We start from the raw sequence: 144,179 nt of genomic DNA, 5'->3' as shown, positions 1-144,179 counted from the left end.
GTATTGATGTAGACCTTGTACATATCTTCTCTACCAACAAAAACCTTCCTATCATGTCCCATACCTGCAAAGTAGCCTGTATAAACGGATTCTGGCTTAATGGTATTTTATTCTCCAACCTAAGCAGTCATGATAGATAATGCAGCTTGCTCCAAGGTGACCCATTGTGGTATTCCTACTGTATCACTGCTGTAAGCTGTGCTGCCAGATAATAGTTTATGAAGAGGCTTATTTTCAAAGCACTTAGAATTACAAAGTTACATAGAGGAGCATTTTTTATATGACATCCAACTTTGGACGTTTTGCTAAAAATGTCCAAATTTCAAGTGGGGAATATAGCCATTTTCAAAACAGAAAAAATGTCTGTCTTTTTTTTTTTTTGAAAATGGCTATTTGCTAGATGTTTTTGTGCTATGTGCATTTATCTTTTTGGTCCATTATTGAAAAAAACACGTCCAAGTGAAAAACGCACAAAATCAAGCCATTGGGATGTAGGAGGAGCCAGCATTCTTAGTAGACTGGCAACACAGACACTGCAGGAGAGCAATGGGGCACCCTAGGGGGCACTACTGTGAACTTCAAATAAATGGTCCCAAATACACATTTCACCTTTGCTCCCTTATCTTGTCTGCTGAGTTCTCCAACCCCCACCCCCCCAAAAAAAAAAAACCAAAAAAAAAAACCCCACTACCCCCAACTGTATACCACTACAGGGTTTCTGGTGAGTTTTGGAGGGCTCACAGTTTCCACCACAAGTGTAACAGGTAGGGGGAGGTATGGGCATGGGTCCACCTGTCTGCAGTGCACTGCACCCACCAGGGACCTGCATGCTGCTCTAATGAACCTGAGTATAACATCTGAGGTTGGCATAGAGGCTGGTCAGTAATGTTTTTAATCGTATTTTTTTGGGGGTGGGAAGGAGTTAGTGACCACTGGGGAAGTAAGGAGAGGTCATCTCTGATTCCCCCCAGTGGTCATCTGGTCATTTAGGGCACTTTTTTGTGGCTTATTCATTAATAAAACAGGTATAGACCAAAACGTCCAACTTATAGCCCCGGATGTTTTTGTTTTGTTCCATTATGGCTGAAAAACATCTGATAAGAATGCCCAGATCCCATCCTTAACACTCCCCTGGCACGCTCCCTTATGATTTGACCACACTTCTGATGGACTTCATAGAAAAACATCTAAAAATTGGTTTCAAAAATTCTAATTTGGACGTTTTTGTGAGAAAAACTCCCAAATGTACATTTATGCCACTTTTTGGATGTTTTTCTCTTTTGAAAATGAGCCCCATAGTAACCTATAGAACTTTGTAAGTCTAACTACTTTGAAAATGAGCCCCTAAGTGTGGAATAATTAGCTTACCCCTCTCCTTAGGCAGGTATAAAAATGAGTGTTTCATCTGGGAAGCTCTTTTATTCCAAATAAAATCAAAGACATGTTTCTGCAATTTTTTAAGGATCTTAGTGGGAATCTTCACTGGCAAAGACATAAAAAGTTACAGCAACTTAGGAAGAATGTACATAATAAGTAAACCACTTGGATTATAACCACAGAAAGGCGGTATATCAAATCCTAAATCCTTATAGCCAGCTATCCATCCCAACCAGGAGATACTCAGCCGACCCCACCTGCTCATATCCTGGAATATCTCTCGTACCTTTGGATTGTAGTTAATCTTCCTTAAAGTTCCCAGCTCCATTCCCATCTTGATGTCCAAATATTTTATCCATTGTCTCGTCTATTGGAAGGTGAAAGCCTTCTGCAATCAGTTTTCCAAATTCTCATTTAAATGAATTTTTAATACTTTCAGTTCTCTAATATTGATCTTATATCTTGTAACGTAGCTGTTGTAAAATAATGGGTAGAGATATTAACAGATGTCATATGGTGAAGATTACATCACCTGTGAAGAATGTGATTTTATATTGGCACCCTTTACCAGTACTGGCACCCTTTATATTGGCACCCTTTACCAGTATTTTTTCACGGAGAGGGTGGTGGATGCTTGGAGATCTCTTTTATTAAAAGAAACGCAAAACAATACTTCAACAAAAGTATGTACAAGCAATAAAAACCCCCACATATCTCCTAGACCCTACACACCTATACAAAGCCAACTAACCCCCCCCCCTTAAAAACCCCCACCCTATACCAAACCTCCCCTATGGAGGTTTCAAATGAACATGTTTCCACCACACATTTGCCTTCTGTAACCCTTCCGTCACCCGTTCCCATTTAGCCACCTCCTGAACTCCCCTAATTATGTCCCAACTAACCTGTTCAGCCGACCTGTAGTCCTGGTGCAGGGACACCCCACACCGAGCCATCCAAAGGTAAAACCTGAGTATTACCGAAATGATAAACTCCGTCACCGGATCCAAACCCCCACTTCGCTGCTGCCGCCCATAGACCCAATCAGCATATGAGTACGACTGGAAGCTAGAAATGTGCAAAAGCGATGCCACTCTATCCCCCACGGTCCTTGAAAAGGGGCAATCCCGCAAAAAATGGTCCATTGTTTCTTCCGTACCCACACATTCCCCCCTTGGACAATCCCGATCCTGCATAGTCCTATAGTTGAGATTTCCTCTCACATACAATTTCCCATGAAAGGACAGCCAAGCAATGTCCCTGTACTTAGGCGGAATCCGCCTCGATGTAACCAATAGCAAGCCCTGCCGCAGCACCGACCCAGGTGCATCTCGGAGTGTCAGGGGTGCTGAAAAGGCCTGGGCCCGCACCCTTTCCACCCATACCTCCCTGCTCCCTGCCTTAATTTCCTCCACCGTGATCCCCCAGACTCTTACCAACCGAACCAACATCCAATAGTACCCTACCTGCATGGGTGCCCCCTTCTTTAAAGCCGCCACCCTTCCCCCCATCCGCCATGGCATCCAAAATCTTTCCCACCATAACAAGACACTTTGTGCCCACCCTGGCGGGTCCCTACCCACTGCCCGTCCCAAATTAAACTGGAGGAACAGGGAACTGAAAAATAACACTGGGTTCACCATTCCCACCCCGCCATCCTTCCGGGGTAAGTATGTAATGTTCCGTTTAACCGGGTTCAGCCGATTCCCCCACAGTAGTTGGAAAAACACACTATACAGGGTAGTATAACAGTGTGCTGGCACCAAACAAATATAACTGAGAAACAGGAACATGAGCACCAGGTGCCTCTTAATCAGCTGAACCCGGTCAGACATTGTCATCCTCCAGCCTTTCCATCTGTCAACCTTGACTGTAGCTGCCTGGATGCACCGCTGCCAGTTAAAAGATGCATAATCTCCTTGATCAAAATAAACCCCTAACACTCTCATTCTGGCAATTGCGGCCGGAAACCCCCCTCCCAAAGCAAATGCCAGCCCTGGTGGACCCACCCATAAACTCTGACTTTTCTGGAAATTAATCAGTGACCCCGAGGCCCGTGAGTAACTGGAAATCAACTCCTGCAACTTCTCCCCCTCCCTTGGATCCGCCACCCACACTGTGATGTCATCTGTGTAAGCTACCACCCTCAAATGACACCCTGTACTCACCTCCACCCCCCGAAATCCCTCCCTCCCTCCCTGCTCTAAACGCCTAACAAAGGGATCTATTGCGAAGGTGTATAACAGAGGACTTAGGGGACACCCTTGCCGAACCCCTGCTGTGACCCCAAAACTTTTCCCTTTCCAACCATTTACCAGAGGAAAACAACTGGCCCCGGTGTAAAGTAACTGTAACTGTGCCACCCAATCCCTTGGAAATCCATAATGCTCTAACAACCTCCAAAGAAAAAACCACTGTACCCTATCAAAAGCTTTATCTTGGTCTAAAGCCACCACCAACCTCCCATTCCCCTCCCCCCGGCTGTGCTCTAGACCCTCCCTAACCCATGCAGCCGCCTCCAAGACCCCCCTCCCCTTCACCCCACACTGCTGTGAGACTGCCACCACTTCCTGGTCCACTGACTTCATCCTTTTTAAGAGCATATGTGCAAAAATTTTCCTGTCCCCATTCAACAAGGCGATAGGACGCCAGTTCAACAGGGACCCAGGATCTTTCCCTTTACTAAGCAAAACTAATGCTGCCTCTGTCAGAGATTGGGGCAGAATCCCCTGCTGTCGTGCGGCTTCCCAGACCTGCAACAGAATTGGAGCCAGATGGACCTTAAAAGTTTGGTAATATTCAGCCGTCAGGCCATCTGGCCCTGGAGCCGTTCTTTTCCGTAAGGCCCCGATGGCCTCCTCCACTTCCCCCAGTGTCCAGGGACGCGACAGGGCCTGGAGATGGGGCCCTCCCTTTCCCACCCCTGGTGTCCCGTCGATATAGTGTCCCATCACCTCCTTATCCAAGTGTCCTCCCGAAAAAAAAACGTGCAAAATGTTCTCCTACTACCTTCAAAATCCCCTCCTTCGAAACCTGCACTACCCCCCTTGCGTCCCTTAACCCTCCCACTACCCTACGCTCCCTCCGCTCCTTACAGCAGACAAACGGATCAGGACTAATCAATTTCCCGAAATCACGTTCATAAAGCAAGGAGGCATATCTATCGTATTGGACCTTCTCTAACTGCGCTTGCAGTTCCAGGATATCCTCCCGCCTACCCCCTGTGGAGAGTAAATAATCCCTGCGTTTCTTAAGTGCCGTTCCTAACCTCGTCCTTTCCCGTCCTTCCCTTCTTGCCTGTTGGGTAAAAAATCTCCTCGTGCGCTTTTTGACTACCTCCCACCATTCTCCAATAGAGGGAAAAATACCCTGGATGGAGAGCTGATCCTCCAAGAAGGCCCGATACTCCTCCTGCATTCTCGTATCTGCTACCCATTTAAGGTTGAGCCGCCATAAACCCCTTCCTGGCCTATGCCCCGCCCAACCTCCTACCTCAATTAACACCAGCTTATGGTCCGAGAAGTCTACGTCCACTAATCTGGGGCCCTGCCCGCATGCCCCTTCCCGAACCAAAAATCTATCTATCCTACTCTTACACTGACCCCGTGAAAATGTGAAACCCTGTACCTCAGGGGAATGTTCTATGTGCACATCAACCAGCCCTGCCCCTTTCATTATCCCTGCCAAACGTACCCCATCATACCTCACCTGCGCTGTCCTCCCCCCACTATCCTGCCTCCTTAAAATAGTATTAAAATCCCCCCCCCAAACCACCTGACGTGCTGTATAGAGATAAGGTTTAACTTTCCCAAACAACGAGGAACGTTCCTTCTTACTTTGAGGCCCGTAAATATTAATAATCCGCAACGCCACCCCGTGCCACAACACATCTAACACCAAACACCTCCCAATACCTAACTCTATCACTTTTTGAATATCTACATTATGTGTTTTAAATAGGATCCCTACCCCCCCATACCTTTCTCCTGCCAACCCCCAAACCGAAGGTCCCCATCTCCAGGCCCGTTGTGCCCGCCTAATCGCTTCTAGCGTTTGTAGCCGTGTTTCCTGAAGCAGAATACAGTCTGCCTGTATCTTAGAGAGGCCATCAAAGGCCAAACATTGCGCCCTCTGGGAAGCCACACTCGCCACATTCAATGTGGCAAACAAAAAAACAATTCCTGCCATTACCATCATTGAGTAGAAGGTATCCTCTGCTCACCTCCTTCCTGCATATCTGCCCTCTGCAGCACCTCACTGCCAACGCCCTGCACCCCTTCTGCAGAATCCCTTCCTTCCTCCGCCCAATCCCGAACACCAAGTTTAAAACCCTTATCCTTCCCTTCCCCCTCCCCCCTCCTTTCTTCCTCCCCTTCTTCTTCTTAGAGTCATCCAGACCACCATCTCCCCTCTCACAAAAGGCCCCCACCCCCCCCTCCCCTACTTGCTCCCTAACTCTGAGCTGCTCCCCTGCCCCCCCACCCCCCTTACCTCATTCCCATCACCCCTTTTACCCTGTTCCTGTCTAGATCTGATCTTATCAGACCGCCTCTTAATCCCTTCTCCTTCTCCTGTCCCCTTCTTCTCCACTCCCTCTACTTCCAACCCCCCCCTCCTCCTTCGTTCCCAACCCCTACCATCCGGACCTTCCCCCCCTTCTTCTTACACCTACCACCCTCTCCCTGTTCCACCTCAAATTTCCTCTTCCCTTCATCCCCCCCCAGGACTCCCTCTCCCTCCCCTCCCCCACCTTCCTCGATCTCCTCCTCCCTACCTTCCTCTTCCAGAATCTGAAAACGGTTCTCCACCCTACACTCCTGTGATCCAAATCCCGAGCCACCCACCTCCTCCCTACCCTTCCCCTCAGCCCCCCTTTGTTTCTTACGAACTTGAACCCAACCCCCTTCTCCCTCCCCCCGTTCCCTCACCTGTTCCTCCCCCCGTACCCCTGAAACCTCTTCCTCCCTCCTCCCCTTCTGCAGCTTCCCTACTCCCTGTACCTCCGGGCCCTGACCCTGAAACCGCCCTCCCCCCCCCCCCCCCCTCCTGGACCAAACTCCCCCGTCCCCCACCCTCTTCCCCCTCATTATGAAAAGCCCTCGGGCAATTCCGAAAGGCATGCCCCAGATCCCCACAAAGATTGCACCGGATAGAGGAACATTCTTCCGAAAGGTGATCCTTAGACCCACACTTTGCACACTGCTGTACCGGGCAGGACATGCTAAAGTGGCGGAAAGACCCACACCTAAAACATTGTCTTGGCTGTCCTTTATAGAAGCACAGGATCCTATCTCTCCCGATAAAAGCTGCCGAGGGAATATGCTGGACCACCTGACCCACCTGTTTAAGCCTAACTAAAGCCCCCCACCCCCCTGCCCATACTCTACTTGGATCCGGGAGCTTGGTTAGTGGAGTTCTCAATTCAGCATACCGCTGAACCCAGAAGGCCAGGTCCGCCGCTGAGATGGATTCATTCCGGACTAAAAGGGTCACCTGCACCAGATCAGGTCTGCTTATCGGAATCACCCTATAATTTCTCCATTCCCCCCTCCCTCGAACTTCTTCGTACTTTTCCCAAAACACCTCCATCCCCCTTTGAGTCAAAAAACTAACATCATATTCCGGAATGTTAGCCGGGTGGATGCAAGCATATAAATCTTCTGGAATAAACCCTAGCCCTAGTACCAACTGCAAAACCTTATCCCGGGATGGCATACCCCCCTCCCCCACCCATTTGAGCTGAACGACATTTCGGCGTTTGGGGATCTGCCCCTGCCCCCTCCCTCCTCCTCCAAACCCGTCTCCCCCCCTACCCGCAAAACCTAACCTCCCCCTCCCCTGCTCTCCTTCCCCCCTCACCACAGCCGCAAAAGATACCGACATCTTCCCCTCCCCACCCCCGCTCTTCCCTGACCTGGAACCGTCCCGACCATCCAAACCCATGCCCTTCTTCAACTGCCCCTTCTGAGCTGTCCCCACGCCCCCACCCCCTCTACCTTCTGCAGCCTGCCCTGGCACCACCCCCTCCCTTCCTCCCCCCTCCTCTGATCACAGACTGCCACCTCCATAGCTTCAAAAGAACACCCATTCTGTCCCTCTTCTCTTACCAATCCCCCACCCTGCTCATCCACCCCATCCAAAGCAGCCTTCCCCCCCAAGTCCAAACTGAAACCATTTACTAGACTGTCACTGTTCTCCAGATTTTGTCCACAGGGGGGAGATCCCTGCTTATCTGTTCAGAAGAAACCTTGCACTGCTGCTCCCTCTGAATATCCTGCTGCTCAGGCTCCTCTGCTCCCAGCTGGCTGTCTGTTGCATTCTGCTCAGAAGGGTCCCGCGCGAGACCACTGTGTTATGAGAGGAATTTCCCCTTGCTTCCTCCTGATTGGCAGAAACCTCCTGTCTTTCCAGCTCTGGAAGGCAGGATTCGCCAGAGCCTGCTTGCCCAGCTGCAGCTACTCCTTGTAATTTAGCAACAGTTCCTGCACTCAGGGAGCCTGTAGAGTGCAGCTGTGTTTGCAAGCAGAGCTCTTCTGCTGGCAACAGTTCTTCCACAAATGCACCTTCAACCAGAGTAAAACTGTCCTTTGTACCTTCTCCTGTCCTGCCTTCTTCAGGAAACCTTCTTTCTGTAAGACTAGGAACACTTGTATGAAAAAGTCTCTATCTCTGGTTTCCATAGCCTGCAAATGTGTAGGAGCCCTTTGAAGCTCTTTCTCTGTCCTTGTAGGCTCCAGAGATACTATGGACTCCCTGCTGCCTCCTCCCCTCTCATTACCAGAAGCAGCCATCACAGTAAGTGCACCAGAATCTGTTTGACTTGCTAAGCCCTTCATAAATTGCAGTGTATGTCCAGTGTCTGTAGCTGGCAAGTCCTCACTCACACACTGTTGTTGTTGAAAAAGTTCTGCTGTATATACTGGGGAAACCTGACTCTGAGATTTTGCTGTGCCTTGTGCCATTCTCTCCTGGTTTATGTAAAGTTCCCTTAAGGGATTATCAGTATTCTTCTTTAATGAAACCAAAGTCTTTTCTTTGTGTTGAAGCTGCTTTAACAAACGAGCTTCTTCTTTCTTGTAAATGTCCTGTTTATCTCCCGGGGCCAGCCTAGTCATGGCTTTTGCCATCTTCAGCCGTTTCCTCTGCTCCTCTATGTCTTTCTCCAGGGCTTTAATCATTCGCACCCTTTGTACCACTTCTTCAGCCAAGTGCCCCGGTCCTTCACTCACCGACCGTACACCATCCTCCCTGTCTTCATCCTCCTCCTCCTCCGACCAATCACTATCATAGTCCTGTACGCCCGGACCCGGCTGAAGCTCCTGGTGTACCACCATCGGCTCCTCTCCTTCCACCGTCTGGAGGCCCAAGGCCCTCCCTATCCACTTCCCCCCTCCATGTTCTTCAGGCTCCCTTTCCGGAAACCGCTGGGTCATGGAGGAGGTACCTGTTACCTCTTCATCTCGGAGACGCTGAGCCCTGCGGTCCACAGGGTTCCTTTCTCTGCTCCCCGAGGCTGGACTGAGCTGCACACAACCCTTCCGGGCCTTCTGGTCCGTAGGGCCCAGAGGCCCCATGTCCTGGGCCTTTCCTGGGAAACTCTTCCCCGGGCCTCTCTGCCCACCTGGGGAAGGAGCCAGCCCAGCACCCTTCCTGCTCTCTAGAGACCGAGCCTTCAAGCACACGTCCTTCTCTCACCAAGTCTAGGCTGGAATGCCCTCCCGCGGGAGGTGGTGGAGATGAAAACGGTAACGGAATTCAAACATGCGTGGGATAAACATAAAGGAATCCTGTACAGAAGGAAGGAATCCTCAAGAGCTTAGCCTAGAATGGGTGGCAGAGCTGGTGGTTGGGAGGCGGGGCTAGTGCTGGGCAGACTTATACGGTCTGTGCTAGGGCTGGTGGTTGGGAGGCGGGACTAGTGCTGGGCAGACTTCTACGATCTGTGCCGGGGCTGGTGGTTGGGCGGTGGGGATAGTGCTGGGCAGACTTATACGGTCTGTGCCAGAGCCGGTGGTGGGAGGCAGGGATAGTGCTGGGCAGACTTATACGGTCTGTGCCAGAGCTGGTGGTGGGAGGCGGGACTGGTAGTTGGGAGGCGGGGATAGTGCTGGGCAGACTGATAGGGTCTGTGCCAGAGCTGGTGGTTGGGAGGCGGGGATAGGGCTGGCCAGACTTATACGGTCTGTGCACTGAAGAGGACAGTACAAATAAAAAAGTAGCACATATGAATTTATCTTCTTGGGTAGACTGGATGGACCGTGCAGGTCTTTTTCTGCCATCATCTACTATGTTACCAGAATGCACTGAATATCCTCCCTGCTCCATGTAAAAGTGGCAAAAGGTTTAATTACCAGAGGGAAGAATAAAGGCACTAGGGCGCAACCCTGCCTGGTACCCCTACCCAGTCTAAACACATCCATGTAGGATCCATTCATTTGGATGCTTGCCGGGGGGTTCTCATATAGAGCATGGGCCCACTATATGAGTTTCAGTCCAAATTGCACTTTGTGCAACACCCCAAACAAAAAATTCAACTCTTATCTGTTCAAAAGCCTTTTCTTCAACATCAGCCACAAGCTACATTGCCAGTTGTGCCTCATCCTTGGCCCACCAAATCCAATTAAAATTTCCTTATATTATCACCTACTTGTTGGCCCGGGCAAAAGCCTGATTGATCTTTATAGACCAGCCTGGGTATCACCCGCTGAATGAGATCTGCAAGGATTTTGACTAACATCTTTGCGTCAAGATCAATGAGGGTTATAGCCCTATATGAACTACATTAACTGGGGTCCTATTTCTGGCTTTGGGATGACAGAAATCCCAGCCACCCATATCAATTCTACGGTACTCCCACATGAATCTATATTATAAAACATCTCAAGTCTCCTCACTAGTACACCACTAAACCTTTTATAAAGACTGCGTAGCTATCTAGGCCCAGCCAGAGTTTTGTCTTCTTTCAGGGGCTTGACTGTCTAACCTCCTCTCCCATGATATCTCAAGCCATTCCATATCCTCCTCTGAAACCTTCTGCACAACATTCTGACAAATAGGCTGTTAGTTCACACACTGACACTGTGCTTTATCTTTATTTGTGGTTTGGAACACTACAAATAGAAGCTTACTACAACGTCTGAGTGACTTTATCTTTGGATTGCATGATTCCTGACGCAGGCATCGCTGCCAAAACACAGCCATGTCAAGTCTGATCCTTTGTACCTCCTTAACCTGTAGTTGAGTGAATTTTGATTGGTATTGCTTCCTGTTGGATTAAATTAAAAAATTGTTCAGAGTACAAGTTTCTTCAACCATTGTCTCTTTTAGTACATTTCCTTACTATTCTATTTCCCAGAAGACCCTGTGACAATCCCTTCCTTCATTTCCCTACATGCAGGCCTGATTTGATGCTACCCAGTGCGTTCTTTTTCAACTTAGCGGTGTTTTATTTTTTCTGCCATCTCACACTTTTGCACATTCTGCACATCTATGCAATTTCATGTTCAGGAGGTAGATTCAACATTTCTGGCCCTTTTGGAGGAAAGATTGTGATCGGTTTATTCCAGTGCTGTGTGGAGCTCCGAGACTAAGCAGCTGTTGGATACAATGATGTCACTTCCTCCATCGGGATGATTTATTATTTATTTATGTACTGCATGTGCAGTGTTGTACAAGATCGACCCCTATGGTCAGGACTTCACTTGCCCAAAGAATTTATGAAATAAGGGCTAAATGTATTAACTTGCATTAATGGGCCTTGTGTTAAAACAAAATGTGTTAAATCATGTTAATATGCATTAATGCACATTAACGCACATTAACACGTTAGTACATTTAGCCCTAAGTTTGAATATAAAGAGGTTAAGGGGACAATTTTATAACTGGGATCAGTGGCATAGCTACATGGGGCCTGGGTCTCCCCAAAGTTGCTCAGGGTCCCTGGTTTGGCTGGCGGGGGTCCCCAACCCCCCCCCAGCTGAAGCCTTTGTCCAGCGCTTGTCTCCGGCGCCACCACATTGCCTACCCTGCTCTCTCTTCCCCTCACGTCCGGCACACTTCTTTTAGTGAAATTGCACAGTTTCAGTAAAAGGAGCGTGCTGGATGTGAGGGAAAGAGAGAGCAGGGCAGGCAATGCAGTGGCACCAGAGATCAGCGTTGGACGAAGGATTCACCTGGCGGGGGTTGGGGACCCCCGCCAGCCAAGGTATTTGCGGTGGCAGCAGTGCTTCAGCTGGCGGAGGTTGGGGACCCTCGCCAGTCAAGATGTACAGCGGTGGCAGTAGGTAGGGGGCGGCGAAGTGACAGAGGGGGATCGGCGGAGGCGGACCAAAATGTGCCCCCCCACCTTGGGCTCTGGCCCCCTCCCACCTCGAGGTCTGGCTACGCCCCTGAGTGGGAGCCATGTGTAAGATGCCCTGATAGAGTGCGTTGAGCATCAATTCTGGAACCCATTTTAAAGATATGCATTACATTGGCCACCTCCAATCTTCAGATACTGTGGACGATTTTAATGACAGGTTACAGATCACTAACAGCAGATCAGCAATTTCATGTTTGAGTTAAGACAGGGAACCAAGATGCAAAGCCTCGTGAGTTAGACATGAAATCATAAAACCTTAAGTTCATTGAGGATGGCTCTGGCTCCACATTGGAAGCAGTACTGTGTTCCATTTTTGGTGAAATGGATTAATTAACTGTGGTACCTTTGTGATATGGAATGGTTGATAGCCCTCAAGAACCGTACTTTTTCCAAGTGGGAAAGAATCTGGGAGCCATTCTTGCTCCATTGCTCTCCTTGATTGATTATTTTGGGGAAGAGAGGGTTTGGTTTTGAATGTTTCTTCTCATTGCTGGTTTTTAGTGCTTGCTGTGGAGGAAGGGGGTGGAAGGGAAACAGAAGGGGGAGGTTTTGTTACAATAAATGATTAGAAGTTATTGTATGTATCTTTTCAAAGATTTGTTCTTTGTTATGCTATTCAAAATAATAAATAAAGAATTAAAAAAAAAAGAAGTTATTGTATGTGTTCTCTCATTATTCAACCAAACTTATAGAGAGAGGGATTTGTGTTTCCATCTCCTCATTTTATTTCTATTGGTTATTTCAGCATCTATGTCTCTTTGTTATACTTGTTCAATTAACCAGGTTACTGTTTGTTGTTGTGCTTGGTTCTTAAACTTCTAAAAATTAAAAAAAAAATTTTGAAGTTATAAAACCTAAGTTTCATGAATACTGCTGTGAACATCTTTCATGTCTAAATGATATCTAGCAAAATATCTAATACTGAGGTGAACATTTTAATCATTCCAACAGTTTTCTAAATACTGAGTCCCTACTACAGACATTTTATTTATATTTCAGATGCAGGGAGTGCAGCCAGGGCAAGTATTTGACCAGAGGTATCTAACTGCCGAGCAACAACAAAAGGTATGTTGATATTTTTTTTCCAGTTTTGCAATTTGAATAAAAGAATATCTGGTTGCCTGAGATTGCCCCTTGATTTTACGTAGAAATCTTTACATCTATGCAATTTGAACCTATTCATATTTGCAGTAGTATTTCTCTGATCCCTGCATTGTATCGCTGGCCTTATTAGTGCTGCATTCTGTAAACTTTCATTGGAATAGACTCTGACAGAATATATGAGCGTATAGATCCCAATAACATCATGGCAATACAACAGAAGGGCAATGGGGAGCAGACCAGTTAATACTACATAAATCCATCATGGTCGTTGCTAAGAAAAGCAGGCCTCAGTATAACATGGATTGATTAAGGAAGCTTTTGGTAGCAACTTTCACTCCTGGATAATGAATGCCCTTGAAGTTTACATAATAAATTCTAGATTGGTTGAGTACATCAAGTTCACCATGAAAAAGTGCATACTACACTCCATCTGAAGCATGAAGGTAGACAGTTTATATTCCTTCAAAATACAGTGAAAAATATTTAAGGGAAACTTCCTGTCATTATTCTTGTTTTGTACAGCACTTAATCAATTGAGTACTTTTTAGGCTATGGGTTTAGCCTTAATCCTAATGACATGAAACTCTATTATCCTAATAATGGGATCCTTTGTGATTGACTAGGCAACCTTTTTTTTTAGGCTAACAGTTCAGAGTGATTGCAGATAATGTTTTGAGTGTCAGGTTTTTTAATTTAATGGTTGCTGATTGATGTTCTCACATTTAAGAACATAAGAATAGCCATACTCCAAATGGAGACTCAAGGATCCAAGATGGCGCCATGCCCCTGATACATGCTGAGCCACATTGAGCCTGCAAGAAGGTGGGAAAATATGGGATACAAATGTAACAAATAAATAAATAATTTGATCTGATTTTGCCGCGATGCCGAAACGTAGGGGGAAGTCGGTGGTTGGAGCCTCACTGCGACCACCCGTGCAGGCTATCGGCTCTATAGAATCCTTATGGTGAGGCCTGGAATTCCGATTCAGTCAGGAGGAAGCCTGCTTGAGACGCCCGTGGGAGACCATGTGGCATCTTTTGGGCTAGATGTCACCTTGAGCCCAGACTCTAGAGCTCCTCCCTCACAGTCGCATACCAGCAGTTCGCTGCTGTCGGTGGTACAAACTCCACTACAAGGAAGTATAGTGGAGTTTCAGTGCCATGAGGCTCTGAAACAGCCAATGTTGGACAAGAGATTACCGAGTATTCCGGATCCCCAAGCTGAGGTAGCGGGATTTTCATCTGTTGTGGGTGAGCCGATTACTGCAGACAGTGAGCAGGAAGTAACCTTTAAAGCTCAGGAATTGGTTCCTTTTCCACAGTATCTTTCTTTTTTGTATATTAAACCATCTGAGGTGACCTTGGGTAGTTTATGGGCTGTAATTACAAACCTGGGCAAGGAATTATGTCCCCAGGTTCAAAAATTGGAGCAACGATTTTCTTTTTATGAGAAAAGGTTGGAAACTGTTGATTCTGAACTTCAGCAAATAAAAGAACATGTTGGAAAACAGGAGAATGATCTGGAAAATATTCAGAAGATACAGGCAACTATAATTAAAGATACAACGGATCTTCATAGGAAGGCAGAAACACTTGGGAATATATTGAGAGCTAACAATTTGTGTTTTTGAACTTTCCTAAGTTTTTTTTTCTGTATCTCCTAGAGAAATGTTTAAACATTATATTAGGGAAGTTCTTGGAGTTTCAGAAGATAATATTCTTCCTTTTTCTCAGGTGTACTACCTTCCAGTAAAGTCTTTGGAGGATCAACAAAAAAATTTGGACCAAGATAATTTACCTTTACGTGAGCACCTTTGAGGAGAGTCATCAATATACTTCAGTATGGTTCCAGCACATTAAAATATGGTACCGATTTATTGATGACGTTTTTTTCATCTGGACATCAACGTTTCATTTATTGCAGCAGTTTATTGGATGGTTGAACACGGTTGACAATAATCTAAAATTTACAATGCAAAATAGTTATGACAGCATATCTTTTTTAGATACTCTAGTGTATAAACAAAACGATGAAATTCTTTTGACAGTATTTCGAAAAGCTACAGACCGGAATTCCTTACTGCAATATGAAAGTCATCACCCTTACTGCATGAAAGAATCATTACCGGTGGGACAGTTTTTATGACTGCGACGTATTTGTTCATCAGACGAGACATTCCGTCAACAATCGGAACATCTTATTCAGCGGCTTAGTGGGAGGGGTTACCTGGACCATTGTATCCGCCGTGCTTTTAAGAGAGCATGGTATGCTCAACGGCCCCTTCTATTGCAAGATAAACCTGAGGAAGTAATGGACAAATTTGTGTGTGTTCTTACATATGCAGACGTAGCCCCTCAAATAGCTCGGATTATTAACACACATTGGGACATTCTTTCATTTCATTCAGTGTTCCGACAGCGGCCTTGTATAGCTTATCGCAGAGTCCCGAACTTACGGGAGAAGCTAGTTCATACCTTTCGACCTGCTGCTCAATCAGCATCTGATGTCATCTCGCGGACATCAAAGGGACATAAAACGTGTGGGCGCTATCAATTTTGTGATCAGACTGTTCAAGGTTCTGAATGGCATCATCCAAATAAACCTAATAAGATGTACAGTTATAGAACCAATACCACATGTGAATCCTCATATGTCATATACGGGATCATATGTCCCTGCAATTTGTGGTATGTGGGGCGCACTAAGAGACAGATAAAAACTCGGCTTACTGAGCCCAAGAGTAGACTTCACAATCAAGTTTTGACGGCTCCACTTGTAACTCATTGTGTTCAATCTGGCCATCAGTTTGCTCAGTTGAAATGGTTAATCATTGATCAAGTTGTCCCTTCCTCTAGGGGAGGGGATTTGGTACATATACTCAACCGGAAGGAACAATTTTGGATCTTTGAATTAGGTGCATTAACACCAAATGGACTTAATGATCTAATCAGTGCATTTTTTCTAGCGAAAAAGGTGCCGGTACTCAAATGCCAGGCCATCCTTCAAGGGTGGGGTCATCACTGAGAGATCCACCCCACAATAGCCAGGCCCCCTACAACCAGTCACAGAATCTATGACAAGGCAGAATTGGTGAGTACAGCCTGAGCTCTTTCATTAAAACTTGGGGACCATGGGTCAATTTTAACAGACAATGAAAAAGGTGCAGGTACTCCGTACCCCCAAGTACCCCCTCAAAAAAAGCCCTGGATCTAATTGAGTGGAACATGATCATTTGATCTTGTTTCCGCTAATTCTTCCATTAATCTATTAGTTCGAGGAGGAGTCCGATTATGACATCATTTCCTGTCTGGGAACATTAAATAGTCTTTGCCGGACAGGAGCATAGCACCAACTGAGGAGAGGCACTTTTGCTTTTATTCTTTGAAATATCATATTTTGAGTTCCTGAGGAAGTAGATACAAAACCCTGCAGAGTTGAACTCGATATGGTTGGCTGTGGAAAGCGGAAGAACATTATGCATTAGAGCATGAGAGCGCTTCAGAGTGGGCATTACATAGCGGGCTCGCACGCTCTATTTTTTCAACAAGGAAGTGGCGATGAATCTCTTCATGGGATCAGACGTTGGTATTAAGGATTGAAGTCAGCCCTGGAGTGGTTCATCGGCCTGGTTCATCGGCCTATATGTTAAGTATTTTCAAGTGCCAAAGTTGCTTTCATTGATTTATATTACAATATAGTGCTGTGGAAAATCAGCACACAAGTATTTCAAGGAATTGGTGAATGAAATATCATAAGAGAGATATTCTATAAATATATATTTGATGTTTGCTTAGGTGCAAGACACTGGATGTAGTGAATGAGGGAATTGATCCAGATATTTTCACACATTGTATTGAGTTATAGTTTCCTGAGCACATAAAAGGTTTTTTGGCTCATACAAAATAAACAAAAATTAGTGGAGAAGTTCTACGATTGAGACACTTGTCCACCCCTAGAGGCATAAATCACTTCGGTGTAGTCTCGCTTGGGTGAGTTTACACTCTGAGACCTCTCCACCATCATATAAAATATTTTGATTATATAGTTTATTTGAGGTATCTGGATCATCCCCCCTTGTTTAGATTTCATCCTTTCCTATTAGACTCTGGTTTTTTTTTACTGTTTTCAGTTTTTCATCTACCAGTAGTAATTTTGGGGATTACATTTGAATTATTCATAATAAAAACAGGTCCAGGTGAAAACATCCAAGTTTTAGTCATGGATGTCTTTGCTTTTTTCCATTATGGCTCAAAGATGTCCAAGTCTTAGGAACGCCCAAGTCCCGCCTCCACCACGTCTCCGATACATCCCCTTGAGATTTGGACACCCTTGCGATGGACTTCCAATAGAGATGTCCAAAATCGGGTTTCGATTATACAGATTTGGACGTCTCTGAGAGATGGACGTCCAAGTGCCGATTTATGTCAAAAGATGGACGTCCAACTCTTTAAAAAATGAGCCTGATAGGCATCTGTGCGGTTTACACAATAAAAATATTTCTAACTCAAGAACGGACTATGGACTTTTCCTCCAGGAACTTGTCCAAACCTTTTTTAAACCCAGATACACTAACATCTGATACCACATCTTCTGGCAATCAGTTCCAGAACTTAACTATTCATTGAGTGAAAAAATATTTCTTCCTGTTCGTTTTAAAAGTGGTAGTAGTAGTGTGTTGTTTGTTTTATGTTTTCTTTGTAACTATAATATTTTTATGATTATGTATGTTTTTTGTACTTGGAAAAGGTGGACTAAAAGTACCAAATTGTAAACTGTAATTGATCCACAGACACACAAGGTCTAAGCTGACAAATCATATGTAATACTAATTGTATCACTCTTGAAAAATGAACACCAAAAGACATCCTATCAATCCAAATACACAAATTTCTGACTGCACTATGCACAGGGCCACTCTCCCCTTTTGATCTTCAAAAAAAAACAACAACATTCAGCCCTTCCTTACCACTCTAGAGTACCTTGTTTTTGCTATCATTAAGTATAAGTCTACTGGTATGCAGACAGGATGCCACCAGGCCCAATTTCCTAGATAGGAACAAATGTATGGTGTAACATAGCAGGAGTCCAAATAATCCTAAGAGTTAGAGATTAGAGAGGTTGTATATTGAAACCAAAGCTAGAGAACAAATAAATTGTCTCTTCATTTTGGGGGGGGGGGGGGGGGGGGGGGAGTGGAGCATATTGTCCTCTCAAAAACTTTGTGTTCCCTATGCAGCACATTTTACATTCTAGATGTATAAAGCTTAGTAAAAACTAGATGCCCTAAACCCTTAGTAGCCACAGCTTTAGAAATGTTTAAACACCCCGGTGCAGAAGAGAAGAAAGATGGAGGAAAACAAAATGATATCAAAGTTGTAAATTCAAAATGATACCACCCAGACAATTCTCTGAATGACTGAATTGTATTCCAAAATATACCACCCACTCACTGCTAAATATACTCCAGTTTGTGGGGGTTCCTCAAGAATCTATCTTGTCCCCGATATTGTTTAATATCTTCCTGGCACCCTTACTTACTTTGACATATTTTCTTGAGTTGGCTGCATTTGTCTACGCAGACGATAACCAACTTCTTTGTACTCTTGATTACCTGAATTGTCGTGAGATTTTTTCTATTAATTCCAAATTGTCACAAGTAACAGATTGATTGTGAGATAATCACCTTATTTTAAATCCAAATAAGTCTAATGTGCTTCACTGGCCACTCTGTTAAACGATTGACTCACCCAATCCTTTTGTGAGGAAGCCCAGTCTCATAAGTTGATACCACACGTATACATGTGGTGATTCTAGATACAGATCTTACTTTCCAGACCCAGGTTGGACAGGTAGTCTGCCATTCTCTTTATAAATTTTATTAGTTCCATTCAGTCTTTATTGCAGCCTCAGGCCTTGAATATTTTGGTTAACACATTAGTTCTTAATCAACTGGGTTATTGTAATTTGCTCTGTAAAGGGATTAGGGTTAAGATTTTCAGAGGTTGCAGTTGGTACAAAACACAGCAATCCGACTTGTTAATAGGATTGAAAAATTTGATCATGTTACCGCCCATCTTAATAACATATACACAAACCAGGACTATTAGCCACCAACTAATTTAAAGTGCTTATAACAGTTCACACCAGTATAATATAAATTTTTTTGTATGTAGAGCCCCCTCAGATATTTCCCACTATTTCTGCAGTCAATAGTGCTGCTGTAAAGTGGTATAGCACTTCTTTCATCGGGCAACTCAAACACATTTTTTTGGGGAGCAACACTTGCTCATTTTCATATGCTTCCCAATCACCTCAGTGCTATAAAATCACTTATTACTTAAAAATATATACTTGGTGAAAACTGTGCACTTACCTTGCCTCGTTGAAATATTTGTAAGTAATAAGTGATTTTATAGCACTGAGGTGATTGGGAAGCATATGAAAATGAGCAAGTGTTGCTCCCCAAAAAAATGTGTTTGAGTTGCCCGATGAAAGAAGTGCTATACCACTTTACAGCAGCACTATTGACTGCAGAAATAGTGGCAAATATCTGAGGGGACTCTACATACAAAAAAATTTATATTATACTGTACTGGTGTCAACTGTTATAAGCACTTTAAATTAGTTGGTGGCTAATAGTCCTGGTTTGTGTATATGTTATTGGATGTTACCAGAGGCATTGATATTGTGGAATCGACCTCCCATCTTAAAGCAGCTCATTGATTGTCTGTTATGCACAGTGCTTTTTTTGAGGGGGTACTGAGTATCGGCACCTTTTCCATTGTCTGCTAAAATTGACCCTTGGACTCCAAGTTTTAATGAAAGAGCTTATGCTCTACACACCAATTCTGCTTTGTCATAGATTCTGTGACTGGTTGCAGGGGGCCTGGCTATTGTGGGATGAGTCCCTCTCAGTGATCAACCCACCTCTGAACAGTGGCCTTGCATCTGAGAACAGGCACCTTTTTTGCTAGAAAAAACGCACTGGTTATGCATAAGATAACATACAGGATAACATACAAACTTCTCCTTTTGACCTTTAAAATACTGCAGGTAGGGGAACCTGCCTATCTTTCTTGTTATCTGGCTCACTGTGGGGCCTTTTACAAAGGCGCGCAAGGCCCTACTGTGTTCAACACATGCCAGATCAGCATTACCACCCGGTTACTGCGTACGTTGGGCGGTAATTCTGAATTTGGCCCATGTTGAAAACACGTGTTAGAAAATATTTTCTATTTTCTACCACATTGCGCTTACCTGGCGGTAAACGGCAGTGTGCATGTGCTGCATGCCTACCGCCTGGGTAGCGAATGAAATCTTACCACTAAGTCAATGGATGGCAGTAAGGTCTCAGGCCAAAAATGGACACGCGCTGGTTTTTATTTTGCCGCACATCCATTTTGCTGGACACTGCAAAAACTGGCCCAGCACGCGCCCAAAAGACGTGCTCGCACTACCGCAGGCCACTTTTTGCCACAGGTTAGTAAAAGGGCCCCTATGTGCCTTCCCGCTCCTTTAGATCTTGTGGCCAGAATCTATTCATAGTACCCAACCATAGGAAGATAATTCATGAGCGTATCAGGGAATCAATATTCTCTGTTCAGGCGCCATATTTGTGGAACTTGTTGCCACTCCACTTGCAGTGGCAAACCTCTGTCATTCAATTTAAGGTAGATTTGAAAACTTTTTTTTTGCGGATGCTTTTCACTGACCTTTGAGTCAGTTTAGGATTCCCTTGGTTGGCTGGTTGCTGGAAGACATTAGAGCGATCCTCTTGTTGTTACCCTTCCCCATCTTTTCTGACAGTTATTATAGTTCTACCTTAGGTGTGTGTGTCACATTTTTATTTTTGTTTTTATCTTTTAGAATGTAAGCCACCTAGATGGTGCATCTGTATGGCAGGTAGAAAGTAATTGATAAACTTGGGAGAATAGCAAATTATTAATCTTAAAGTATGGATTAATCAGACAGGGCAAGTCACTTAACCCTCCATTGCCCCATGTAAGCCGCATTGAGCCTGCCATGAGTGGGAAAGCGCGGGGTACAAATGTAACAAAAAAAAATAAAAATAAGATCAATGGTGTGTAACTCCAATATTTTCTATTAGACCCGGAAAGAGGAATTAGATGCTTGACCAATTTTTTGAAAAACAAAAGCAAATCTTTGCTTGAAGAAGTTTTAGATAAAAATATACACCAGTTCCTCAACCATTAAAAGCTTCCCAGGAATAAGAAAATTATCCAAATCAAATAACTGCAATCATCTTGATCTAGAGCAGAAGTTTTCAATCCAGTCCTTGGGGCACACCCAGCTGGTTGGGGGTTTCAGGATACCCCCTTTGAATTCAATGGGGATGTCCTAAAAACCCCAACTAGCTGGTTGTGCCCCGAGGACTAGGTTGAAAACCTCTGATATAGTACAAAACCTTTGTGATAAAAATAAACATTTTGGAGTTGACATTCAAAGTGATTTAACTGTCCAGAAATGGCTCCTGACTGGTTAAATCATTTGCTTGATGCTAACCAGTTTTTTTCAGTGGCACTTAACCAGTTAGTGCTGCTGAAAATGACCCTTTAGCACCTAAAGCAAAACTGGCTATTTTTAGGGAGTTCTGTGCCAGAGTTGACACTTGGCCGGTTAAGTACTGATATTCAGCAATTAACAGGCCAAGGTCACTGCATAAATAGGACCGCATAAAAGTCAGTCCAATTCTGGTCACCACATCTCAAAAAAAGATATAGCGGAATTAGAAAAGGTACAGAGAATGGTGAGAAAAATGATAAAGGGGATGGGACAACTTTTCTATGTGGAAATGCTAAAGCGGCTAGGGCTCTTGAACTTGGAGAAGAGATGGCTGAGGGGCGATATGATAGAGGTCTATAAAATACCGAGGGGCCAATGCACAGTGGCACCCATTAAATACGGGTGCCATGGGAAAAATTACCGGGTCGCAAACAGCAACCAATACACAAAGGGGATCACATGCAAATGAGATGCATGGATCCCCCTTTGTGCATCACTCACTATTTGTTTTAGCCATTTGACAGTTTGCAAGCTGTCAAATGGCTAATGATCATTTGACAGCTTGCAGGCAATCCCTGGTGACCCAGAGGACTGCCTCCTGACCTGCCCAGCCACCCCCCACCCAACCAAAAACAAAAAATCCCTAGTGGTCCAGTGGATATCATCCTGACCCCCCCCCCCCCCAGCCGCCCCCCTAAGAACAAAACAAATCTCTGATGGTCCTGTGGACTTCCTCCCAAATCTTCCCAGCACCCCCCTGCAAGAACAAAGAATCCCTGGTGATCCTATGGACCCTTTCTCGAGCCCCCCCCCCCCATGCCGTACCTCAAAACGTTGGAGGCAGGAGGGCAGGGTCAACACCTCCTCCCTCTTGCCTCTGGGCCCGCCCTTCGCAAAATGCTGGTGCCCAGCCCCTACCCAGTGCATTCTGGGATGCACTGGAAGGGACTGATCACCATATAAGGAAAAAAATCCTTATATAGTACTTAGCCCCTCACAGTGCATCCCAGCGCAATGTTTTAAGATATGGCATGGAGAGGGAGGCTTGAGATTGTAAGCTCTTTGAGCAGGGACTGTCTTTCTTCTATGTTTGTGCAGCGCTGCGTATGCCTTGTAGCGCTATAGAAATGCTGAATAGTAGTAGTAGTAGATGGGTTCACTGGACCACCAGGGATTCTTTGTCTTGCGGGGGGGGGGGGGGGGGGGGGGAGGAGGTGGTACACTGGACCACCTTGGATTTTTTGTTCTGGGGGTTGAGGAGGGCCGGGAGGTTGTCTACTGGAACACCAGATATTTTTTTGTTCTGAGGGGTCAGGGGGGGTCAGGAGGGGAGATATAGGGAACAGAAGCAGGCAGCCTGTACAGCTGCCTCCTTGTGTTTTGCTCCTCTCCAAACAGCTCCAGAGCTTCCGCAAAATCTAGCTTATTGAAGCTAGATGCTGTGGAGCTGTGCATTGCATGGAATGCTCAATTTGATACTAATGAGCTTGTTATAATACATTTTTCATAGGGTTCTCGGAGACTTCTATTGCACACATTAGAGACAGGGAAAATCCCTTTGTGCATTACTCGCTAAATAACGTTTGCTCTAGACTGGCTACAAGCAATCTAAAGCAGAGGTTCACAGCATGCTAAGCTATGTGCATTGGGCCCTCAGTGCAGTGGAACAGGTAGATGTAAATCAATTGTTTACTCTTTCCAAAAATATTAGGACTAGGGGGCATGCAATGAAGCTACTAAGTAGTAAATTTAAAACAAACTGGAGAAAATATTTCTTCACGCAATGTGTAATTAAACTCTGAAATTTGTTGCTAGAAAATGTGGTAAAAGCAGTTAGCTTAGCAGGGTTTAAAAAGGTTTGGATAATTTCCTAAAAGAAAACTATGTAAGGCATTATTAAGATAGACATGGGAAAATCCACTGCTTAATTCTAAAATAAGCAGCTTAAAATCTGTGCTCTGGGATCTTGCCAGGTACTTGTGACCTGGATTGGCCACTGTTGGAAACAGGATACTGGGTTTGATGGACCTTTGGTCTGTCTCAGTATTACAACGCTTATCTTATTTTGTTAGGTTCTTATGTTTATATAGTACCCCATAGTCAGTTAAGTGCTGAATATTGTACTTAGGGATCCTTTTACTAAGCCACGGTAAAAAATGGCCTACGGTAGTGCGCATGCTGGGCCATTTTTTACCGCGTCTAGGAAAAAGGGCCTTTTTTTAAGGGGCCAGAAAATGGACTTGTGCTAAAATTGAAACCAGCATGCATCTATTTTTGGCCTGAGGCCTTACGGCCACCCATTGAACTAGCGGTAAGGTCTCACATACTACCCGCTTGGTAAGCATGCATCATGCGCCAACTGCTGTTTACCGCCGGATAAGCGGCCCACAATAGAAAATTATTTTCTACCACGGGATTCGACGTGCACCAAATTCAGAATTACCACGCGACTCACGTGCTAGCCGGGTGTTAGTGCCGATTTGGCGTGAGCTGTATTGCATAGACCCTTACGAAGCTTATTAAAAGGGCCCCATAATGGAAACCCGGAAATTCAGTGCTAAAGCCCAGTCATAGCCCTGCAAGGAATTTCTGGGCATAATGCCAACGGTGGTCAGCAAAATATTGAGCACCACAGACTATCAACCACTTTGGAAATAACCTTCTCATACTTTCTTTAGTTTACATAAGTTTCTTCAGAGTGATGTGAGGAGATGTATATTTTCTACAAATATTTAACTAACATGAGGTCTGCCTTATAGAGGGATTGTGGAAAATCAAAAGGAACATATTATAAATGTATTTCTCATTGAGTTATGACCATTTTAATACATTCCAATAGGAATGGGCTGTTGTTTTCCATGTTGTTGTAAATGTCAATCACATACCCCATGTTGTTGTATGTTATTAACAAACGAAAATGGGCAGAAAATCCCAGCATTTTGTGTTTTTTTGTTTGTCAATAATGTTGCCCTGAAATGGCAAAAAGATGCAAGTGCTTCAATAAAGATAGGCACATTTGCCATTGCAGGGCAGAATAGTTCACACTCTTTGAAAAGGGGGAAGAGGCAGTCTCTAGAGAATACACTATTTGCAAAGAGTGCAAACACTTTTCCAGATAGTGCTCACATGTCTGAACCTGCTTGTATGCACTATTAGGGAAAGAGTGCAAACTCTTTAGGATGTGTGATCTCTCTTTGCAAAGAGTGCATTCTCACCGATATAACTCCTGTAAGGAACAAATGACTGGGAAAAAAAAGAATAAAATGAACATTCCCAAAAGTGATCTGGAAAACGACATGAAACAAAAAGTTTCCTGATGCCCATCCTTACAGTCCAATATTCCGTACCATGTTAAAGACAGAGAAGACCAGCATAATACAAGATTCTTAAATATACTGATAAATGTAATATCTAATACCAAGAAAACATCTTAACAATCCAGCAATTTTTTTAACATAATGAGTCCCTGATGTAGATACTACTTTTATATTTCAGATGCAGGGGCTGCCAGGACAAGTACCTGACCAAAGGTTTTTAACCACTACGCAGCAACAAATGGTATGCTGACTTTTTTTTCCAGTTTTGAAATTTGAATGAATGAAATTTCTGGTTATCTGAGATCACTCCTTGATCATGCTTAGAAATCTTTACAACCATATAGTTAGAATTGTGTATACTTTACCTTGATTTGTATCTGTCTTTTTCAGGGCACAGACCATAGAAGTCTGCCCTGCACTAGCCCCGCCTCCCAACCACCAGCCCCGCCTCCCACCACCGGCTCTGCCATCCAATCTCGGCTAAGCTCCTGAGGATCCATTCCTTCTGAACAGGATTTCTTTATGTTTATCCCACGCATGTTTGAATTCCGTTACCTTTTTCATCCTCACCAACTCTCGCGGGAGGGATTCCAAGCATCCACCACTCTCTCCATGAAAAATACTTCCTGACATTTTTCTTGAGTCTGCCCCCCCCTTCAATCTCATTTCATGTCCTCTAGTTCTACCACCTTCCCATCTCCAGAAAAGGTTCGTTTGCGGATTAATACCTTTCAAATATTTGAACGTCTGTATCATATCACCCCTTTTTCTCTTTTCCTCCAGGGTATACATGTTCAGGTCAGCAACTCTCCTCATACGTCTTGTAACGCAAATCCCATACCATTCTCGTAGCTTTTCTTTGCACCGCTTCAATTCTTTTTACATCCTTAGCAAGATACGGCCTCCAAAACTGAACACAATACTCCAGGTGGGGCCTCACCAACGACTTACACAGGGGCATCAACACCCCCTTTCTTCTGCTGGTCACACCTCTCACTATACAGCCTAACAGCCTTCTAGCAACGGTCACTGCCTTGTCACACTGTTTCGTTGCCTTCAGATTCTCAGATACTATCACCCCAAGATCCCTCTCCCCGTCCGTACCTATCAGACTCTCCCCGCCTAACACATACATCTCCCATGGATTTCTACTTCCTAAGTGCATCATTTTGCATTTCTTCGCATTGAATTTTAATTTGAAAGCCTTACCCTTACCGGCTGGAACTTCCTCACCATTGCAGCAAACTTTGGACCGCTTCTCCGTCCGACGATCGCAATTGTTGCAGGGCGGAGGCCCCACTGGAGCTACCTCAGAAGGAGCCATGGAGCTCCTAGAGCAGGATATTTCTCTTTCTTCCCATGAAGCCTTGCCTCCACCATGTCCAGCTGCTGTCAGAGACATAATTACAGGCTTGGCGTTTATGGAAGGAGTTAGTGCCAGAATTGCTGGTGAGAGATTCCCTTCTAAAGGTACAGTGGTAGTTTCTCTCCCTCCCCCCATGGTGGTTTCTCTGAAGACCTTGTGGTAAGCAATTGAAAGATTAACTGCTTCAGTGCTGAAATCTGCTAAGGTGGAGAAGTTTTCTCAATTCACAGAAAGATTAAAAATGGCACTGTGGAGCGTGAAAAACGTATTCAAATTGAATTGGCAGCTCTTAAAGGAAATGTTACAGATCTGGTAAAGGACAATGTTATTATTCATATGAAGTTTGAACAGTTGGAGAACTTCAGCAGGTGTTTGAATCTAAGAATTCTGAATTTTCCTAGACCAGTTGGTGACCTTCCAATTAAACTTTTAAAAAATTCCTTATTGAGAATTTTAAATTTTCCCCTAATTTTATTCCTCTACTTTATAAGATTGATTATTTACCTATTAAAACGTTGAGTGGAGAGATACTATAAGATCCTGGTCAGGATCAAGAGGAATTGAAATATTTATCCTCTATATTGGAGGACTCACTTCCAGAAGTATCAATAAGATCTACTTTACTTATTTCTTTTGTGTTCAAACAAGACTGAAATGGAATTATGAGACTTATTTAAAGAATTTCAGCAACCTTTTTGTGGTCAAAAAATTTGGCTATATCCTGACATGACTAAGAATACTCAGGACAGGAGAAGACGTTTTCTGGCCATGAGGGCTGATGCTAAAGCAGAAATGTAACAGAAATGTTTTCTATCCGTCTGAACGTGTGGCATTATTTTGGTGGATTGAACAGAATCACAAGACTGGTTAAAAAGCATTGAACGCTTTCACTCATTATTTTGATTTTGGACACAGTTAGCATACCAACCAATCATTTTGAGTGGTGGTCTTATTGGTGACATCTATTTATTTTATTTTTTAGATTTTGCTCACACCTTTTTCATTAGTAGCTCAAGGTGAGTTATATTCAGGTACGCTGGATATTTCTCTGTCCCAGGAGGGCTCACAATCTAAGTTTGTACCTGAGGTAATGGAGGGTTAAGTGACTTGGCCAAGATGACAAGGAGCAGCAGTGGGATTTGAACCAGCCACCTCTGGATTGCAAGGCTGTTGCTCTAACCACTAAGTAGAAGCTTCTGTTTGGAACTCAATCAGATGTGTCCTTTCATTTATATATTTTTTTCTTTGTTTTTTTTCATTGAATTGTTACAATTTCATCATTTGTTGGTACAGTGATTGAGTTTGGTGATATCAGCTATTGAAGCTCTATGAGTTAAGCACGTTGAGGCTACTACAAGACTCTGAGCACCTAAATTCAAATTTAGATCAAGTGATATTTGATTTAGGGTATATATGGTTTATTTTATTTTAAATAGTAGATTACTAGCTGCTTCCATTGAAGGCATTTGCAAGGCAGCTACGTGGTCTTCTATTCACATTTTCACTGTTCACTACTATGTGAAGCAGCATTCTAGGGAGGATAGCCAGTTTGGACAAGCAATCCTGCAGAATCTTTTTACTACTAAAAGTAACTTTGCCCTCTGGTCCTTTTTCTTCATCAGGCTCACTATCAACTACGTTACAAAATTCATTTATGTTGTGAGCAGGGGTGTGCTGGTACATTTTTAACAATGGGTTCTCTCTCCGGGCGTAGCCAGCCCTGCAATTTGGGGGGTCCAGGGGTGGACTGGTGGGGGCAATGTATGCCTCAATTCTCCTCCCTCGTGCGGGCATGCTAGGCATACCTTTGCTGGCAGGGAGGCCGAGCCCCACCAGCCAATAAATGGACTGCCACCACTCCCCACTGCTTGTTTCTGGCTCTGAGCAGCACACTGGGACTTGACTCGCATGCACGAGAAGTTCCAGCCTGCTGCTCAGAGCTGGAAACAAGGAGCGGGGAGTAGCAGCAGTCTATTTACTTGGTCTGCAGGGCTCAGCATCCCTGCCAGCAAAGTAAAAGAGAATTCAGGAGCATTTTGGAAGCCAGTTGTTAAAGTAGCCATGGGGGGGCCTACTTTAACAACCAGCTCCCAAAATTCTTTAAAACTTAACAAACGGCTCTTGCGAGCCTGCGAGAGCCCCCTCCAGCACACCACTGATTGTGAGCCTGGTAACTAGTGAGTCCCATGTGGGAAAATATTATGCCTGCTTGTCCTCAGAAAAAATTGAAGTTACTTACTTGTAGCAGGTGTTCTCTGAGACAACAGGCATATATTCTCACATCCCTCCCACCTCCTCTTGGAATTGTCTTCTTAGCTTTAGTACTGTACAGCTGCGCCTACACTCAAGCATCAGGCGGGAAGGCACCGGCAAATGCGCAGTGGGGGCACTGCCTCAAAGATTTAAAGTGACAGTGCATTTGGCAGTGTTCACACTGGGCTCCATGAATGATGCCACCCATATGTATTCTCAGGGAACACTTGCATTACTCGCTAAATAACATTTGCTCTAGACTGGCTACAAGCAGTCTAAAGCAGAGGTTTACAGCATGCTAAGCTATGTACATCGGGCCCTGAGCGCAGTGGAACAGGTAGATGTAAATCAATTGTTTACTCTTTCCAAAAATATTAGGACTAGGGGGCATGCAATGAAGCTACTAAGTAGTAAATTTAAAACAAACTGGAGAAAATATTTCTTCACGCAATGTGTAATTAAACTCTGAAATTCGTTGCTAGAGAATGTGGTAAAAGCAGTTAGCTTAGCAGGGTTTTAAAAGGTTTGGATAATTTCCTAAAAGAGAACTCTGTAAGGCATTATTAAGATAGACTTGGGAAAATCCACTGCTTAATTCTAAAATAAGCAGCTTAAAATCTGTGCTCTGGGATCTTGCCAGGTACTTGTGACCTGGATTGGCCACTGTTGGAAACAGGATACTGGGCTTGATGGACCTTTGGTCTGTCTCAGTATGGCAACGCTTATACTACTACTACTACTACTATTTAGCATTTCTATAGCTTATCTTATTATGTTAGGTTCTTATGTTTATATAGTACCCCATAGTCAGTTAAGTGCTGAATATTGCACTTAGGGATCCTTTTACTAAGCCGCGGTAAAAAATAGCCTATGGTATTGCGCATGTTGGGCCATTTTTTACCGCGTCTAGGAAAAAGGGTCTTTTTTAAGGGGCCAGAAAATGGACTTGTGCTAAAATTGAAACCAGCATGCATCTATTTTTGGCCTGAGGCCTTACGGCCACCCATTGACCCAGCGGTAAGGTCTCACATACTACCCGCTTGGTAAGCATGCATCATGCGCCAACTGCTGTTTACCACCGGATAAGCGGCACCTAAAATAAAAAATTATTTTCTACCCCGGATTCGACGTGCACCAAATTCAGAATTACCACGCGACTCACGTGCTAGCCGGGAGTTAGTGCCGATTTGGCGTGCGCTGTATTGCATAGACCCTTACGAAGCTTATTAAAAGGGCCCCATAATGGATTATAGTTTATCCCGCTCTGGAAACCCAGAAATTCAGTGCTAAAGCCCAGTCATAGTCCTGCATTGAATTTCTGGGCATAATGCCAACGGTGGTCAGCAAAATATTGAGCACCACAGACTATCAACCACTTTGGAAATAACCTTCTCATACTTTCTTTAGTTTACATAAGTTTCTTCAGAGTGATGTGAGGAGATGTATATTTTCTACAAATATTTAACTAACATGAGGGATTGTGGAAAATCAAAAGGAACATATTATAAATGTATTTCTCATGGAGTTATGACCATTTTAATACATTCCAATAGGAATGGGCTGTTGTTTTCCATGTTGTTGTAAATGTCAATCACATACCCCATGTTGTTGTATGTTATTAACAAACGAAAATGGGCAGAAAATCCCAGCATTTTGTGTTTTTTTTGTTTGTCAATAATGTTGCCCTGAAATGGCAAAAAGATGCAAGTGCTTCAATAAAGATAGGCACATTTGCCATTGCAGGGCAGAATAGTTCACACTCTTTGAAAAGGGGGAAGAGGCAGTCTCTAGAGAATGCACTATTTGCAAAGAGTGCAAACACTTTTCCAGATAGTGCTCACATGTCTGAACCTGCTTGTATGCACTATTAGGGAAAGAGTGCACACTCTTTAGCATGTGTGATCTCTCTTTGCAAAGAGTGCATTCTCGTCGATATAACTCCTGTAAGGAACAAATGACTGGAAAAAAAAAAGAATAAAATGAACATTCCCAAAAGTGATCTGGAAAACGACATGAAACAAAAATTTTCCTGCTGCCCATCCTTACAGTCCAATATTCCGTACCATGTTAAAGACAGAGAAGACCAGCATAATACAAGATTCTTAAATATACTGATAAATGTAATATCTAATACCAAGAAAACATTTTAACAATCCAGCAATTTTTTTAACATAATGAGTCCCTAATGTAGATACTACTTTTATATTTCAGATGCAGGGGCTGCCAGGACAAGTACCTGACCAAAGGTTTTTAACCACTACGCAGCAACAAATGGTATGCTGACTTTTGTTTTCAGTTTTGAAATTTGAATGAATGAAATTTCTGGTTATCTGAGATCACTCCTTGATCATGCTTAGAAATCTTTACAACCATATAGTTAGAATTGAGTTTTGACTTATCACTGTTCTTAATAGCCATATACCCAGGAAAGATACTCTATTGATTAAACTTTCTGTCAGTCATAATGTTCTTACATCCAGGTTCCTATGTGAAGTAGTGTGTTTTTGAAAAGTTTAAGCATAGATAGGAAATCCGTTTGGTACATGTGCACCCCACTTCTTGTAAAATCTTTTACTGACATAGGTGATAACCTTTTTCAATCTATGACAGTTTCATTGTTTTCAGATTTACTGCAGTGGGATGCCTAGTCCCCAGAAACACAATGCCAATTGGATTGATAAGTACATCTAGCAGAATAAGAAAATAATTACTAAATATTTGTGATCTGCTTAGTTGCGTATCTGACAGGAATTTCCCTCACTCCTACAAATGCTCTTCTTTTTTGAGGGCAGAGAAAAGAATTCTCTTGTTCACTTGAGCTCATTAGTGTGCAAAGCCAAGAGCAGTGGTTCTCAATCCAGTCTTCAGGACACACCTAGCCAGTCAAGATTTCGGGATACCCACCATGAATATGAATGAGAAAGACTTGCATACAATGGAGGTAGTGCATGCAGATTTAGCTCGTGTATATTCATTATGGGAATCCTGAAAACCTGAGTGGCTGAATGAGTTTGAAGGACACGGGTTGGGAACCCCTGCCCTTGAAAATTATTTCCCATTTGCTGCCACTACCTATCAGTACAAACGATTATTTTCTTCTGGAAAGAAAAGGGTTTCTTCAAACCACTGTCAATTTGAACTGAAATGTTGTAATAATTTTAGGTTTGCATGGCCCTTCCAAAAGGCAGATCATACCAAATTAATATGTTTGATTTCTTTGACTGGTTTCATATTAGGAGTTTCCACTCTGGCAGCTTTGCTGTCCTGACAACAATACCAGCTTCTCTTAGCTTTTCAAATATTATTGCCTGTCTTCCTCTTTCTGCGATTTCTTGTAGTTTCTAAAGGCTAATCACTTTTCCTTATCTTTTCAGCTACTTTTGAGAACCTTCTTTTTCTTTACTTTCCTTAAACAAAGGTGTGTTGCCATTAAAATAGCTCTTTTCATTTTTGCCCACTGTTGTTGTTCTTCAACCGGATGTTCCCATCTAGCTAACAACCCCTTGAGGTTATTCCCCCATCTCAACAAAGTTATTTTTTTTAAAGTCTAGAACCTTCACTTTAAATGAACCCTCGCCATAATAAAGAATCCTTAATTAAACTGATAACTCAAGTACCTAATACCATTGGTGAACAATTTAGTCATCCAGAATTTTTAATAATGAGACATTGCTTTCATATTTCAGATGCGGGGAGTGCCAGGACAAGTACCCGACCAGAGAGTTTTAACCACTGAGCAACAACAAACGGTATATTGACTTTTTGCCAGTTTTGACATTTGAATGAAGTTTCTGGTTATCTGGAACTTGGTCATGCATAGAAATCTTTACAACCGTGCAGTTAGACCTGAGTTTTGACTTATCACATTTGTTAATATCTGTATACAAAGGAATGATATATGCATGTGGACTAGCGTGTTGTACAAAATTTTAATATAATTTTAAGTAGCCTTCATAAACTACAGGAGATTGCAGAAAGAGAAAGACAGTAAATAACATCTTGAAAAGCTAAGAGATGGATGGGCAGACTGAATAGGCCATATTGTCTTTATTTGCCTACATTTTTCTATGTGTGATGTGAAAACTTCAATGTATATTCCCTAGAGGAGAGGAGAGGAGGAAGAGGGGAGGCATTTAAATACTTGAAAGATATAAGGAGTCCTTTTACTAAGCTGTGGGAAAAAGGGCACTGTGCTAGCAGCAGGGGCCATTTTCCTGTGTGCCAGGGCCCTTTTTAGCACAGCAAGTAAAAAACACCCCAGACATACATGGCCATGCGGTAAGAGAACTTTTACCACATGGCCATGTGGCAAGGAGCCTTTACCACCATCCACTGAGGTGGCAATAAGGGCTCCTACTCTAACCTGGCAGTAACTGGGCAGCGCAAGCTGGGTTATCACCATGCAAGCCATTTTTGGGGTTGTCTTTTTCCCCTGGAAATGGTGTGCACTCTGGGTGGGACTACCGCCAGTGGCTGCGTTGGGTCGGCAGTAGTCCCGGAAGAGCGAGCGGTAAGCCTGCATTGGGCTTACTGCCGCTCTGTAAAAGGGCCCCTAAATGAGCAAGTAAACCTTTTCTAAGAATGGAGAAACTATAGAACTAGAGGACATGAAATAAAGCTGCATGGGGAAACTGAAAATCAATATTAGCAAATACATTTCCATGGAGAGGAAAGCAGATGCCTAGAATGCTCTTCTATGTTAGGTGGTGGGGATGAAAACAGTACCACGGGCCTTTAAAAATGGAACACAGTTCTTTAATGAATGAGCCTTGTCAAGGCTCATTCATTAAAGAACTGTGTTCCATTTTTAAAGGCCCGTGGTGCTGTTTTTTTTGTTTGGACTTTAGTTTGTACTTCGTTCCCTCTCTTTTGTTATATCCAGGGGATGAAAACAGTGGCAGAGTTCAAAAAGGCGTTGGATACAGAGTCCCTTTATATGAAGATGGTGGAATAAAAGTATAGAGCAGGGGTTTTCAATCCAGTCCTCGGGACACACCCAGCCAATCGGGGTTTCGGTGGGGATATCTGAAAATCCTGACTGTCTGGGTGTGCCACGAGGACTGAATTGAAAACCTTAGGTATAGAGTATTTCCACCCAAGAAAAATATATCTAACTCACACAAAAAAAAGAGAGAGAGTGTTGGGAGGGGGAGGTGTTAACTTGCACAGAGTAGAACATAGAACCCTAATAACAAAGAGAGGGAGGGTGCCAGCACAGAGCAGCAGGTTCAACTCTGGTCATGTTTTTTGGTGGACTTAATAGACCTTGCTTCTCTATATTGGTCCATCATTACTATGTTGCTAGAAGTAGCTTCCATTGTGTCAGCTTTGGAGAGTCTGAAGATCTCTAACAAATAAGTATACATTCATTCACTAACAGGGCAATTCTATAAAGGAGTGGCTAATTGGAGCATATGTTATAAAGTAAAGAAGGCTCCTTTGTCCAGATCATTTATAAACATCTTAAAAAACACTAGTGACAAAGTTGTTAAATGATATACATATTGTGAGAAATTGAAGGAGGACTTTGGGGCACTGGAAAATAGGGCATTCAAATGGCAGATGTAAATTAATGTGGACAAGGGCAAAGTGATGCACATAAGAAAGATAACCCAAATTATAGCTACACCGTGCTAGGTTTCACATAAGCCGTCACTGCTGAGATGTCATTGTGGATAAATCTCCTGCTCAGTATGCAGCCATGGTCAAAAAAGCTATCAGTGTTAGAGGAATCATTATCAGCTTCTATATATTCCTCCCCTTCACCCTTGATCTCCGAATGCCATATTTGCAGTTCTTCATCTTGTCACCCATTTTGCCATATTGGCTATTTTTCTTCCATATCCATCTTTATTTATTTATTTATAACATTTGTATCCCACATTTTCCCACCTATTTGCAGGCTCAATGTGGCTTACATAGTTCCATAATGGTGATTACCAGTTCCGGAAAAGATAAATACATAGTTAAGGTAGAGGAGACAGAATTGATTAGGTATTTAGGTAAGGAAAGTTCATCTTATAATAATAAATGAAAGGTATTAGATTAAACTTCATTGGTGATAAATTAGCTTGAACAATCAGGAATATTAAACTTCAAATCATGATAAAAATAGTATGAACAATTAGGAAATAAAGAATTATGTTTTGTGTAGGTCCAGTGTACATCTTGTTAACTGGTAATTAGGATGAGTTATTGTGGTATGCTTTCTTGAATAAATTGGTTTTCAGTAATTTACGGAAATTAATTGTGTCGTGGGTTGTTTTTATGGATTTTGGTAGTTCATTCCAGATTTGCGTGCCTATGTAGGAGAAACTGGATGCATATGTTAATTTATATTTTAGTTCTTTACAGTTGGGATAATGGAGATTCAGGAACGTATGTGATGAGTTAGTAGAGTTCCTGGTTGGTAGGTCTATGAGGCCTAACATATATCCTAGCGCTTTACCGTGTATGATCTTATGAACCAGGGTGCAGACCTTGAATGCAATATGTTCTCTTAATGGAAACCAATGTAATTTTTCTCTTACGTTTTTCTCTTTGCTTTCCTGACTACTTTACCAGCTTCTCTTAGGTTTTCCTGATATTATTGCCTGTCTTCCTCTTTCTGCGATCTCTTGTAGATTATGAAGGCTACCATCTTTTTCCATATGTTATCAGCAACTACTTTTGAGAACCAAAGTGGCCTTCTTTTTCTTTACTTTTCTTTACACAAAAGTTTTAGCCATTATAATAGTTCTTTTCAGTTTTGTCTGCTGGTGTCCTACGTCAGCTGGATGTTCCCTCCAGCTAACAGCTCTTGTTGTATTCCCCCATCTCAACAAAGTTAGTTTTTATGGAAGTCTAGAACCCTCTCCATAATAAAGAGTCCCTTAATGAAACTGATAGCTCATATATCTAATACCATAGTGAACATTTTAACTATCCAAAATGATTAATGAGTTCCTTATATAGACATTACTTTTATATTTCAGATATGGGGACAGCCAGGACAAGTACCAGGCCAGAAGGTTTTAACCACTGATCAGCAACAAACGGTATATTGACTTTTTTCCACTTTTGAAATTTGCATAACATTTCTGGTTATCTGAGATCCCTCCTTGGTCACACAGAGAAATCTTTTGAACTAGGCAGTTAGAATCGAGTTTTGACTTGTCACCATTGCTATTAGCCATATACACAGGAACGATACTCTATTGGTTAAATTTTCTATCTGTCATAGTGTTCTTACACCCAGGATTGCATGTGGACTGTCAGGTTGTAAAAAAAAGTTAATTATTAAATAAAAACAGTTTTGCTTATATACACTCCAATTCTTATAAAAACTTTGCATGACTTAGGTGATAACCTTTTCAATGTTTGACAGTTTTCATTGTTTCCAAGAGCACCACAGTAGGATGCCTTGTCCCCTGAAATAAAATGCTAATTGGACTGAAAAGTACACCTAGGAGAATAAGAAAATCTTCACGGCAGGGATAGGGATAGGCGAGGCACAGAGAGAGACCTAGTATATCTTTTAATTCCCGCATCGCTGCATCTTGCTCCGGGGCCACACTCCCAATGTGTTTCCTCCTTCAAAAGTTTGACTAGGGGCTGTGTGATCTCTATATACTGATCCACAAATTGTCAGTGGTAGTTGTTCTGCCCACCCACCCCCCCCCCCCCCATGTCCATGGTTGCAGGGGTGCATTGTTATGTATATTTAGTGTGAGTACTATCTGTATTCGATTGCATTGTCTGTGTATAGCAGGGGCGTAGCTACGGGTGGGCCTGGGTGGGCCCAGGCCCACCCAATTTCAGCCCAGGCTCGCCCAGCGCCAGCACCAGCACCCATTGCCGGCCACTGCTGCTTTTCCTGTTGAGCAGCAGGGCCGGCGCTACAAAAAGAAGAAGTGCTAACGGCGCTAAGGACGACAAATGTTTAAAAAAAAAAAAAAAAGCGCGGCACCGGCAGGCACTGTCTCGGCAGCCTTGAGGCATGGGCTGCTGAGGCATTGGCTGCTGGCTCGCAGGCTCCTCCCGTCTGCTCAACAGGAAAAGCAGCAGTGGCCGGCAATGGGAGCTGGCGCTGGCATGCAGGGCGGGCCTCGTCGAAGAAAAGAGGGAAAACATGGAAGGATGGGGAGAAAAAGAGGGAAAACAGATGGAAGGATGGGGAGAAAGAGGGAAAACATGGAAGGATGGGGAGAAAAGAGGGAAAACATGGAAGGATGGGGAGAAAAGAGGGAAAACAGATGGAAGGATGGCAGAGAATGAGGGAAAACATGGAAGGATGGGGAGAATGAGGGAAAACATGGAAGGATGGGGAGAAAGAGGGAAAACAGATGGAAGGATGGCAGAGAAAGAGGGAAAACATGGAAGGATGGGGAGAAAAGATAGAAAACAGATGGAAGGATGGGGAGAGAAAGAGGGAAAAACGGATGGATGGGGAGAGAGACTCTGGATGGAAGGATGGGGAGAGAAAGGGGAGAGACTGGAAGGATGCAGAGAAAGCTGAGAGACTGGAAGGATGTGGAGAGAGAAGGGACACTGAACAGAAAAGGGTAGAGTGATACAGAGACACTGGTTAGAAAGAGGGAGAGAGACATTAGATGGAAGGATCAGGAGAGAGGATAGATGGATGGAAGGATGGGGAGAGAAAGAGGGAAGACGCTGGATGGAAGGGTAGGGAGAAAGAGGTGACACTGGACGGAAGGATGCAGAACGAAAGAGGGGAGACTACTGGAAGGATGGGGAGAGAGAGGGGAGACTGGAAGGATGGGGAGAGAAAGAAGAGAGCTGCTGGATGGAAAAGGAGAGTAGTGAAAGACTGGAGAATAAGAGGAAGGGGCATGGGGAGAACAAGGGTGAGAAAAAGATGAAAAGCCATAAGTAGATGAAGGAAATTAAAGAATGGATAGTAAGAATGAATTAAATCAGGACAGAGAGAGAGAGGCAGAAAAATATTGAAGAAAGCAAAGAAAAAGGAGAGAAAAATGAGAAATGGCCAGGAAACCGTGGCAGAAGAGTTAAGCGAAAATGAAGGAAAGCAGAATCTAGAGACTGGGAGCGACACAATGAGAAAAAGTAAATGGCCATACAAGAAAGGTAAAGAAAATAATTTTATTTTAAATTTAGGATAAAGTAATATGGTACCTGTGTTAATGAAGTTTCAGAGACCAATACTTCCTTCCTTAGGTCAGGCGAGGATACCGTAACAGCATTATACTGACCTGAGGCAGGAGGTTTTGGCCTCTGAAAGCTCATTGAAAAGGGTGTTAGGCTATTAAATAAATTTTCTGAAATCTGATGCACTGAAAAGCAGCACTTTACCCTGTGTGACAAATGCATCTGATTAGCGTGACTAAATTTTGCTGGGGGAGGGGGGTAGAGAGAAACTTTTGTGCCCACCCACTTTGGGTTCAGGCCCATCCAAAATTGGCAGTCTGGCTACGCCACTGGTGTATAGAGTAGCACTGTGTTTTAGGGATGACTTTCCTATAGTTTGCAGTATCCTGTGATTGACTCCTTGTAAACTTTTCCTGTTAGTTCTGAGCTAGGACCAGCCCTGCCACTCTGCCCCTGGGGGCTGTGTGAGAGAGTCCCAGTTTTTGCTAGCATGCCTTTGTGATTAGCAGCTGTTCTAGGGGGCTGATCCCTCCTTAATCTGGGGTATTCTGTATTTGACAAATGGAGGGAGAAGGGTTGGGTGATGCAGGGCCACCTTATGGTGCAGGGAGATGTGTACTTAGAATCTTTTGATCAGCTGAAGGAAAGGTGGGACATCCCTAATAACCATTTACTGCAGTACCTCCAGGTGCGGCATTATTGCTCTTCTTTAAAGAAGGTTTATGGGGACCGATGGCTGTGGGGGCCTTTAGATAAGATCTTACTGCGTACACCATACAAGGCAAACAGCCTTTCCACATGGTACAAAATCTTAAACATGCATATGCCACTGGGGGGGGGGGGGGGGGGTGGAAAGATTGATGGATCAGTGGAACAGGGAGCTGAACACGAGTTATACCATACAAAAATTCAGCAAGCTCTTTTCCACCATCTATGACATGGTCAAGGCAGCGGATCTGCAGGAAACACAATAGAAGATATTGCACCGAGCATATATTACAAAGGCTAAGGGGGCAGTCATGGGTCTTTGGGGGGAGGGTCAATGTATTAAATGCAAGCAAGGATGGGGACTTTTGCTCACTCCTTTCTAGAGTGTCCGTCTCTCTCCCTGTGGAACCGGGCATTCCAGGTGCTCAATGAAGTCACAAATAGGCGGATAGAGTGGGATTATGCAACTTTACCTTTGGGGGATCAAGCCCTTCTAGTAGCCCAGGGCCTTACTAAGCCATACAGGAGATTCATATATATTTCACTCTTACTGATAAAGAAATCCATTCTACAATTCTGGACATCCCCGGAGAGTATCCCGGTTGACGTGTGGTATACCAAGATGAGAACAGTTGGTGAGAGTGAATGCTGTATTTATTCCACTTCAGCAAAGCTTGCTAGCAAACAGTATCACAGCCTATGGACAGGTTGTCTAAAAGTGTTACCTTTACAGGGGAATGGAGGGGGGAGGGGTAGGGAAGGGTAGAGGGGCGGCGAATGGGGTGTGGATGCTGAGTTATGGTACGGGTCAAAGTGGATAGATTGGAGTATGGGTGAGGGGGATGGGTTGGGGAGGGCGATAAAAATGGAAAATGCAGTATGTAATGTGAGCCATACAGGTGGTTTATTGTTCAGATAGCCATAAAGGTCCAAACTGTTGTTTCTGATTTAGTATATTTGCACAACTGGAAGCTTTGGATACTTGTGTGCAAACACTGCTGTATTGTGTTTATAAAAATAAATAAATAAAAAATAACCAAATGACACTGTGTAAATGGCTATATGGCTGCTTTTCAATCGGCTTTCCACAAAAAAAGCCGATTGAAAAGCAGTTGAAACGTCAGTCCCTGAGGAAGCCACAGAACGGTGAAATGGTGGCACCGTAGGACTAAAGCTAAGTGTTGCACTACATCTGTTTGGCGCTTTCCTTGATTTAAATTGGTTCTAGTCAAAATTGCACAGTTTAAAAACACAGCATTGAGCACTTAGAAAAATGTGAAAAATACAAGAAGAGGTTTCTAAAAAATCCCTATGATAGAAATTTATCAACGGCTCTCATTGTATCCGTTGTAAACCTAGGACGTAAGGTCCGATAGGTTTCTGAGGGATTCTCTTCATACAAAATTTATGTAGCAGCCATATAGCCATTTACACAGTGTCATGTGGTTATTAGGTATTTAAACGTCTCTATCATATTTCCCCTCTCCCACCGTTCTTCCAAAGTATACATATTGAGATCTATGACCATTGTAGTAGTTGCCCTCTGGACCAACTCTATCCTGTTTATGGGGTCTTTTTATGAAGCTGCGGCAAAAGGGGGCTGTGCTGGCGTTGGTGCATGTTTTTGACGCGCGCCGAGGCCCCCTTTTGCCACAGCAGCTAAAAGGCAGGGATCTTTTTAAAGAAATGGACATGTGGCAAATGAAGCACTTGCTGTGCACCTATTTTGGGTGGGAGCACTTACCGCCACCCATTGAGGTGGCGGTAAGGGCTTCTGCGCAGCGCGCAGCACTAGTGCTACAAAACTTAGTGCCGGAAATGGCGCTTTGGGGGTGGGAACTATCACTGGGCTGCTGCGGTAGCCCGTCAGTGCTACCCTTTTCGCAAGAGGTGAGCCCACATTGGGCTTACCGCTGCTTTGTAAAAGGGCCCCTACATCTTTTTGAAGGAGCGGTCTCCGGAATTGTATATGGTATTCTCACCTCCTTTCTTTTCCTGGCCATTCCTCTCCCTATGCACCCAAGCATCCTTCTAACTTTTGCTGTCACATTTTCTACTTACTTGGCCACCTTAAGATTATCACATACGATCACACCCAAGTCCCTCTCGTGCAAAAAGATTTTCACCCCCTAAACTGTATTAATCCCTCATTTTTTTTGCAGCCCAAATGCATGACCCTGCATTTTTTTAGCATTAAATCTTAGCTGCCAAATTCTGGACCATTTTTCAAGCTTTGCTAGGTTCACACCATCAAAGGTGTCTACCCTATTTCAGATTTTTACCATCATCCACAAAGAGGTAAACCTTACCAGAAAGCCCTTCAGCCATATCACATACAAAAATGTTAAAAAGAACTTGTCCAGGAACTAAACCTTGTGTCACACCAGTGGTAACTTCTTTTTCTTCAGAATGTGCTCGATTTGCCACTACTTTCTGTCCCCTTCCACGCAACCAGTTTCTAACCCAGTCAGTCACTTTAGGGCCCATACTGAGGGCACTGTCTATGCAGAACTGTGTCAATCGCTTTGCTAAAATCTAAATATACCACATCTAGTGTTTTCCCTTGATCCAACTCTCTGGTCACCCATATTTGTCTGACAAGACTTGCCTTTAATGAAAGCATGCTGCCTTGGGTTCTACAACCCAATTTCATGTTGCTGATACCTCTCCATCTCGGTGGTAAATTCATCTGCCATAGCAATTTGTTCATTGACCATCTCTTTGAATCTAAGAAGTGGCTGGTTTGGCAATGTTTTAGTATTTTCTCCATTGCCTCTTTGTAGGGAAGTAGTGACGATGGCCTGTACCACCTTAGATGAGTCCTTCAAATAAGTAGGAGGAGGTCATAATGTTTCAGGTGAACATGAGAGAATTAGATAATCCTTTTTCACATTTACTTGACTTGATTCACTGTCGTATGGCCAAATAAACTCAATGGACCCAGTATTCAAAGCTTTTTTTAAACAGCAGAGAGAGGCTCCTCGCCATTTAAATTGCATGTGCAGGATTATTTGTGGATATTCAGCAGCACTTAAAATTGCCATGGGATAAGAGACAATGTTCTTTTGTGGATTGGAAATTGGTTAATAGAAAACAGAGGGTAGGGTTAAATGGCCATTTCTTTCAGTGGAGGAAGGTGAAAAGTGGAATGCCCCATGGATCTGTACTTGGACTAGTGCTATTTAACATAGTTATATAAATTACCTGGGAATGGGAGGAGTGAGATGATTACATTTGCAGATAACACAAAATTATCCAAAATGCAGTTAGACTGCGAGAAATTGTAGGGAGACCTTACTAAATTGGAAGACTGGGCATTTAAATAGCAGATGAAATTTAATGTGGACAAGTGCAAAGTGATGTACATTGAAAAACATAATCCAAATCATAGTTCCACTTTAGTAGTCAGCACTTCCCAAAAGATATCCAGATGTCATTGTGGATAATATGTTGAAATCTTCCGCTCAGTAAATGGTGGTGGCCAAAAATGCAAACAGAAAGCTTGGAAATATAAGGAATGGGATAGAAAATAAGAGAGAATATTATAATGCCTCTGTGTCACTCCATGATGTGACTTCACCTTGAGTATTGTGTGCAGTTCTGGTAGCTGTATCTCAAAAAAGATATAGTGGAATTAGAAAAGGTTCAAATAAGGGTGACTAAAATGATTAAAGGGTCATTGGGAGTGGCTAAGACAGCGTGCTGAACTCAGATGTGGTGTGCTCCATACTCTTTGCTGCAACAAGAGTTTTAACGCTAACAGACTGAATAGTCATTATGCTGCACTCAAAAAGGAACGGGAATTCGAAAGCCTTACCCTTTCCGGCTGGAACTTCCTCACCATTGCAGCAAACTTTGGACCGCTTCTCCATCCGACGATTGCAATTGTTGCAGGGCGGAGGCCCCACTGGAGCTACCTCAGAAGGAGCCATGGAGCTCCTAGAGCAGGATATTTCTCTTTCTCCCCATGAAGCCTTGCCTCCACCATGTCCAGCTGCTGTCAGAGACATAATTACAGGCTTGGCGTTTATGGAAGGAGTTAGTGCCAGAATTGCTGGTGAGAGATTCCCTTCTAAAGGTACAGTGGTAGTTTCTCTCCCTCCCCCCATGGTGGTTACTCTGAAGACCTTGTGGTAAGCAATTGAAAGATTAACTGCTTCAGTGCTGAAATCTGCTAATGTGGAGAATTTTTCTCAATTCATAGGAAGATTAAAAATGACACTGTGGAGAGTGAAAAACGTATTCAAATTGAATTGGCAGCTCTTAAAGGAAATGTTACAGATCTGGTAAAGGACAATGTTATTATTCATAAGAAGTTTGAACAGTTGGAGAACTTCAACAGGTGTTTGAATCTAAGAATTCTGAATTTTCCTAGATCAGTTGGTGACCTTCCAATTAAACTTTTAAAAAATTCCTCATTGAGAATTTTAAATTTTCCCCTAATTCTATTCCCCTGCTTTATAAGATTGATTATTTACCTATTAAAAAGTTGAGTGGAGAGACACTAGAAGATCCTGGTCAAGGTCAAGAGGAATTGAAATATTTATCCTCTATATTGGAGGACTCACTTCCAGAAGTATCAATAAGATCTACTTTACTTATTTCTTTTGTGTTCGAACAAGACTGAAATGAAATTATGAGACTTATTTAAAGACCTTTCAGCAACCTTTTTGTGATAAAAAAAATTTGGCTATATCCTGACATGGCTAAGAATACTCAGGACAGGAGAAGACGTTTTCTAGACATGAGGGCTGATGCTAAAGCAGAAATGTAACAGAAATGTTTTCTATCCATCTGAACTTGTGACATTATTTTGGTGGATTGAACAGAGGAATCACAAGACTGAATGGTTAAAGCATTGAATGCTTTCACTCATTATTTTGATTTTGGACACAGTTTGCATATACCAACCATTTTGAGTGGTGGTCTCATTGATGACATCTATTTATTTTATTTTTTAGATTTTACTCACACATTTTTCATTAGTAGCTCAAGGTGAGTTACATTCAGGTACACTGGATATTTCTCTGTCCCAGGAGGGCTCACAATCTAAGTTTGTACCTGAGGCAATGGAGGGTTAAGTGACTTGCCCAAGATGACAAGGAGCAGCAGTGGGATTTGAACCAGCCACCTCTGGATTGCAAGGCTGTTGCTCTAACCACTAAGTAGAAGCTTCTGTTTGGAACTCAATCAGATGTGTCCTTTCATTTATATATTTTTTCTTTGTTTTTTTTTTTCATTGAATTGTTACAATTTCATCATTTGGTGGTACAGTGATTGAGTTTGGTGATATCAGCTATTGAAGCTCTATGAGCTAAGCACGTTGAGGCTACTACAAGACTCTGAGCACCTAAATTCAAATTTAGATCAAGTGATATTTGATTTAGGGTATATATGGTTTATTTTATTTTAAATAGTAGATTACTAGCTGCTTCCATTGAAGGCATTTGCAAGGCAGCTACGTGGTCTTCTATTCACATTTTCACTGTTCACTACTATGTGAAGCAGCATTCTAGGGAGGATAGCCAGTTTGGACAAGCAATCCTGCAGAATCTTTTTACTACTAAAAGTAACTTTGCCCTCTGGTTCTTTTTCTTCATCAGGCTCACTATCAACTACGTTGCAAAATTCATTTATGTTGTGAGCCTGGTAGCTAGTGAGTCCCATGTGTGAAAATATTATGCCTGCTTGTCCTCAGAGAAATTGAAGTTACTTACTTGTAGCAGGTGTTCTCTGAGACAACAGGCATATATTCTCACCTCCCTCCCACCTCTCCTTGGAATTGTCTTCTTAGCTTTAGTACTGTACAGCTGGGCCCACACTCGAGCATCAGGCGGGAAGGCACCGGCACATGTGCAGTGGGGGCACTGCCTCAAAGATTTAAAGTGACAGTGCATTTGGCAGTGTCCACACTGGGCTCCATGAATGATGCCACCCATATGTATTCTCAGAGAACACTTGCTACAGGTAAGTAACTTAGCTGTACCTTTGGAATGTAAATAAGACTGTGAGGAGAACATCCTATATAATAAAAATCACCTCCAACATTCTGAAGCTGACTCTGTGGCACTGTGGCAGTGTAGGGTTCGTAAGTCTGTAGTTCAGTGTTTCATTGGCTCTCACTGTCCCCGCCCTCACGTCGAGGAAGCGGAATGCTGCATAGTTGCCAAGCAAACAAACGTGACGTCACAGGAACGAAGAACCAATCAGACAGAACGAAACTTGGAGGAGGGAAGTGGAGTGGATTGAAAGGGAGGTACGAACATCAGTGGAGGCAAGTGCACAGAACAGAAGGGAAGACAAACATTTAATCACTTTGTCACTCACACACATACATCACACACACTCAGTCACTCTGTGTATCTCTCTCTTACACTGTCTGTAAAACACACTGAGGGGCATAATTGAACGAAAACGTCTATCTCCATGGGCGTTTATCTCCGAGAACGGGTCCGTGAAGGGGCGGACCGAACCGTATTTTCGAAAAAAATAGACGTCCATGTTTTATTCGACAATTTGTGAGCTGGGCGTTTTTGTTTTTCAGTGATAATGGAAAATGAAAGCGCCCAGCTCAAAAACGAATAAATCCAAGGCATTTGTTCGTGGGAGGGGCCAGGATTCGTAGTGCACTGGACCCCCTCACATGCCAGGACACCAACCGGGCACCCTAGGGGGCACTTTTACAAAAACAAAAAAACAGGTAAAAGAGCTCCCAGGTGCATAGCACCCTTCCCTTGGGTGTTGAGCCCCCCCAAATCCCCCTCAAAACCCACTGCCCACAAGTCTACACCATTACTATAGCCCTAAGGGGTGAAGGGGGGCACCTACTTGTGGGTACAGTGGGTTTGGGGGGGTTGGATGACTAATAAGCATTAAGCAGCACAATTGTAACAGGTAGGGGGGATGGGCCTGGGTCCACCTGCCTGAAGTCCACTGCACCCCCTAACAACTCCTCCAGTGACCTGCATACTGCTGCCAGGGAGCTGGGTATGACATTTGAGGGTGAAAATAAAAAGTTGTGAAACATCATTTTTTTGTGGTGGGAGGGGGTTAGTGACCACTGGGGGAGTCAGGGGAGGTCATCCCCGATTCCCTCCAGTGGTCATCTGGTCATTTAGGGCACTTTTTGTGGCTTTATTCGTGAAAAAACAGGGTCCAGGAAAAGTGTCCTAAATTCTAGCTAAAAACGCATACTTTTTTCCCATTATCGGTGAAATGCGCCCATCTTTGTTCGGCAGATAACCACGCCCCAGTTCCGCCTTCGCCACACCTCTGACACGCCCCCATCAACTTTGTCCGCATCTGCGACGGAGTGCAGTTGAAAACGTCCAAAAATCGGCTTTCGATTATACCGCTTTATTCGTTTTTGTGAGATAAACGTCCATCTCCCGATTTAGGTCGGAACTTGGGCGTTTTTCTCATTCGATTATAAGCAGGACTGTCACTCTCAGTCTCTCACATGGGCAACTGTATGTTGCATCCTAACGAGTAAGGAGCTCTTCTGCTGTGATAAACTGATTGGAGGGCCTGAACAAGGAAAACTTTTACCACATTGTAACACAGTTTACACAAAAACAAGTGTATATAAAGAAATCTTACACATGTAAACAACAATTATATTCAGAATACAACCATGGAAACATTAATAGCAGGAACTCATTACATTGCTAGCACCCGTTTCATTGCGTTAAAGAAACTGGCCTTTTTTACTAGTATCACATAAAAGACAGCACATATTCTTTAGCAGCTTTACTCCCAATTAATATATTTTTGATATTTATCTTTCTTTTCACATTCCAGAAATGAGGCCTACCAAATCAGCTGACCTCCTTCACTTGAGGTTTTGCCAGCTTAGCCAGAGGACATTCAGCTTGAGTGCATGTCTACCTCCAAAATGTTACATGGGGCCAACTTAAACCTTTTCTTTTGTTGGTGTAGATGGTTTAATAGACATAAGGTCCCTTACCCTGGAGATAATTGCTTCAGAGGCTGAGGTCACCTCACCTGTGAGATGGAAAAAGAAAGGGTAAATCTACCTTATTTCATTAATAGGTTTGTGTAGGAAGCTGTGGACTGCCCTGCCATGGCTTCCTCTTTTTCCCTGCACACACTTGTTCTTCTGTGTTGTTTATGTTTTGATCTGCTTTGTCCTTGGGAAGTGCAGGTCCTGTTGGCAGTTTGACCCCTGTGCTGTGGGCTTTGTGCCACTGTCTGAGTTTTTTCTTCTTTTTCTTGTGCTGTGAAACAGAATCACTGAGAGACCGGAAAACACATTGGAATAGTTAAGGATTTTTTTGCAACAATGCCTTTTGGCTTGTACCTGCTTTATGAATTGCCTGTCACTGTCTCTGACACCTTCCTCAGTAACTATCAGATTCTTATGCAGAGAAAATATTTTTCCTTCTGGCCTTGACATGCCTGTGTGGTGGGATCTTAATAGTTGGTGTAAACACTGCACATTTAGGGGCCCTTTTACTAAGCTGTGTAAGCGTCTACGTGCTCCCAACACGCGCCAAAATGGAGTTACCGCCCGGATACAATACTGCTCTTGCAGGAACTTCATTTTTGGAGCATGCCGGATACGCACATCCAAAAAATAACTGTTATTTTCACATATGCATATTGGGCGCACGCCAAGTGGCATTTGACGTGGGTAGGTCATTACCACCCAGGTACCGTGTGAGACTTTACCGCTAGATCAATGGCTGGCGGTAAGGTCTCAGACCCAAAATGGACGTGTGGCCGCACGTCCATTTTTGGAAGAAATGTTAAAAAGGCAGTTTTTACAGGTGCACTGAAAAATGATTCTGCGCACGCCCAAAACAAGCATCTACACTACCGCAGGCCATTTTTCAGCGCACCTTTGTAAAAGGGCCCCTTAGTTCCTTGTTCTTGAGAACCTGTCATTCTCCTTTATTGTCAAGCTCTGGAATTGATCTGTCACTGGGCAAAAGGAACTCTCCCCCACTCCACCTTCGCAAGAGGGGCTGCATCTATTACACTGTCATACTCTGACCAGAGCTTATGATTAGGAGAAATGTTTAATTCTAGCTGTGTGTCGTTCTACCCCACTGTCTGATTTAGAGGTTTCGAGTCGAAAGAGGAGCTCTATTAAATACATGAATTCTGCATAAACCTACTAGAATTGCTTTTGCCACATCCCTAAGCATTTGGTAGGTTGCTTGATTTCAAGCGTCTGTATAAAGCTTCAAGACATAGTCCATTTGTTCTCTTATCCCATTCAGTACTTTATTTCTCAATCTGAGAAGCGCATGATATGTCTTTCTAAAACTCAGATAAACCTCTCTCTCTAACACATCAGGCTGGTAATGAATATGCTTCGAGAGCAAAAGGAATCCATCCTTGTCGCCATGACCACAAATTAATCTCAGGGATGCAATACCTTTAACCTTTACAGCAGCCAGAGAAACCCTTGTAGCTCTGAGACAGTACAATAGAAAACCATGTTAATCTATATACTGGTAAAAAATGTTAAAAAGCAGTGTACAGCACATATAAAAGAAAATAAATAATCCTGAAACCGGGAATAATTTGGCTCCTCCCTCTTCACAAGAGCTATTACAGATAAGAGTGGCAAATGTATTTAAAACAGTAGCACAGTCTGTATTTCATTTCCCATTTACAGCTCATGTTTCTACTTCTAGAGCATAAACAATGTATCTGCGGTAAAGAGAAATAACTATAAGCTGTGCAAAAAGAAATTTAAAATCCTCTAGAAGCTACCAGCAGTGCTTATGCAGCACAAAACTAAAAGAAAAAGAACTTCAATCTCTCTTCTCAGCAAAGGACATGCTCCTACAGTTGCTGATAAATGTCTGCGCTGACTGCCAATGGCTTATTTTACAGCACAGCATGGATAAAGGGAAAATTAGAACCTAAACCTAAGTCTCGTCTGGGCACCAAATAACTGGGGTAAGGATATATTACCAATATTCTGCACAACCCCCCCCCCCCCCCCCCCAAATAGCTGTGAGGCTAAATCAGCCCTTTACTGGGGAGTGTACCTTAGACCTGTAAAAAAATTGCACCAAGTCTAGGGAAATAAACACATCTAACTTATGGTCCAGAATTCAGAATATCCTCTTATTATACGTATCAGCCACAAGAACCACATGTAGCAAATAGAAAATGATTTATTTACAAAGAAAGTACAAAACAAAAGTGTAAACAGAAGAAGAGTGTAGGTTTAAAAGTCCCTGGTATGAATATGTAGGATGATAAAATGAACAGAAGTCAGTTGGAATAACATATAGCTCCTAAGGGCAATAGCCACCTAAAGAGCCCAGGGTGATTACAGACTTTAAAATAAAAGTTATACAACCTCAGTCTTTTGCTATTGGGTCATCTCTTTATATAGGCAAATTGTACAGCAGGTAGGGGATGACAATCTGCTGTTTATGTTCTTGGTGTTCCAGATGAGTTCTGTTCTGTGCCTTTTGCAGGTGCATTTTTTATGCAAGTTCCAATCAGATGTGGCCTTCAAACCATGATTGGTGATTGGTTCATGTCCTATTGTTAAGATGAATTCAATTGATATCTCAAGCAAAGTTCTCTTATGGTTTAGTGAATTTTTATCTAACAGACATTATATTGTCAAAATGAAATATGCCTTCTCAGAGGGATGGGTACCGTCTTGTGAGGTCCGACAGGGCTTCCCGTGTTTGCCTATTCTGTTTAATGTTTACATGTCTTCTGCTGATTTGGGTTTTTTTTTTTACATTAGGTGTAAAATTCTGTTCGAGTGCGGATACAGTTACAGTTAATTCATTTATAGCCCGCCAATACCAACCGATAAGACAGTTCATAGTGGGTTACAACCAAGAGACTTGAACCATATAAGTTTAGGAAATAGAAATAAATTCATTATAGCAATCGCATAATCAAATTTTACAAAATAGGAACCTAATTCTTATAATAATCCTTATGATCTAGTTCCTCATCACATATTTATTACAAAGAAGTGTCTTCAGTCCTTTCCTAAAGTGACTATAAGTAGTCAAATGCCTCAAAACAGTGAAAAGAGAATTCCATAAACTTGCAGCTTGATAAGCAAATAAACTATTAAATAACCTTTTAGATGTTGTTCCTCTGGGACTAGGAAAAGAGAAAAATGACAAGCCTCGTGTACAGTAGAATTGACCCATACAAGAATATTTAACTAAAGAAAGCATATATCGAGGAATCAAAGCCTGAACTATTTTAAACAGTAAACTTCCCGTCATAAATAATACCCTTGCTTCTATTGGAAGCCATTGCAATTTAATGAAACATGATTTTGTTGCTTAATGCTTTTGTTGGTTCCGGTTAGTGGTGATTTGGCTGCTACTACATCGAATGTTGGCTCATGTATTACTAAGATTGAGCATTATAGCTCCATACATGGGTTCAAAATAAATACTGACAAAACTAAATTGCTTTGGCTTGATTATGACGTCAGCTCAAGTCCAGATAGTTTCTAATAACAAATAAGTTGTCTATAAAGATTGAACAGATCTCTGAGACTCGGGGTTTTATTTTAGACACTACACTTTCTTTTGAGCCAAAAGTAAAGCACTTAGTCCAAATAGTATTTTTTAAATTCCCAAATGCCCTCCTTGCATCTGTGGCAAACTAAACTTCATTATACTTATTGGATGGAGAATCTGACTTCTATTTGCAGGAAAGCTGACTCCAGCTGGAAAAGAGTCTGAGGGACATTGAAGAACGCAACTTTATTTACTGAGCGTTTTCTCTCTTAGGGGCCCTTTTACTATGCCTCGTAGGCACCTACGTGCGCCAATTCGGAGTTACCATCTGTTATCAGGCTGTGCGTTTCTGGCTCTCTTTACCTTTAGATTTATGAGCGTCCTTAGCCTATTATTTTTTCATAAAAATGTGAAAACGTATCTATTTAAAAAAATTTTTGGTTTTACTGTTTGTTGAATTGGGTTTTTTTCTTTTTCTTTCTTTTTGTTATCCGCTTTGATCCACTGTTTTTTGGGAGTTAGCAGGATAGAAGAATCATATTATATTACATTACATTCCAGAGCTCCAAGCAGTCTAGGGCTAGATAAACAATTGTTTTTGCCCAAGGTTATTGCAGGCCTCTGGATTGAGCCAGATGTGTCACTGGATTGACAGTGCCAGGGTCATGGCCAGGTGTCCTTCTTAAATGCAGGGCAAGCATTTCAGCACGGAACACAGTGCAATCAGATGACATCATAAGCCAACACAACAGGTTGAAGTAAGTTAGTCTTTGATACATCATGGCAGAGGGGTGCTTTACCCCCTACACTGTTCAATATTTTTGTGAGCAACATTGCCAAATGGTTAAAAGGAAAAATATGCTTTTCGTGAATGACATGAGGATTGGACATTTTGCAGGGAATGGAAAGCAAAAGACGTGATCTAAAAAAATTAGAAGTATGGGTGAATGCTTGGCAGTTTATTTTATTTTATTTATTTTATTCAATAATGTACATTCCACCAATCTACTATTCTTGTTGTATCACAATTGAACATCCACAAATAATAATTCCAACATCTAAAACAAGCACTAACATTATACATATCTAAATACATACTCAATACTCATAAAAACAATATTCATCTACCCATTGCAATATCTTATTAAATCTCAATTGACAAAAGTATTGGTAGCAAGCTCTGAGAATTTCCTCATTTCTCACAGAAGGCATTCTAAAATAACAGCCTTTAAAATCTTTTAAAGTGCTTCCATATTTCTCAGTGATCTTACAGCAGAAGGCAAGGTGTTCCATAACTTTGGGCCAGCTTTATAAAAGATTGAAGCTCTATATATTTCTTATGGGAAGAAATATAGAGTAGAGCTGCATGTCAATTAAAAATTTTAATGACACTATTTTTTAAGTGCATAATTAATCACATCCAGCATCACCCCCCCTCTCTCTCTCTCCCCCCCCACCACCCAGTATCACCCCATCTCTTTCCCTACACATCACCATCATCCTGTATCACTGTACCTCTCTGTCTTTCTCTCCACCTCATTCAACATTGCTCTATCTCCCCTCCTCTCATCACCACCACCTTACCCCATCTCTCCCCACAACTATTATCCAGCATGGCCCTATCACTCCTCCTCTCCCCACCACCACCACCACCATCCAACATGGATCCACCTCTCCTCCTTCCCCAACCATCGTCCAGCATGGCTGCATCTGTCTCCCTTTCCTCCCCACTATTCCTTGTTCACTCAAATGGTTGTTCTGCTGCTTCTCCCGGTCTGCAGTGGCAGTCAGCAGGAACAACAGAAGGCAGGCAGTTGTGGGGACACTGCCTTGTACTTGCTGGTGCTGGCTCTGCTGGTCCCAGAAACAGGAAGTGACATCAAGCTCTGATATCATCCAGTGTGCGCTACAAGGTGTTTAGAGTTGTATCTGGCACTCTGTGCAGGTTTCACTTTTTCATGATTAAATACTGGCATTATAAACAAGGCAGTTGGCCAGTTACCTTGCCAAAATTATATGGGCAGTTATATGAACATACTGTTGCCTTCAACCCTAAGAATGTCTTTCCTTCCCTCACCACTGACCTGCATCATTTGTTCACTAATATCAAATTTATGAATCTACCCCTCTCCCCATAGAGATACTCAACACCTCCAATCTTAGCATATACTTTGAAAGAGATTAAGTATGCACATACTATATCTCAATCTCTCCCTGCTAATTTTGGGGCACAGACTGTAGAAGTCTACCTGACACCAGTTTTACTTTTCTACTACTAGAATTGCTCTCAAAGCACACTCCGGCTTTGATCTTGATCTGATTTTGCCATTTACAGGACCCCAAACCATACAAATTGGTCTTACTTGCCTTCCTCTGGAGTTGCCATCAAAGCTCACTCCAGCTGTGAGGTCATTTAAGTTTTGTTTTAATTTGATTCCATCTTTTTTCTATATAGAGACCCTCTCTGTTTATCCCATGCATTTTTGCATTCCATCACAATTATTGTCTTCACATCCTCCACTGGGAGGGGATTCCAGGCATCCACCATCCTTTCTGTGAAAAAGTATTTCCTGACATTTCTTCTAAGTCTTCCATCCTGCAACCTCAAGTTATGGCTTCTAGTTCTACTGTTTTGCTTTCTCTTAAAAAGATTAGTTTGCATATTAATACCTTTTAAGTATTTAAACTTCTGTATTCTGGCCTCCCTATCCCTCCATTCCTCTAAGGTATATATATTGAGATCTTCAAGTCTTTTCTCATATGTCTTTTGATTTGTCACCTTCCTCTGAACCGCCTCAAATTTTTTGATGTCCTTAGCGAGATAAGGCCTCCAAAATTGTACAGGAGCATTAATACCTCCTTTCGTCTACAGGATATGCCTCTCTCTATGCAGCCTAGCATCCTTATGGCTACACCCACTGCTTTGTTGCATTGTTTTTCTGCTTTAAGATTTTCTAATACTATCAGCCGTAGCTCTCTTTCTTGGTCTGTGTTTATCAGTTTCTCACCTCCTAGCAAATACAGCTCTTTTGGGTTTCTGCATCTCATGTGCATCACTCTGCACTTCTTCACATTAAATTTTAACTGCCAAATATTAGACTATTCTTCTGATGTTTTAGATCACTTCTCATGTAGTCCACTCCACCCAGGGTATTCAGTCTGTTGCAAATCTTTGTGTCGTTCACAAAAAGGCAAACCTTTCTTCAGCAATGTCACTCACAATTATATTGAATAAAATCATCCCTAATACTGATCTTTGAGGCACTCTACTGCTCCTCTTACTTTCCTCCGAGTGAATTCCATTCACCACTACCCTCTGTCATATGTTAGTAAATCAGTTTCTAAAGCAGTTCACTACTTTGGCTCCTACCCAACCCATTCAATTTGTTCACAAACCTCCTATGAGGAACCATGTTAAAGGCTTTACTGAAATCCAAATAGACCACATCTAGCACGTGCCCTCTGGTTACCCAGTCAAAGAAACCAATCAGATTTATTTGACATGATTTTCCTTTGGTAAAACCAATCTGCCTCGGATTTTGTAAGCCATTAGATTCTAGGAGTTTTACTATCCTTTTGTTCAGCTGTGCCTCCATTATGTTTCCAGCTACCAAAGTGAGGCTTTACCAGCCTGCTGTTTTCCAGTTCTTCTCTGTCATCATTTTTGTGGAGAGGGACCACATCTGGTCTTCTCCAATCCTGTGGCACCTCCCCCATCTCCTAGAATCTGTTATACAAATCTTTAAGAGGGCTCAACAGAAACTCTCATACCCAAGTGTCCTTGGGTATGAGTGGCTGATGTGCATAGACCAGGAAAGGAGCCTATGCTATAAAGAAGACACTATGCCCAGATCATTTATAAAAATATTAAAAAGCAGTAGTGAGTAAAGTAATCACATTTGCAGATGACACAAAATTGTTCAAAATTGTTAAATGACATACAGATTGTGAGAAATTGAAGGAGGACCTTGGGACATTGAAAGACTGAGCATTCAAATGGCAGATGTAAGTTAATGTGGACAAGGGCAAAGTGATGCACATAAGAAAGATAACCTAAATTATAGCTGCAGAATGCTAGGTTTCACAAAAGCCGTCACTGCTTAGATGTCATTGTAGATAACACATTAAAATCTCCTGTTCAGTATGCAGCCGTGGTCAAAAAAGCTAACAATTTTAGGAATTATTATCAGCTTCTATATATTCCTTCCCTTCTCCTTTGAGTGTATGAATGCCATTTTTGCAGTTCCTTATCTTATCCCTCTGTTTTACCATATTGGCTATTTTTCTTCCATTTCTATCTTTGTTCTCTTGACTACTTTACCAGCTTCTCTTAGCTTTTCCTGATAGTATTGCCTCTCTTCCTCTTTCTGTGATCTCTTGTAGTTTATGAAGGCTAACCTCTTTTTCCTTATCTTTTCAGCTACTACTTTTGAGAACAAAGTGGCCTTCTTTTTCTTTACCTTTGTTTACTTTCCTTACACCAGTGGTTTCCAAACCTGGTCCTGGAGGCACCCCGGCCAGTCAGGCTTTCAGGATATCCACAATAAATATTCATGAGAGAGATTTGCATGCACTGCCTCCACTGCATTCAAATCTACATCATAAATATTCATTGTGGATATACTGAAAAACTTGATTGACTGGGATGCCTCCAGGATCAGGTTTGGGAACCACTGTCTTACACAAGGGGTTTTGTCATTAAAATAGCTCCTTTTAGTTTTGCCCACTGCTTATGTATTTTGTTTTTAATAGATTTTTTATACTGCCTTTCTGTGGTGCAACCAAAGCAGTTTATATGTATTATATGCAGGCACATTCTCTATCCTTAGTGGGCTCACAATCTAAGTGTTATATACATTTGGACAATGGAGGGTTAAATGACTTTGTCAGGGTCACCAGGAGCTGCAGTGGGAATCGAACCCAGTTCAAAAAAAGCACTGTGGAATCACTATATGCTCTAACAACTACATCAGATTCCATTGATAACAAAGCACAGTAGTATTATTGCAATTTACAGTTGGAACAGTCTGTGGATAACATTCTTCTGATCTAGAAGGAAAAAGCCTCAGAACCCAGACTATTCCCGGGTAATAACCTCATGGGCTGAAAAAACCTTCCAGTTATTTTAATACAGGCCCACTATTTTAGTGAATCTTAAATAAACTGGTTCACAGATCTGTGAAACCAAAAGGAAACATAAAGTTGGGTCCCGCTGATGGTGGCCAGCATTATGCAAGAATGCTGTATCAGGGTAACTGGGACCAAACATTAAATTTGGGCAGTAGTTAACATGCTCAAGGCTCCCAAAGATGGCTGCCAGCTGTTGGCTTCAGCTGAGCTTTGTACTTTGGCAATTACATCTTCCAGGACAACAATTCTCCTTGACACAGGGCCAAGACCATTGTTGAATGGAAAAAGAAAAACAAAGTGTAAACAATTGAGTAGCACAAGTTGCCAGTGGAAATACCTAAATGACGCTAATGACGTGTGATCTCATAGCATCACTGATTGCAGCCTAGATGATCAGACGCGACTACCTTGTGAAGCTTATTCATACCATGCCAGAGTGATGCTGACTTGTCCGTAGGAGTAAAGGCAGGCCAACCAAGTACTGAATATAATAAATAAACCAGAAACGGTCCTTTTCAGAGCTAAATTTAAAATCAAAAGCAAAACTTATATAGATATTAAAAATATAGGAGGAAATTTTATAAATGGTTCTCAAATTTGGCACTGGCAAAAATTGTTACTAAGTGCAATTCTATAAAGGGTGCACGTCCTTTATAGAATTGTGCTTAGTACTGATTCCCACACCTAACTTTAGATGCCAGACTTGTTCCTGTTGAAACCTGGTGTAAATGCTGGTGTTCAGGTTAGGTGCCCATAGCCACGCCCCCCTTTTGAGCTACAAGCTAGTAGAGTTAGGTGACGTGCCTTACAGAATAATATGCAGCCAGCTGCATGCGCAAATTTCAATGAGTGTTGTTAGCACCCAGTTGTTTGATAGTTAAGGGCTCATTACTCAAATTGTGCGCGCATCTTGAGCATGCAAATCTGGGCACCATATGTAGACCCTCGGCTAGACTGCCCCAAATTGATTGACTGCACATTTTGTCCTTTAGATTGTAAGCTCCTTTGAACAGGGACTGTCCTTCTTTGTGAAATTGTACAGCGCTGCGTAACTCTAGTAGCGCTTAAGAAATGTTAAGTAGTATTAGTAGGATAGTAGTTACGATAAGTTGCCTCTGTTAATGCATCTGATCAATAATAATGTGGAAATTCAAAAAAGCAACCAGTAAACATGTTCCATGCTTATAATTACGGCCATAGGAGTGCCAACTGTAGTGTATATAGCAGATGAAAATTAGAGCAAAATAACATAAAAAACTCAGTTAAAAAGCTTCAATATTTGTTTTTAACTGCTAAGATGTTCCACTCTGTTACACTCCTCCAGAGGTGCAGCCTGCTTGCGCAGGGTATGGGCATTCGAGGATGCGGCGGCCATCTTGGATGTGGGTATCTCCAGGATAGGGCGGCCATCTTGGAGATGGGGGTCTCAGGTTGTGGCAACCATCTTGGAGTTGGGCAGCTTCAGGAAGGAAGACCATATTTGGGCGTAGAGCATCTCCTCTGATGGGGGCAGCCATCTTGGAACAGCTGCACATGTTTGAGCCTAATTCCTACACTATTTAAAGCCCTGCCACCAGTCCTTCCATGCTTTGGCTTCTATTGCTGTAGAGGTCGCAGTCCTCGTCTGTGTTCTACTGCCGGTTATCTTATGATCCTGTGTTCCTGTGTTTTGACAATTGGATTGTTTCCTGACTACTCTGCTGTGTTGCTGCCTGCCCAGACCTTGGTCTGTTTCCTGACTACTCTGCTGTGTTGCTGCCTGCCCAGACTTTGGACTGACTCCTGTCTACTCTGCTGTGTTGCTGCCTCCCTGGTCCCTGGACTGTGTCAGCTTCCCCGCCTGTCTGGTTGGTGGCCATACACCCCGCCGGTTCCGGAAGTCCTGGTGGCCGCCTGCACCTGGGGGCTTAACTCCCGGGGAACGGCGGTCGCTTCCCAGGTGAAGCTAGGGATTGTCTGGCTGCCTGACCGAGTGCGGTGCTGCTCCATCTTCGCCATGCTCAGCTGGGGCACAAGGGCTCACTTCCCCAGACGTAACATAAGAACAGCTTTTGGCTAAGAGATGCAGGACTTTTGAACACCACTATATTCTCCCATCCCAACAAAGTTAGGTGTCCTTTTACAACGGCTTGCTAGTATTTTTAGCATGCGCTAAACACTAGAGACGCCCGTATGGGTGTCTCTAGTGTTTAGCGCGTGCTTATCATTAGCATGTGCTAAAAATGCTAGCACACCTTTGTAAAAGGACCCCTTAGTTTTTTTGAATCTAGAATCTTCATTTTTTAATTAACCATCTCCATAAGATGAAATTGATAACTTGAATATCTAATACTGTGAACATTTTAATCATACAACATTTTAAATAATGAGTCCCTAATATAGACATTACTTTTATATTTCAGGTATGGGGAAAGCCAGGACAAGTACCTGACCAGTGGGGTTTAACCACTGAGCAGCAACAAAAGGTATACTGACTTTTTTCCAGTTTTGAAATTTGAATGAAGTTTATGATTATCTGAGATCACTCCTTAGTCATGCATAGACATCTTTACAACCACGCAGTTAGAATTGGCTTTTGACTTATCACCATTGTTATCCATATACATAGGAATGACACTGTATTGGTTAAAGTTTCTAACAGTCATCATGTTCTTACGTCCAATATTCCATGTATACTAGCATGTGATAAAAAAGTTTAAGAATTTAAAAAAAAAATCAGTTTGGTACACATGCACTCCACTCCCTGGAAAATCTTTGTATGGCTTAGGTGATAGCCTTTTTCAATCTGTGACTGTTTCATTGTTTCCAGATGCACCGCAGTGGGATGCCTAGTTCCCAGAAACAGAATGGCAGTTGGATTGATAACTACATCTAGGAGAATAGGAAAATAATCACTAAAGATTTGTGATATGCTTATTTATGTATCCCAAGGAATATCAAGACTTCCAGGATGTGCTCTGTGCTCGAGCGGCTGACACGCTTCCTCCCCATCGGTCGTTCGACTGTGCGATTGACCTGCTTCCAGGAGCCAATCCACCCAGGGAGGGGGCACCTGTACACCTTGTCCCGGGAGGAATCTCGGGCCATGCGGGCCATTGTACATGAGAACTTACTAAAAGGGTTCATTCAGCCCTCCACCTCGCCCGCAGGGGCCGGGTTCTTCTTTGTATCCAAGAAGGATGGGTCCCTTCACCCCTGCATCGACTATCGGGGCCTGAACAAGATCACCATGAAGAACCGATATCCGCTCCCACTCATCCCAGAACTGTTTGATCGCCTGCAGGGGGCTAAGGTCTTCACGAAGCTAGACTTGCGAGGAGCCTAAAATCTGGTGCAGATCAGAGAGGGTGATGAATGGAAGACGGCATTCAACACCCACAAAGGGCATTTCGAATACCCGGTGATGCCGTTCGGCCCCTGCAATGCGCCTGCAGTGTTCCAGAACTTTGTAAATTTCATATTTCAGGACTTACTATACATCTCTGTGATTGTATATCTGGATGACATCCTGATCTTCTCCTCCTTCCTGCCGCAACATGTCACCCATGTCCGCACTGTGTTACAGCGCCTCAGGGAGCATCGACTGTACGCCAAGTTGGAGAAGTGCTCCTTCCACCAGCAGAGCCTGCCCTTCCTCGGGTACATTGTCTCCTCCACCGGGCTGCAGATGGATCCCGATAAGTTGAAGGCGATCTGCGACTGGCCGGTGCCCCAGGGTCTTCGGGCTTTGCAGAGATTCCTGGGATTTGCCAACTACTACCGGCAGTTTATCCGGAATTGCTCCCTCATCATGGCTCTGCTGACAGCCCTCACGAGGAAGGGGGCTGATGTGAAGAACTGGATGCCGGAGGCCCTCGCTGCTTTCGCCACCTTGAAGGACGCTTTCCTCTCTGCCCCAGTACTCCACAGCCCAGACCCAACCTAGCCTTTCCTGGTGGAGGTGGACGCCTCAGCGCTGGGAACGGGGACTGTACTCTCCCAGACTTCTGCATCTGGGAAGAGACATCCATGCTTCTTCTTCTCCCGCAAATTCACCCCAACGGAGCGGAACTACATGGTGGGGGACCGGGAGCTCCTGGTGCTTAAATTGGCCTTTGAGGAGTGGCGCTATTTATTGGAGGGAGCAGTGCACCCAGTCACGATAATAACAGATCACAAAAATCTCCTGTACTTACAGAATGCGACCAGACTGAACCCTCGCCAGGCCCGCTGGTCGCTGTTTTTTGCCCGGTTTAACTTCCGCCTGATCTTCAGGCCGGGCGAGAAGAATGTCCAGGCGGATGCCTTGTCCCGCAGCTTTGAGGCTTCTGAGGACCGGGAGGAGCCCTATCCCATGTTGAATCCGGCATGCATTCCCTCCATTCCCAGGGCTAGTGCCTCCAGCAAGAAGGCCGTTCCTGTTGGTCTTCGTAGGAGGGTGCTGCGCTGGGGACATGCTTCTGAATTTGCCGTCCATTTTGGATTCCATAAAACCCTACACCTTATCTCTCGGTCTTATTGGTGGCCCCGGATGGCGCAGGATGTCCGGCAATACGTGTCTACTTGTCCGGTGTGCACCCGCACCAAGGCTTCTCACCACAAGTAGTGGGGTTTGTTGCAGCCTATGCCTATACCGCAATAACCATGGGAGGACCTGTCCATGGACTTCATCACGGATCTATCTCCCTCGCAGGGCAATACGGTCATCTGGGTGGTTATTGATCAGTTCTCCCCGATGGCCAATTTTGTCCCTATGAAGTCCCTACCCACTGCTGCCAATCTGGCCGCCAACTTCATCACGCACATCTTCCGGTTCCATGGACTGCCCCACAGAATTATCAGTGACCGAGGTTCGCAGTTTACCTCTCACTTCTGGAGAGCTTTGTGTTCTGCTTTCGGGGTGACCACTCTGTTCTCATCCGCATATCATCCGCAGACCAATGGCATGGTGGAGCGAGTAAATCAGACCGTGAAGGCCTTCTTGTGGGCATATACCAACCAGCGCCAGGATGACTGGACTGCTCTGCTACCCTAGGCTGAGTTCGCATATAATAATAGTCTGACTTCTGCCTCACAGACTACACCTTTCTGCACCATCTATGGACGGCATCCACGCCTACCTCCAGCTGTCCCGCCTGCCGATGTCCCGCCTCAGGTACAACCTACCGTCCGTTCTCTCCAAGAGGCATGGAGGAAGGTCCAGGAGCAATTGAGACGGGCGGCGGCCAAGGCTAAGGAGTCCTTGGACCGCAAGAGACGGGCGTCTCCCACGTTCCTGCCAGGGGAGAAGGTATTGCTGAGCATGCGGTACCTGAGGCTTCGACTTCCGTCGTGTGGTTCATTGGGCCTTTCGCAGTACGCTCCAGGATAGGAGCGGTGACCTATAGACTACAGTTACCCAGTCAGCTTCGGATGCATAATGCTTTCCATGTATCTCTCTTGAAACCTTTCCGCAGGTCCAAGTGGCACCCCGAACCCAAGAGAGTGGCCGTACCTGAGAGCGATCCAGATCCGGAGTATGAGGTGGATCGCATCCTGGATTCCAAGCGGCGTGGAAGGAAGCTGTACTATCTCCTCGCCTGGAAGCATTTTGGACCGGAGGATAACTCCTGGGAGCCGGCGGACAATGTGCATGCTCCAGATCTGATCCAGGAGTTCCATGCTCATCATCCTGCTAAGCCCGGACCGAACCGGTGAGGGGTAGATTTTTCCGGAGGGGGTACTGTTACACTCTGTTACACTCCTCCAGAGGTGCAGCCTGCTTGCGCAGGGTATGGGCATTCGAGGATGCTGCGGCCATCTTGGATGTGGGTATCTCCAGGATAGGGCGACCATCTTGGAGATGGGCGTCTCAGGATATGGCAGCCATCTTGGAGTTGGGCAGCTTCAGGAAGTTAGCCCATAATTGGGCGTAGAGCATCTCCTATGATGGGGGCAGCCATCTTGGAACAGCTGCACATGTTTGAGCCTAATTCCTACACTATTTAAAGCCCTGCTACCAGTCCTTCCATGCTTCGGCTTCTATTGCTGTAGAGGTCGGAGTCTTCATCTGTGTTCTACTGCCGGCTATCTTATGATCCTGTCTGTGTTCCTGTGTTTTTACCCTTGGATTGTTTCCTGACTACTCTGCTGTGTTGCTGCCTGCCCAGACCTTGGACTGTTTCCTGACTACTCTGCTGTGTTGCTGCCTGCCCAGACTTTGGACTGACTCCTGTCTGCTGTGTTGCTGCCTGCCCAGACTTTGGACTGACTCCTGTCTGCTGTGTTGCTGCCTGCCCAGACTTTGGACTGACTCCTGTCTACTCTGCTGTGTTGTTGCCTCCCTGGTCCCTGGACTGTTTCAGCTTCCCCGCCTGTCTGGTTGGTGGCCATACACCCCGCCAGTTCCGGAAGTCCTGGTGGCCGCCTGCACCTGGGGGCTTAACTCCTGGGGAACGGCGGTCGCTTCCCAAGTGAAGCTAGGGGTTGTCTGGCTGCCTGACCGAGTGCGGTGCTGCTTCATCTTCGCTGTGCTCAGTCGGAGCACAAGGGCTCACTTCCCCAGACGTAACATAAGAACAGCTTTTGGCTAAGAGATGCAGGACTTTTGAACACCACTATATTCTCCCATCCCAACAAAGTTAGGTGTCCTTTTACAACGACTTGCTAGTGTTTAGCGTGTGCTTATCATTAGCATGTGCTAAAAATGCTAGCACACCTTTGTAAAAGGACCACTTAGTTTTTTTGAATCTAGAATCTTCATTTTTTAATTAACCATCTCCATAACACAGGGTCCTTGATTAAATTGATAACTTGAATATCTAATACTGTGAACATTTTAATCATACAACATTTTAAATAATGAGTCCCTAATATAGACATTACTTTTATATTTCAGGTATGGGGAAAGCCAGGACAAGAACCTGACCAGTGGGGTTTAACCACTGAGCAGCAACAAAAGGTATACTGACTTTTTTTCCAGTTTTGAAATTTGAATGAAGTTTATGATTATCTGAGATCACTCCTTGGTCATGCATAGACATCTTTACAACCACACAGTTAGAATTGGCTTTTGACTTATCACCATTGTTATCCATATACATAGGAATGACACTGTATTGGTTAAAGTTTCTAACAGTCATCATGTTCTTACGTCCAAGATTCCATGTATACTAGCATGTGATAAAAAAGTTTAAGAATTAAAAAAAAATCAGTTTGGTACACATGCACTCCACTCCCTGGAAAATCTTTGTATGGCTTAGGTGATAGCCTTTTTCAATCTGTGACTGTTTCATTGTTTCCAGATGCACCGCAGTGGGATGCCTAGTTCCCAGAAACAGAATGGCAGTTGGATTGATAACTACATTTAAGAGAATAGGAAAATAATCACTAAAGATTTGTGATCTGCTTATTTATGTATCTGACAGGAACTTTCCTCACTCCTTACAAATTCTCCTCTTTTATGGTGGCAGACTAAAGAATTATTTTGAGCTCATCTGTGTGCAAAGCCGAGAAGAGTGGCTCTTGACCCAATCCTCGTAAAAAAATATGCCTTCTGTGGATGACACGAGGATTGGACATTCGGAGAGAATGGAAATCATGAGAAGTGATTTAAAAAAAAACTAGAAGAATGAGGGAATGCTTCATACTTGATGTGAAAAATATAGAGCGATGCATTTGGGGTGCAGAACCTCAAAGGAGCTGTAGGCGCTACGAGGTGAAAAGCATCACCTAGAGGTGATGATTTCTGTGGATCTCAAGGTGGCAAAACAATGTGATAAGGCAATGGCCAAGGGCAGAAGAATGCTTGGCTACATAGAGAACAGCATAACCAGCAGCAAAAGGAAGTGATGAAGCCCTGAACAAATCACTGGTGAGATTGCACTTGGAGTACTGTGTTATTAGTTTTAGAGGCCGAATGTTGCAAAAGACGTAAAAAGACTCAAAGCAGTTCATAAGAAAGCAGCCAGAATGTTTAGGGTCTCCACTAGAAGATATATGAAAAGTGACTTAGACATGAATATGCTTACTCTGAAGGAGAAGAGGAAGAGAGAAGATGTCTACATACTTGAAAGGTATAAATGAACAAGAAAACCTTTTCCATGAATGAAGAGATTATGGAACTAAAGGACAGAAAATGAAGCTTCAAGGGGGAAACTGAAAAGCAACATTAGGAAATACTTTTTCATGTAAGGGGTAGTGGATGCCTGGAATGCTGTTCTACGGTTGGGGATGAAAACAGTAACAGAATTCAAAAAGGCATTGGATATATACAGAGGATCCCATTATTGGAAGAGGATGGAATAAAAGTATAGAGTATTTCCACTCAAGTAAAATATAACTAACTCACACAAAAAAAGAGAGAGCATAAAGAGTAGCAGGTAGAACCCTATTAACAAAGGAGAGAGAGTAACCAGCACATAACAGTACATTCAACTCTGGTTATGTTTCTGGGCACACTGGATGGACTATGCAGGTCTTTATATGCTCATAATTGCTATGTCGCTAGAAGAAACTTCTAGTGCATCAGGTTCGGAACATGAGAACTGCCATACTAGGACAGATCAAAGGTTCATCAAGCCCAGTGTCCTGTTTCCAACAGTGGCCAATCTAAGTCCAAGTATCTGGCAAGATCCTAAAAGAGTAAAACAGATTTCATGCTTCTTATTCTAGCAGTAAGCAGTGGATTTTCTAAGTCCGTCTTAATAATGACTTATGGACTTTGCTTGTAGGAAGTGGTCCAAATCTTTTTTAAACCCTGCAAAGCTAACTGCTTTTACCACATTCTCTCACAACAAATTCCAGAAGTCAATTTAGATAATATTTTCTCCAATTTGTTTTAAATTTACTACTTAGTAGCTTCATTGCGTGCCCCTTTTTATTTTTACACCCATTCTATTGCACATAATATTTAATAGACCTCTGTAATATCTCCCCTCAACCACTTTTTCTCCAAGCTCAAGAACCCTGGCCTCTTTAGCCTTTCCTCATAGAGAAGTCGTCCCATCCCCTTTATAGTTTTTGTCCCCCTTCTCTGTACTTTTTCTAATTCCACTATATCTTTTTTTTTAATCAACCTCAGTCACTTTACAATATAAGATACACAACTTTATTACAAACCTTCAAATATTCAAAATTACACTTTCTATAAAATCATAAATCCTGTTGGACCAAATGTCTTATAGAGACAGGACTATGTTCGGCTAAGAAATGGTCTATATTGTATACTTACCATACATGAGACATCACAAATGCTTAACTTATATTATGTAAACTTATGTCAAAAGTCTGCACTGCTGTGATCTAAAATCCTTGAAGTCCAAAGAATTAAACCTAATCCATGTGTCATGAATATCGAAAGAGAAAGCACAATTCTGTATGTGTTGTCTAGAACAATTCTTCTCTTTCACTATCGAACAGACGCTGTGACGTTGCCAACCAGTCCAATTGTTGATTGGTGCTCAGACTAAGTTGCTTCTCCAGCGGGACAAATTGAGCCAAAATGACCAATCTCCAAACTGAAACAGAGTGCAATCACTGACAACTTAATCCGCAATAAAGATGATGTCTTGTGTTTGCTATATCTTTTTGAGATGTGGTGACCAGAATTGCAGACAATATTCAAGGTTCAGTTACACCATGGAGCAATACAAAGTTGTTATCATATTCTCAGCTTTGTTCTCAATTCCTTTCCTTAGAATTCTTAACATTCTATTTGCTTTCCTAGCTGACACTACACACTAAGTAGAGGGTTTTAACATGTCATCAACAATGAAACCTGGATCCTTCTCCTGGGTGGTGACTCCTAATGTGGACCCAAGCCATTCACCCAGTGATCCTTTGACTGCCCTGGTTCCGACTTCATGCCCCCGTTATTGACTGGTCCACTGGGGAGATTGGGCAATGGGGTTCTCGGTGTTTCCAGCACTGTCTTCAGCAGGTCGAGCCACCAATTTCAGTTTGCTCTGTCCAGCTTCAGACTCCGCAGGGGAGGTCACTCGGGCTTCACAAGGAATATCAAGACTTCCAGGATGTGTTCTGTGCTCGAGCGGCTGACACGCTTCCTCCCCATCGGTCGTTCGACTGTGCGATCGACCTGCTTCCAGGAACCAATCCACCCAGGGGGCGCCTGTACACTTTATCCCGGGAGGAATCTTGGGCCATGCGGGCCTATGTACAGGAGAACTTACTAAAAGGGTTCATTCGGCCCACCACCTCGCCCGCAGGGGCCGGGTTCTTCTTTGTATCAAAGAAGGATGGGTCCCTTCACCCCTGCATCGACTATCGGGGCCTGAACAAGATCACCGTGAAGAACCGATATCCGCTCCCACTCATCCCAGAACTGTTTGATCGCCTGCAGGGGGCTAAGGTCTTCACGAAGCTGGACTTGCGAGGAGCCTATAATGTGGTGCGGATCAGAGACGGTGATGAATGGAAGATGGCATTCAACAACCACGAAGGGCATTTCAAATACCCGGTGATGCCGTTCGGCCTCTGCAATGCGCCTGCAGTGTTCCAGAACTTTCTAAATTTCATATTCCAGGACTTACTATACACCTCTGTGATTGTATATCTGGATGACATCCTGATCTTCTCCTTCTCCCTGCCGCAACATGCCACCCAAGTCCGCACTGTGTTACAGCGCCTCAGGGAGCATCGACTGTATGCCAAGTTGGAGAAGTGCTCCTTCCACCAGCAGAGCCTGCCCTTCCTCGGGTACATTGTCTCCTCCACTGGGCTGCAGATGGATCCCGATAAGTTGAAGGCGATCCGCGACTGGCCGGTGCCCCAGGGTCTTCGGGCTTTGCAGAGATTCCTGTGATTTCCCAACTACTACCGGCAGTTTATCCGGAATTACTCCCTCATCAGGGCTCCGCTGACAGCCCTCATGAGGAAGGGGACCGATGTGAAGAACTGGACGCCAGAGGCCCTCGCTGCTTTCGCCTTCTTGAAGGACGCTTTCCTCTCTGCCCCAGTACTCCACAGCCCAGACCCAACCTAGCCTTTCCTGGGTGGAGGTGGACGCCTCAGCGCTGGGAACGGGGGCTGTACTCTCCCAGACTTCTGCATCTGGGAAGACATCCATGCTTCTTCTTCTCCCGCAAATTCACCCCAACGGAGCAGAACTACACGGTGGGGGACCGGGAGCTTCTGGCGCTTAAATTGGCCTTTGAGGAGTGGCGCTGTTTATTGGAGGGAGCAGCGCACCCAGTCACGGTAATAACAGATCACAAAAACCTCCTGTACTTACAGAACGCGACCAGACTGAACCCTCGCCAGGCCCAGTGGTTGGTTTTTTGCCCGGTTCGACTTCCACCTGATCTTCAGGCCGGGTGAGAAGAATGTCCAGGCGGATGCCTTGTCCCGCAGCTTTGAGGCTTCTGAGGACCGGGAGGAGCCCTATCCCGTGTTGAATCCGGCATGCATTCCCTCCATTCCCGGGGCTAGTGCCTCCAGCAAGAAGGCCATTCCTGTTGGTCTCCGTAGGAGGGTGCTGCGTTGGGGACACGCTTCTGAATTTGCCGTCCATTTTGGATTCCATAAAACCCTACACCTTATCTCTCGGTCTTATTGGTGGCCCTGGATGGCGCAGGATGTCCGGCAATACGTGTCTACTTGTCCGGTGTGCGCCCGCACCAAAGCTTCTCACCACAAGCAGTGGGGTTTGATGCAACCTATGCCTATACCGCAATAACCATGGGAGGACCTGTCCATGGACTTCATCACGGATCTACCTCCCTCGCAGGGCAATACGGTCACCTGGGTGGTTATTGATCAGTTCTCCAGGATGGCCAATTTTGTCCCTATGAAGTCCCTACCCACTGCTGCCAATCTGGCCGCCAACTTCATCACGCACATCTTCCGGCTCCATGTACTGCCCCACAGAATTATCAGTGACCGAGGTCGCAGTTTACCTCTCACTTCTGGAGAGCCTTGTGTTCTGCTTTCGGGGTGACCACTCTGTTCTCGTCCGCATATCATCCACAGACCAATGGCATGGTGGAGCGAGTAAATCAGACCGTGAAGGCCTTCTTGTGGGCATATACCAACCAGCGCCAGGATGACTGGACTGCTCTGCTACCAAGAATTCTGCCTCACAGACTACATCTGCACCATCTATGGACGGCATCCACGCCTACCTCCGGCTGTCCCTCCTGGGGAGGTCCTGCCGCAGGTACAACCTACCGTCCGTTCTCTCCAAGAGGCATGGAGGAAGGTCCAGGAGCAATTAAGATGGGTGGCAGCCAAGGCTAAGGAGTCCTTTGACCGGAAGAGACGGGCGGCTCCCACGTTCCTGCCAGGTATGGCTGAGCACGCGGTACCTGAGGCTTCGACTTCCATCGCTGAAGTTTACTCCGCAGTTCATTGGGCCTTTTGCAGTACGCTCCAGGATAGGAGCAGTGACCTATAGACTACAGTTACCCGTCAGCTTTGGGTGCATAACGCTTTCCATGTATCTCTCTTGAAACCTTTCTGCAGGTCCAAGTGGCACCCCGAACCCAAGAGAGTGGCCGTATCTGAGAGCAATCCAGATCCGGAGTATGAGGTGGATCGCATCCTGGATTCCAAGTGGCGTGGAAGGAAGCTGTACTATCTCCTCGCCTGGAAGCATTTTGGACCGGAGGATAACTCCTGGGAGCCGGCGGACAATGTGCATGCTCCAGATCTGATCCAGGAGTTCCACGCTCATCATCCTGCTAAGCCCGGACCGAACCGGTGAGGGGGAGGTTTTTCCATAGGGGGTACTGTTACACTCCTCCAGAGTGCAGGGTATGGGCATTCGAGGATGTGGCGGCCATCTTGGATGTGGGTATCTCCAGGATAGGGCAGCCATCTTGGAGATGGGCGTCTCAGGTTGTGGCAGCCATCTTGGAGTTGGGCAGCTTCAGGAAGGAAGCCCATATTTGGACGTAGAGCATCTCCTCTGATGGGGGCAGCCATCTTGGAACAGCTGCACATGTTTGAGCCTAATTCCTACACTATTTAAAGCCCTTCCATGCTTCGGCTTCTATTGCTGTAGAGGTCGGAGTCTTCATCTGTGTTCTACTGCTGGCTATCTTATGATCCTGTGTTCCTGTGTTTTTACCCTTGGATTGTTTCCTGACTACTCTGCTGTGTTGCTGCCTGCCCAGACCTTGGACTGTTTCCTGACTACTCTGCTTTGTTGCTGCCTGCCCAGACTTTGGACTGACTCCTGTCTACTCTGCTGTATTGTTGCCTCCCTGGTCCCTGGACTGTTTCAGCTTCCCCGTCTGTCTGGTTGGTGGCCATACACCCTGCTGGTTCCGGAAGTCCTGGTGGCCGCCTGCACCTGGGGGCTTAACTCCCGGGGAACGGCGGTCGCTTCCCAAGTGAAGCTAGGGGTTGTCTGGCTACCTGACCGAGTGCAGTGCTGCTCCATCTTTGCCGTGCTCAGTCGGGGCACAAGGGCTCACTTCCCCAGACGTAACATAAGAACTAAGAACAGCTTTTGGCTAAGAGATGCAGGACTTTTGAACACCACTATATTCTCCCATCCCAACAAAGTTAGGTGTCCTTTTACAACGGCTTGCTAGTGTTTTTAGCATGCGCTAAACATTAGAGACGCCCGTATGGGTGTCTCTAGTGTTTAGCGCGTGCTTATCATTAGCATGTGCTAAAAATGCTAGCACACCTTTGTAAAAGGACCCCTTAGTTTTTTTGAATCTAGAACCTTCATTTTTTAATTAACCATCTCCATAAGATGAAATTGATAACTTGAATATCTAATACTGTGAACATTTTAATCATACAACATTTTAAATAATGAGTCCCTAATATAGACATTACTTTTATATTTCAGGTATGGGGAAAGCCAGGACAAGTACCTGACCAGTGGGGTTTAACCACTGAGCAGCAACAAAAGGTATACTAACTTTTTTCCAGTTTTGAAATTTGAATGAAGTTTATGATTATCTGAGATCACTCCTTAGTCATGCATAGACATCTTTACAACCACGCAGTTAGAATTGACTTTTGACTTATCACCATTGCTAATATCCATATACATAGGAATGACGTCCAAGATTTCATGTATACTAACATGTGGTAAAAAATTAAAGAATTAAAAAAAATCATTTTGGTACATGTGCATTCCACTCCAAATAAAGTACTTGCCGCTTAGCCATTTCAGGAGGGAGCCCTTACTGACACCCATTGAGGTGGCTATAAGGGCTCTTTCATTAACCTTGCGGTAACCGGGCAACACACAGCACTGACCGATTACCACCGGGTATACTCCAATGCTACAAAAATAAATAAATTTTTGTAGTGCCGGAAATGACAGCATGCTAGGGGTGGGAAGTACTGCCGGGGTGCTGCGGTAGTCTGGCAGTACTTCCTGTATAGTGAGCGGTAAGCCCACGTTGGCCTTACTGCCATTTAGTAAAAGGAGCCCAAAGTGATCAAATTTGCAGAGGACACAACATTTTTCAAAATTGTTAAATGACTTATGGATTGTGAGAAATTGTAGGAGCACCTTGGGATACTGGAAGATTGGGCATTCTAATGGCTGATGAAAGTTAATGTGGACAAGGGCAAAGTAGTGCTCATAGGAAAGATAACCCAAATTATAGCTACACCATGCTAAGTTTCACATAAGTACTCACCACCCAGGTTTTACATTAGGAGTCACTACCCAAGTGTAATTGTGGATGACACATTGAAATCTTCTGCTCAGTGTGCAGCAGTGGTCAAAAAAAGCTAACAATGTTAGGAATTATTATCAGTGTCAATATATTCTTCCCCTTCACCGTTGAGTCTCAGCCATTTTTTGCACTTCCTCCTACACTTACATATCTAAAAAGTGTCTTGTTCCCCCATTTTACTGTACTGGCTGTTTTTTCTTTCATTTGCATCTTTGCTTTCCTGATTGCTTTACCAACGTCTCTTAGCTTTTCCTAATATTATTGGCTGTCTTCCTCTTTCTTTGATCGTTTATAGTTTATAAAGGCCAACTTCTTTTTCCTTATCTTTTCAGCTACTACATTTGAGAAACACAGTGGCCTTCTTTTTCTCTTTTATTTACTTTCCTTATACACAAAGGTTTGTTGCCATTAAAATAGCTCCTTTCAGTTTTGCCCACTGCTCTTCTACTTCAACTAGATGTTTCCATCCAGCTAACAACTTTTTGAGGTTTTCTCTTATCTCAACAGTTAGTTGTTTTTAAAGTCTAGAACCTTCAGGTTTGAATGAACCCTGTGCATAATAAAGTACTCTTAATTAAACTGATAACTTGAATATCTAATACTATGGTGAACGTTTTAATCATCCAACATTTTAAATAATGAGTCTCTAATATAGACGTTATTTTCATATTTCAGATGCGAGGAATGCCAGGACAATTACCTGAACAGAGGGTTTTAATGTCTGAGCAGCAACAAAAGGTATATTGACTTTTTTTCAGTTTTGAAATCTGAATGAAGTTTCAGGTTATCAGTGATCACTCCTTGGTTATACATAGAAAACTTTTTTAACTATGCAGTTAGAACTAAGTTTTGAATTATCACCATTGCTATTAGCCATATACACAGAAATGGTACTCTGTTGGTTAAAGTTTGTCATTCATAATGTTGTTACACCCAAGATTGCATGTGGACTAGCAAGTTGTAAAAAAAAAATTTAAGTATTAAAAAAATATGGGCTTGATATATATCACTCCACTGCTTGGAAAACCTTTGCGGGACTTAAGTGATAGTCTTTTTCAATCTGTGACAGTTTTTATTGTTTCCAGGAGCATTACAGTGAGATGAATAATCCCCAGAAACATAGTAACATAGTAGATGAAGGCAGAAAAAGACCTGCACGGTCCATCCAGTCTGCCCAAGAAGATAAATTCATATGTGCTACTTTTTTATTTGTACTGTCCTCTTCAGGGCACAGCCCTATCCCCGCCGCCCAACCACCGGCTCTGGCACAGACCGTATAAGTCTGCCCAGCACTATCCCTGCCTCCCACCACCGGCTCTGGCACAGACCGTATAAGTCTGCCCAGCACTAGCCCTGCCTCCCAACCACCAGCTCTGCCACCCATTCTAGGCTAAGCTCCTGAGGATCCCTTCCTTCTGCACAGGATTCCTTTATGTTTATCCCACGCATGTTTGAATTCCGTTACCATGCTAGTTGGATTAAAAAGTACACCTAGGAGAATAAGAAAATAATTACTAAGGATTTTGTGATAATGCTTAGTTGTGTATCTGACAGGAATTTCGGTCACACCTAGAAATTTTCCTCTGTTATAGTGGCAGGAAAAAAAAATTTTCCTGAACATATTTATATGCAGACCCCCTGATGATTCTTTTCCTTTTGCCACCACCCTCCAGGATAGAGGAGAGCTTTCTTCTGGAAAGAGAAGGGACTCTTCCAAACCACTCACGATTTGAACTGAAATACCATAGTAATTTTATGTTTACATTTCCCATCCAGCCGTTCAGAATGCCCACTTGTTTCTAGATGTACATGATAACTACCTTCCAGAGACCAGCTGTGAAAATTGGGAATAGAAATCCCAAGACAATAGTTTTCTTGATTCTTTGTGTAGCAGGATGCCAAAATGTTTCTTCCCTTGCAGTAACAGGAACAGCATTTAGGGTATCTGCTCCAGAGGAATGCCATTTAAAGTAAGAAGTGGGTGGGCTAGTATAGAAAACCCCAGGAGTAGGTGTTCATAGAAATTGGAGGGTATTGTAAAAATGGGATGTAGGAAGGTCCTATGGATCTTCATTCCTTCCTTCCCCAGGGAAAATCGAGTAACATTGTGGGAGGAAATGTACTGGGCTTCCTACCCAGGGGCCCACGAAGGATCTTGACCCTCTTGCTTAGAGACAAGGGGAGTAGAAGGGAAAATCCAGGAGTGGGACTGATTCCCATAAGACAGAAGTGCACAGAAAAGAGGTTTAAGACTGAGCCACAGCTAAATCCCAAGGCACGGTGTGCCAAGAGGAACAAGTAAAAGGGGGTCAGAGAGAAGGATTTCAAAAACAATCAGGAGGATGTAGCTGCTGCTGATCCTGTGTCCAACATGGGCAGAAAGGTTTGAATCCAAGAGTGAAAAGTATATGCTGAGGAACTGGTGTGAGAGGAGGTAGGACCCAAGTCTTGGGTGTATCCTGTTTTCTTTAGTCCAGTGAGTTCATGCACGTGGTAAGCTAAAAGTAGAAGTGAGTCCAGGTAAATGGTGAAGTGATTTGCCTGGGATACAATGACTGCAGGGATGGACAGGAGAAGGAGCACAAGAGTTCAGTATATATCACATGCTCTATATTTCAAAAGCACTGTGAATTTGAGGAGGAGGAAGCCTGAAGTCCCTGTCTGGTGAGAGGCACTTACAGAGGAGCTGAAAGATCAGGGGAATACAAAACCTGTCCAGAGGAGGAAACTGGAGATTAAGAGATGAAGGAGAATAGGAGTGATATCATCCAGCAAAGGAGACCAAGGGACATTGCTTGATTATTGCTTATTTATTTTTTTACCTTGAAGAAATTCACCCAAGGCAGTATAAAACAGGAATAATGAAATGATGAGTCAGGACAACCAGTTAACATATATATTTGCAGGCATCCACCGAACAATGGCACAACTTGAGATATGAGACAGCCGTATACTGATGTAGAGGACTCTACACAGTCTGTGTTTTGGTGCATGCTTTCCTCAGGAGTCCTTATCAAGTGTAAAAAAAGTATATGACAAGGTTTAAAATTAAAATAATTGTGGGGTCCTTTACTAAAAGGGAAGTACTGCCAGCCTACCTCAGCAGCCTGGCGGTAGTTCCCTCCTCCAGCATGCGCCATTTCTGGCACTGAAAAAAATATTTCAATTTTTGTAGCGCCAGTGTGTATCTGGTGGTTACCGGGCAGTGCCATGCGCTGCCCAGTTACAGCTGGGTTAGCACAGGAACCCTTACCGCCACCTGAATGGGTGGCGGTCAGTGCTCCCCCCCTCCGAATAACCATATGGCAAGTGGTTCATTTGCCGCATGGCCATTTCTTTAAGAAAAGGGAAACCTGTCTTTTTACCTGCTGCAGTTAAAGGAGGCCTCTGGGCGCATCAAAAACATGTTCCGATGCCAGCACAGACCCCTTTTTGCCGCAGCTTCTTAAAAGGGCCCCTGTGTGACACAAAGTGCAAAAAAGTGACAAAACAAGAGAGAAATTAGATGCACAATATATAAATTGACAGAGGCAAATGTAAATATATAAAAATATAAATATACAAATATGAGAAAGTATAAAGGTATGAGTGTAAGGATATGACAACAGATGTGTGCTCACATACACAAAAAAAAAGATATAATCAATCTGATAAGTGAATGTGTGGTAACTACTACTACTTAACATTTCTAGAGCGCTACTAGGGTTACGCAGCGCTGTACAGTTTAAACAAAAAGGACAGTCCCTGCTCAAAGGAGCTTACAATCTAAAGGACGAAATGTCAAGTTGGGGCAGTCTAGAATTCTTGAATAGAGGTAAAGTGGTTAGGTACCAAAGGCGACATTGAAGAGGTGGGCTTTGAGCAAGGATTTCAGATGGGCAGGGAGGGGGCCTGGTGTATGGGCTCAGGGAGTTTATTCCAAGCATGGGGTGAGGCGAGGCAGAAAGGGCGAAGCCTGGAGTTGGTGGTGGTGGAGAAGGATACTGAAAGGAGGGATTTGTCTTGAGAGCGGAGGTTATGGGTAGGAACGTAAGGGGAGATGAGGGTAGAGAGGTAGGGAGGGGCTGCAGATCGAGTACATTTGTAGGTTAGTAGGAGAAGCTTGAACTGTATGCGGTACCTGATCGGAAGCCAGTGAAGTGATTTGAGGAGAGGGGTGTTGTTAGTATATTGGTTCAGGCGGAAGATAAGACGTGCAGCAGAGTTCTGAACGGACTGAAGGGGGGATAGGTAGCAAAGTGGGAGGCCAGTGAGGAGTAGGTTGCAGTAGTCAAGGCGAGAGGTAATGAGAGAGTGGATGAGAGTTCGGGTGGTGTGCTCAGAGAGGAAAGGGCGAATTTTGCTGATGTTGTAGAGGAAGAAGCGACATGTCTTGGCTATCTGCTGGATATGTGCAGAGAAGGAGAGGGAGGAGTCGAAGATGACTCCGAGGTTGCGGGCAGATGAGACGGGGAAGATGAGGGTGTTATCAACTGAGATAGAGAGTGGAGGGAGAGGAGAAGTGGGTTTGGATGGGAAGACAGTAAGCTCGGTCTTGGCCATGTTCCGTTTCAGGTGGTGGTTGGACATCCAGGCAGCAATGTCGGAGAAGCAGACTAGAAAAAAAGGATATAATTAATCTGATAAGTGCATGTGTGTAGTGAAGACCAAACTGGTGATCAAACGTGTAAACCAGAATATACAAATAAGAATAAACTCTGGTGGAAAAAACCAAACCCACTGGAAGTGATAAAAAAATGAATTTGAAGAACATGTGATGAAGAAGTGCAAGGAAAAGAACTTTTATGTGGATAAAACTGTGTCTCTAAGAACACCTTACTGAACAGGAGACAGGTGACAAATTTATGGATAGGCTAAAAGCATATCATAGTCTAAACCCGTAGTGCTAAAACTAATAATAATAAATAATAAAACAAGTGAGATCATAATTAAAACAAATAGGGTCATCTAAATGTACTATGGAATATTCTACTGTAGCGCTACATCTTTACAAATCTAAACTTTAAAAACATCGTAAATGAACATCAGTTTTTAATAGAATTATGCATGAATGACCATAAACAACAAGATTGATGGTACATGGTATCTCTAGCTTACCAGTACAACCATATGAGAACTTATCCAAATGGTGTCAGAGTAAATGCCAGTGAACAAAAGAGCAAACAGAAAATGCCAAAGCAAGGGCAGTTAAAAAGGTGCCAAACATAGCCATGCATGAAGCAACAATCTATATCATGCATGTATCAATCAAAACTGACAACAGAAACTGGGGAGCCAGTTAGGGGGCTTTTTACTACGGCGCGTAGGCGCTTATGCGCGTCCAACGCTCGTTAAGTTGGCACTACCGCCCGGCTACCACGTGCCCCAGGTGGTAATTCCATTTTTGGTACGTGCTGAAAGCACACAGTAGAAAATATTTTCTATTGTTTACCACGTGGCGCTTACCCCGTGGTAATTTGCAGTTGACGCGCGTTGAATGCTTACCGCGCGGTTAGCGTGTGAGACCTTACTGCTAAGTCAGTGGGTGGTGTTAAGGTCTCAGGCCAAAAATGGACATTTTTAATTTTGCCATACGTCCATTTTCCAGCACAAAAAAGCGCCTTTTTTCAAGACGCGCTGAGGAAATGGACCAGTGCGCGTCCAAAACATGCACCTACACCAGCGCAGGCCATGTTTAGGTGCACCTCAGTAAAAGGGCCCCTAAGTTTGCGTGACACTATAAATTAAATAAGTAAAAACAAGTCAAATATATGCAGCATCATGAATAAATAGATAAATATGCAGAGAAAAGTAAAACAGCTTAGACAGAGTGGAGAACAATACTTGAAAGTAAATTAAAAAGCAAACTAAAAAGTATGAAAACTGGCCTAAAAAGAATTGTGGGAGGACTCCAAACCTTACTACCAGGCAATGCCTTCTCCTGTTTCAGATAGCCTTTAGGTTCTCTGTGGCCTGGAGACCAAGGGCAGTTGCCCTGGTTTTCCCCAGCCAGACCTGACATCTGCTGACTATATTTTGCACTGTTTACGGCCTCCAAAACTGAACACAATACTCCAGGTTGGTGAGGCCCCACCTAGAGTATTGTGTTCAGTTTTGGAGGCCGTATCTTGTGAAGGATGTTAAAAAATTGGAAGCGGTGCAAAGAAAAGCTACGAGAATGGTATGAGATTTGCGTTACAAGACGTATGAGGAGAGACTTGTTGACCTGAACATGTATGCCCTGGAGGAAAGGAGAAACAGGGGTGATATGATACAGACGTTCAAATATTTGAAAGGTATTAATCTGCAAACGAACCTTTTCCAGAGAGGGGAAGGCGGTAGAGCTAGAGGACATGAAATGAGATTGAAGGGGGGCAGACTCAAGAAAAATGTCAGGAAGTATTTTTCACGGAGAGAGTGGTGGATGCTTGGAATGCCCTCCCGCGGGAGGTGGTGGAGAGGAAAACGGTAACGGAATTCAAACATGCGTGGGATAAACATGAAGGAAGGGATCCCCAGAAGCTTAGCCGGTGGTAGGAGGCAGGGCTGGTGGTTGGGAGGTGGGGAGAGTGTTGGGCAGACTTCTACGGTCTGTGCCAGAGCCGGTGGTGGGAGGCGGGGCTGGTGGTTGGGAGGCGGGGATAGTGCTGGGCAGACTTATACGGTCTGTGCCCTGAAAAAGACAGGTACTAATCAAGGTAAGGTGTACACAAAAAATGGCACATGAGTTTATCTTGTGGGGCAGACTGGGTGGACCGTGCAGGTCTTTTTCTGCCGTCATCATCTACTATGTTTAGAGGGGGAAAGCTGTTTCTATTTCTCTGGTGTTGCACTGCATGCAATGTCTGGTTCTTGGTGTTTCAGTTTAATTTTTGTATGCATATTTCTATTTTTACTTTGTGGTCATTTATTTTCTATTTGGTGAGGGTCTGTCTGTGTTCTGTATGTGCAACCAAAACTGGATATTCTGTTAATACTGAGTTTTTTGTATAAGAAAATAAGAATAAAAGTCCTCAATGGTTAATCATTTGCTAATATGTAATGTAATATGGTTCATCTATCCCGCTAACTCCTACAAAAGGTGGTTCAAAGTGGGTAACAATACAAACATATGATATAACAACAGAATTAACCTAGAAATTTCTTAGACAAATGAGTTTTCAGATCTTCACGAAAAGAATAATAAGAACACAGAGAACACAGAAATGATGGAAGACAGAGCCAGGAACGAGGAGCTTGATAAATAAAAGAATCCTCAAAGTAGCGTTTGTATCTAACTCCTGAAAAGAAGAGAGAAACGAGAGAAATGGATCTCTAGTTCTATTAAAATTATTAGCTATAGGAAATGAAAGAAAATTAAGAATATATGCCGGAGTGAGACCATCAAACATTTTAAATATTATACAAGCCAACTTAAACTGACTACGAGCACGAACTGGATGCCAATGAAGAGAAATAAGAGCAGTAGAGGCACGGTCCAAATTTGTAAGTCCCAATGTAAGTTTGACTGCTGTGTTTTGCAAAATTTGTAACTTGGAACGAAGTTTAGCAGTAATAGATAGGTACAAAATATTACGGTAATCAAGATGAGATAATATAATAGCTTGGACCAAAACAGCAAAGTGCTCAGCAAGAAAAAAGTCACGAATTCAATGTAACTGACGAAGTTTAAAGAATACAATGTGTGTAATATGATTTACCTAAGGCTCAAAAGAAAGAGTAGTGTCCAAAATAACATCAAGAAGCTTTGAAGTTCTTTCCAACTTTAGAGAAAGATTGTCAGATATAATTATAGATTCTGGAACAGAATCAGCATTTCTATCTAAGCAGAGTAATTTTGTCTTAATGGTGGTCAATTTAAATCCATGGATAAGGCTATAATAATTATATAATAATGACCACTTATTAATTCAAAAGATGCAAGCTTTAATTTAATCATGATCTATTATATCATCCATTAATAATGGGAGGAAAAGACTTCAGATGCTTGGCAAACCTAATTTTATAGCAGACTTTTAACAACCAAGCCGCTTCCTCATTAGTCAGAAAACCTCCTCAATATTTATCTATACTTTTCAATTTTTTTTAATTTCACACATTTTTCTTAATTTTATTAACCAACATTAAGGGGGTTGTTTACTAAAGCTTAGCTAAGGTTATCTGTAGCTGGGCCCATTTTATTCCTATGGACCCTGCTGCAGATAACTCGAAACAACCCCATTAATTTCATCTGCCATTTGGATGCCCAGTCTTCCAATTTCATAAGGTCTTCCTGCAATTTTTCACTGCCCATATGTGTTTTAACAACTTTAAATAGTTTTGTGTTATCTGCAAATTTAATCACCTCACTTGTTGTCTCTGCAGCACTCCACTATTCACTCTCCTCCATTGAGAAAAAATGCCATTTAACCATATCCTCTGTTTTCTGTCCATTAACCAATTCCTAATCCTCCATAGACTCTTTAATTTTCTCTAGAGTCTCTTATGAGGAACTTTATCAAAAGCTTTCTGAAAATCTAGATACACTACATCAGCCAGCTCACCGTTATCCACATGTTTATTCATGCCTTCAAAGAAATTAAGCAATTTGGTGACACAAGACTTCCCTTGGCTGAATCCATGCTGACTCTGTCCCATTAAGTCATGTTTGTCTATGTGTTATGTAATTTTATTCTTTATAATAGTTTCCACTATTTGGCCCAGCACTGATGTCAAGCTTACCAGTCTGTAATTTTCTGGATCACCCTGGAACCTTTTTAAAAAATCAGTGTTACATTGGCCACCTTCCAATCTTCAGGTACTACAGATGATTTTAACAGGTTACAGATCATTAACAGCAGATCAGCAATATCATGTTTGAGTTCTTTCAGTACCCTAGGGTGCATGCCATCTAGTCCAGGTGATTTATTATTCTTTACTTTGTCGATTTGGCTCAGTACGTCTTCCAGGTTCACCAAGATTTCTTTCAGTTCTTCTGCATCTTCACCCTTGACAATAATTCCTGGTATAGGTAGATCTCTTATATCTTCTTCTATAAAGACCGAAGAAAAGAATTTGTTCAGTTTCTCCACTACGGCCTTGTCCTCCCTGAGTGCCCCTTTTGCCCCTTCATGATCTAATGGTCCCATGGATTCCCTCACAGGCTTTATGCTTCTGATGTACCTAAAAAAGTTTTACTATGAGTTTTAATCTCTGCAAGTTTCTCTTTATATTCTTGTTTAGTCTTCTTTATCAATTCTTTGCGTCTGACTTGCTAGTTCTTATGTTGCTTCTTATTTTCTTCATTTAGGTCCTTTTTCCATTCTTTGAAGGATATTCTTTGACTATAATAGCCTTTTAACCATTATGACTTTCATTTGCTCTTCTTTCCTCCTTTGCAAATATGTGGAATACATTACTACTACTACTACTACTACTTATCATTTCTGTAGCACTACTAGACGTACATTGGTCTGGGCTTCCAAAATGATATTTAAAAAAATGCCTACTTATAATGGCTGATAGCTTGCCTAATATAATAAATCACTATCCTAAATGACAGGCTATATTATTTATTAGTGCTGAAAGTTGTTAATTAAACACTATTACAGTAAATGAAGGAAAAGATTTCAGTATGCAATCAACTCCTTTTTAGTCCATTGACAAATTAAAGACAATTTGATTTATAGCCATCATGAGTCAAAAATGTTTGTTTTATTTTTAAATTTTTCTAATAATGTCTTTTCTTAGTCTTCAAATATGTAGATACTGATTTTTATAACAAAAATGATGGACATTAAAAACTTAGCTTTCCAATTGGCTTTTTACTCTGTCGGCTTTACTTCCTTGGCATGGCTCTATGGATCCTCTTCGTTTCACATTTGTGCTTTGTCAGGAGATGCCGAAATTTTTCTGACAGCGTTAAGTTACTCCATCTTTAGTTTCCTTCGCTTTTGAAATGGACAAAATTAATGTATTACGATTATTTTTTCGACATATGAATGAAGTTTTCATGGGTGGGAAGATAAATATTTTTTCCGATTTGTCTAGGGAGACTCAGTTGAGAAGGAAGGAACTCTTGGCCTTTAATTTCCTCTTCACAGATCCCAAGAAACTTCAAGAATTTGTAAATGCTAAAGAAAATATGAGAAACCCTCCGGTAGTAGTTAACCAGATTAATGCAGCTGTCTGATTATAACTCTAATTATCACCTCCGCTCCAGGATAACTTATTAGTTATTTTTCTTTTTCCTTTATAATTGTTTAAGATTTTCCTGATTTTTGGATCATAATTGTGGACAATATATATTTGAAATTTATTGAAATGTACTTATTTCTGTGAATTTTATAATTTTCAGTGATTTCTGATTTTATGTTCATTTTTGTGAATGGCATAAATAATAATTATAATAAAAAGATTTAAACATAAGTTACTCCATCTTTTCTCATAAGTATATGTTCTTACTGTACTGCACTACAATAAACTGCAATATTTATGGTGCTGCATTTTCCTAGGTAGGGTCCTTGTTGTATGCTAGTGCAGAAATGGTAGATTTGCGGTGGATCATAAGTGACCCCTTTTTTTGTAAAGGTTTCTTGTTTTTTTTTTTAATTTGTAAATTTTTTTTGAAAATCATTGTTATTCAAATCTAGCTACAATCAATCCATAACAATGAGATTGTATTTTCTTATACATTAGAATTCGCTTATGATATGTAAGTGGCACCCGATTTTGGGAGTTTAGAGTAAATGCCTGAGTTAATGTCTCTTGCACATCCTTGCACAAATCAGTCCATGGTAAGCTTTTGACATAGTGCTAGAGTTGTTGATATGCAAATTGATCTGTTTGCGACTTTTTATTAAGTTGCGTAGGCGGCTATGCACGCCAATTCAGAACTACTGCCCAGCTACTGCATAGCCCAGGTGGTATATCATTTCTTACGTGTGTCACGTACAGTGGTGGAAATAAGTATTTGATCCCTTGTTGATTTTGTAAGTTTGCCCACTGACAAAGACATGAGCAGCCCATAATTGAAGGGTAGGTTATTGGTAACAGTGAGAGATAGCACATCACAAATTAAATCCGGAAAATCACATTGTGGAAAGTATATGAATTTATTTGCATTCTGCAGAGGGAAATAAGTATTTGATCCCCCACCAACCAGTAAGAGATCTGGCCCCTACAGACCAGGTAGATGCTCCAAATCAACTCGTTACCTGCATGACAGACAGCTGTCGGCAATGGTCACCTGTATGAAAGACACCTGTCCACAGACTCAGTGAATCAGTCAGACTCTAACCTCTACAAAATGGCCAAGAGCAAGGAGCTGTCTAAGGATGTCAGGGACAAGATCATACACCTGCACAAGGCTGGAATGGGCTACAAAACCATCAGTAAGACGCTGGGCGAGAAGGAGACAACTGTTGGTGCCATAGTAAGAAAATGGAAGAAGTACAAAATGACTGTCAATTGACAAAGATCTGGGGCTCCACGCAAAATCTCACCTCGTGGGGTATCCTTGATCATGAGGAAGGTTAGAAATCAGCCTACAACTACAAGGGGGGAACTTGTCAATGATCTCAAGGCAGCTAGGACCACTGTCACCACGAAAACCATTGGTAACACATTACGACATAACGGATTGCAATCCTGCAGTGCCCGCAAGGTCCCCCTGCTCCGGAAGGCACATGTGACGGCCCGTCTGAAGTTTGCCAGTGAACACCTGGATGATGCCGAGAGTGATTGGGAGAAGGTGCTGTGGTCAGATGAGACAAAAATTGAGCTCTTTGGCATGAACTCAACTCGCCGTGTTTGGAGGAAGAGAAATGCTGCCTATGACCCAAAGAACACCGTCCCCACTGTCAAGCATGGAGGTGGAAATGTTATGTTTTGGGGGTGTTTCTCTGCTAAGGGCACAGGACTACTTCACCGCATCAATGGGAGAATGGATGGGGCCATGTACCGTACAATTCTGAGTGACAACCTCCTTCCCTCCGCCAGGGCCTTAAAAATGGGTCGTGGCTGGGTCTTCCAGCACGACAATGACCCAAAACATACAGCCAAGGCAACAAAGGAGTGGCTCAGGAAGAAGCACATTAGGGTCATGGAGTGGCCTAGCCAGTCACCAGACCTTAATCCCATTGAAAACTTATGGAGGGAGCTGAAGCTGCGAGTTGCCAAGCGACAGCCCAGAACTCTTAATGATTTAGAGATGATCTGCAAAGAGGAGTGGACCAAAATTCCTCCTGACATGTGTGCAAACCTCATCATCAACTACAGAAGACGTCTGACCGCTGTGCTTGCCAACAAGGGTTTTGCCACCAAGTATTAGGTCTTGTTTGCCAGAGGGATTAAATACTTATTTCCCTCTGCAGAATGCAAATAAATTCATATACTTTCCACAATGTGATTTTCCGGATTTAATTTGTGATGTGCTATCTCTCACTGTTACCAATAACCTACCCTTCAATTATGGGCTGCTCATGTCTTTGTCAGTGGGCAAACTTACAAAATCAGCAAGGGATCAAATACTTATTTCCACCACTGTATGTGCGCTGGAAAATATATTTTATCTTCTGTCATGTGGCGCTAACTGGGCGGTAATTGGCATTGTACGCACACTGACAATTACCGCCCGGTTAACGCATGAGACCTTACTGCTAAGCCAATGGATGGCAGTAAGGTCTCAGGCCCAAAATGGACATGCGCCAATTTTCATTTTGCCATACATCTATTTTCGGCAAAAAAGGGCCCTTTTTTGCAGGTGCGCCTTAGTAAAAGGACCCCCAATTTATTAAGAATTTGTTACAGTTTTTTAGAGTCCATTTCTCATCTCTAGTTAATGATGTGTAGTATCATTGCTTTGCTTGTTTGAGATGCCATTTATAAGAATTGATGACTTTTCATCAATTTTCTCTATCATTTTCTAAAAGAGTTCTGTGCCACTTCCACTCTAAGCATCTACATTTCCTCTTTGGACTAAGTAATTTAGACTAAGTAATTTTCTCTTAGACCTAGATAGATGGAGTGCCTGATCAATTTTTAATTAAACAAAAGCAAATCATTGCTGGAAGAAGTTTTTAGATCCAAATATTCACCAATCTGTTGATCCATTAAAAGCCACCCTGGGCTAACAGAAATATCCAAATCAAAAACCCACCAACCATCTGGAACAAGAACAAGGGTTCTTAACCCAGTCTTTGGGACACACCCAACCCGTCAGGTTTTCAAGAAATCCCAATGAATACAAATGAGATAAATTTACTTGCGCTGTCTCCATTATTTGCAAAATTGTCTCATGCATGAAAACCTGGTTGGCTGGGTGTGTCCCAAGGACTAGGTTGAGACCCCTAAAGTAGAACAAAAGGTTTTGTGATAAAAGTAAAGATTTAGTAAATTAGTCCCTCATCTCCTTTTTCTTTAGTTAGCTTAAATGTCTTCAGAGTGATGTAAGGAGATTTATATTTTCCACAAAATTCTAACTAAAATGCAGTCTGTTTTACTGAGGGACTGTGGAAAATCAACAAGAGCATATCAAAAATATGTGATGTTATGACCTTTTTAATGGTACCCAAGGTCCCCTGTCATGTTAAAGGTAAAGGAGACTAACATAATTAGGAACTCTTAAATAAACTGATAACTGTAATATCCAACAGCATGATAAACATTTTAGTCATCCAACATTGTTGATACTTAGTGTCTAATGTGGACATTACTTTCATATTTCAGATGCAGGGAGTGCCTGGGCAAGTTTTTGACCAGAGGTTCTTAACCAAAGAGCAGCAACAAAAGGTATATTGACTTTTTTCCAGTTATGAAATTTGAATGAATGAAGTTTCTGGTTATCTGAGATCACTCCTTGACCATGCATAGAAATCTTTACAACCACATAGTTAGAATTGAGTTTTGACTTATCACAGTTGTTAATAGCCATATGTCCAGGATTGATACTCTGTTGATTAAAGTCAGTGCTTTTTTTTGTAGGAAAAGAGGTACCAGTACTCATTATGGGTGGGGTCACCATCTATGGCTCCGCCCCAATGGTAGCCACACCCATAGTAGCCACACCCCTTATGCCAGCCGTGGGACATATATAAGCAGTATCATTGAAAATACTATACCAGTATAGGAGAAAAAAATAACTTGTGATTTTTTTCATTATAAATAATTTCTACAAGCTGTTATAGCTCTAGTATACCCAGTGCAAAATAAGACAGCAGATATAAATTCTCAAATTGGACATCTTTCAAACACTGAAATGAAAATAGAATGATTTTTTCTACCTTTGTTGTCTGGTGATTTACAGGGGCATTTTCGAAAGAGAAGGGCGCCCATCTTTCTACACAAATCGGGAGATGGGCATCCTTCTCTCAGAGTCGCCCAAATCGGCATAATCAAAAGCCAATTTTGGGCGTCCTCAACTGCAGTCTGTCACGGGGACGACCAAAGTTCATGGGGGCGTGTCCAAAGCATAGCGAAGGCGGGACTGGAGCGTGCTTAAGAGATGGGCTTCCTCTGCTGATAATGGAAAAAATAAGGGTGTCCCTGACGAGCATTTGATCGACTTTACTTGGTCCATTTTTTCCCACGTCCAAGCCTCTAAAAGGTGCCCAAACTGACCAGATGACCACCGGAGGAAATCAGGGATGACCTCCCCTTACTCCCCCAGTGGTCACCAACCCCCTCCCACCCTAAAAAAAAGTGTTAAAATTTTTTTTGCCAGTCTCAAATGTCGTACCCAGCTTCATGACAGCAGTATGCAGGTCCGTGGAGCAGTTTTAGTGGGTGCAGTGCACTTCAGGCAGGCGGCCCCAGGCCCATCCCCCCCCCCCCAGCTGTAATACTTGTGCTGGTAAATGTGAGCCCTTCAAAACCCACCCGAAACCTACTGTACCCACATGTAGGTGCCCCCTTCACTCCTTATGGCTATGGTAGTGTTGACAATTGTGGGTAGTGGGTTTGAGGGGGGGGTGGGGGGCTCAGTACCGAAGGTAAGGGAGCTATGCACCTAGGAGCAATTTGTGAAGTCCACTGCAGTGCCCCCTAGGGTGCCCGGTTGGTGTCCTGGCATGTGAGGGGGACCAGTGCACTAATGCTGGCCCCTCCCACGACCAAATGGTTTGGATTTGGTCGTTTTTGAGATGGGCATCCTTGGTTTCCATTATCGCCAAAAATCGGGGACGACCATCTCTAAGGACGACCTAAATGTTGAGATTTGGGCGTCTCCGACCATATTATCGAAACGAAATATGGACGCCCATCTTGTTTCGATAATAGCAATTTTCCCGTCCCTTCACTGGGACGTCCTTAGAGATGGGCGTCTCCGTTCAATTATGCCCCTCTGTTTTTCTGATCATGTTGGTCCCAGCCTCTGAGTCTGCTGCTCTCTATCTGTTCCCTTAACTCTGTTTCCAGGGCTTCCTTTCCATTTATTTCTTTACTTTCCTCCTTTCTTCTTCATTTCTTGCCCTACATCCATAGGTAAACGCTGGGTCCTCAGCAGACTTGACTGGAGGAGGTATAGAGTGGATCCAGCTTTTGCCTATTTTATTCATCCATGTGCAGTTTTTCTCCTCTTTTACCTTTCCCTCATCTTATCAGTATGCATCTCCTTCCTCATTCCATCCATGTCCAGCATTTTTCCTTACTCCCTCCATCCATGTCCAGCATTTCTCCTCTCTCCTCCCCTCCAACCATGTTCATCTCACTTCCTCTCTCTTCCCTCCTCTCCATCCATGTCCAGAATTTCTCCTCTCTCCCCTAAATCCATGTGCATCTCCTCCTCTGTCTTCCCTCCCTTCCATCCATGTCCAGCATTTCTCCTCTCCCCCTCCACTCCATCCATGTGCATCTACTTCCTCTGTCTTCCCTCCCCTCCATCCATGTCTAGTATTTCTCCTACCCTTCCCTCCATCCATCCATGTCCAGCAACTCTGCTCTCTCCCCTGCCCTCCCCTCCCATCCATGTCCAGCGATTCTCCTTTGCCCTCCCCTCTATGTTCAGTGATTCTCCTTTGCTCCCTATCCTCCCCTTCATGTCCAGTAACTCTCCCCAGCCTCCACTTGCCCCCTTTTAAGCCCCCGTCGAGTTCCAGTACCCCAGCTCCAGCTGCCCACCCTTAGCTCCCCGACAGCCCTGCTTTCTGTTCATGCCACCCCGCGATGCATTTAAATCTTTAATTTCTTTTTACCTGAAGTCGCAGCACTTGCATTAGTGAAAGGACCAGGCTTGCCTCCTCCAGCCTTCCCTTCATTCCCTCTCAGTGTCCCGCCTTCGTGGAAACAGGAAACTACATCAGAGGAAGGTGTAAGTGAGAGTGGGATGTTTGACCACGGAAATTCAAATCCTGGAGACAAGAATCTTAAAAAGCTTGTTTATTGATGAAAAGACTCGACACAACTGTTATGTTTCGGCCGTCAGGCCTGCATCAGGAGTCTTGCTCAATAACGTGTCGTTTATTGAGTCTCAGACGCCAGGAAGAACAGCTGATATGTGCAGTAGGTAGCACGTGATATGATGATCTGTTGTATGGGTCTTTAGAAAGACCTTTGGTGATAAGCTTGCTAATAGACAAATCGAGTGTCGTAAAAAGCATGAAAGCCTGATGCAGGCCTGACGGCCAAAACACAACAGTTGTGTCGAGTCTTTTCATCAATAAACAAGCTTTTTAAGATTCTTGTCTCCAGGTTTTGAATTTGCGTGGTCAAACATCCCACTCTCACTTACACTTATACCCATGTAAGCATTAAAAAATAGTTTGGTAAATGTGCATCCCACTGCTTGGTCAAACTTTGCCTGACTTGGGTGGTAACTTTTATCAGTCTGTGACAGTTTTGTTGTTTCCAGGTGCACCATAGTACAATGCCTAGTTGGCAGAAGCATAATGCCAGTTGGATTGATAACTACACCTAGGAGAATAAGAAAATAATCACTAAAGATTCGTAATCTGCTAAATTGTGTATCTGACAGGAATTTCTCTCACTCCTAGAAATGCTCCTGTTTTTGGTGGCAGAGAAAATAGTTCTCATTAGCCCATTTGTGTGCAAAGCCAAGAGCAGGGGTTCTCAACCCAGTCCTCAGGACACACCTAGGCAGTCATGATTTCAGGATACCCACCATGAATATTCATGAAATAGATTTGCATACAGTGGGGTAGTGGAGTGGAGGGGTAGCCTAGTGGTTAGTGCAGCAGACTTTGATCCTGGGGAGCTCAGTTCGATTCTTACTGCAGCTCCTTGTGACTCTGGGCAAGTCACCTAATCCTCCATTGCCCCAGGTACAAATTAGTACCTGTATATACTCTGTAAACCGCTTTGAATGTAGTTGTAAAAACCACAGAAAGGCAGTATATCAAGTCCCATTTAAGTAAGCGGTCTTGAATGCAAAAATTATAGGGACAGGCATATGAACCTCAACATGTATAAGCTGGAAGAGAGGAGGGAGAGAGGAGACATGATAGAAACGTTTAAATATCTCAAGGGCATTTATGTACAGGAAGAGAGCCTTTTTCAAATGAAGGAGAGCTCTGGAATGAGGGGGCATATGACAAAGTTAAGAGGGAATAGGCTTAGGAGTAACCTAAGGAAGTATTATTTCACAGAAAGTGTGGTAGAGACATGGAATGGCCTCCCAGTGGAGGTGGTAGAGTCGAGGACTGTTCCAGAATTTAAAAAGGTGTGGGATCGCTTAGGAATAGGAAGAATTAGGGGTTACAGAGGATGGGCAGACTGGATGGGTCATATGGCCAAATTAATCTGATTGATTTCTTTGACTGGTTTGACATTAGCACCCCTGTTAACTAAGCCATGCTAGCAGCTGGTGGTACGCTAATGCCGACACAGCCCATTCACTTTGAATGGGCTGTGTCGGTGTTGCCGTGCAGCAGCCACTAGCACAGCTTAGTAAACAGGGGGTAGGAGTCGCAACAACAGAGCAAAGAAGAAAAATCTACACAGAATGCTCAAAGGGAACCAGAAAGTGGAGGTGGCCAAAAACGGAACCATAACCACAGGTCCAAATATGAAATCTTTATTAACTGACCCAGTGGCGTAGCCAGAAGACAATTTTTGGGTGGGCCAGCGGGTTGGATGGGTGGGCACTACAACCCCAACCCCCCCCCCCCCCCCACACACACGCAGCGCACAGCACCTTTAAAGTTATCGACGCTGCCTCCACTCACCTTCTCCCACTGTGGCGCTGACTCGTCTCCTGCACTTCATGGTCTCCGTCTCCCACTGCCGCAGCAGCGCTCTATCGGCGCTGCCTGCCTGACAGCTGACAAACGCAGCGCGACGACGTCCTGCTCCGGGACCTTCCCTCTGCCGCGTGCAATCCACCCTGTGTAAACAGGAAGTTGAATCAACGCGGCAGAGGGAAGGCCCTGGAGCAGGAGGACGTCGCATCGCGTCTGTCAGCAGTCAGGCAGGCAGCGCTGATAGCAAATTGAAAGCGCTGCCGTGAGGGTGGGAGACAGATACCGCGAAGTTCAGGAGAGGAAGCAGCGCTACGGCGGGGGTGGGAGAAGGTGAGGATGGGCCTGAGACGAAACTGGGTGGGCCTGGGCCCATCCAGGCCCACCCGTAGCTACGCCCCTGATTACTGACCTAGTTATTAATAAAGATTTCATATTTGGACCTGTGGTTACGCCTCCATTTTGGACCACCTTTGCTCTTTGGTTCCCTGTTCATTGTGAAGGAATTTGTGGAGCAGACACAGTCAAAGGTAGATGAAATCTTTAAAATCTGTATTATTGGTAGATTAAAATAATGACCATCATGGCTGTATTTCATCTCTACATGGGCTGCTTCAGGGACTTAAACCTGACTGTAAAACACAACAAAATGCACTATTAAAAAGGGGTCACAAACCTTATCAAGTCATAAAACAGAGGTGTCCTTTTACTAAGCTGCGGGAAAAAGGGTTCTGGGGTAGCGGCAGGGCCTTTTTACCACAGCAGGTAAAATGCCCCCCCCCAAAAAAAAAATGGTCACACGGTAAGATAACTCTTACTGCATGGCCATGCAGGGGGGAGCACTTATTGCCACCCAAAGCTTCACTTTGAATGAACCCTCTCCATAATAATGGGTCCTTAATTAAACTTATAACTCAAATATCTAATACCATGGTAAACATTTTAACCATCCAACGTTTTTAATACTGAGTCCCTAATGTAGACATTGCTTTCATATTTTAGATGCAAGGAATGCCAGGGCGAGTTCTTGACCAGAGGTTCTTAACCACAGAGCAGCAACAAAAGGTATATTGACTTTGCAATCATTCCTTGATCATGCACAAAAATCTTTACAACCACATAGTTTGAAACTAATTTCAACTTGCCACCATTGTTTAGTTTGTATTATCATAAAATAGTTATAGACAAATTTCTCTGTTATCTAGGATGTTAAAAAAGGTTTATTTATCCCCCTCCCCCACCCAAAACCCCCCACACCTAAACAAAACAGGCAGATGCATGTGAATTCCAGTGCTTCAAAACTTTTCTTTATTACCTAGCTGATGGCCTTTTTAAATCTGTGACAGTTTGTTTCCAGGATGTACTACTTTGGGATGCCTAATCCCCAGAAACATAATTCCAGTTGGATTGAAAAGTACATCTAGAAGTGTTCTGCCCCTCTTTCTGGTCCCTTAAAGCATAATATCTTCTTAAGACAGATATGTACTAAAATAACCAGACAGTATCACTGCAGCACGGCAGGAAGCACCAGAAGTCTCTTATCCTTTTCTGAAATTTACTTTTATTGAATAAATGTAGCCAATTTACTCACAGTTAGCAGATTCGCAGAAGTTACTGCCCTGAGGCAAGAGATTTGTAGTTTTGAGAGTTGTAACAGAGAGTGGAGATGGGAATTTGAAGAGAAAGAAGCTTTATGGCAGAGGTGGGAAAGCTGACTAAAGGTGGTTCAGAGATAGGATGCTGAACGAGCAGAGGTAAGAAAATGAGTTTACTGCAGGGGAGCAAGAGGACATGTGCTGTCCGAAGCAAGATAGAGAAAGTCTACCTCGTGGAGAAAGGGAGGTCAAGAAAAGGTATACACATGCCCAGGGAGGGTGAGATAAAAGGACCAGTAGGGACAGAACCTGAGACCAGGTAGCGGAGGTGGTCCTAGAGGGCAGATCTCAATTGGAGAGAAAGGTCATACCCTAGCTGACCCATCAGGACAAAGATAGTAGGAATGATCAGGAAATGACAGTAGGTAAATAAAGGAATCAATTGTAAAGCGCTGCGTACGACTGGTAGCGCTATAGAAGTGATTTATAGTAGTAGTAGTAGAAAGGGAGGATGCCTTTGCAGGATAATAGACCACTAGAAACAAACTTTATACAAACAAGAAGGAGTGGCTTCAGTATATGTAAGACTACATTCTCCGAGGACAAGCAGGCTGCTTGTTCTCACTGATGGGTGATGTCCACGACAGCCCCAGGATCGGAAAGTCTTCCTAGCAACAGAAGTTTGCTAGCTCTCGCGAGATCCGCATGCATCACGCATGCGCGACCATCTTCCCGCCCGCTCCCAGAGTGCTTCTCAGTCTCTCTTTTTCTGCAGTCAGAACGGACATGTATCGCTCGTTCGTTGCCCCAGAGAGGCCCCCGTCGCGTTCTTCGCGGCGGATTTCATGCCTTTTCGGCTAGTTTCTTCGTTCTCCTCTCATGTGTAAAAAAAAAAAAAAAAAAGTTTATTTTCCGTTACTTCTTCGAAGTTTCTCATGTAAGTTTCCTTTCTTCCGTGCACGGCCTGTTTCGCCGCTCGTCCGGGTTTTCCCTTTCTTTTGGTGCCCCTTTTTCAGCATCATCATGTTTGACCTCGCCGGCGCGATTTTTCCGCCCATGTCATTGAAGCCTGCCAGCGGCTTCAAGAAGTGCACGCGGTGCCACCGGACGATCTTGCTAACTGATAGACATGTTTCGTGTCTGCAGTGTCTTGGGGCGGGTCATCGCCCGGACGCCTGTACGTTGTGCCTCCAACTCAAAAAGATAACCCAGGCGGCGAGATTGGCTCAGTGGAACATCCTGTTCGGAGCCTCGTCTGGTCCTTCGACGTCGACGGAGCCAGCGGTACCAAGGTCATCGCCGATATCGATGTCTGCATTGGAGGGAGCATCGACGTCCGGAGCGCAGGTGATGGCTGTCCAGAGATCCCACGCTGGTAGTAGTGAGCCACCGAGTGGGTCTCCACCTGCCTCGAGGGCTCCCTGGGACCGACCACTTTCGGACCCGGCCCAGAGGAGACATTTGGATTCCACGTCTTCCTTTTCGGTACCGGGAGGTACCAATGCCGTGCTTCGCGCAAAGGCGAAGAAGCACCGTCATCAGTCACCTTCCCATCGCGGTACCGAGAGCTCCGGGTCATCGACAGATTCGGTACCCATGAAGCATCGATGCTGGGAGGACCGCTCACCCTCCATACAAGAGGTGTCGATGCGCTTTCCTCCGGAGAGCCTGGTACCCAGACAGGTTCTCAGCTCGTCGCCGGTACCGGTCCCACTGCCTTGCTCGTCAGCCACTCTGGATGAGCGCCTCAGAGCCATACTTCCAGAGATTCTGGAAGGGCTTCTGCGACCTTCTGCTCCGGTACCGCCGGTGCCTGCGCTGGCGGTACAGTCGAGAGATGTGCAGTTGGGTCTCCGCACATGGTGTGGACTGTGATGCCGGTACTGCTTGCAGCACCGGCATCTGCTGCCACCCAGGAGGACTCCCCGCCGACGTCGCTGGAGGGAGCTTCGTCGCCGCCAGCACGGGAGTCTTCTTCTCGGCACAGCCTTAGGGGACCGGGTTTCTCGGCGTCGAGATAGGCTCGGCTTCGGACTGAAGTTCATGAACTTGTGTCCGATACTGACGGTGAGGCCTCGTGGGAGGCGGAGGAGGACACCAGGTATTTCTCTGATGAGGAGTCTTGTGGTCTTCCTTTCAATCCCACTCCTTCACCTGAGAGAAAGCTTTCTCCCCCTGAGAGTCTGTCTTTCTCCTCCTTTGTCCGGGAGATGTCTACGGCCATCCCCTTCCCAGTGGTTACTGAGGATGAGCCCAGGGCTGAGATGTTCGAGGTCCTGGACTATACTTCGCCACCTAAGGAATCGTCCACTGTTCCCCTTCATAATGTCCTCCAGCAGACATTGATGGCGAACTGGGCGAAACCGTTAAGTAACCCCCACATTCTCAAGAAGGTTGAGTCCCAGTATCGAGTCCATGGGGATCCGGAGTTGATGAGGACCCAGTTGCCTCATGAATCTGGAGTTGTGGACTCGGCTCTCAAGAAAGCCAAGAGTAGTAGAGATTTTGCCTCGGCACCCCCGGGGCATGAATCTAAGACCCTAGACTCTTTTGGGGGGAAGGCCTACCATTCTGCTATGCTCGTGTCCAAGATCTAATCCTACCAGCTCTACACGAGCATCCACATGCGGAACAATGTGCGGCAGCTGGCGGACTTGGTCGATAAGCTCCCGTCGGAGCAGGCCAAGCCTTTTCAGGAGGTGGTCAGGCAGCTGAAGGCGTGTAGGAAATTCCTGTCCAGGGGTGCCTACGATACTTTTGATGTAGCGTCCAGGGCCGCTGCTCAGGGTATAGTGATGCGCAGACTCTCATGGCTGCGAGCCTCTGACCTGGAGAATAGGGTCCACCAGTGGATTGCGGATGCTCCTTGCCAGGGGATAATATTTTTGGTGAGCACGTCGAACAGGTGGTAGAACAGCTCCACCAGTGGGACACCGCATTCGACAAGCTGTCCCACCGGACGCCTTCAGCATCTACCTCATCAGGTAGATGTTTTTATGAGGGAAGGAGGAATGCTCCTTACGCTTACAGTAAGCGTAGGTACAATCCACCTGCCCACTAGCCTGCTCAGGCTAAGCCCCAGCGCGCTCGTTCGCCTCAACAGCGTGCACCTCCTCAGGCCCCTGCAGCTCCCCAGCAAAAGCAAGGGACGGGCTTATGACTGGCTCCAGGCGAGCATAGCTGAGATTAAAGTGTCTGTGCCGGACGATCTGCCGGTTGGAGGGAGGTTAAAGATTTTTCACCAAAGGTGGCCTCTTATAACCCCCGACCAGTGGGTTCTACAAATTGTCCGGCTAGGATACGCCCTCAATTTGACATCCAAACCTCCAAATTGTCCTCCGGGAGCTCAGTCTTTCATCTTCCAGCACAAGCAGGTACTTACAGAGGAGTTCTCAGCGCCAATGCGGTCGAGCCCATGCCACCGGGGCAGGAAGGGCTGGGATTCTATTCCAGGTACTTTCTTGTGGAAAAGAAAACAGGGGGGATGCGTCCCATCCTAGACCTAAGGGCCCTGAAGAAATATCTGGTCCGAGAAAAGTTCAGGATGCTTTCCCTGGGCACCCTTCTTCCCATGATTCAGAAAAACGATTGGTTATGCTCTCTGGACTTAAAGGATGCTTATACTCACATCCTGATACTGCCAGCTCACAGACAGTATCTTCGATTCCGGCTGGGGACACGGCACTTTCAGTACTGTGTGCTTCCATTTGGTCTCGCCTCTGCACCTAGAGTGTTCATGAAATGCCTGGCAGTAGTGACGGCGTCTTTACGCAGACTGTGAGTGCACGTGTTCCCTTATCTCGACGATTGGCTGGTAAAGAACACCTCGGAGGCAGGAGCTCTACAGTCCATGCAGGTGACTATTCAACTCCTGGAGCTACTAGGGTTTGTGATAAATTACCCAAAGTCCCACCTTCTCCCAGTCCAAAGACTAGAATTCATAGGAGCTCTGCTGGACTCCCAGACTACTCATGCCTACCTCCCCGAGGCTAGGACAGACAATCTTCTGTCCTTGGTCTCTCGGGTACGAGCGTCTCAGCGGATCACAGCTCGGCAGATGTTGAGATTGGGAGGCCACATGGCCTCCACAGTTCACGTGACTCCCATGGCCCGTCTACACATGAGATCAGCTCAGTGGACCCCAGCTTCCCAGTGGTTTCAAGCTGCGGGGGATCTGGAAGATGTGATCCAGTTGTCCACGTTTTTTTTCCAATCCCTTCATTGGTGGACGATTCGCTCCAATTTGACCTTGGGACGTCCCTTTCAAATTCCTCAGCTGCAAAAAAGTGCTGACTACGGATGCATCTCTCCTGGGGTGGGGAGCTCATGTCGATGGGCTTCATACCCAGGGAGCTTGGTCCCTCCAGGAGACAGAATTCCAGATCAACCTCCTGGAGTTACGAGCGGTCTGGAATGCGCTAAAGGCTTTCAGAGATTGGTTATCCAACCAAATTATCCAAATTCAGACAGACAATCAGGTTGCCATGTATTACATCAACAAGCAGGGGGGCACCGGATCTCGCCCCCTGTGTCAGGAAGCCGTCAGGATGTGGCTTTGGGCTTGCCGTCATGGCATGTTTCTTCAAGCCACGTTCCTGGCAGGTGTAAACAGTCTGGCCAACAGGTTGAGCAGGATAATGCAACCTCACGAGTGGTCTCTCAACTTGAGAGTTGTTCGCAAGATCTTTCAAGCGTGGGGCACTCCCTTGGTAGATCTTTTTGCCACTCAGACCAATCACAAGGTCCCTCAGTTCTGTTCCAGACTTCAGGCCCACGGATAGCGTCAGATGCCTTTCTCCTCAATTGGGGGAAGGGCCTTCTGTATGCGTATCCTCCCATACCCTTGGTGGGGAAGACTTTGGTGAAACTCAAGCAGGACCGTGGAACCATGATTCTGATCGCTCCATTCTGGCCGCAACAGATCTGGTTCCCTCTTCTTCTGGAGTTGTCCTCCGAAGAACCATGGAGATTGGAGTGTTTTCCAACCCTCATAACTCAGAACGAGGGAGCGCTTCTGCATCCCAACCTCCAGTCCCTGGCTCTCACGGCCTGGATGTTGAGAGTGTAGACTTCGCCTCCTTGGGTCTTTCTGAGGGTGTCTCCCGAGTCTTGCTTGTTTCCAGGAAAGATTCCACAAAGAGATGTTATGCTTCCAAGTGGAAGAGGTTTGCCGTCTGGTGTGACAGCCAGGCCCTAGATCCTCGTTCTTGTCCTACACAGACCCTGCTTGAATACCTTCTGCACTTGTCTGAGGCTGGTCTTAAGACCAACTCTGTAAGAGTTCATCTTAGCGCAATTAGTGCTTTTCATTACCGTGTGGAGGGTAAGCCTATCTCGGGACAGCCTTTAGTTGTTCTATTCATGAGAGGTTTGCTTTTGTCAAAGCCCCCTATCAAGCCTCCCACTGTGTCATGGGATCTCAATGTCATTCTCACCCAGCTGATGAAACCTCCTTTTGAGCCACTGAATTCATGCTATCTGAAGTACTTGACTTGGAAGGTGATTTTCTTGGTTGCAGTCACTTCAGCTCGTAGAATCAGTGAGCTTCAAGCCTTGGTAGCTCATGCTCCTTATACCAGATTTCATCACAACAGAGTAGTCCTCCGCACTCACCCTAAGTTCTTGCCAAAGGTGATGTCGGAGTTCCATCTTAACCAGTCAATTGTCTTGCCAGCATTCTTTCCCCGTCCTCATACCCGCCCTGCTGAACGTCAGTTGCACACATTGGACTGCAAAAGAGCATTGGCCTTCTATCTGGAGCGGACAAGCCCACACAGACAGTTTTCCCAGTTGTCTGTTTCTTTTGATCCCAATAGAAGGGGAGTGGCTGTCGGGAAATGCACCATCTCAAATTGGCTAGCAGATTGCATTTCCAAGCTGGGCTGACTCTTGAGGGCCATGTCATGGCTCATAGTGTTCGAGCCATGGCTGCGTCAGTGGCCCACTTGAAGTCAGCCACTATTGAAGAGATTTGCAAGGCTGTGATGTGGTCTTCAGGCCACACTTCACATCTCATTACTGCCTACAGCAGGATACCTGACGTGACAGTCGGTTCGGGCAGTCGGTGCCTCAGAATCTGTTTGGGGTTTAGAATCTAACTCCACCCTCCTAGGCCCATTTTTATTCTGTTCCAGGCTGCACTCTCAGTTAGTTGTTGTTGTTTAGGTCAATCTCAGTTATGTACTCGCCGTTGCGAGGCCCAATTGACCAATGTTTTTTGTTTTGAGTGAGCCTGGGGGCTAGGGATACCCCATCAGTGAGAACAAGCAGCCTGCTTGTCCTCGGAGAAAGCGAGGTTACTAACCTGTAGCAGGTATTCTCCGAGGACAGCAGGTTGATTGTTCTCACAATCCCGCCCTCCTCCCCTTTGGAGTTATGTCTTCCCTTGTCTTTGCTTTATACTGGACTGAGGAGCATGCTGGGAGTGGGCAGGAAGACGGTCGCGCATGCGTGATGCATGCGGATCTCGCGAGAGCTAGCAAACTTCTGTTGCTAGGAAGACTTTCCGATCCTGGGGCTGCCGTGGACGTCACCCATCGGTGAGAACAATCAGCGTGCTGTCCTCGGAGAATACCTGCTACACGTTAGTAACCTCGCTTTACACGCAATAAAAAAAAAGGGGGGGCTGAATTTGGGGTGGTTGAGACTTTGGTTGCCTTTGGTTGGAGGTTATAAGAACACAGACCTACTAACTTTGTTAAATTCGGTGGGGGGGGGGGGGGGGATCTAGGGGAATGAATATATATGTTGAATGTTTATACTTGGCTATTGTACGAGTTGCTGTTCCATTTTATTTCCATAAAAAGATTTGTACAAAAGGAGCATATTAAAAATGTGATTAACTTGAGGTTTTATTACCATTTAAATAAAATTCAATGTTCCCTATCATGTTAAAAGATAGAGGATACCAATAATACAGGATTCTTAAATGCACTAAGAAGTCCTTTTACTAAGTTGTAAGCACTAGCGCACACTTACCAGAACTTAAAATGGCTTACTGCAGGACATGCTCAGGTAAGTTCCAAATCTGTATGTGCTACCTACGTGCTAAAAAATGTGTTTAATTTTTGTTGGAGGGAGCATATCTGGGGTATAAAGTAGGCATTCTTGTGCTAATCAGTTAGCACGTCCACATTACCATGTGCAAACTGGTTAGTGCAAGATAACTGTGAGCCATATCGCCTACAAAATAGGCGTCAGTAAGTGCTCTTGTTGTAATTTTTTTTAATGGCCATGGTCTAATGGTCTAATGGCAACATTAGGGAATGGCCATTAATTGGAAAAAATTGAATATTGACTATTTTCTGGTTGTGGTAAAAATGGCCTTAGCGCGCAGGAAAAACCTGCATAAGTCACACTGAGGCCACTTTCTACCGCAGCTTTGCAAAAGGACCCTTATACCCCAATATCAAGGTGAACATTTTAATCATGCAGCAATTTTTTTAAAATAATGAGTCCCTAATGTGGGCATTACTTTTATATTTCAGATGCAGGGAGTGCCAGGGCAAGTACACGACCAGAAGCTTTTAACCACTGAGCTACAACAAAAGGTATATTGACTTTTTTCCAGTTTTGCAATTTGAACGAAGAAAGTTTTTTGTTATTTGAGATCATTCCTTGATCATGCATGGAAATCTTTTTAACCACACAGTTGAACCTAATTTGGCTTCATCACCATTGCTGATTCCCAGGAATCCAGGAATGGAAGACTAGCCTAGTGGTTAGAGCACCAGCCTTGACATCTAGGGGGGGCCTGGTTCAAATCCCACTGCTACTCCTTGTGATTTTGGGCAAGTCACTTAACCCTCCATTGCCTCAGGTACAAAGTTAGGGCTTCTTTTACAATGCTGTGCTGTCTATTCTCTCATTTGCCATGCAGGAATCGCTAGTGTGGCTTTGTAAATAAACCCCTTAGGTTGTGAGCCATTCAGGGACAGGGAAATACCCAGTGTACCTGAATGCAACTCACCTTCAGCTACCACTGAAAAAGGTGTGAACAAAATCCAAATAAAAAAAATATACATATTTCTTAAAGTTTCTGTTATGAAAGCGTTCATACATTCAGACTTCTTTATAAACTAGCAAGTTTTTTTTAAGTGTAAGTATTCAAAAATATTACTTTCTGACACTCACATAGCTAAGCAGGGAAAAATAGGACTGCCTTTTGTGTGGTCCTATGTGCTGCTTAAATATGCAGACACCAGCAGTGAATATGGCCAGTGCCTGCATAACTGCTGGCTCCTTCCTGCCTCTGCCATGGACCACCCTGGCACTACCTGGGCAGTATCGTGGTGGTCAAAGCTGATATTCAGTGACACTACCTGGTTAATTCCTTCTGAATATCAATGACCGGCCCTCTGAGCATGGTTTGAGCAGTTAAAAGCCTCTCCTGCCTGCTTAAACCATGCTAACTATTGACCCCCTATGTGGCTGGATGGATGGGCAACTGAATAAGAGTAACTGAATGAATGTGTGAACAAATGTCTGTCTCGTAACAAAACATTTTGAAAAAACACTTGTCCTACCATTAACAATGTTACATGATTGTAAAGGCCATGCAATCTATAGAGTTTTCAAACAGTAGGGGGAAAAGGGGATAGAATTTGATATATCACCTATCTATGGTTACAATCATGTTATATACAGGTACTTATTTTATGCCTGGGGCAATGGAGGGTTAAGTGACTTGTCCGGAGTCATAAGGAGCTGCAGTGGGAATCAAACCTGTTTCCCTTGGGTTTTGTGCCACTGCACTAACCATTCCACTGCAGTGTTTTAGGTTCACTTTTCTGATTGAGGTTAGAGATATATACTTATAATCAGAATATAATACAAAAGGGAAAATGCACAACATAAACATGAATAACAGTATATCAGAATACAACTGGAAGTATCTATATTTGCTGTTATATGCTTCTGCCTTTGCATTCTATATCTCTGACCTTATCAGTAATGCAGTCTACAAACTGTGCACTGCAAAAGGTGCTGGCAGAATATATTAAAATATAGTTTCTAATAATGCTTAACTGGAACAGAAGGGCAAAAAGAGGGGAGCACACAGAACCAAAGACCAGTTAATGTTAAATAAAGCCATCATGGCCAGTGCTAAGAAAAGCAGAAATGTTCGTATAACATGGATTGATTATAACAAAGCCTTTTTATAGCTAAGATAATAAATTGACTTGAAGTTTACAAAAACGCTAGACTGAGTACATCAATTTCATCATGAAAATGTGACAAACCATACTACATCTGAAGTACAGAGATGGACAGTTTAACATTCCTTACATCAAAATCAAGCAAGAAATATTTCAGAGAGAACATAAGAATAGCCATACTGGGTCAGACCAATAGTCTATATAGCCCAGTATCCTGCTTCCAACAGTGGCCAATTTAGGTCACATATACCTGACAGAATCCCAAATAGTAGCAAGATACATGCTGCTGATTCTAGGGACAAGCAGTGGCTTTCCTTATCGCTGTCTCAATAGCAGATTATGGACTTTTCCTCCAGGACCTTGTCCAACCCTTTTTTTTTAAATTCAGATACATTAACTGTTGATACCACATCCTTTGGCAATGAGTTCCAGAGCTTAACTATTTGTTGAGTGAAAAAATATTTCCTCCAGTTCATTTTAAACATAGTACCATGTAATTTCCTTGAGTATCCCCTAGTCTTTGTATTTTTTGAAAGAGTAAAACATCAATTTACATTTACCCGTTCTACAAAACTTGGTATTTTTTTAAATTCTATTTTATCCCCGCTCACCTGTATCTTTTCCAAGCTGAAGAGACCTAACATCTTAAGCCTTTCCTCATATGAGAGGAACTCCATCCCCTTAATCATTTTGGTCACCCTTCTTTGAACCTTTTCTAATTATACTATATATTTTTTAAAGATACGGTGACCAGAATTGCACACAATATTCAAGGTATGGTTGCACCATGGAGTGATACAGAAGCATTATAATATGCTTTGTCTTATTTTTCACCCCTTTCCTAATAATTCCCACACTCTCCCTCCCCCTCATCTACAGTTCAGTTCAAACCTCAAGTCTAGTCTTGTAAATGTACCTAACTGCCACTGGTGCCCCATATAAGAGGCTTGGGGAGGCTAAGCTTCCACAGCTATAACCATGACTTTCCCCATCTGCTGGACCTACTGCCTTCATGGTATTTCTCCTTTCTCTCTCTCTCTCTCCCCCCTCCCATTTTGTGTTGCTCCTTTCTCTGTCTCTCCTTCCTCCCATTCTGTATTGCCCTCTCTCTCCCCTCCCTACCTGCCTTCCACCATGCTGCAGCTTTTATTTTCTTCATCTTGTTACCACCTCTACCATCCTGCAGTAGTAAAGAAATACCAAAGACACATTGGACAGCAGTTCTTTGCACCTGTGGTATTTGTTTACTACTGTGGGCCAGGCAAGGTATTGAGAGAGTAAATAAAAGGTGCAGCATGGTGATAGGCAGGCAGAGGAGGGGAGAGTGGGGCAATAATAGAAGGTAGAGAGGAGAGATCGGGCAATACAGAATGGGAGTGGGAGAGAGAGAGAGAGAGAGAGAGAGAGAGAGAGAGAGCAAGCGACAGTGCTGGAAGGAAGGGGGGAAATGGGGCAATACTAGATGGGATGAGGGAAGTGAGAGCCATGGACCATGCTGGATGGGCTAGGGAGAGAGAGAGAGAGAGCAAGCCAGGGGCAATACTGCATAGGAGGGGGGAAGAATATATGAAGGGGCAATGCTAGATGGGGGTAAAAGAGGTAGTGGTAATGCTGAGTGGTATGAGGGAAGAGAGAGAGACAGGGTCAATGCTGCATGCCAGAAAAGAGAGAGAGATGAGTCAGTGCTGGATGGCAGAGGGGAAACTATTGGTAAGACTGAGAGGAGATGTTGAGAGGAGAGAGTGGTAATGCTGGATGGGATGGGGAAGAGAGAGAAACAGGGGCAACATTGCATGGGGGAGGGGTGAGAGAGACAGGGCAATGCTGGATGGGGGAAAAGAGAGAAATGGGTCAGTGCTGAATAGTGCAGGAGGAAGAAAGAGAGCAAAAGAAGGATAATGTTGTATATTAGGAGGTGACAGATAGATGAGCAATGCTGAATGATGGGAGGAGGGAGAGACAGAAGATGCTAAGAGGAGATGCTGGATGGTGGAGGAGTGACAGAGAGGAGATGCTAGATTGTGGGGTTTGGAGAGAAAAGAAAAAGGTGAAAGAGAGGAAATAAGTGGAAGGAGAATGAGAGGGATAGGATGAATGAAAGAGATGGGAAGCTGTAGGTAGTTGCAGTATAAAGAAGGAGATCAAAGACTGGATAATAAGAATGGATGAAATGAAAATGGATAGAGAGGGAAACATTAATGGAAGAAAGCTTAAAGGAACAGATCTGTTTTGGAGCTGGATGTAGTGGAAGAGGTGAAGAAAACAGAAGGAGAGAAAAAAATAACAAATGGACAATAGACCACTGGAAAGAGAGTTAAAAGAAGACAGGAAAGCAACAACCAGAAGCTGGGACCAACACAGAAAAATTAGATGGCCAAACAGACAACAAAGGTAGAAAAAGAATTTTATTTTTAATTTAGGATAAAGTAATGTTGTATCCATGTTAGTCCACTTTAAAGGTTAATAAATAAAAAGAAAAAGAAAAAATGGAAAATAAGGTGATACTTTTTTATGGGACTAAATACATTGCAACCAACGTGAGGGCACAGGGCAGTAGTTACTCAACATACAAATATCAAAACTATGGTTCTTATATTATCAAATACAAAAAATATATAAAATAATAAAAATTATTATTGGAAAACAACTAATATGATTAAAAGCAAATTACATTACTTTTTAATGTATAAATATAGTAAGTGAAAAGTGCTCAGATATAGTGTTGTCACTCACAAACTGACATTGCTTAGAATAGGTGACATTTATATGCATCACCGCACTTATCACATTACTAATGCAGCTAATGGAACCAAAATCACTTGTTCAATATGCAATGACAAGAGAAGTTTTTATAGTACTTATGTTTAGAAAAGAGGCTCCATTCAGGCAAGAAAATTATCCTTCAAGTGTGATGAAAAAACTTGCTGCCAAATGACTTTGGAGAGGACAGCTGAAGATTTAAAGGTGGCTGAATTTAAAGGCTGAATTTCTGAGGGCATTAACTTTACATATGGATTAAGAAGCATGTGAATTTTTATACACTTTCTCCCAAATTTTGTAAATGGCACTTAAAATTGAGCGTACAATTTAATTGAATTAAAAATTAAAGCTGATGTCGTTTCAAATTATCGACCTGTAGTTTCTATCCCATTACTCATTAAAACAATGGAAAGTATGGTCAACATTCAACTAACAGACTATATGAAGCATTATGATATTCTACATTGCTCTCAATCGTGGTTCCGTCCACAGTACAGTACCGAAACAGTTCTGGTTACCCTCCTGTCTAATTTTAAACAAGAAATATCAATTGGGAAAAAATATTATTACTCCAGTTTGACATGTCCAGCGCGTTCGACATGGTGGATCATGAACTTTTACTCTACCTACTAGACACCTTCGGAGTAAGTGTAAACGTGCTAAATTGGATCAAGGGTTTCCTGTCCTCTCGTACCTACCAAGTGAAAGCTAATTCCGTCATTTCCGCACCTTGGAAAGCCTGTTGTGGGGTACCTCAAGGCTCTCCCCTTTCTCCGACCCTTTTCAACATTATGCTGATTCCGCTAGCTAAAGCATTATCCAAGCTCGGCCTTAACCCCTTCATTTATGCGGACGATGTGACCATCTACATCCCTTTCAAGTCAGCACTAGCCGAAATCTCCGATAAAATAGACTACAGTTTTTCCATCATAGATTCCTGGGCAAGGGTGTTTCTGTTTAAATTTAATCAAGACAAAACACAATGTCTATACCTTTCATCCCAGCACAATAAAGTCGTCCAGAGTACACTCCACATTAAGGGCTACAAGCTTCCGATTTCCAATAGTCTGAGAATCCTTGGTGTAGAGTTGGATAACCACTTACATCTGGACAATCAAGTAAAACTCATCACAAAAAGAATGTTCCATGCAATGTGAAGGCTGAAGCGTATCAGGCACTTCATAACAAGGGATCTATTCCGTACCCTAGTCCATTGGCTGGTCATCTCCCATACAGTGGCGTTCCCAGCCTGGATAGCACCCGGGGCGGATCACCGATGTGCCCCCCCCCGGGTGCACACCGCTGGGGGGGGGGGGGGTGCCGCGGTGCACGCCTGTGGGCTCCGACTTCGCTAACTTCGCTCGTTCGCTGCAGCTCCCTCTGCCCAGGAACAGGAAGTAACCTGTTCCGGGGCAGAGGGAGCTGCAGCGAACGAGCGAAGTTAGCGAAGTCGGAGCCCACAGGCGCGTGCCACGGCGTGCACCCGGGGCGGACCGCCCCCACTGCCCCCCCACCGGTACGCCAGTGCTCCCATATAGACTACTGTAGTGGGGTCTATGCTGATTGCCGGGAGTACATTCTGAAGAGGCTTCAGACAGCTCAAAACACAGCTGCAAGGCTTATTCTGGGCAAATCACGCTTTGACAGTGCTCACCCACTGTGTTTTCAACTACACTGGCTCCCTATAAAAGACCTTATTGCATTTAAAATCTGCTCACTAACACACAAGATAATTTATGGTGAAGCCCCTGACTACATGCACCATCTAATCGATCTACCATCAAGAAATGCCTTAATAACCTCAATCTACATTATCCCAACTGCAGGAATGTTAAATACAAAACCCTTTGTGCTTTGTCCTTCCCCTACATCAGTCCAAAAACCTGGAATGTTCTGCCGAAACAACTAAAACATCTGGTCGATCATCAACTGTTCAAGAAGTCCTTAAAAACATACGTATTCGATAAGGCTTATTCCACTGGCAATTCCACTGTTTAACATCTCTCTCATGTTGATTGAATGTTATTCGCCGGTTGCTTCACCCCCTGTCATTCCCCCTGTGTTATCCCATGTTCCTTCCCCTACTGTCACATTCTGTATCTGAGCCATCTATATATTGTATTGTATCCTCTTGAATTCATATAAGCCACATTGCTCCTGCTCTTGTGGGAAAATGTGGGGTACAAATGCACCAAAATAAATAAATTGAATAACAAGCCAATTAGCGCTGATAATTGAGTGTTAATGATCAATTATTTGCGTTAATTAGCATAATATTTTATGGACATATTTTTAGTCAGGGGTATCCATGTGTAAATTTTACTCAAGGCTCCAAAGAGGGGGTGCAGCCATGACAGGGTCATAGGCAGATCAGAAGTGTTCCTACAATTTATGTGTGCTATTGTAGAATAAGGAAGATCTATGCCTAATTTAGTCATGATGATTTACACTAGGGTTTACTTGATGCAAATCATCGCGTCTAAAGTTAGGCGCCGATCTCGGTGTTAAGCATTATTCTATAAATGGCGCCTAGCTTTCAGCAGCTTTTATAGAATAGCACTTAGCCTGGTTTTTTTCGGCGTTGAATTTTTGGTGCTGTTTTTAGAATTTGGTACTTTATGGACGCTGGATTACCAAAGTCACTTGGCAGCAAATTTTTTCATTGCACTTTAAGGATAATTTTCTTGCCTAAATGGAGAATCTTTTTTAATCATAAGTACTATAAAAATGTCTCTTGTCATTTCATATTGAACAAGTGATTTTGACTCCATTAGCTGCATTAGTAATGCAATAAGTGTGGTTTTGCATATAAATGACATCTAAGCAATTTCAGTTTGCGAGTGACAACACTACATCTGAGCATTTTTTCACTTATTATATTTATACATTAATAAGTAATCAGCTAATTTTATTTTGTAATTTGATCATATATTATCAGCCATAAAACTGCTGACTTCAGAGCAGCTGGATAGAAATCCATAGACATGATCAAATTAATGATCTTCGACAATAGAAGAGGGGAAACCTCTTTTGGAACTTTTGTCAACCAGAAATGACAGGGTCTACCAAAGAAATCTCAAAGTCACTCTAACCTATCACAAATACATTCTGATAATAATCCTATTCCACCAGACTTAAGCATTGTCCAATTGTGAACCCCCATCAAATTCCTAAAGATCACAATTTTATTTTTAAAATAAACTGTTTTGCATCCAGCCAGTTCAGCTGTACAGATTGAAATAGTGGTTGAGATAACTTATTAACCATCCAGAATAATTCACTTAGATTTCCTGAGGTGTTCTGAATCTTATTCGCAATCCCACTGATATTCAGTTGGTGACGGTAGTGTCGCTGCCTGTCACTTGCTAAATTATCCCCGGATATTCAGTGTTGGGCCATATGCAGGCACTGGCAGTGCCAATCTGGGGCTAATTTCGCTGGCTTTGCTCCTGACCCTAATGACCCCACTGGACCACCAGGGAGGAAAGGTTGGCCCAAGGGGAGCCTTCCTAGACTGTGGAGGTTGGGGGTCATTCATAGGTTGGGGGAGGAGGAAGAGAGGATGGGGCGCTTTTGGGGGTAGGGGGTACAAATAATCCCTAAGGTTATGCAGGTCCCAGCCAATATTCCGAGCCAGGTCCTGCATAGCTAAGCGGGTGAAATTAGGACAGCTCATTTTCAAAACACATAGACTTACAAATTTAGATAGTAACATATGCAACTTTGTAAGTCTATGTGCTTTGAAAATGAGCCTCTCAGTTTAAAAAAGCCACATCCATGACTCAAAGAGCTATAATAGTTTGTGCCAATTTTTCAGTCAAACCAATAAAGCTCTGCAAGAAACATCATGGTCCTCTCTCTCGCGTTGCAAATAATGTGTATCAAATTTATAAGTGTTAAAAAATAAATCACTGTGACTAAAATTTAAGTCCACTCCTAAAACTCCTGTATAAAGAGAATGCTACCAATGTCCCAATTATCACATAAGCTATGTATAAAGTTAGTTGTGCCATGTGACTACTGTTTAACAGAGTGCCACGTTTCGGGTAGACCTTCCTTGGTGACAGTTAACTTGTAGCAGCCTAGAGCTGTAAACTAATGAGCATCTCTTGTCACAACCATGGAGGATCAGTTTGGAAACACTCCCGTTATCTTCTTTAAGATATGTCTTCTAGATGAAGGCCAGCAGTGTTCCACACAAGCTGCCTGCAGCCTCAGACCTTTCCATCTGACATGCCGTGTCCTACCCCACCTAGTTTTATGGCTTTGGATATAGGGGGAGAGTTTGTTTATAGGTATTTAATCATTTACTCTTTCCAATGGGTTTTTGTAAGTGGATCAACACCTGAGGCATGCATCAATGATAGAATTTGCTGACTTTTCCTTTTATTCATCTCATTTACGTGGGTATTGAAATCACCTGAAATGATCGCTGTTTCATGACCGACCTCTGAGGGGTGCTTAAAGGGGATTAGGGAGGGTGGGGGAGCTCAGATGGGTGCTCAGAGAGGGGAGAAGGGGATTTGGGGGGAGGGGAGTGCTCAGATGGGAGAAGGGGTCTGAAGCTGGAACTGGGGTCTGACATGGGGGCAGGAGGGAAAATGGGTCCATGCCTGGGGCAGGTGGGAGAATGGGTCTGGGGCTGAAAGGGGGGGATGCAAGGCATGTGGTGGATGAAGGGGACTGGAACTGGAGGCAGAGAGAGAGGGGACAGATCCTGGATGGAAGGGGGGCACGTGAGGGAGGGCAGACCCTGGACGGATTGGAGAGGGAGGGCAGATGGATTGAAGGAGCAGAGAGAAAGGGCAGATGGTGGGTGGAAGGGGAGAGAGAAAGAGGGCAGACTGGGGCAAATGGTGGATGGAAGGGGCAGAGATAGAGGGCAGATGTTGATGGAAGGGGGAGAGAGAGATGGCAGACTGGGGCAGATGGTGCATGGAAGGGGCAGAAGTGGATGGAAGGGAGAGAGGGCAGACAGTGGATGGAAGGGGCAGAGAGAGAGGGCAGACACTGGATGGCAGAGAGAGAGCGAAGACAGATGCTGGATAGAAGGAAGTCAGTGAAAAGATGAGGAAAGCAGAAACCAGAGACAGCGAACTGTAAATATATATTTTTATTTTTTTGCTTTAGGACAAAGTAGTATTGTAGCTGTGTTAATAAATGTTTATAATAGAACATGTAAATAAGGTAATCTTTTTATTGGACTAATTTTAATACATTTTACTTTCGGAGAACAAAACCCCCTTCCTCAGGTCAGGATTGGATACTGTAACAGTACTATACTGAATTGACCTGAGGAAGGAGGTTTTGGCCTCTGAAAGCTAAATGTATTAGTCCAATAAAATGATATTATTTGTTTTATTTCTATTTGTTAATTTGTAAAGTGGTGATTGGTATTTGTTAGTTTTTTCAAATTTACATCTGCTGTCTTTATATTTTGCACAGTACTAGAGGACATTTTCTGTTTCTGTGGTGTTGCATTGTATACAGAGTCTGGCATCTTGGGGGTTCAGTTTAATTTTTGTCTAAATAGAAAGTTTATGATTACTTATTCTATAGTGGATTAGGGTGTATCTATTTGTGAAAAAGACATGGCTTTCGGTTGGCATTGACTGTGCAGGATCGTTTTCGTTTTACAATAGGTGAATTGATGTTCTAGTGCTCACTGTAGTGTTTAAGATGCTTTCCTTTTCCTTGTGTGACTCGTACAAATTACTGCTTATGGTATGGTAGAATTGCTCGATAGGTCCTGAGTGTTTTGTATTCTCGGTATGCCTAGTACTGGATTTCGGGGGGGGGGGGGGGGGGAGTTAAAAAATGACTGGCCCCGGGTGTCAACTACCCTAGCTACGCCACTGGAGGGAGGTTCACCAACTCACAAAGGAGGTTTTGTGAAGTTACGTTTGGGAAAGGAGGAATCTTTACTTGATTAGGGTTCAGGAACATAGGATTTCGGGTTTAAATCTAGCCAGGCATATTTTAGCTAGTGTTCAGTCAGAGTCTGGCTGGCTAGGTTGCAGCTGAAATATGTTTTAAACTTAAATGGCTAAAACAGCTCACCAACTTTTATTTACTAAGGTAAGATATTGTTCTCATTGTTCTCCTCTTTTAAGTTCCTCAGAGGTAGGATAGCAGGTCTTAGACTGAGCTTCCATGCAATCACCTAGCCAGTCAGTTCAGGGTTTCATCAATGAATATGCATAAGATAGGTTTGCATACAGTAGAGGTAGTGCATGAAAATGTAGCTCATGTATATTCATTGTGGGTATCTTGAAAACCTGACTGGCTAGGTGTGTCCTGAGGACTGGGATGAGAACCACTGGTCTAAGCATAACAAGAAACACCCAGTGGCTTAAAGACATGACCTCAGCCTCCTGTTCCAGCAGACTCTCTATTTAATGCCAACTGGAGCATTTTTGCCCTTATAGTTGGCTACTTGTTTCTGTAATTTCTTTGGTTCCTTCAGATTTCTTTAACTGGTCCTAAACATAAATTTTAAATGGTCTTGTCTTGTATTTCAGATGCAGCAAGCTTTAAGGTGGGGAACTGATCAATCACTATATCCTGTTCAGCAGCCAATACAACAACAGTTGGTATGTTGCCCAATAAGTGATATTCTATTATATATCTGCCATTTAACTTTAGTGCACACATTATCCAGAAAGCAGCATCTGTGTCTGTATATCACTGTAGAGAAAATCTATGATAAAAGTATAAAATTTGCATTATTTTATTTGCCAGTCTTTGAGGACAAAAGGGTGATGTCATCTGATGGAGTCCACATGAGAAAAATCCATTTTTCTATGGAGCCAGTAAGATGTACACATTCTTTTTTCTCTTCATATTTTGTGATATTGAATTAAAGCTTGTTTTTTTGACAATTGGTTGTATGCGGACCTTTTCACCATTTTCCCTCTAGCATCCCTAGTTAAGTTTTTTTATATGCTTCCAAGTTTGTTTGTTTGTTTTTGCATGCTCAACCTTTGCCTCCCTCTTTGGTGAGCTGAACGACCCAGGCAAGCCTATTTTTCATAATCAAGTTATTTGATATTTTACTGGCTATATATTTCAGTGTCAGGCCCCACAAAAAGGCCTCAGTGACTAAGAAATGCAGGCTGTGTGGCAAGACCATGTCTGGTGCTGATACCCAGAACTGGTGTGTCTGCAGTGCCTAGGGTCAAGACCACAAACCCACCAAGTGTCGTTTATCACTGCAGATGAAAAAGAGATGAATTTGAGGCCATGAAGATCAGCATGAGAATCTCTTAGGTTTTCTAAAACAATCCATCTTTGTCCACATCAGAGGCATCAGTTTTGAAGGATCTGGGAGCTACATTGGACACTGGGAATGTGTTGACATTGGAAGAGCATCAATCACCCTGAACATCAAGCATCAGTAGAGACCACTGGGAATGAACACATAGAGGCTTATTTTCAAAGCACTTAGCCTCCCAAAGTTCCATAGAAATCTATGGAACTTAGCCTCCCAAAGTGCTTTGAAAATATGCCTCATAGTGATTCCTGCCTGAAGTGGAAGGATGTACTGTCTTCTTCAATGCTGAGTTCTCCTAATGTTGAGTGAAGCCTCAAAAGCATCAACATTGGACCCTGTTGAAGTGTGGCATTGAGAGTTCTGACATTTTGGTAGCTGCTATACCTTTGAAGTGACCTCCAAGGACCCAGGACCAGGCCATCAACATCTGGAAGATGTGGATTCACTTATTGTTCTCTCTTTGGCCTTGAAATTGGCAGTCCAAGGAGTTGCTTTATCAGGAAAATTGATGAGAGGCTTGCACAGATTCATACTCAATGCAGTGCCTTTGCTTCTGTGATGTTGTTGTCAATGCAGAGAATTATTCAACTCAGCATGGAGACCCACATTCTTCCTGGTAGTAGTATATCAACACTGAGGCCTCAAAGGACCATGGAGTCAGTGTCAGCTGCACTGGTCAATTTTCAGTGAATCAGGAGAGGAAACCTCTTCAGGTCTCAGGTGTACACCAATATCTAGATGCTCATGGTCAAGGGATATATCCATGGAAGAATTGGAGTCTATTCAGGTTCGTTCCGAGATTCTTATTTGGACTAATTCATTGGGTCTAAATCCGAGCATTCATTGGATATACAGTATGAACCTGCAGAGTTCTCTAAAAAAGAAGACTCCACTAGTTTACAAGCAGGTCCCACTCCTCCAATGAAAGGAGAACATTTCCCCCCGAAGACCCCTTATTCACAGATTTTATCAGGTAAATGGCTGATTCCATTCCCTTTAAGTTAGAAATGGAGGAAGAACCCAGGGAGAAACATTAGACATCCTTCAATTCCTTGTTCTCTGATAGTGCCGGTTCAGAGGATTCTGAAGGATATGCATATGAGAATGTGGGATACCTTCTTCTGTGTATCCCGTTAATAAGAAGGCAGAGCCCAGTTTGTTAAAAAAAAAGTTCAGACTGAGAAGCTTCTTTTGAGCACATGTTCCAGCTCCCTGTGTCTTATGGGCTTTCTTATTAGATTTCTTTAGCTCTGAGCATTTTGGACTACCCTGCCTACTGCTCTCTCTTTCCTCAGGGTTGTAAAAAGTTACAGTTAACTGATCTTACTGTGCATGCTTTTAAGACTACTGTGATTTCATCAGGTTTTCGCCTCTTATATAAGTATAAATAGCATTACTGCTCAGCGTGTGCTGAACCCTCTCTCAGCCTCTAATGCCTAGGGAGCTCTGATTGAGATTGGACTCTGGTAGTACTACTACTACTACTTAACATTTCTAGAGCGCTACTAGGGTTACGCAGCACTGTACAATTTAACAAAGAGAGACAGTCCCTGCTCAAAGAGCTTACAATCTAATAGACAAGTGAACGGTCGGTCCGATAGGGGCAGTCAAATTGGGGCAGTCTGGATTCACTGAACGGTAAGGGTTAGGTGCCAAATGCAGCATTGAAGAGGTGGCCTTTAAGCAAAGACTTGAAGACGGGCAGGGAGGGGGCTTGGCGTAAGGGTTCAGGAAGGTTGTTCCAAGCATAGGGTGAGGCGAGGCAGAATGAGCGGAGCCTGAAGTTGGCGGTGGTGGAGAAGGGTACTGAGAGGAGGGATTTATCCTGTGAACGGAGGTTACGGGCGGGAACGTAAGGGGAGTAGAGGCAACAATTCTTTCTAAGCAACTAAATTGTAAGCCTATTTTCTTCTTGTTTTTGGTTATTGTATTAAAGAAGATTTGGATCAAGAATTGAGAGTCTATTCTGGTGATGTTATATATTTATTTGGGTTTAACTGCTTACCAATCGCCACATGAGAGGGCATAACAAAGGTATATCACAGAAAGTCACTGTTTATCCTTGCTGGTAAGTAGCATGGAATCTTGGTAATTGTGGGGATTCTCTCAGGTATTTGTGATCTGGATTGGCCACTGTTGGAAGCAGGATATTGAGCAAGATGTACCTTTGGTCAGTATCTAGCGAATTCACACTTGGACAATTACCCTGGATAATTCCCACCCATCAATTACTCCCTGCACAATTGCCATCTAGGTCAATTTTCCCCTAACCAATTCTCACCTGTAGATTCCCACCCACGCATCCTCCAATTTTCCCCAATATCTCAATTATATTCTTTCTCTCTTGGGCTACTTGCAATGTTTTTTTTGCTCAGGGTATTCCAGCAGGTTTTCCACTGTATGAAAAAATTATATTTAGAGGTCACCTGCATAGAGCGCTGAGCACCACGTTGCCAGGCAAGACTATGTTCATTAGCATATTGATATTTGCTTGTGCACTTAAAATTTGGGTTTTTTTGGCACCTGAGCTGTTCAGTTTAGCGCTTCTTTATGTAAGTAAATCCTCTCTATTTTTTGTTATATCATCTGCAGTTTTATTACACAACTAGTAAAAATAGGCCCGTTTCTGACAGAAATGAAACGGGCGCTAGCAAGGTTTTCCTCAGAGTGTGTATGTTTGAGAGAGAGAGTGTGTGTGTGTGTGTGTGAGAGATGGAGTGTGTGTGTCAGAGAGAGAATGAGAGAGAGACAGAGTGTGTGTGTGTTTGTGTGAGAGAGAGAAAGTGTGTGAGAGACAGAGTGTCTGTGTGTGTGAGACTGTATGTGTGTGTGACAGAGAGATAGAGTGTATATGAGAGACAGTGAGTGAGTGTGTGCTCCCCCTCTCGCAGGGCCCCCCTCCCCACCCCCACCTCTCTGGTCTCAGGACCCCCTCCTCACCTCCCTCTCCCCTGCCCCCCTCCAGCCATCCATGTCCAGCGACCCTCCCCCCCTCCAGCCACCCATGTCCAGCGACCCTCCTCTCCCCCTGCCCCCCCCTCCAGTCACCCATGTCCAGTGACCCTCTCCTCCTCCTCCTCCTCCTCCTGCCCCCCCTCCAGCCACCCATGTCCAACGACCCTCCCCTCCCCTTCCCTCCCTTCCCGGCGCATTAAACCTCCTCGCCACCCGCAGCTGTCACTGGTAACGCTGTCTGGCCGCTGCTGCTTCTCCTGTTGAGCAGCAGCGGCCACTACGAAAAGAAAAAAAGCAATAAATTTTTTCAAACCTCAAACGCGGCACCGTAGATAGCCATCAGGCATTGGCTGTAGGCTCTGCAGCCGCTCCTCCTCTCGCGTCGCTGCGCTCCTCCGGGGTCTTACTCAAGGGGCAGCGACGTGGAGGTGAGAGGAGGAGGGGCTGCAGAGCCGACAGCCAATGCCTGATGGCTGTCTATGGTGCCGCGTTTGAGGTTTAAAAACATTTATTGCTTTTTTTCTTTTCGTAGCGGCCACTGCTGCTCAAAAGGAGAAGCAGCAGCGGCCGGACAGCGTTACCAGTGGCAGCTGCGGGTGGCGAGGGTGTTGATGTGCTTGGGGGGGGGGAGTGTTTGATGTGCCGGGGGGGGGGAGCTTTGGTGATGCACCGAGGGGGTGTTTGAGTGGCACACTCACAGCTGATTCCCAGGCAGGGGGAGGAGTAGTAAACACGCGATGCAAATTGCTCCGCGTGTTTCCCTACTCCTCCCCCTGCCTGGGAATCAGCTGTGAGTGACGTCAGCCTGGCTATGGAGCCTAGCTCAGCAACTCCAGGAGCCACGGACACAGGCAGCTACTTTAGAACGTTGGAGGTAAGAATTATTATATAGGATATGCTCTGTTGTAAAATACTATCAATGGTTTGAAGGTTTTAATCTTTCTGGTTTCACAATTGTAAGTTTTGTTTCTTTTATTCACTTGTATAATTACAAGTTTTACTGGCATTTTTGACTGATTCTTTGAGGATAAGCAGGCATAATATTCTCACATGTAGGTGATGTCATCCACAGAGCCTGGTTCGAACACTTCCATAGTGCACTGTCACTTTAAAACTTCAAGGCAGTGCCCCCAGCATGCATGTGCGGGTGTATTCCTGCCAAATGTTCGAACATAGGACCAACAGTCTAGTGTTTTCTGTGCAGCAGAGAGGTTGATTTTATAATCTCTCCTCAACTTTGCCTTTTGGTGCCTTCCCTTTTTTGGGATACTTTTTTCTTCATATTCTTTTTCTTTATTAATTTTATAAAATTATTTTTATTTTTTCATTTTTCGGCTTTTGGAGCCTCTGAGCCCTTCTGTTTCTCGAGAAGCATCAACCATTTTTAGATATGCAACTACTCGAGCTCCCCGGGCCATTGAACCTTTTGACCTTGTGTCAGCCATTTTTCCCTTCATTGAGGGTGCTGAGTTGCTTTACGAAGTGTACTCAATGCAATAGGACCGTTTAAGGCACAGACCCCATAACTGGTGAGCCTTCAAAGTCTTCAAAATCTCCAATGCCTGCACAGGCTATATAACTCAGGCTGCATCCACACCTCTATCTCAGCTGGTACCGACACCTACTCTACAGAAGGATATCCGGTCTATGCTCAAAGAGAAGCTCTCAGGTCTACTGCATATGCAGTCTATACAGACTTACAGGGTGCTTGCACCAGCCTCAGCCCAACCAGTGGATACATCAGAGAGACAGTCACAGAAGAGGTCCCACACACCGGTTCGGGGGCACCACAAACCCAAGCGATGTATACATCAACATCGGCAGAGAAACTTTCTCCAGCCTCAGAGAGTCATCTGCCTTGGTTCACCTCGATGCAGATGAGATGCTGTAGTCGACACTGTCTTCCATGTACTTCCGAAGAACAGTACTTTGAAGAGTCAGACTCAGACCTCTCCTGGAAGACAGAGCAGGACCCACAGAACCTGTTACCTGATCCTTCTCTGCCACCTGAGCGAAGTAAGTCTTCTCCAGAAAATATATCCTTTCCTAGCTTTGTCCGTTAGATGGTCCAAGCCATACCTTTCAAATGGCGGTAACTCTTTTGAGGTTCTAGATTATGACTCTCTTAACAAGGGAAGTTTTCTCAATAATGCCTTCTTCTATAGTTAACCTCTTGGTGCTTTACACTCTCTTTTTCAGTCCTTTAACCTGTTGCTCAAGCCCTCTGATTCACTGCATGCTTTACTATCCAGGGAGAGTGATTGGTAAGACCTCTGATTTTTACATGAAGTATGCACTTATAAGACACTAACTTAAAACTCAATTGAGGCTTCACACTGGTCCTAATCTAATTAGGCCCGTAGTCTGAGCCTTAAGTGTCTGATTATATTAAGGAGAGCTTATTAGATCTTAATTTATCTAAGACTATTGTCTCCTGGTCGACATGTTGATCCTTTCATCCCTCCTTAGTCCCAAAGCTATTAGGCTCTCTGATTCAATTAGTTAATTCCTTTAAGTACCTTGGTGTTACTTTTTTTTTTTTTATAAATGTTTTTATTGTTCCATGGATTCATATACAGGCATCAAGAGCAACATTAATACAAACAACAAAGCATGTCTTGACAACTCTGCCAACAATCTACTGAATTCCATGTTTTTATTTTTATTCCCCCCCCCCCCCCCGTTTCTTCCCCTCCCCCAGCAAAGACCCCTCCCCCCTCCCCCCTATCCTTTATCACTTAAACAGCGCACTGACTTAATCAATTATACTCTTCTTATGTAGGCATCATGAACAAGGCACATGTTCTTCCCCACAAGTCACGATATTGACGAGCACCCAGCGAGGTCACAAATTTGTATCTCATATCCACCCAATGAGCCATCTCAAGCATACTATGTTTCCACACTGCAAGGGCCGGGGGCTCTCTCTGCACCCACTGTTTCAGCACACACCTTTTAAGCAAAATCAAGGCTAGCAAAACAAATTTACATTGTGAGACTCTCAACCCCTGCTCCCTAAGAGCCTGCCCACACCCCATTAATGTGATTGAATATTGCCACTCCACTGAGCGCTGTAATATCTCTTCCAAAGTTTTTAGCGCCCCAGACCATAGTTCCTGCAGAGTAGGACATTCCATGAAGGAGTGCAAAAAGGTGCCCACTGCCCCCCCCGCACTTGTCACATGTATCACTGTCCCACATTCCCAGGGCTTTCCCCCTAACTTTAGTGATATGCACCCTGTAAAGGATTCTATACTGTGTGTCTTGTAAAGACGCATTCGGTGTTAGCCCCCGCAGACCTCGAAAGACTGCGCTCAATCTCTCCACCGACACCTCTTCCACAGTATCCTCACTCCACGTTGCAGCTAGTGATTTTAAGTGGGGGGATTGCATGTTCTCCCTAATCAACTGACACCAGCCAGTCAGCCTATTATGAAGCGGGGTCATCTGCATAAAGGTGTGATCAAGTTTTGTAAATCGTGCTATCGCCTTGCTCTGACGCTCCACACTCAGTACGTAATCTCGCGCCTGGAGGTATGCAAAGAAGTGAGAGCCAGGAATCCGTAATTTGTCACACACTGTGGCGAACGTGGGAAAGACATCTTCCCCCTCCCCCCGGAATTGACCTATAAACCGACAACCTTTATCCCTCCATTTACAGAAGACTGACCTTCCCATCCCCGCCGGGAAAGCCATGTTCCCCACCAACGGTAGGAACGGGCTGACCCCCACTTTATTTCCCGCCTGTCCTCTCCACCATCTCCAAGCCAATTGAAGGGCTGCTACATAGGGATTATCCACTTTCTTTCTTGCCCCCTGTACTGCCCAGGATTCTAAAACTGTAAAAGGGTCATTTGGCCTGCACCAGCTCTCCCAAAAGCCCCGGGGGGCATAAAAACCCTTCTCCGTAATCAATTCATGTATCCACCGCATCAGTGCTGCTACATTATAAACCCGTAGGTCTGGGAGTCGGAGTCCCCCCTGCCCATTATTCCTAGTCAATTTGGTAAACGCTATCCGCGAACATTTGGCATGCCAGATGAAGGTACCTACAATACCTCTATAGGAACGCTCCTCCGAAGCCCTAACCCATAAAGGGAGCATTTGTAACGGGTAAAGTATCTTGGGCAATAAGACCATTTTAACCAGCGCTATGCGCCCTAAAAAATTCACAGGTAGGTCTTTCCATTTTTGGCATATGTTTTTTATCTCTCCTAATCGGTCTAACACATTTTTTTTGTATACCCATGCCAAATTTGCACTAATGTGGATCCCCAAATATTTAATACCCTCTGTAGCCCAACGTAATGGAAAGGAGTCTAATGCTCTACTAATACACGGGTCATTTACCGGTAGGGCCTCGGACTTGTCGAAGTTTATACTGAGGCCCGAAAAAGCCCCAAAAGCTCGGATAAAGGACATAACCAGTGGCAGGGTCCGAGATGCCTCATCCAACAAAAGCAGCATATCATCTGCAAATAAATTAATAATATATTCCTCCCCACCCACCTTTAGTCCTTTCAGCGTGGTGTCCTGCCTTAGCTTTGCTGCCAGGGGTTCCAGAGTCAGAAGAAATAGCAGCGGTGAGAGGGGGCAACCCTGCCTAGTCCCTCCCCCCAAAGTAAATGTATCAGACAGGGACTCATTAACAAGAAGCTGCGCTGTTGGGTGGCAGTATAGCGCTCGAACCCATCCCAGAAAATCTCCCTGAATACCAAAGCGGTCTAGGATCCAAAACAAGTAAGGCCAAACGACCTTATCGAAAGCCTTTTCTGCATCAAGGCTTGCCACTATTGCGTCTCCCTTTCTGCCAGCACCCTCCATTAGTATTCGGCTCACCTTCAGGATGTTAGCTGACGCATACCTCCCTTTGACAAAACCCACCTGGTCCGGGTGGACCAGGTCGGGAACCACCTTCCCCAATCTGTCCGCCAACACCGCTGCCAGGATCTTGATGTCTTGATTTAATAACGATATGGGCCTGTAGGAACCCACCAATTCCTCATCTTTTCCCGGTTTAGGGATCAACACAATATGCGCATGATTTAATACCGCCCCCAATGCCCCCTTTTCCTTGCTCTCTTCACACATAGCTATAAAGGGTGCAACCATGACATCCTGCAATATTTTATAATACTCCACCCCTAGGCCATCTGGGCCTGGCGCCTTGCCCAACTTAAGGCGCTTAATCACTTGTTGCACTTCCTTACCCTGAATAGGTGCGTTTAGCCCCCTCCTCTGTTCCTCAGAAATCCTGGGCAGCCCTAACCCTTCAAAGAATTCCAGGCATTTATCTTCTGAGAAATCCCCTGCTTGGTATAACGCTGAATAATACTCAACAAACTCTTTTTTAATATCAGCTAACTGAGTTCTAACTTCACCCTCCCTATTCCTTATTTTAGTTATAAATCTTTTTGCCGTTCTTTGCTTCACTAGGGATGCTAGTAATTTACCCGTCTTATTGCCCCACCGGTGTAATTTGTATTTGTATAATTTTATGTTATATAGTGCACTTTCCTCCAACACTTTTTGCACCTCTTTCCTCCGTTCCATATATGCCTTCCTAGTGGAGTCAGAGGAACACCCGATGAGCGCTCGTCGCGCTTCTTTCAATTGCCCTTGGTGTTACTTTTGATCAGCAACTTACTTTTGATTCTCTGTCATACATCATTTCTTTTTTATGTGTTACATCAGATTTGGTCAATTCATAGTTATCTTGATTTTTGTGACCTGGAAACCATTCTTCATGCTATTATAACATCTTGCTTGGATTTCTGCAATTTGGTATTAGCGGGTCCCTGATGTTTTTCTAATGGATAATTGGTCTAAAATATACAAAGGCTAATGGGTCAGTTAGTCTAAAAGACAATCAATCTAATGGTACAATTGGTTTAATAGCACAATTAGTCTAAACAAAAGAGGAGAAAGGATATTAATGCCCAGTGTACGGGGGCAGCCAAAAATCAAACAGGATGCTAGGAATTATTGGGAAGGAGATGCAAAATAAGACAAAGAATATTATAATGCCTCTGTATCATCTATAGTACGATCTCACCTTGAGTATTGCATTCAATTCTGGACACCGTATCTCAAAAAAGATATAGAAGGGCATAATTGAAAGGGGCGCCCACGTTTTCCTGAGGACATCCTTGCAGGACGTCCTGGCAAAGGGGCGGGGAAACCCGTATTATCAAAACAAGATGGGCATCCATCTTTCGTTTCGATAATACGGTCGGGGACACCCAAATTGCGAAATTTAGGTCGACCTTATAGATGGCCGTCCCCGATTTTCAGCGATAATGGAAACTGAGGACGCCCATCTCAGAAACGACCAAATCCAAGCCATTTGATCATGGGAGGAGCCAGCATTCGTAGTGCACTGGTCCCCCTGACATGCCAGGACACCAACCGGCACCCTAGGGGGCACTGCAGTGGACTTCAGAAATTGTTCCCAGGTGCATAGCTCCCTTACCTTGTGTGGTGAGCCCCACAACCCCACAACCCCCCACCCCCAAACCCACTCCCCACAACTGTACACCTCTACCATAGCCCTAAGGGGTGAAGGGGGCACCTAGATGTGGGTACAGTGGGTTTCTGGTGAATTTTGAAAGACTCACATTTACCACCACAAGTGTAACAGGTGTGGGGGGGGGGGGGGATGGGCCTGGGTCCGCCTGCCTGAAGTGCACTGCACCCACTAAAACTGCTCCAGGGACCTGCATAGTGCTGTCATGGAGCTGGGTATGACATTTGAGGCTGGCATAGAGGCTGGAAAAAATATTTTAAAATTTTTTTTAGGGTGGGAGGGAGTTGGTGACCACTGGGGAGAGTAAGGGGAGGTCATCCCCGATTCCCTCCAGTGGTCATCTGGTCAGTTCGGGCACCTTTTTGAGGCTTGGTCGTAACAAAAAATGGACCAAGTAAAGTCGCCCAAGTGCTCGTCAGGGATGCCCTTCTTTTTTTCCATTATCGGTCGAGGACGACCATGTGTTAGGCATGCCCCAGTCCCGCCTTCGCTACGCTTCTGAAACACCCCCGTGAACTTTGGTTGTCCCTGCGACGGAAAACAATTGAGGACGCCCAAAATCGGCTTTCGATTATGCTGATTTGGGCGACCCTGAGAGAAGGACGCCCATCTCCTGATTTGTGTCGAAAGATGGGTGCCCTTCTCTTTCGGTAATAAGCCTGATAGTGGAATGAAAAAAAGGTTCAAAGAAGAGCTACAAAAATGATAAAGGGGATGGAACTTCTCTCATGTGAGGAAAGACTAAAGGGGATAGGCTCTTCATCTTGGAAAAGAGAAAGCTCGGGGGATATGATTGAGATCTATAAAATCCTGAGTGATATAGAACGGTAGAAGTGAATCGATTTTCTCTCTTTCAAAAAGTACAGAGAGCAGGAAACACTCAATGAAAACAAATAGGAGGAAATATTTTTAATTTCAAAGAATAGTTAAGCACTGGCACTCGCTGCCAGAGGATGTGGCAATCTATGTTTTAAAAAAGGTTTGTACAAATTCCCAGAGGAAAAGTCCATAGTCTGTTATTGAGATGGATGGGGGAAGCCACTGTTTGCCCTGGGATTGGTAGCATGGAATTTTTACTATTAATTGGGTTTCTGCCAGGTACTTGTAACCTGGATTGGCCACTGTTGGAAGCATGATACTGGGATAGATGGACCATTGTTTTGACCCAGTATGGCTATTCTTATGTTATTGTGTTTAAAAATCAGTGTAATGTTGTAAGAAAAAACTACATCAAGATACAAAAATTAAAGATTAGCACACAAACTTTATGAAAGAAATTAATTTTATAAAGGTATATATATATGAGTGAAGAAAGCTAATATGAGAACATTGAAAAGCATGAAAGTTTGTCAGTGTTGTTCTAAAAGCGCAGATTGTGGTTAATCCCATGTAAAAATCCAGAATATTGCAGGAGGCTCACTGTGCAAAAATGGACACAATACGATCTTCATGGCTTTTTTCATCATTTTTATTTTGTTGCTCACCTTATATTATGCATTCCATTTGACCTTCAACATCTTTCTGCTCTTTCTGCAGTTCAGCGATCAATTTATAAACTCCAACATGTGCTCTTCCAACCATCACTTTCAGACTTCTATGCCGTGATTCTATTATGTTCTGTGTCCTTGGTATGCCCAAATCAACACGTGCATTGACCAATCACTGAGATGAGTAGTGTAGAATGTGTAAAAGTGTATTGATTATTTTCTCTTTCAAAAAGTACAAAGTGCTAAGTGAATGTAGTGGATATGCAAGGATTTTTATTTGCTATTTTTACTTTCTTTAGATATAAGCACTTCTTCCTTTGGTAATATCTTATACTTCAGCAACTTTGCCGCTCTATCATTTTTTATCTCCTCATTTTTTAATTTTTAATTTACTTTTCTCATTCTGTTTCATCACTTCACATATTCTTTGAGCACCTTTGTGCAATACTCTCTTTTCTCCACCATTCCCATTCACTTAGCATGTACACCTTGCCCACCATGAAACTTTGTGAGCATTTTTCACATCTTTTTTTTCTTCTTTTCCCTACCCAGTTGCACTTCTGCTGCCGCTACAATCTTCAATGGTATATCAGTATCATTAGTCTTTCTAAAGGTATATTTTTCCACCGCAAGTGGATAAAGGTGAGCCAGTCGATATTGCGTATCTAGATTTTCAAAAGGCACCTGACAAAGTACCTCATGAAAGACTCCAGAGGAAATTGGAAAGTCATGGGATAGGAGGTAAGTGTTCTATTGTGGATTAAAAACTGGTTAAAGGATAGAAAACAGAGAGTAAGGTTAAATAGTCAGTATTCTCAATGGAGAAGGATAGATAGTGGGGTTTCGCAGGGGTCTGTGTTTTGACCGCTGCTTTTTAACATATTTATAAATGATCTAGATAGGGAATAATTAGTGAGGTAATTAAATTTGCTGATGACACAAAGTTATTCAAAGTTGTTAAATCGCAAGAGGATTGTGAAAAATTGCAAGACGACCTGTCGAGACTGGGCATCCAAATGGCAGATGATGTTTAATGTGAGCAAGTGCAAAATGATGCATGTGGGAAAGAGGAACCCAGACCATAGCTATGTGAAGGTTCCACTTTAGGAGTCACCGACCAGGAAAAGGATCTAGGAGTCATCGATGATACTTTGAAACCTTTTGCTAAGAAAGCAAATAGAATGTTAGGTGTTATTAGGCAAAGAATGGAAAATAAAAATGAGGATGTTATAATGCCTTTGTATCGCTCCATGGTGCGACCGCATCTTGAATACTGTGTGCAATTCTGGTCATCGCATCTCAAAAATGATATAGTGGAATTAGAAAAGTTTACAGAGAAGGGCAACAAAAATGATAAAAGGGATGGGACGACTTCCCTATGAGGAAAGGCAGAATTGGCTTGGGCTCTTCAGCTTGGAGAAAAGACGGCAGAGGGGAGACATGATAGAAGTATGTAAAATACTGAGTGGAGTGAAATGGGTAGATGAGAATCATTTGTTTACTCTTTCCAAAGATACTAGAACTAGGGGACACAATGCAGCTACAAAATAGTAAATTTAAAACGAATCGGAGAAAATATTTCTTCACTCAGCATGTAATTAAACTGGAATTCGTTGCCAGAGAATATAGTAAAAGCAGTTAGCTTAGTGGGATTTTAAAAGGTTTGGATGTCTTCCTAAAAGAAAAGTCCATAAGCCATTATTAAAATGGACTTGGGAAAATCCACTGCTTATTTCTGGGATAAGCAGCATAATATGTATTGTACTATTTTGGGATCTTGCCAGGTACTTGTGACCTGGATTGGCCACTGTTGGAAACAGGATACTTAGGTCTGTCCCAGTATTGCAACAGGGGAGGAGTAGCCTAGTGGTTAGTGCAGTGGACTTTGATCCTGGGGAACTGAGTTCAATTCCCACTGCAACTCCCTGTGACTCTGGGCAAGTCACTTAACCCTCCATTGCCCCTGGTACAAAATAAGTACCTGAATATTTGAATGTAGTTGCAAAAACCTCAGAAAGGCAGTATATCAAGTCCCATTTCCATTTTTTATTTTATTTTTATTTTATTTGTTACATTTGTATCCCACATTTTCCCACCTATTTGCAGGCTCAATGTGGCTTACATAGTACCGTAAGGCGTTCACCATTTCTGGTAGAGAAAACAAATACAAAGAGATGTTATGGTTGGATAAGGTTCATGTGTTATAGACACATTGGGGAATTGTAGAGACAAACAGTTATGCAGTGTCTTTTACAAGCTTTAGTTTTGTTGTGTTGCAGGGTTCAGGCACTTAGATTGGGTCGATAGGGTATACCTTTTTGAACAGGTTGGTTTTTTAGTAATTTCCGGAAGTTTATGTGGTCCTACGTTATTTTCACAGCTTTTAGTAATGCGTTCCATAATTGTGTGCTTCCATATCATCATGCTGATCAATCCATAGACTGGTGGGTTGTGTCCATCTACCAGCAGGTGGAGATAGAGAGCAAACTTTTGCCTCCCTATATGTGGTCATGTGCTGCCGGAAACTCCCCAGTATGTTCTCTATCTCAGCAGGCTCGGGCTAGTACTCGCCCCGGTACCTCCAGAGGACGGTTTCAGGAAGCCCGTCGGTACCGCCCGGGCAGGTCGGGCTCCTCTGCCCCCTCTTCCTTCAAGAGAAACTTCTCCCCCAAGCAGCATTCCTTTCGCAGAGACCGCCGTCCCGGAGGTGCTCCCTCCGGTCCTCCCCCAGGGTCTCGTACCCAATGACGGGGCCTTGGTCCACGCCCCAGTGCAGATTGGAGGACGGCTGTCCTCGTTTCTGGGCGAGTGGACCACAATAACTTCAGACGCTTGGGTGCTGGAAGTCATCAGAGACGGCTACAAGCTAGAGTTCTGCCGACCCTTAAGAGACGGGTTTGTACTCTCTCCCTGCAAGTCTCCGGTCAAAGCTGTGGCAGTGCAGCAGACCTTGGACAATCTGATCCGCCTGGGTGCGGTCGTTCCGGTGCCAGAAAATCAGCTTGGCAAGGGACGTTACTCCATTTACTTTGTGGTACCAAAGAAAGGAGGTTCTGTACGGCCTATCCTCGACCTCAAAGGGGTCAATCGGGACTTGAAAGTTCGGCACTTTCGCATGTAGACTCTCCGCTCTGTTATAGCGGCAGTGAAGGCAGGGGAGTACCTGGCATCCTTGGACATCAAGGAAGCGTACTTGCATATTCCCATCTGGCCTCCTCATCAACGCTTTCTGTGTTTTGCAGTCCTGGGCCGACACTTCCAGTTCAGAGCCCTCCCGTTCGGGTTGGCTACTGCTCCGCGGACCTTCTCCAAAGTAATGGTGGTCATCGCGGCCTTCCTGAGGAAGGAAGGAGTACAAGTCCATCCTTATCTGGACGACTGGTTGATCCGAGCCCCCTCTTATGCAGAGTGCGGCAAAGCTGTGAACCGGGTGGTTGCTCTTTTGAGCTCCCTGGGGTGGATCATCAACTGGGAGAAAAGCCAGCTGCGCCCAACTCAGTCCCTGGAGTATCTGGGAGTTCGATTCGACACCCAAGTGGGCAGAGTGTTCCTGCCAGACAATCGGATTGTCAAGCTTCAGGCTCAGGTGGACCAGTTCCTAGTAGCCTCTCCTCTTCGGGCTTGGGACTATGTGCAGCTGTTGGGCTCTATGACGGCCACGATGGAAGTAGTGCCCTGGGCCAGGGCTCATATGAGACCACTACAACACTCTCTGCTGCAGCGCTGGACTCCGATGTCGGAGGATTATGCTGTGCGCCTTCCCTTGGACCCAGCAGTGCGCAAGGCGCTGAGCTGGTGGACGCAGACAGACAAGTTGTCTGCAGGAATGCCTCTGGTGACCCCGGAGTGGATTGTCGTCACGACGGACGCCTCTTTGTCGGGCTGGGGAGCCCACTGCTTGGGAAGGACAGCGCAGGGGCTCTGGTCTCCTGCAGAGGCAAAGTGGTCTATCAACCTCCTGGAACTCAGAGCCATTCGGTTGGCGCTTTTGGAGTTCATCCCAGTACTGGCGTTGAAGCCAGTACGGGTCCTGTCGGACAATGCCACGGCTGTGGCCTATGTCAACCGCCAGGGAGGTACAAAGAGCGCCCCTCTAGCCAAGGAGGCCATGAATCTATGCCAGTGGGCGGAAGCGAACCTGGAACAGCTGTCAGCGGCCCACATTGCTGGAGTCATGAATGTCAAGGCGGACTTTCTCAGTCGCCATACCTTGGAGCCCGGAGAGTGGCAGCTATCTGCTCAGGCGTTCTTGGACATCACGAAGCGCTGGGGCCAGCCGAGCCTAGATCTGATGGCGTCATTGGCCAATTGCCAAGTGCCGCGCTTTTTCAGCAGAGGACGGGACCCTCGATCCTTGGGAGTAGATGCTCTTCTCCAACAGTGGCCGACACAAGAGCTTCTCTATGTGTTCCCGCCCTGGCCAATGTTGGGCAGGGTGCTAGACCGGGTGGCAAAGCATCCAGGCCGGATAATCCTGGTGGGTCCGGATTGGCCCAGACGTCCCTGGTATGCGGACTTGATCAGGCTCTCAGTCGATGATCCTCTGCGGCTGCCAGTGGAGCAGGGCCTGTTACATCAGGGTCCCGTGGTGATGGAGGATCCCTCCCCCTTTGGTCTTACGGCCTGGCTATTGAGCTGTAGCGTCTGAGAAAGAAGGGCTTCTCAGACAAGGTCATCGCCACTATGCTGAGAGCGAGGAAGCGCTCTACTTCTACTGCTTACGCCAGGGTTTGGCGTACCTTTGCAGCGTGGTGTGAAGCGGGCTCACTTTCTCCCTTCACTGCTCCAATTTCTTCAGTGTTGGCGTTCCTGCAAGAAGGTCTGGAGAAAGGCCTGTCGCTCAGTTCCCTTAAAGTCCAGGTAGCGGCTCTGGCTTGCTTCAGGGGCCGCCTGAAGGGTGCTTCCCTGGCTTCGCAGCCAGATGTGGTGCGCTTTCTCAAGGGAGTTAATCACCTGCGCCCTCCTCTGCACTCAGTGGTGCCTGCGGGGAATCTCAACCTGGTACTAAGAGCCTTGCAGAAGCCGCCTTTTGAACCCTTGTCGAGGGCATCTCTGAAAGACCTGACGTTGAAAGCAGTCTTTTTGGTGGCTATCACTTCAGCCAGAAGAGTTTCCGAGCTCCAGGCACTCTCATGTCGAGAGCCTTTTCTGCAGTTCACTGAGGCAGGAGTGACTATTCGCACAGTGCCTTCCTTCCTGTCCAAGATTGTTTCTCGCTTCCATGTGAATCAGCAGCTCTGTCTCCCTTCCTTTCGTAGGGAGGACTACCCAGAGGAATTCTCTGCTCTCAAATATCTGGATGTGAGACGAGTTTTCATCAGATACTTGGAAGTGACCAATGATTTCCAGATATCGGATCATCTGTTTGTCCTGTTTGCAGGTCCTCGTAAGGGTCTGCAGGCTGCTAAGCCTACAGTGGCAAGATGGGTCAAGGAAGCCATTGCAGCGGCTTATGTGGCCGCGGGGAAGGTGCCGCCTATCCAGCTGAAGGCTCACTCCACTAGAGCTCAGGTGGCCTCGATGGCAGAGGCCGGGTCCGTCTCCTTGGCGGAGATATGCAAGGCGGCAACTTGGGCATCGGCCCATACATTCTCCAAGCATTACCGCTTGACTGTGGCTGCTCGGGCGGAGGCCCGGTTTGGAGCTTCAGTGTTGAGGTCAGGGATTTCAATGTCCCGCCCTGGGTGAGTACTGCTTCGGTACATCCCACCAGTCTATGGATTGATCAGCATGATGATATGGAAGGTAAAATTATGTATCATACCTGATAATTTTCTTTCCATTAATCATAGCTGATCAATCCATAGCCCCTCCCAGATATCTGTACTGTTTATATTCTGGTTGAATTTTAGGTTCAAGTTTAGTCTTCAGTTACTTCAGGAGGACTTCGTGTTCAAGTTTTTTCACTTGGATTCTTCAAGAGTTGAGACGAGTTTGTGTTACAGTGAGCTGCTGCATTCCTGTCCCCTCCGTTTTACGGGGCTGGATTGAGACTTAAATTCTGCCGGCACTCCCTCCCGCTTCGTGCGGCTGTAGGGCAGCTTTGTACCCCTCCCGCTTCGGCGGTGTTAGGGTCAGTCAGCTCCTCCCGCAGTTGCGGTTGCAGGATAAGCCAGATCCCCCCGCATCGGCGGGGTGGTGTCCCTCCCCCGCTCCGCGGGGATGAGCTGGACGGATTCCCCTCCCCCACTTGTGTGGGGATGAGCTGGGTTAATTCCCCTCCCCCGTTTCGGCGGTGGTGAGCTGGGCAGAGTGTCCCTTTGTGGGTGTAATTCTCTAAGTGCTGAGTCCTGCGGATGGAGCTTTGATATCGACATACTGAGGAGTTTCCGGCAGCACATGACCACATATAGGGAGGCAAAAGTTTGCTCTCTATCTCCACCTGCTGGTAGATGGACACAACCCACCAGTCTATGGATTGATCAGCTATGATTAATGGAAAGAAAATTATCAGGTATGATACATAATTTTACCTTATGTAAGAGAAGCTGGATGCATAAGTTGATTTATATTTGAGTCCTTTGCAGCTTGGGTAGTGGACATTTAGGTATGTTCGTGTTGATTTAATTATGTTTCTTGTTGGTAGGTCTATGAGGTCTTTCGTGTATCCCGGGGCTTTGCCGTAGATAATTTTATGGACCAGGGTGCAGATTTTGAAAGCAATATGTTCTTTGATTGGTAACCAGTGTAGTTTTTCTTGGAGGGATTTGGCGTTTTTCCTTTCCCTTATGTACTTATGCCTTACTTTAACTCAGGACTATGTTAAAATAAATAATATTTGTTAAGTTCTCAAGGGTGCTAAAGGCAATGAGCCTTTCCTTAATTCCTCTGTTTGTTAGAAGGATCCGGCTTATCTCATTGTCCTAATGATATTTTTCCAACTTGCTCTGAATGGGGAACTGATGAGGAGGTGGGAAAGCACAGGTGGTATGTTTAAAGGTTGTCTTCTAAATCATAATCTTATACTCTCTTGTGAATGCATAAAAATATACTGATGCATTTAGAGAAAAATGTCATCAAATTTAAGTTTTAGAAACATTGCCATCTCTTTCTTCCATGTCCAAATGATACCAACTGAAAATATTTAAGACTGAAGTAAACATTTTAATCAGGCAACCATAGAAGCCAGTTCTGTGAATGCCTGTGGGTGCTGAGCACCACCAGTATTGAGCAAACTCCTTCATTGTGTTCATAGGGAGGAGGTAATTTGTATTGTGTTTGGTAACTGGCTCCTATGCATGCAACAGTTTTCTAAAGTCATGAGTGCCTGATGTAGACACTATTTTTATGTTTTAGATGCAGGGAGTGCCAGGTCAAGCTGAGCAGACGCATATAACAACTGAGCAGCAACAAAGGGTAGGTTGATTTTATTATAATGATAAAACTGAAATGAAGAAATGTTCTAGTTATCTGAAATTGGTCTTTAACCAGGTATCTAAATCTTTACAACCACATAGTTTGACCCTATTTCTTACTCTTTACCATTTCTAATAACCAAGGGACTGTTATTCAAAAGACATCTGGTAGGAAAGGGGCCAATATGGTGGATGCAGGGAAAACATATGTTCTCTACCCATAAAACATCCACAGTTCTATTCCCCCTCCAAAATAATTTCAAAATCCTGTACGTATTAGAGGCATGTAAAAAAGGAAACCACTAATGTAGCTGTACTCATGGTCTCTTCTATGGATATCTTCTCCAGACGGGTAGTCAAATTCATGGAATCTGAATCTATATCAATATTACAGGACATTTCTTCACATCTCTTCAGAGAGGCAGTTATCTTTTTAATATCTCTACTAGGGTGCTCAATGTACATCAAGGAAAATTTTTAAATCTCAAATTTTTATGGCAAAGACATATTATCCAGCCTCTCAATTTATGCTGCAGTTCAATGCTCCTTCTAACCAGAGCGGCATTTGTTCAGTTTTGTGCTTGGGCTTTTGCCTTGGTGATGAGTTTATTCAGATTTCCAAGGAAATGTTTTATCAAATACAGAGGGAGAGACTATAATATGTATTTAGGGACCCTGTTACTAAGCTGTGGTAAAAGGGGGCTTGTGCTAGCGTCATTGTGTGTGTGTATGTGTGGTTTTTTAAAATATCTTTATTGAGTCAGAGAGACAGATACAACGAAATGTGAAGAGAACATATCACATCCCCGCATTACAAGAATTACAAGAGAAGCACATATGCGAATTGTAGAGTAACAAACACATACAGAGAACTATGCAGATAACTAGAACAAAGACAATTCGTCCCTGTCTCAATTTTTGAGTTGAAATAAGAACCCCCCTCCTCCCCCCCCTCCACTGTCCATCCAAGAAAATTTTCAGGGAGCATCATCTTCTGCAGGGTACCCTACCGAGAGTGAAGAGAGAATTCTGCTCCCTAAATCACAATATTGGCGTTGCCCTAATGAGGTGGAAAACTTAAGAGAGGTAAGTAACCAACTGCCCATTTCTCGCATAAGGTTGTACCAGGTGGCTATAGAGGGGGATGTGGGATCTACCCAAGCCTGTAAAATGTATTTCTTAACTAGTAAAGTGGCTAATAGGAAGAATTTACATTGCACCTCTCCCAAACCCTGTTCTCGTAGGGAGGCTGCACTGCCCATCAATACTGCTGAGTACGACCAATCAAATGAGCATTGTAAAGTGTTCTCAATGCTGCCCAAAGCACCAGACCAGAGTGGGAACAGAGTAGGGCACTCCATGAAGGAATGCAAAAATGTGCCTTGCACTCAACACACGTGTCATCCTTCCATAGACCCATGGCTTTCTCCTTTTGTTTGGTGATGTGTACTCTATGCAAAATTCTGTATTGAATATCCTGCAGCGCTGCATTGGGGATCACAGAGTGTGGAAGCCTCCGAACACAATCCACAGCCGTTCTTCTGAGATGAATTCTGCTGTGTCCACACTCCAGACCTCAGCCAATTGCGCTAGATAAGGGGCCTACCATTGTGACAGTTTTTTAGACAAGAGGGAGAGCGATTTAACAGAACACGAGGCTGAAACAGGTGATTTCTGTTAAATCGCTGCTGTCCGTTGTGACAGCTTTTTTGGCTGCATAGATTCTCTCCGTTCATTCTCGGAGGCATTGGATACATACACAATTCACATAATTCATGCCCAAACACTGACCCCTGAGGCAGGGCGTTGTTTTACACCGAAACACGGCCCGTGTCGGGTCATTCACTAATAAACACTCCATTTGTCTCAGTCTTGAAGGCCCAGTGTTGCTTTTTTGTTTGAATAAAATTAAGTCTGCATTATGAAGTACAAAAAATATCTTGCCTCTTATCAGCAAATTCAAAAAAGAAAGACAAAATATCAGCGTTTTTATTTATTTTTATTTATTTCCTGTTTATAATATGGCCCATTCTTTAGAATCTCACATTTGCATTTCTCATATATATATATATATATATATATATATATATATATATACATACACACACAACAATGCTTTGGATATATATTAGAGTTAAGTCACCTTCATTCCTTGGTTACATAATTTTCATTAGTTTTTGCACGAGGTCTCTCAATACGTTTTCTCGAAATACATTGCTCTTATCTGATTCCATTGCAGCTCATTCTTCACAGTTTTGAATTTACATTTTTCATGCATATATATTGCTGATGATGTAATATTTTGAATATGTATTAGAGTTATGTCTACCTCATTTCTTGCTTTATAAACGGATAAGAAGTAAAATATATTTGTACTTAATTTGCATTCCACTGTATAGCCGCGGAGTTCATTGTTAGGGGCTACTTTAGGGAAGTCCTTGCTTCTCTCCAGTGCATTGGCAACAGATTTCCTTGAGGTGTTCCAGTGTGCTTTGTTCCTGCCTTGGGTCCAGTCCTATTCTTTCTCCATCTCTAGCCTTGTTCCTGCTTTTATTTTATTTATTTATTTAAATTTCCTATACCGCCTTTGCTAACTAGCAGTTCAAATTGGTGTACAATTAAAAAAAAAGGCTGAGGGGTGATATAGAGGTCTATAAAATAGTGAGTGGAGTGGAACGGGCAGATGTGAATTGCTTGTTTACTCTTTCCAAAAATACTAGGATTAGGAGGCACTCAATGGAATTACAAAGTAAATACATTTAAAACAAATCAGAGAAAATATGTTTTCACTCAACCTGTAATTAAACTCTGGAATTCATAGCCAGAGAGTGTAGTAAAAGCAGTTAGCTTAGTGGGGTTTTAAAAAGATTTGGATAACTTCCTAAAAAAAAAGTTCATAAGCCGTTATTAAGATGGATGGGGAAAATCCACTGCTTATTTCTAGGATAAGCAGCATAAAATGTATTGTACTGTTTTGGGATCTTGCAGGTACTTGTAACCTGGATTGGCCACTGTTGGATTCTGGGATTGATGGACCTTTGGTCTGTCCCAATATGGCAAAGCTTATGTTCTTATAAAAAAATAAGGAGGACAGGAATTACAATGTTGGATAGGAAAGGGATACCACAATCATGCACACAACAATAGAGAGAGATAAAGAAGGACATGATTATGAAGAGGAAAAAGAGGGAGAGGGAAGAATAAATGGAAATAGGGCCAGTCAGTCACGAAATGTCTAAATGCACTCAGCCAGAGAAGGGAAAGAGGCTTATTGGAAAAGCCAAGTCTTAGTCAATGATCTGAATTTTTTTTAGAGATGATTCAGATTGAATGTGAAGGGGTAGGGAGTTCCATAGAGTTGGGGCTGCACAAAAGAAGACCCAATGTCTCGTGGAATCAAGGGATGCATTTTTGGCGCTGGGGAGAACAGCGAAGGGTATGGGTTGGTGAGTAAGGAATAGTAAGGGAGGATAGATAGGGTGGGAAGGCTGATCTTGAGAGCTTTGAAAGTAAGCATGAGTAGTTTAAAGGTAATGTGCTGTTCAACTGGTAGCCAGTGATGTGATTTGAATAATGGAGTAATATGGTTGGAATGGCGAGCATGACAGAGGAATGTTATGGAGGTGTTCTGAAGATACTGTAATTTATTAAATTGTGAACGGAGACAGCCAAGATAGACTATCCAGCTCATTTTTGAAAGAGATCCCCGGACATCTTGTGACACAAATCGGGAGATGGCTGGCGATTTCCTGAACCCGGCCAAATCGGTATAATCGAAAGCCGATTTTGCGCCAACTGCTTTCCGTCGCGGAGACAGCGAAACTTCAAGGGGGCATGTCAGTAGTGTAGTGAAGGCGGGACGGGGGCGGGACAGGGGCGTGCTCACGAGATGGCTGACTTCGCCCGATAATGGAAAAAAAAGCAAGGCTTGACGAGCATTTCACCGACTTTACTTGGTCCCTTTTTTTTACGACCAAGCTTCACAAAGGAGCCTCAACTGACCAAATGACCACCAGGGAGAATCGGGGATCATCTCTCCTTACTCCCCCAGTGGTCACCAACCCCCTCCCACCCAAAAAAAAAAAAAAAAACCTTTTTTGTCAGCCTCTATGCCAGCCTGAAATGTCATACCCAGCTCCCTGACAGCAGTATGCAAGTCCCTGGAGCAGTTTTTTGTGGATGCAGTGCACTTCAGGTAGGTGGATCCAGGCCCATCCCCCCCCTACCTGTTACACTTGTGGTGGTAAATGGGAACCCTCCAACCCCCCCCCCCCGAAAAACCCACTGTACCTACATGTAGGTGCCCCCCTTCACCCATAAGGGCTATGGTAATGGTGTAGAGTTGTGTGGAGTGGGTTTGGGGGGGAGGGGGCTCAGCACACAAGGTAAGGGAGCTATGTACCTGGGAGCTATTGTTATTTTTTTTTTTAATTTTTAGAAGTGCCCACTAGGGTGCCCGGTTGGTGTCCTGGCATGTGAGGGGGGCCAGTGCACTACAAATGCTGGCTCCTCTCATGACCAAATGCCTTGCATTTTGCCGGGTTTGAGATGGCCGGGCCCGGTTTCCATTATGGTCGGAAAACGAAGCTGGCCATCTCCTCTACACCCAGCGATTGATTTAGCCGGCCCCAACCATATTTCGAAAATACAGTTGGCTCCACTCCCTTGCGGCGCCGGCCCCAAAAGATGGCCGGCCAGCTATTTGGCCGGCGCCATTGGATTATGCCCCTCCACGTTGCATAGTTCAGCCTTGTAATGAACAATGAAAGGATGAGGGCATGTCGAATGTCATGGTCAAAATAACGCCGAATTGAGTGAAGCTGTCAAAGAACAAAGAATAATTGAGATATCTGAGCAGAAAATGAAATTTGGGACTCCAGTAGTACACCAAGGTATTGGAAAGTGTCATGTTGAATATTTGTACCAAAAAGATTAACGGGAGAACTTGCTAAAGGTGGACCACCTGTGAACCAACAGACTACTGTCATTTGTTTGTTGAGGACTAGTTTGTGGTCTGCAAGCCGTTTTGAAACCGAGTTTAAGCAATCTTGAAGGTGAGTGACAGAAGGAGAGAAAAGGTTTGTGGACCAAATTAGTAAAGTGTCATTTGCATAGAAATATCAAGAGATCCCAAAGGACTGGATAACTGTAGCAAGGGGGCTCAGGAACAGATTGAATAAAAGAGGGGACAGAATAGAGCTCTGCTGGACACCGTATATCAGAGGTCAGGGAGTGGATGTAGAGGTTGTGGCTTGGGCTGTGGCATCATCAAAGGGGCCGGGTAGGCATGGCTTAGGCATGTCCTCACTTCTGATGAAAACCCAGAAGTGGGTGTGTCACCTGTAAAAATCAATTAATTTTGACAAATGCAGGTGAGGTACACTACTCGTGCTTCTCTTATATGGTGAATTCAACACTTTTTACACTATAGATAAGTATTTTGCTAGGTAAACTTAAGGACTCCCCCCTCCCTTTTAATCCCACTCACTCTGTCTTTCGTGTGTCTGCTCTAATCCAGGCCCCATCCCTCTCCCTTCCTCTCCTCCTTCCTGATTCTCTCCCATTATTTTCTGTCTGAGCTCTCCATTTCCCTCAAGGATGCTGCTGTACTAACCATTAGGCTACTCCTCCACTTCTCATAATTTGGGCATGTTAGTTTGTAAAATGGATGTTTATGCGGGAAATGTTTAGCACATGGATGTCCCTTTCTCATACATTTTAGAACAGACAGTATCCTGTTGTAAAATACATGTGAAATGGATGTGCATTTGTGATGTACTGACTTGGATATCATATTTTGAGTTGGACATCCTTTCTAAAATGCCGCTTAATGTCTAGCAGTGGAGGAACTGTATGCTGCCTTTACTGAGGTGACATTAAAACTTTAATATAATTTTTTGTATGTTTGGTTGTAAAATGAAACATCCGAATTCTGCTCTGCACCTGTTGCACTTCTTATTTATTGATTATTGTTTTATTGAAGTTATATTGTTGTCTATCTTGAGTATGCCAGAAAAGTAACTTATAAAAATACACTGATATTTTCTTTAGTTTATGATGATTAGCTCTGTTGTTTCTATAATACACTTTCATTGCTTTCTACACAATATTCTTTTGTTTGTTTGTTTTTTGCTGTGAATCTGGTAAATTGTATTTATTGTTGGATAGAAACATAATGATACAAATTCAATAGAACTGTGATGAAATGATAAAGTACTTTGTAATCTGCCTTGAATTAATAATGGTAAAGAGGAATATAAATGTCTGAATGAAGTAAAAGTGTTTACTTGTTTTATTAATATAAATGAATAAAACATTTACTTATCATAAAATAAAGTTGAAGGATACGTGCTAAACAATGGTAATTAGTTTCTTATAACATCAGATGAGGTTTTAGGACATTCTGTAAGATATGTGTGTTGAGATGGTTATTTGTAGCACACTTGTGTCTTCTAAGGTTTAAATTAAGTTATTCTTGAGATATATTTAAATATAGTTGAATTGTTTCCATAGGGGTGTGTGGTTTAGCACTGACTGAAGTGCTTGAAATAATTGAGTTTAAAATATGTAAAGCGTTACCAATGATGTAGATATCCATTTTTAGGTGCTCATGGGGAGGGGGGGGGGGGGGCAGTCCTGAAAAGATTTAACTAAATTAAACAGCACCAATTTTATAATAAGGCATGCCTAACCTGTTGTAGAACAGTAGAGCAAAGCCTCTTTGGTGTGCCAAAACTTAGACACAACAGCTTATGCTGAGTCAGTGGCAGGCATAAGTTGACACGCCTATGTTTGTTTGTAGTGTGCATGACTGATAATATCGTATAAGTTGCATGCGTTGCTAGGAGGAATACCCATGCTTTTTCTATGAGTATACCCCTTCTCAGTTATGTGCTAAATGACATAGGTGCACTTTTTATAGATTAGTGCCTAGCCCTTGTGTTTACAATCGCCAATTAGTGACATCATTTACACTACTACTACTATTTAGCATTTCTATAGCGCTACAAGGCGTACGCAGCGCTGCACAAACATAGAAGAATGACAGTCCCTACTCAAAGAGCTTACAATCTAATTTACACACATATGTGCTGCTGTTCTATAAAGTTGTGCACGCAATTAGCCCAAAATATAGGTGTCCTTTATAGAATTGTCTTTTATTTGGCAAAAAGAGTTTAACTCAGATATGTATGCCTAGTGCCCCCCCCCCTCCCCCCACACACACACACACTCCACTCATGTTAACTTTGGGCTCTTCCAAAAAAATCAATGGTGACTAAACCATTGTCCAAGGATTTACACTCAGTTAGTTCCACACCACTCTAGCCCCGCCCCACTTTAGCCTCCCCAAACAGCTGAGTCACTGGCCACCGATGCTTACAAGTAGGAACCTAATTGCATGATGATAATATTATGTGTGAGGTGATTTTATAAGAGGCATTTTACACTTGTGTACTGGCATATTGTGCAAAAATATCCTTAAAAAATATTGCCTACTGAAACTCTCTTGTCAGTATAAGTGTGTGTGGCTGAATGGGTGAATATCTGAGAATGAGTAGTTGAGTAAACGTTATAAGCTGAAGAGGGGTAAATGACTCAGTGATGCTAACCGTGACTGTGTGAGTGGATATCTGAGTATGTTATTCAATGTTTCGCAGTAGATTCTGTTACAACAGTATCCTAATCACAAATGTGCAACCTCTTTCATCTCCGAAGCAGCAGGCAGGATGGAGAATCGACCAGTTTGGACATCTAATCAAGCAGCAAGATGAAAAAACAGACATGGTGAGGGTAATGTGTAACAGGACAATCAATATTGTCAAGGCATGTTAAATGAATATGTTGCAGCTATTTTATGAAGACAACATGTGCACGTATACCCACTGAGTAGATCAAATCAAACATATAAACGGCAAGTGACCGACTCACCTGCAAATGCGCAGTACAGACTTCCCTCTCTGTCCCGCCCTCGCATCAAGACGTCATGACATCAGAGGGCGGAACAAAGAGGGAAATGGAGTCGAATTGTCGGACGCTGCCGCCTGGAAAGGAACATCGCGCGAAACAACCTCCACCCTCCCCCCATCACCGCCGCCGCTCCTGCCCCCCTCCATATCGGGCCCCCTGCACTGACCTGACAGCGCCTCTCACCTCCGTGTGGAAGTGCTGCAGGCAGCAGCAGAGCGATCTGCTGCTGCCTGCAGCACTTTCACACGGAGGTGAGAAGCGCTGTCAGGTCAGTGCAGGGGACCCGGCATGGAGGGGGGAGGGAGCGGCGGCGAGGAGGATAGCTGGACATGGGGGGAGGGCAGGGGGGAGAGGGCATGGTTGCTGGACATGAGGTGAGAGCAGGGCAGAGAGGAGGGTTGCTGGACATGGGAGGACGGGGGAGGCCAAGGGAATGAGGAGGGTTGCTGGATATGGGGGGGAGGATCGGTGGACGGGGTGAGGCCAGGGGAGAGAGGAGGGCTGCAATACTCGCCCGTTTTTTATGGGCTTAACGGCTAGTAATAATAATAAGTCAGGAATATTTAATTATCTCTTCCCACACAAAATTATATACTTACAAAATGAAGAGATTATATGTCAGTCTGGATGTTTGCTTACTTTGAAAAGTTTCTTGCTGCTTAAACTCTTTGCTTAGTTGCTAAAAAATTTGCCTTATTTTCTGTCCTTATTTAACCTTGCTGTTTCAGAAAATATGTAGCAGTGTTACTATATAGATTTGTGTTGCCTTCTAAATATTATCCAGCTCTTCTGCCTGTGATTAATCTTTTGATTAAAAAAAAACTTCTTAGATTTCAACCTTTGTGATATACTGCAAGGTTTGGTTCTTGGGCCGGTTCTTTCTAATTTTTGTAAATGATATTGCAGAAGGGCTGTCTGGTAAGGTTTGCCTCTTTGCAGATGATACCAAAATGTGCAATAGGGTAAACCCCTGATGGTGTGGTTAACATGAGGAGGGACCTAGCAAATCTTGAAGAATGGTCCATAAGGTTGCAGCTAAGATTTAATGCTAAAAATGCAGTCATTTATTTGGACTATAAAATTCCAAGGGAGCAGTATTGTTTAGAGAGTGGTGTACTTTCGTGCACAAAAGAGGAGCAAAACTTGGGTGAGATCGTATATGATAATAAGGAGGGGCATAATCGAACGGCGCCAACCATCTATATGGCCGGCGCCATAAAGCGACGCCCCGATTGTATTATCGAAAAAAGATAGCCGGCTATCTTTCATTTCGATAATACAGTTGGAGCCGGCCAAATCTCAGCATTTGGGCCTACTTTAGAGATGGCCAGCATTGGTTTCCGGCGATAATGGAAACTAATGCCGGCGATCTCAAACCCGGCCAAATGCAAGGTATTTGGTCGTGGGAGGAGCCAACATTTGTAGTGCACTGGTCCCCCTCACATGCCAGGACACCAACCGGGCACCCTAGGGGGCACTGCAGTGGACTTTAAAAATTGATCCCAGGTGCATAGCTCCCTTACCTTGGGTACTGAGCCCCCCAAATCCCCCCCAAAACCCACTCTACACAACTGTACACCACTACTATACCCCTAAGGGGTGAAGAGGGCACCTACATGTGGGTACAGTGGGTTTGGGGGGGGGGGGTTGGAGGGCTCACATTTACCACCACAAGTGTAACAGGTAAGGGGGGATGGGCTTGGGTCCACCTGCCTGAAGTGCACTGCACCCACAAAAAACTGCTCCAGGGACCTGCATACTGCTGTCATGGAGCTGGGTATGACATTTGAGGCTGACATAGAGGCTGGCAAAAAAATGTTTTTTTTATTTTTTGGGGGGTGGGAGGGAGTTGGTGACCACTGGGGGAGTAAGGGCAGGTGATCCCCGATTCCCTCCAGTGGTCATCTGGTCAATTGGGGCACTTTTTTGAGGCTTGGTCCTAAAAATAAACGGGCCAAGTGAAGCCGGCAAAATGCTCGTCAGAGCCGGCCATCTTTTTTCCATTATTGGCCGAAGCTGGCCATCTCATAACCACGCCCCGTCCCACCTTCCATACCCTTCCAAAACGCCCCCTTTAACGTTGGACGGCTCTGCGACGGAAAGCAGTTTTGACCGGCCAAAATCGGCTTTCCATTATACCGATTTGGCCTGGTTCAGGAGATGGCCTGCCGTCTCCCGATTTGTGTCGGAAGATGGCCGGCGATCTCTTTTGAAAATAAGCAGGAAAGTGGCCAAAAAGATAGAAAAGGCAAGAGCGAAAGCAAAAGCCAGAAGGATGCTTGGGTGTATAGGGAAAGGAGTGTTCAGCAGCAGAAAAGGAAGTGATAATGCCTCTGTATAAGTCTTTGGTGCAGAGTTGCCAGAAGTCTGAAAAATTCCCTAATCCAATCTGTGGCCAAAGGTAGCCCAAAAATAGCCCGACAGCTACCTGAAGAGCCTGGGGGGGGGGGGGGAGTCTCCTCAGATCTGCCTGATCTCGCCAACAATGTGAGGTGGGAAGTGGGGAAGGCAGACAACTGGTGCAGCAAAAAAAAAAAAAAAATCCCAAAAAAGCAACCCACGACCATAGAAAACTGCCCACGGTGAGTTTAAAAGAGGCACCCAATTCTGTGTGAAAACCATAGAGCAACAGCCCCTTGTCAACCATAGCCCCCTTCTCCTCCCCCCCCCCCCCCCCCACAGCAGGAGCTTTTGCTCTTACTTCTGCCACTGTCTGCTATTTTGCCAGTTCTGCTGTTTGCATTAAAAAGGAGTTGAAATGCGAGAACAAGAAGTACCTGGATGTTACCCCCAGCAAAAGCATGACAGCAGTAGGGGGAATAAACTAAATTATCTTGGCATCTATTTCCCAGCATCAGAATAGAAAAGAAGAGCAGAGAAAAGGCTACTCAGAAGATAATGAAATACAACAAAAACAGCTGATAAGTCGAGGAGGAGCACAGATGGTGGCAGGCTGACAGACTTGCACAGAATTCTCTCTTTCTTCTACAAAATTTTCCTGATTGAAATGGGCAAACAAAGGAGATATGGTAAAGTCTATCCCTCGAAGACTCTTACATTTCCTATGATGAGACCGATGGATACATTTGTTCAGTGATGACGGGCTCAACAATTAAAGTGTTTAGGGCAGCCTGCTCGAGGGACTCTGGCATCAAGTGAACCGGGCTCCTCTTTGGTATATAAAGTCACTCTCAGCCCAGACTTGTGGACCCCGCCTGCGCATCCCCAGCTTCCCCATTGATGGCTGAGGCTGCATTGCAAACTCCAATTGAAGTTGTTGGAGAAATGCAGGCCCGAGAAGAAGAGAACCAAGCTGAATCACCTTTTGGAATGGATCAGCTATCAATGTCATGGAATCTTGCTTATGCTTCTGTATTAGCTGAGTTGGATACTTATTTGGATGATATTGGTACTCAACAAGTAGAAGGTCAGTTGCCTATATCTTTAAATATGGCTCAGTTCACTCCTAAGGAGCCTGCTCAACTCACTTTAGAGTCAATTTGGAATGTTGTGACTGAATTAGGAGAGGCTCAAATCAATGTGCTGCAGGTTAAAAACAGTAGAGGCTCAGCTAACCTATCTCTGGTTATCCAATCCTCCAGATTTATCTGATGGTCAATCCGCCTACTCTCCCTCTCTGTAAAAATCCTGGGAGCCATATTGGCCAGACGAATAAATAAGGTACTATCTGATCTGATTAATGAAGATCAAGTGGGCTTTGTCCCAGGCAGGTACAGATCCATGAATATTGTGCGAGGTATGATGGCTATACAGGAGTGCAAGGGTAAGGGAGGGTTGGAAGCCATTGTAGGGTTAGATATGGAAAAAGCTTTTGATAGTATTTCGTGGCAATACTTATTTGGGACCCTGGGGCAGTTTGGTATATCAGGAGCGGTAGTGTCTTGGATCAAGGCTTTGTATAACCTCCCCATGGCAAGGTTGTTGGTGAATAGAAAACTTACAGAGGGCTTCCCATTGCAGAGAGGTACGAGGCAGGGGTGCCCACTCTCTTCTTTACTTTTCTTGATGGCAATTGAGCCATTGGCTATAAAGATACGCAGTAGCAGGGATCTTAAGGGGATAAGGGTGGGAAACAGGGAGCTTCGCCTAAATTTATTTGCAGATGACATATTGTTATGTGTGGCAAATGCACGGGAAGACCTGCCACAAGCTCTGGCTCTGATAGGGGACTTTAGGGATCTTTCGGGATTGAGAGTTAACTGTTCTAAATCGGAACTATTGCCGCTATTGGGACTAATAGGAGACCCTGGGATGAGTGGGCTGCCTATTAAGCCATCAAGGGAGCAATGAGGTACTTGGGGATCTTTCTCAGTACAAATAATCTAATCTTTTATAAGAGAAACGTGACTGACCAGCTGGAGAGAATTAGGCAATTATGCGATAAATGGAAGGACATACCGCTTTCCCTGCTGGGAAGAGTAACCCTAGTAAAAATGATCTTATTGCCTAAGATCCTGTACCTGCTTCAAGCAGCTCCCATATGGGTCCTAAGGAGGGAGGAGCGGTTGTTTCACTCTATTATCCAAGCCTTTATCTGGCGCAGGAAAGGCACAAGGATAGGGTATTCTAAGCTCATACTTAAAAAGGAATGGGGAGGCCTCGGGCTCCCTGCCCTTCATTTGTACAATGTGGCAGTGCTGATGCGCTTCATATTTGAGGGGATGGAAGGGCAGTACCGTTTTTTACCTAGTGGGGGATTAGATGAGTGGAGTTCCCATGGTCTTTTATAAACCTATTGCATGTGGGGTCTAATAGCAATCCTAGACTCAATTGTAAATTGGGGCTTCTGAGACCTTTGAGGAGGGTGTGGATGTGGTGGAGGGGGCACCAGCAGCGGTCTCCAGAAGCATCTCCTTTTCTGGGGTTGGTGGGAAATGAGGCGTTCCAGCTGGGTATGAAGTTATCGGTGTTTACAAAGTGGAAAGAGAAAGGGTGCCGGACTATGGGCCAACTATTGGTAGAGGGGACAGAATCCTTTAGCACTTTTGAACAATTAAAGAGGAAATGGGATCTGGCAAATAATAACTTGATGCAATACCTTTAGGTTAGGCACTACTGGGCAACGATAAGGGCAGGATATGGAGATTCGTGGAACTGGGGCAAGATGGATCGGATTCTTCTATGCATACCTAGTATGCTGAATGGCCTATCCACATGGTATAAGATCTTAAACACGAATATGACCATGGCGGATATGAACAGGTTAGCAGCCCAATATAATGGGGAACTCGGTACCCAATACAGCAGTCAAACGTTAGGGAAACTATTCTCCACATTATATGAAATGGTTAAGGCTGATCTGCAGGAGATGCAATATAAGATATTGCATAGGGCATAGATTTCCAAAGCAAAAGGAGTAACTATGGGACTCTGAAGGGATGATCAGTGCAGTAAATGTAAGAGAGGCAGGGGAACAATTCTCCACTCCTTTCTGGAATGCCCGGCTCTGACAGTGTGGAATGAAGCATTTCGGATACTTAATAACCTTACACAAAGGACACTGGAATGGAATTATGCAACCTTGCTCCTAGGAGACCAGTTCCTTTTAGAGGCCCAGGGCCTGACGAAACCGCTTAGGAGAATAGCGTATGTCTCGTTGTTATTGGTTAAGAAAACTATTTTGCATTTCTGGACTTCTGATGAGAACATCCCAGGGGAGGCATGGCGCATAAGGATGAGGGAAGTAGGCAAACATGAGAGTCAGATTTACTCCAAGTCCACCAGATTGGAGAATTGACACTATGCCACACTGTGGGAAGCTTGCTTGAACATGATCACATGAGAGGGTAGGGGGTGGAGGTAGTTGAGCGCTGAGATCTATGGGGGTGAATGGGGAAAGACTGTTGAGTACTGGCAGAGGGGAGTGTGGAGTGTGGATGGGTGAGGAAGGGGGATAAGGGTGAAAAATAAAATTCAGTGCAGAGTGCATTCCACATAAGGAGTTTGTGTTAAGACTTTGGAGTTATACTTGATTCTGTTGGGTTATGCCTGTATTGTACATATTATGAAGAGCAAATGTGATTACATTCTGTATTGTGTGAATAAAAAAAAAAGATCATGTCTTCTCCATCTCATGCCATGTCTCTCTTCTCTAATTATCTCAGGATTACATGGGCTATGTACAGTTAATCCTACCATACACTGCAGGTTGGGGATATTTTTCCTTGGAGCTCTGTGTTGCAAGACATGTATTATCCATTCTCATTCCAAGTGAAACAAACATCAAGCACTGATGTTTTCAGGCTGCACTTGATGTTTGTTTCAGTTGGAACACAGTACGTTGGATACTTTTACCTATTTACATTTGACTACCATTGTGACCCTTGAGGTAGGCATTTTATCATGCCGAAACATGGACTGTGTCAGGTCCTACTTTACCAATATTGAATAAAGTATCTCTCAAGAACCAGTTCCTGTGGTGGAGTGTCTATTACCCATCCTCTACTCCTGTTTGGTTGCAAGGCAATTAATATTAAAAAGGTCTTTTTTTCCGCTGCAGTAAAAACGGCTTTAGAGCATGGGAAATCCTACTCAAGGGCACGCTAAGGTCTTTTTTTAAATGCAGCTTAGTAAAAGGACCCCTAACTCCCTGTAATCAAACAACAGAAACCTTGCCTAGAAAAAGGTTGTGCTGCAAATAATATTCTGGGCATTGAAACGCCAATACACCTCCTACTGTGAAAGCAGAACAAACCAATCTGCAACAGATGCCTACACCGAAATTGCAAGCCAACATATACATGGTATCTCATTACACAAAGAGATCACAGATTGATCATTAGAAATCAACAACAAAACATTCAGGCTAAAATTGTAGTGGAAACTCCAAGAAATTAAACTGTGAGAGGTTGAGCAATGAAGAAAATGCATTTCCTCCTACACTGGGTGTGAGGGAGTCTATAGAATGCTGCCCCTTTCATAAGAATGTAAGAATAGCCATACTGGGTCAGACCAATGGTCCATCTAGCCCAGGATCCTGCTTCCGACAGTAGCCAATCCAGGTCACAAGTACCTGGCAGAAACCCAATAGTAGAACATTCCATGCTACCAATCCCAGGGCAAGCAGTGGCTTCCCCCATGTCCAGCTCAATAACAGACTATGGACCTTTCCTCCTGGAACTTGTCCAAACCTTTTGTAAACCCAGATACGCTAACCACTGTTACAACATCCTCTGGCAGTGAGTTCCAGAGCTCAACTATTCTTTGAGTGAAAAAATATTCCCTCCTATTTCTTTGAAAAATATTTCCATGTAATTTCATTGAATGTCCCCTGGTCTTTGTATTTTTGGAAAGGGTGAAAATTTGATTCTCTTCCTTCTACACCACTCAGGATTTTATAGACCTCAATCATATCCCCACTCATCTGTCTCTTTTCCAAGCTGAAGAGTCCTAACCTCTTTAGCCTTTACTCATATGAGAGGAGTTCCATCCCCTTTATTATTTTGATCGCTCTTCTTTGAACCTTTTCTAATTCCATTATATCTTTTTTGAGCTACGGTGACCAGAATTGAATGCAATACTCCATCACAGAATCAGAACCACCTTAAGCCCCATAGTCCTACCCAAAGAGAAAGTGACACAGGAGGGGTAGAACCAGGAGAACAGCTGCCAGAAAGTATAAAAGGCAGGGCCAGAGTTGCGTTAGGGAGGCCCAGAAGAAAGCAGCCACCACCCGTGTGTGCCACTGTCTCCTTGGTAATGCAAATCTATCTCATACATAGTCATTGTGGATATGCTCAAAACCTGACCAGCTGGGTGTGCCCTGATGACTGGGTTAAGAAACTCTGCTCTAGAATGAGCTAGCGACCTCTGAGAATTAGGAAGATTTTCCTATGGACTGCATGTGTGCTTAATTGTAGTAAGCAGCAGTAGAACCCAGAACACCCCAGGGTTGCAAGAAAATAAAAAAAAAGACATCAAAAGTGCAATTTTATATCAGGACTCCTACAATTAGGCACCCAGAGAATAGTAAGGGCTTATTCTATAAAGGGAAATATGCACCTACTTTCCTCTGTAGAATAGTAGTGTATATATACACATGTAGGTGCTTAAGCACAAGTACTTAAGCCAGCCTTACAGCTGCTAAAACGGTTAGTGCCTAACTGTAGCAGATACCAGTGTAACGTACTGTATTCTGGGGGTCTTTTACTAAAGCTTAGCTTGAGTTATCTGCAGCTGGGCCCATTTTATTCCTATGGACCCTGCTGCAGATAACTCAAGCTAAGCTTTAGTAAAAGACCCCCTCTGTAAGCTATGAGTGTAAATTTGAGCCTTGCCCAAGCTCCGCCCATGTGTACACCAACTCCCCCCCCCCCCCCCATCTTGGAAATACCTGCTCTATAATCGGGTACTTACAGAATAGCGCTTAGGTGGAATTTGGTCAGTTATGTGCATATATGCACACATTTGTAAATTCCATTTTTCTAAACATTTATGTGTGTAAATGTTAGTGTTTATGTTAATTGAACCTTAATCCTCTTTGCCAAGTATATGAGTGTGTGAATGTCTGAGAATGAGTAGGTGAGTGAGAGATACAAGCTGTCGATGGATATGCGACTTACTGAAAAGTAATAGACTGACTGTGTGAGTGGATATCTGAGTATGTCATTCAGCATTACATTGTAAATTCTGATTAAGAACTATAATACAAAAGATTTTATTAGAACTGTCTCCCAATCTCAAATGTACAACCTCTTTCATTTCTGATGCAGTTGGCACCAGGCTGGAAAACGGGCCCGTTTGGACGTCCAGTCAAGCAGCAAGATCAAGAAGCATATATGGTGAGGGTAGTGTTTTTGTATCCCAAAATTTATAGAACAAGGAGCTAATTTACCCTAACAGAGCACCTAAGCTATCAAGGCACATCAGCGCATATGAACTTGCAGCTGTTTTACAAAGCCAACATGTGCAGCTGTATGCCTTTTGAAATTGCTTCCTTAAAAGCTCTCTCACAAAGTCTCACTTGTTCTGAGGCAGAAATTATTTTGTAGATGTATTTTCTAGTAAGAATCAGTGCTTATGTATGTATTTTATAAGATATAGAGATCAGTGGGAGGCAAGGACCTATGACCATCAGCAATGACAGCAAACCACCAAGCAAATGCAAAAGCAGCAGTAGAAGAAGTATAAAAGCTTTTATACATAAATAAAAGTGCTAGACGTGGCCATGTTTCGCCTAAAAGGCTGTGTCAGGGTCAACTAGAAGGGGATAAAGCAAAACTTTCTTCCCTCTAGAATCACAAAAGATCAAATAACCAAAGCTTGTTTTGCTTGAAGGAACTTGGCACATAAGCTTTAGCTATTTGATCTTTTGTGATTCTAGAGGGAAGCAAGTTTTGCTTTATTCCCCTTTAGTTGCCCCTGACATGACCTTGTAGGCAAAAACCTTGCCGTGCTGGGCAGTTTTATTTGTGCTTTAAAGCTTTTATACTTCTTCTATTGATGCATTTGTGTGTGCTTGGTGGTCTGCTTTTATAAGATATATAAATGCCATTCCTACCCCACTCTCCCCATTCTCTATCCCTGGGAATGCCTGTGCATAGAAAGGGTAATCCTATAAACTAGGTGCCAACA

The sequence above is a fragment of the Microcaecilia unicolor genome, chromosome 1 (genome assembly GCF_901765095.1).
Source record: "Microcaecilia unicolor chromosome 1, aMicUni1.1, whole genome shotgun sequence".
Taxonomy (NCBI): Eukaryota; Metazoa; Chordata; class Amphibia; order Gymnophiona; family Siphonopidae; genus Microcaecilia; species Microcaecilia unicolor.
This window is presented reverse-complemented; position numbering follows the sequence as displayed.